This window comes from Prionailurus viverrinus, unplaced genomic scaffold (assembly GCF_022837055.1).
Source record: "Prionailurus viverrinus isolate Anna unplaced genomic scaffold, UM_Priviv_1.0 scaffold_66, whole genome shotgun sequence".
Lineage (NCBI taxonomy): Eukaryota > Metazoa > Chordata > Mammalia > Carnivora > Felidae > Prionailurus > Prionailurus viverrinus.
This window is the reverse complement of record NW_025927628.1, coordinates 347,977-489,520: the sequence shown is the minus strand read 5'-3', so window position 1 is coordinate 489,520 and position 141,544 is coordinate 347,977.

The following is a 141,544-nucleotide window of genomic DNA, read 5'->3' as shown; positions in this document are numbered from 1 at the left end:
AGCATGCAGAAGAGGGGCAGAGACACATGGAGAGAGAGAATCCCACGCATGCTCTGCACTGCCCTGAGATCATGACCTGAGCTGAACCCACCATCACACGCTTTCGTGACTGGGCCACCCATGTGTCCCAAGACTATCTTTTTTTTTCCATTGGATGTTCTTTCCTGCTTTGTTGAGAATTAATTGACCATAGAGGTGTGAGTTTATTTCTGGGTGTCCATGCTATTGATCTATGTGTATGAGTTTGTTGTTGTTCTTATGTTTTGTTGTTGTTTTGTCAGTACTGTTCAGTACGGACATACTGATCATACTGTTCTGATCAGTATAGCTTTGTAATATAACCTAAAGTCTGGAATTGTGATGTCTCCAGCTTTGCTTTTCTTCTACAAGTTTGTGTTGGCTGTTTGGGGACATTTGTCATTCCATACACATGTTGAGACTATTTGTTCTTGTTCTGTGACAAATGTTTTTGTGAGTGTGATATCCCTATCACACTTCATTTCATTATATGTGTAGATTGCTTTGAGGAGTGTAGACATTTTAACAGTATTTTGTGCTTCCCATCCATGAACATGAAACGTATGTCCATTTCTTTGTGTCCTCTTCCATTTATTTCATCAGTGTTTCATAGTCTTTAGAGTACAGGTCTTTCACCTCTTTGGTTAGGTTTATTCCTGGTTTCTTGTGGTATTTGTGAGCCTGTCAATGGGATTGATCCCTTACTTTCTCTCTGTGTTAATTCATGATTTGTGTTAGAAATTCAATACATCTATGTTCCTTGATTTCTGTAGATTGTGACCTGTCGAATTCATATATCGATTCTAGCAATTTTTAAGGGAAACTTTCATGTTTTTTATAGAACCTATCATGTCAGTTCCAAACAGCGAAAGTGCTACTTCTTCCTTGCCGATTTGGATGCCTCTTATTTCTTTTAGTTGTCTGAGTGCTGTGGTTAGGGTTTCCCGTACTATGTGGGATAACAGTGGTGAGAGGGGTCATTCCTAGCTTGTCCCTGACTTTGGAAGAAAAACTTTCAATTTTTACCCATTGAGGATGAGATGAGCTGTGGGATTTTCATAGACGACCTTTGTTATGTGCAGGTAGGTTGAGTCTCAATGTACTTTGCTGACGGTTCTTATCATGAATGGATGTGACATTTTATCAAATAGTTTCCCTGCATCTGTTGAAAGCATCATATTGTTCTTATCCTTTCTTCTATTACTGTGGTGCATCATGTTGATTGATATGTGAATGTGGAACCACGCTTGCAGCCCAGGAATATATCCCACTTGATTATGGGAAATGATTCTATCAATGTATTGTTGACTTTAATTTGAAAGTATTTTAATGAGAATTTCGGCATACATAGTCATCAGGCTATTGCTCTGCAGTTTTATTTAAAATTTTTTAAATATCTTTTTAAATGCTTATTTTTTCCTTAGATAGTGTACATAAAAGTGAGGGAGGGGCAGAGAGACAGGGAGAGAGAGAGTCCTGGCCATGCCCCACACTGTCATGGCAGGGCCCAACGTAGGACTCGAACCCACGTACCACAAGATAATGTCCTCATCCAAAATTAAGAGGTGGACAGTAAACCGACCGACCCACACAGGCGCCACTGCAGTTTTCGGTTTTAGTGGAGGCTTCATCTCGTTTTGGTATCAGGGTAATGATGGCCTCATACGATGAATTTGTAAGTTTTCCTTCTTTTTTTATTTTTTGTAATAATTCGAGGAGAATACCTATTACCTCTTCCTTGAATGGATGGTAGAATTCATCCATGAAGCCATCTGGCCATGAACTCTTGTGTTGGGGGGAGATTTTTTTAATTACTGATGGGGTATCTTTCTGTTTTCAGCTTTTAGGTATCTTCCTGTTTCAGTTTTGGTAGTGTCTGTGTTTCTAGGGATTTGTCCATTTTTCTCAGAGTGTCCAATTTGTTGCCTATAGTTGTTCATAATATTATCTTCTAATTGTATTTTTGTGGTGTTGACTGTCATTTCTCCTTTCTTATTTGTGATTTCATTTATTTGGGTCCTTTCTGTCTTCTTTGTGAAGAGTATGCCTAGGAGGTTTTCAAGTTGATTACTGCATTCAATGAACCAGCCCCTGGTTTCATTGATTTGGTCTAGTGTCTTTTTGGTTTCTATATTCCTTATTTCTGCCCTAAACTCTATTATTTCCTTCCTTCTGCTGCTCTTTTTCTCATTCCTTCAGGTGTAAGTTAGGATTCTTTGAGAGTTTTCTTGCTCTTTAAGGTAGGCTTGTATTGCTATATACTTCCATCATAGACTGCTTTTGCCGCATTCCAAAGGGTTTTACCAGTGTATTTTAATTTTCATTTGTTTCAGTGTATTTTCTCATTGATTTCCTGTTTGACCCATTCATTTAGAAGCATGTTACTTAACCTCCCTTTATTTGTGGCCTTCCCGCCCCCCCCCCCGCCCTCTTTTTGTGGTTGACTTCAAGTTTCCTAGCTTTGTGGTTAGAAAAGATGCTTGGTCTGTTCTCTGTCGTTGGGTACCTCTTGAGGCCTGATTTGTGACCGAGAATGTGATCAATTCTGGAGAACGCTCCAGGTATGCTTGAAAAGAATGTGTACTCTGGCATTTTAGTATGGAGTGTTCTGAATATATCTGTTAAACCCTTCTGGTCCAGTGTGTCACTCAAAGCCATTGTTTCCTTGTTGACTTTCTGTTTATAGGTTCTGTCCATTGATGTGAGTGATGTGTTAAAGTCCTCTACTATCATCATCATATTATAAATGAGTTCCTTTACGGTTGTTGCTAAATGTTTTGTATACTTGGTGATCGCATGTTGGGTGCATCGAAATTTACAATCATTGGATCTTCTTGTGTGGCTGTCCCCTTTAGTATCAGATAGTGTCTGTCTTCATCTCTTGTTATAGCTGTATGTATGTATGTATGTATGTATTTTAATTTAAGTCTTAGTTGACATACAGTGCATTCTCGGGTTTAGGAGTAGAATTCGGTGATTCATCCTTTACATACAACACCCAGTGCTCATCACAACAAGTGCTCTCCTTAATACTCGTCCTCCATCTAGCCCAGCGCTGACCCATCTCCCTCCATCAACTTTCACTTTTTTTTTCTCTAACATTAAGAGACTCATGTGGTTTGTTACCACACTTCTCTTTTCCTGGCTCCTTCCTAAGTTTTCATGTGTTTTGTTTCTTAACTTCCACATGAGTGAAATCATCTATGTGTCTTTCTCTGATTGACGTATTTCACGTAGCATAATACATTCGAGCTCCATCCACATCGTTGCAAATGGCAAGATTTCATTCTTCTTGAAGCTGAGTTATATTTCATTGTATATACGTATGTATGTATATATGAACATACACATATGTCCATATGCATATACATACGTATACATACACACACCGCAACTTCTTTACACCTTCCTCAGTTGATGGATACTTAGGCTTTCTCCATAGTTGGGCTACTGTTGATAATTCTGCTATAAATACTGGGTGCATGCAATGTCACTATTAGGTATTTACCCAAAGGGTACCAAAATAGAGTCTCGGTTTTAAAGTTTATTTTGCATGATATAAGTATGGCTACTGGCTTTCTTTTGACATTATTGGCATGATAAATATTTCTTCATTCCCTCACTTCAAATCTGCAGGAGACTTGGGGCGCCTGGGTGGCTCAGTCGGTTAAGGGGCCGACTTCGGCTCAGGTCATGATCTCGCGGTCCATGAGTTCGAGCCCCGCGTCGGGCTCTGTGTTGACAGCTCAGAGCCTGGAGCCTGTTTCAGATTCTGTGTCTCCCTCTCTCTGACCCTCCCCCGTTCATGCTCGGTCTCTCTCTGTCTCAAAAATAAATAAACATTAAAAAAATTTAAAAAAATAACAAATCTGCAGGAGACTTAAGTCCAAATAAGGCTTTGTAGGCAGCATATAGATAGACATTGTTTTTTGTTGCTTGTTTGTTTGTTTGTTTAGTCCATTCTGACGCCCTATCCAATGTCTTTGGATTGGAGCATTTAGTCCATTTATAGTCAGAGTGATTATTGCTAGGTATACATTTAGTCCCATTCTACTAGTTGTTTTGTCATTGTTTCTTGATGTTTTCTCTGATCCTTTCTTGTCTGTAACACTTTTAGTCTTTCCTTTCCACTCAAGAGCCCGATTTAAATATTCTTTTCTTTTGACTGGTGGTACATTTCTTTACTTATTTTTAATATTTCTTCTTTTTAAAATTGAAGCCCAAGTGAGTTACCTTATAGAGGAATACAGTTTCAGCAGTAGAATTTAGTGATCCATCAAGTACAAAATATACCCAATACTCATCCCAAGGTCCACCCCTAATGCCCGTCACCCATTTAGCCCATACCCCTATTCAGTAACCCTCCAGGAACCCTGAGGTTCTTCCCTCTATTTAACAGTTTCTTATCATTTGACTCCCTCTCTGTATGTATCTTATTTTTGCTTTCCTTGCACTATGTTCAGTTTTATTAAATTCGACAGATGAGAGAAATCATAGGATGTGTGTCGTTCTCTGACATATTTTGCTTAGCTTAAGAAAGTCCGGTTCCATCCACGTTGATGCAAAGAGCGAGATTTCATTCTTTTTGGTCGCCGAGTGATAGTCCATTGTATGCATATACCATATCTTCTTTATCCATTCATCTGTCAGTGGTCATTTGGGCTCTTTGCATAACTTAGCTATTGTTGAGAATGCTGCTATAAATATTGGAGTACACGTGCCACTTCGAGTCAGCGTTAGTGTATCTTTTGGATAAACACGTAGTAGTGCAATTGCTGGGTCCTAGTGTAGTTCTATTTTTTGTTTTTGTGACGAATCTCCATACTATTGTCCAGAATGGCTACACCGCTTTGCATTCGCACCAGCATTGCAAAAGTGTTCCCTTTCCCTGCATCCTTGCCAACATCTGTAATTTCAGGAGATGTTAATTTTAGCCATTCTGATAGGTGTGAGGGGATATCTCATTGTGGGTTTCATTTGTATTTCAGTGATGACCAGTGAGATTGAGCATCTTTTCATGTGTGACCGATCTGGATGCCATCTTTCTTAAAGTGTCTCTTCATGTCTTTTGTCCATTTCTTCACTGGATTATTTGGTTTCTGGGTGTTGAGTGTGATCAGTTTTTTATAGATTTTGGATACTAACCCTTTATCTGATATGTCACTTGCAAATATCGTCTCCCATTTCATTCAGTTGCCTTTTAGTTTGGCTGATTTTGTCCCCTTCTGTGAAGAAGCTTTTTATCTTCAGGACCCAATAGTTCATTGTGGTTTCTATTGCCCTTGCTTCTGGAGACATGACAAGCGAGAAGTTGCTGTGGCCAGGATCAAGGAGGTACATTGCCTGTTATCTCCTCCAGGATTTTGAATGTTCCTGAATTACATTTAGATAATTCATCTATTATGAGGTGTGTGTGTGTGTGTGTGTGTGTGTGTGTGTGTGTGTGTCGTTTAAGGACAGTGTCCAGGTTCAACATTCTCAGTGTCCAGTATTCCGAGTATCATTTTCCGAAGAGACTCTGATTCCATTCGATATTCTTTCTGTGTTAACAAAGATTCCTCACCATATGTTTGAGGGTATATTTCTGGGTTCCATATTCTGTTCCATTGACGTCTGTCTCCGTTTCTGTGCCTGTACGTCCTGTCTTGATGAATGCAGCTTTCTAATACACCATAAATCCAAAATAGTCATGTTTCCACCTTTGTTTTCTTTTTCAACATGACTTTACTTTTTGGTATCTTTTCTGGATCCTTACACATTGTAGGGTTGTTTGTTCTAGCTCTGTGGAGAAAGCTCGTGTTATTTTGATAGGGATTGCATTGAGTGTGTCGACTGCTTTGGTAGTATTGACATCTTAACAATGTTTGTTCTTCTAATACGTGAGCATGGAATGTTTTCCTTTTCTTTGGGTTTTTTCAATTTTTCTCATAGACGATTTATAGTTTGTTGCTTACATCCCCATTGGGAGAGAGTCTGAGCTAGGGTTAGGGTTCGGTCCAGGACGTTGCCAGGGCCAAAGCAACTCCAGTCTCGTGATCTCCCTAGAGGAATGAAGTAAGGGACCAGGAGACAGCGGGGGTCAATTGTTTGATTAGGTTTCAAGATCGGGTTAGGATTCGGTTGAGGTTTCTGGTTAGGGGTAGGGTTTGGGTTAGGACCCAAGAGGCTCCAGGTACTGAACCCACAGCAGGGCAGTGGTCACCCGAATGGGCTAAGTTGAGGGCACAGGGGAGAGGGCTGGTAAGGTTCAGTCTTTGGCTTCCTGGCCACGCAAATCTATGGGCCACTGGTCGGGTAGGCCTCAGGAATTCTCTCAGACAACTGCAGCCGGGCCTGCAGAATGACATTGTGAGGTTCCCGGCACCATGCCGAGGGACACTGCGTCGCTTCTGGAACCCCAGGCGCGTGGTGTTGCCAGACCTTGGGATTGGGTCCACAAGAGGAGAGAGACTTAGCTACGGTTAGTGTTTGGACCAGGGACGTAGCCAGGATCGAAGTAACTCCAGTCTCGAGATCTCCCTCGAGAGATGAAGTGAGGGCTCATGTGAAGGTGAGGTTAAAATGAAGGGATAGGGTTCAAGTCCAGCTTAGGATTTGGATGAGGGTCCGGTTAAGGGTAGGATTGGGGTTACGTCCCAGGAGCCCCCAAGTGCTGAAGCCAGAACACTTCCGTGGTCTCCACGAAGGACTGAGTTCAGGGCACAAGGGAGAGTGCCGGGCAGGGTCAGACTCTGTTCTTCCAAGGCCACACAACTCTATGAGCGCCTGGTGGGGGAAGACTCAGGAATCCTCACTGGCAGCTGCAACAGGCATGGGAAACGATATGGTGAGCTTCCAGATACCATACCAAGTGACCATGCAACCCTTCATGTCCCAAGGCGTATGGTGTTGTCAGACGTAGGGATTGGGTCCCCACGGAGAGAGAGCCTTACCTAGGATTAGGGTTTGGTCCAGGGACGTCACCAGGGCCGAAGGCACACTGAGCCCGAAATCTCTCTCAAGGCCTGAAATGAGGGCCCATGCAATGGGGCGGCTCAAGTAGAAGGTTAGGATTTGAGGATGGCTGAGATGGTTAGGATTTGAGGATGGCTGAGATTTGAGGATGGCTGAGATTTGAGGATGGCTGAGAGGGTTAGGATTTGAGGATAGCTGTAGAAACCTCCAGAGGGTAGGTTTAGGGTGAAGTTTAAATCCCAGGAGCTCCAGACGACGAACCCACAGAAATACAGTGGTCTCCCTGAAGGGCTAGGTTGAGGACACAAGGGAGGGTGCCCGTCAGGATCCGTCTTGGTCTGCCAAGGCAACACATCCCCTGATCGAGGAGGCCTCCAGAATCCACTCGGGCAGCTGGCGCCGGGACTGGGAAACGACATGGTGAGCTTCCAGGTTCCATGCCGAGTCAGCTTACACCGCATCTGGACCCCAGGCGCATGGTGATTTCAGACGGTAAAATTGGGTCCCGATGGGGTAGAGCCTTAGCTAGGGTTAGGGTTCGGTAAGGGACGTCACCAGGTCAGTGGCGACTCTAGTCTCGTGATCTCCCTCGAGGGCTGAAGTCAGGGCCCATGCCAGAAGGTGGTTCAATTGCATGGGTAGTGATCGAGGCAGGCTTAGGTTTCGGTGGAGGGTCCAGGATTGGGGTAGGTTAGGGTTAGGGTTAGCTCCCAGGAGCTCCAGGCGCCGAACCCACAGCAGGGTCGTGGTTTCCTTGAAGGGCTGAGTTGAGATCACAAGGGACGGTGCCGGTCAGGATCCCTCTTTGGCTGCCAATGCCACACACGTCGATCGGCCCTGATGGAGGAGCCTCAGGAATCCTCTTGGGCAGCTACAGCTGGGCCTGAGAAATGACATGGTGAGTTTCCAGGTTCCATGCCGACATAGCCTGACCACTTCGGGACGCCAGGCGCGTGGTGTTGTCAGACGTTGGAATTGGGTCCCCATGGGGAGAAAGCCTTAGCTAGGGTTAGAGTTCGGTCCAGGGACGTTGCCAAGGCCGTAGCGACTCCGGTCTCGTGATCTTCCTTGAGGGCTGAAGTGAGGGCCCATGCCAGAAGGCGGCTCAACTGCAGGGTTAGGGATCGAGACAGGCTTAGGTTTCGGTGGAGGGTCCCGGATCGAGGTAGGGTTAGGGTTAGGGTTAGCTCCCAGGACCTCCAGGCGCCGAACCCACAGCAGGGTGGTGGTCTCCCCGAAGGGCTGAGTTGAGTGCACAAGTGACGGTGCCGGTCAGGATCCGTCTTTGGCTGCCAAGGCCACACACGTCGATCGGCCCCTGATGGAGGAGCCTCCGGAATCCTCTTGGGAGCTGCAGCCGAGCTTGGGAAAAGCCATGGTGATCTTCCAGGTTCCTTGCCGAGTCAGCCTGCAACGCTTCTGGTCCCAGGTGCGAGATGCTGTCAGACCTTTGAATTGGGTCCCCATGAGGAGAGAGGCTTAGCTAGGGTGAGGGTTCCGTAAAGGGACGTCGCCTGGTCCGAAGCGACTCCTGTCTTGTGATCTCCCACGAGGGCTGAAGTGAGGTTCCATGCCAGAAGGCGGCTCAAATGCAGGATTAGGGATCGAGGTAGGCTTAGGTTTCGTTGGAGGGTCCCGGATCGGGGTAGGGTTAGGGTTAGGGTTGTGTACCTAGAGGCTCCAGGCACCAAACCCACATCAGGGCAGTGGTCTCCCCAAAGGGCTGAGTTGAGGGCACGAGGGACGGTGCCAGTCAGGATCCCTCTTGGCTGCCAAGGCCACACACGTCGATAAGCCCCTGGTCGAGGAGGCCTCCGGAATCCTCTCGAGAGCTGCAGCCGGGCCTGGGAAACGACATGGTGAGCTTCCAGGTTCTTGCCGAGTCAGCCTGCACCGCTTCTGAACCCCAGGCGCGTGATGCTGTCAGACCTTGGAATTGGGTCCCCATGAGGAGAGAGCGTTAGCTGGGGTTAGGGTTCGGACCAGGGACGTCGCCAGGGTCGAAGAGAATCCTATCTCGTGATCTCCTTCGAGGGTGGAAGTGAGGGCCCATGCCAGAAGGCGGCTCAAATGCAGGATTAAGGATCCAGGCAGGCTTAGGTTTCGGTGGAGGGTCCCGTTTCGGAGTAGGGTTAGGGTTAGGGTTGGGTACCTGGAGGTTCCAGGCGCCGAACTGACATCAGGGCAGTGGTCTCCCCGAAGGGCTGGGTTGAGGGCACAAGGGACGGTGCCGGTCAGGATCCCTGTTTGGCTGCCAAGGCCACACATGTCGATAAGCCCATGGTCGAGGAGGCCTCCGGAACCCTCTCAGAAGCTGCAGCCGGACCTGGGAAACAACATGGTGATCTTCCAGGTTCCTTCCCGAGTCAGTCTGCACCGCTTCAGGACACCAGGCGCGTGATGCTGTCAGACCTTGGAATTGGGTCCCCATGAGGAGAGAGCGTTAGCTAGGGTTAGGGTTCGGTCCAGGGACGTCGCCAGGGCCGAAGCGACTCCGGTCTCCAGATCTCCCTCGAGGGCTGAAGTGAGGGCCCATGCCAGAAGGCGTCTCAAATGCAGGATTAGGGATCGAGGTAAGCTTAGGTTTTGGTGGAGGGTCCCGGATCAGGTTAGGGTTAGGGTTAGGGTTGGGTACCTGGAGGCTCCAGGCGCCAAACCAACAGCAGGGCAGTGGTCTTCCCGAAGGGCTGAGTTGAGGGCACAAGGGACGGTGCAGTGGAGGATTCCTCTTTGGCTGCCAAGTCCACACACGTCGATAAGCCCCTGGTCGAGAAGGCCTCTGATATCCTCTTGGGAGCTGAAGCAGGGCCTGGGAAACGACATGGTGAGTTTCCAGGTTCCTTGCTGAGTCAGCCTGCACCGCTTCTGAACCCCAGGCGCGTGATGCTGTCAGACCTTGGAATTGGGTCCCCAAGAGGAGAGAGCCTCCGCTACGGTTAGGGTTCGTTACAGGGACGTCGCCATGGCCGACGCGACTCCGGTCTCGTGATCTCCCTCGAGGGCTGAAGTGAGAGCCCATGCCAGAAGGCGGCTCAAATGGAGGATTACGGATCGAGGCAGGTTTAGGTTTCAGTGGAGGGTCCTGGATATGGGCAGTTTTAGGGTTAGGGTTGGGTACCTGTAGGCTCCCGGCGCCTAACCGACATCAGGGCAGTGGTCTCCCCGAAGGGCTGAGTTGAGGGCACAAGGGACCGTGCCGGTCAGGGTCCCCCTTTGGCTGTCAAGGCCACACACGTCGATAAGACCCTGGTCGAGGAGGCCTCCGGAATCCTCTCGGGAGCTGCAGCCGGGCCTGGGAAACGACATGGTGAGATTGCAAGGTCCATGCCGAGTCAGCCTGCACCGCTTCTGGACCCCAGGCGCGTGATGCTGTCCGACCTTGGAATTGGGTCCCCATGAGGAGAGAGCCTTAGCTAGGGTTAGGGTTCGGTCCAGGGACGTCGCCAGGGCCGAAGCGACTCCGGTCTCGTGATCTCCCTCGAGGGCTGAAGTGAGGGCCCATGCCAGGAGGCGGCTCAAATGCAGGATTAGGTGTCGAGGCAGGCTTAGGTTCCGGGGGATGGACTGGTTCGTGGTAGGGTTAGGGTTAGGGTTAGGTCCCAGGAGGTTCCAGGCGCTGAACTCACAGCAGGGCAGTGGTCTCCCCGAAGGGCTGAGTTGAGGGCACAAGGGACGGTGCCGGTCAGGGTCCCTCTTTGGCTGCCAAGACCACACACGTCGAAAAGCCCCTGGTCGAGGAGGCCTCCGGAATCCTCTCGGGAGCTGCAGCCGGGCCTGGGAAACGACATGGTGAGCACCCGGTTCCTTGCCGAGTCAGCCTGCACCGCTTCTGTTCCCTATGCGCATGATGCTGTCCGACCTTGGAATTGGGTCCCCATGAGGAGAGAGCCTTAGCTAGGTTTAGGGTTCGGTCCAAGGACGACGCCAGGGCCGAAGCGACTCCGGTCTCGTGATCTCCCTCGAGGGCTGAAGTGAGGGCCCATATCAGAGGCGGCTCAAATGCAGGATAAGGGAATGAGGCAGGTTTACGTTTCGGTGGATGGTAACGGTTCGGGTAGGGTTAGGGTTAGGGTTAGGTCCCAGGAGATTCCAGGCGCCGAACCCACAGCAGGGCAGTGGTCTCCCCGAAGGGCTGAGTTGAGGGCACAAGGGACAGTGCCCGTCAGGGTCCCTCTTTGGCTGTCAAGGCCACACACGTCGATAAGCCCCTGGTCGAGGAGACCTCCGGAATCCTCTCTGGAGCTGCAGCCGGGCCTGGGAAACGACATGGTGAGATTCCAAGTTCCATGCCGAGTCAGCCTTTACCGCTTCCGGACCCCAGGCGCGTGATGCTGTCCGACCTTGGAATTGGGTCCCCATGAGGAGAGAGCCTTAGCTAGGGTTAGCGTTCGGTCCAGGGACGTCGCCAGGGCCGAAGCGACTCCGGTCTCGTGATCTCCCTCGAGGGCTGAAGTGAGGGCCCATGCCAGGAGGCGGCTCAAATGCAGGATTAGGGATCGAGGCAGGCTTAGGTTTCGGTGGAGGGTAACGGTTCAGGTTAGGTTTAGATTTAGGGGTAGGACCCAGGAGGTTCCGGGGGCCGAACTCACAGCAGGGCAGTGGTCTCCCCGAAGGGCTGAGTTGAGGGCACAAGGGACGGTGCCGGTAGGGTCCCTCTTTGGCTGCCAAGACCACACACGTCGATAAGCCCCTGGTCGAGGAGGCCTCCGGAATCCTCTCGGGAGCTGCAGCCGGGCCTGGGAAACGACATGGTGAGCTTCCATGTTCCTTGCCGAGTCAGCCTGCACCGCTTCTGTTCCCTATGCGCGTGATGCTGTCCGACCTTGGATTTGGGTCCCCAAGAGGAGAGAGCCTTAGCTAGGGTTAGGGTTCGGGCCGGGGACGATGCCAGGGCCGTAGCGACTCCACCTTCGGGATCTCCCTCGAGGTCTGAAGTGAGGGCCCATGCCACAAGGCGGCTCAAATGCAGGATAAGGGAACGAGGCAGGCTTAGGTTTCAGTGGAGGGTAAAGGTTAGGGTTAGGGTTAGGTCCCAAGAGGTTCCAGACGCAGAACTAACAGCAGGGCAGTGTTCTTTCCGAAGGGCTTAGTTGCGGGCACAAAAGACGGTGCCGGTCAGGATCCCTCTTTGGCTGCCAAGGCCACACACGTCGATAAGCCCCTGGTCGAGGAGGCCTCCGGAATCCTCTCGGGAGCTGCAGCCGGGCCTGGGAAACGACATGGTGAGCTTCCAGATTCCTTGCCGAGTCAGCCTGCACCGCTTCTGTTCCCTATGCGCGTGATGCTGTCCGACATTGGAATTGGGTCCCCATGAGGAGAGAGCCTTAGCTAGGGTTAGGGTTCGGTCCAGGGACGACGCAAGGGCCGAAGCGACTCCGGTTTTGTGATCTCCTTCGAGGGCTGAAGTGAGGGCCCATATCAGAAGGCGGCTCAAATGAAGGATAAGGGAATGAGGCAGGCTTCCGTTTCGGTGGAGGGTAACGGTTCGGGGTAGGGTTAGGGTTAGGGTTAGGTCCCAGGAGGTCCCAGGCGCCGAACCCACAGCAGGGCAGTGGTCTCCCCGAAGGGCTGAGTTGAGGGCGCAAGGGACCGTGCCGGTCAGGGTCCCTCTTTGGCTGTCAAGGCCACACACGTCGATAAGCCCCTGGTCGAGGAGACCTCCGGAATCCTCTCGGGAGCTGCAGCCGGGCCTGGGAAACGACATGGTGAGATTCCAAGTTCCATGCCGAGTCAGCCTGCACTGCTTCTGGACCCCAGGCGCGTGATGCTGTCCGACCTTGGAATTGGGTCCCCATGAGGAGAGAGCTTTAGCTAGGGTTAGGGTTCGGACCAGGGACATCACCAGGGCCGAAGCGACTACGGTCTCGTGATCTCCCTCGAGGGCTGAAGTGAGGGCCCATGCCAGGAGGCGGCTCAAATGCAGGATTAGGTGTCGAGTCAGGCTTAGGTTTCGGTGGAGGGTCCTGGTTCGGGGTAGGGTTAGGGTTAGGGTTAGGTCCCAGGAGGTTCCAGGCGCTGAACTCACAGCAGGGCAGTGGTCTCCCCGAAGGGCTGAGTTGAGGGCACAAGGGACGGTGCCGGTCAGGGTCCCTCTTTGGCTGCCAAGACCACACATGGCAATAAGCCCCTGGACGAGGAGGACTCCGGAATCCTCTCGGGAGCTGCAGCCGGGCCTGGGAAACGACATGGTGAGCTTCCAGGTTTCTGGGCAAGTCAGCCTGCACCGCTTCTGGACCCCAGGCTCGTGATGCTGTCCTACGTAGGAATTGGGTCCCATGCGGAGAGAGCCTTAACTAGGGTTAGGGTTCGGTCCTGGGACGTCGCCAGGGCCGAAGCGTCTCGGGTCTCGTGATCTCCCTCGAGGACTGAAGTGACGGCCCATTCCAGAAAGCGGCTCAAATGCAGGAATAGGGATCGAGGCTGGCTTAGGTTTCGGTGGAGGGTCCTGGTTCGGGGTAGGGTTAGGGTTAGGGTTAGGTCCCAGGAGATTCCAGGCGCTTTTCCCAAAGCAGGGCAGTGGTCTCCCCGAAGGGCTGAGTTGAGGGCACAAGGGACCGTGCCGGTCAGGGTCCCTCTTTGGCTGTCAAGGCCACACACGTCGATAAGACCCTGGTCGAGGAGGCCTCCGGGAATCCTCTCGGGAGCTGCAGCCGGGCCTGGGAAACGACATGGTGAGATTGCAAGGTCCATGCCGAGTCAGCCTGCACCGCCTCTGGACCCCAGGTGCATGATGCTGTCCGACCTTTGAATTGTGTCCCCATGAGCAGAGAGCCTTAGCTATGGTTAGGGTTCGGTCCAGGGACGTCGCCAGGGCTAAAGCGACTCCGGTCTCGAGATCTCCCTCGAGGGCTGAAGTGAGGGCCCATGCCAGGAGGCGGCTCAAATGCAGGATTAGGTGTCGAGGCAGGCATAGGTTTCGGTGGAGGGTCCTGTTTCGGGGTAGGGTTAGGGTTAGTGTTAGGTCCCAGGAGGTTCCAGGCGCTGAACTCACAGCAGGGCAGTGGTCTCCCCGAAGGGCTGAATTGAGGGCACAAGGGACGGTGCCGGTCAGGGTCCTTCTTTGGTTGCCAAGACCACACACGTCGATAAGCCCCTGGTCGAGGAGGCCTCCGGAAGCCTCTCGGGAGCTGCAGACGGGCCTGGGAAACGACATGGTGAGCTTCCATGTTCCTTGCCGAGTCAGCCTGCACCGCTTCTGTTCCCTATGCGCGTGATGGTGTCCGACCTTGGAATTGGGTCCCCAAGAGGAGAGAGCCTTAGCTAGGGTTAGGGTTCGGTCCAGGGACGATTGCAGGGCCGTAGCGACTCCGGTCTCGTGATCTCCCTCGAGGGCTGAAGTGAGGGCCCATGCCAGAAGGCGGCTCAAATGCAGGATAAGGGAACGAGGCAGGCTAGGTTTCAGTGGAGGGTAACGGTTCGGGGAAGGGTTAGGGTTAGGGTTAGGTCCCAAGAGGTTCCAGACGCCGAACTCAGAGCAGGGCAGTGTTCTTCCCGAAGGGCTTAGTTGCGGGCACAAAAGACGGTGCCGGTCAGGATCCCTCTTTGGCTGCCAAGGCCACACACGTCGATAAGCCCCTGGTCGAGGAGGCCTCCGGAATCCTCTCAGGAGCTGCAGCCGGGCCTGGGAAACGACATGGTGAGCTTCCAGGTTCCTTGGCAAGTCAGCCTGCCCCGCTTCTGGACCCCAGGCTCCTGATGCTGTCCTACCTTGGAATTGGGTCCCCATGCGGAGAGAGCCTTATCTAGGGTTAGGGTTCAGACCAGGGACGTCACCAGGGCCGAAGTGACTCCGGTCTGGTGATCTCCTTCGAGGCCTGAAATGAGGGCCCATGCCAGACGGCAGCTCAAATGCAGGAATAGGGATCGAGCCTGGCTTAGGTTTCGGTGGAGGGTCCTTTTTCTGAGTAGGGTTAGGGTTAGGGTTAGGTCCCAGGAGGTTCCAGGCGCCGAACCCACAGCCGGGCAGTGGTCTTCCCGAAGGGCTGAGTTGAGGACACAAGGGACCGTGCCGGTCAGGGACCATCTTTGGCTGTCAAGGCCACACACGTCGATAAGCCCCTGGTCGAGGAGGCCTCCGGAATCCTCTCTTGAGCTGCAGCCGGGCCTGGGAAAAGACATGGTGAGATTCCAAGTTCCATGCCGAGTCAGCCTGCACCGCTTCTGGACCCCAGGCGCGTGATGCTGTCCGACCTTGGAATTGGGTCCCCATGAGGAGAGAGCCTTAGCTAGGGTTAGGGTTCAGTCCAGGGACGTCGCCAGGGCCGAAGCGACTCTGGTCTCGTGATCTCCCTCGAGGGCTGAAGTGAGGGCCCATGCCAGGATGCGGCTGAAATGCAGGATTAGGGATCGAGGCAGGCTTAGGTTTCGGTGGAAGTTAACGGTTCAGGTTAGGTTTAGGTTTAGGGGTAGGACCCAGGAGATTCCAGGCGCTGAACTCACAGCAGGGCAGTGGTCTCCCCGAAGGGCTTAGTTGCGGGCACAGGGGACGGTGCCGGTAGGGTCCCTCTTTGGCTGCCAAGACCACACACGTCGATAAGCCCCTGGTCGAGGAGGCCTCCGGAATCCACTCGGGAGCTGCAGCCGGGCCTGGGAAACGACATGGTGAGCTTCCAGGTTCCTTGCCGAGTCAGCCTGCACCGCTTCTGTTCCCTATGCGCGTGATGCTGTCCGACCTTGGAATTGGGTCCCCAAGAGGAGAGAGCCTTAGCTAGGGTTAGGGTTCGGTCCGGGGACGATGCCAGGGCCGTAGCGACTCCACCCTCGGGATCTCCCTCGAGGTCTGAAGTGAGGGCCCATGCCACAAGGCGGCTCAAATGCAGGATAAGGGAACGAGGCAGGCTTAGTTTTCAGTGGAGGGTAACGGTTCGGGGAAAGGTTAGGGTTAGTGTTAGGTCCCAAGAGGTTCCAGACGCAGAACTCACAGCAGGGCAGTGTTCTTTCCGAAGGGCTTAGTTGCGCGCAAAAAAGACGGTGCCGGTCAGGATCCCTCTTTGGCTGCGAAGGCCACACACGTCGATAAGCCCCTGGTCGAGGAGGCCTCCGGAATCCTCTCGGGAGCTGCAGCCGGGCTTGGCAAACGACATGGTGAGCTTCCAGGTTCTTTAGCAAGTCAGCCTTCCCCGCTTCTGGACCCCAGGCTCGTGATGCTGTCCTACCTTGGAATTGGGTCCCCATGCAGAGAGAGCCTTATCTAGAGTTAGGGTTCGGTCCAGGGACGTCGCCAGGGCCGAAGCGACTCCGGTCTGGTGATCTCCCTCGAGGCCTGAAATGAGGGCCCATGCCAGACGGCAGCTCAAATGCAGGAAAAGGGATCGAGGCTGGCTTAGGTTTCGGTGGAGGATCCTTTTTCTGGGTAGGGTTAGGGTTAGGGTTAGGTCCAAGGAGGTTCCAGGCGCCGAACCCACAGCCGGGCAGTGGTCTCCCCGAAGGGCTGAGTTGAGGGCACAAGGGACCGTGCCGTTCAGGGACCCTCTTTGGCTGTCAAGGCCACACACATCGATAAGCCCTTGGTCGAGGAGGCCTCCGGAATCCTCTCTGGAGCTGCAGCCGGGCCTGGGAATCGACATGGTGAGATTCCAAGTTCCATGCCGAGTCAGCCTGCACCGCTTCTGGACCCCAGGCGCGTGATGCTGTCCGACCTTGGAATTGGGTCCCCATGAGGAGAGAGCCTTAGCTAGGGTTAGGGTTAAGTCCAGGGACGTCGCCAGGGCCGTAGCGACTCCGGTCTCGTGATCTGCCTCGAGGTCTGAAGTGAGGGCCCATGCCAGGAGGCGGCTCAAATGCAGGATTAGGTGTCGAGGCAGGCTTAGGTTCCGGTGGATGGTCCTGGTTCGTGGTAGGGTTAGGGTTAGGGTTAGGTCCCAAGAGGTTCCAGGCGCTGAACTCACAGCAGGGCAGTGGTCTCCCCGAAGGGCTGAGTTGAGGGCACAAGGGACGGTGCCGGTCAGGGTCCCTCTTTGGCTGCCAAGACCACACACGTCGATAAGACCCTGGTCGAGGAGGCCTCCGGGAATCCTCTCGGGAGCTGCAGCCGGGCCTGGGAAACGACATGGTGAGCTTCCAGGTTCCTTGCCGAGTCAGCCTGCACCACTTCTGTTCCCTATGCGCGTGATGCTGTCCGACCTTGGAATTGGGTCCCCATGAGGAGAGAGCCTTAGCTAGGGTTAGCGTTCGGTCCAGGGACGACGCAAGGGGCGAAGCGACTCCGGTCTCGTGATCTCCTTCGAGGGCTGAAGTGAGGGCCCATATCAGAAGGCGGCTCAAATGCAGGATAAGGGAATGAGGCAGGCTTAGGTTTCGGTGGAGGGTCCAGGTTCGGGGTAGGGTTAGGGTTAGGGTTAGGTCCCAGGAGGTTCCAGGCGCCGAACCCACAGCAGGGCAGTGGTCTCCCCGAAGGGCTGAGTTGAGGGCACAAGGGACCGTGCCGGTCAGGGTCCCTCTTTGGCTGTCAAGGCCACACACGTCGATAAGCCCCTGGTCGAGGAGACCTCCGGAATCCTCTCGGGAGCTGCAGCCGGGCCTGGGAAACGACATGGTGAGATTCCAAGTTCCATGCCGAGTCAGCCTGCACTGCTTCTGGACCCCAGGCGCGTGATGCTGTCCGACCTTGGAATTGGGTCCCCATGAGGAGAGAGCTTTAGCTAGGGTTAGGGTTCGGTCCAGGGACGTCGCCAGGGCCGAAGCGACTCTGGTCTCGTGATCTCCCTCGAGGGCTGAAGTGAGGGCCCATGCCAGGAGGCGGCTCAAATGCAGGATTAGGTGTCGAGGCAGGCTTAGGTTTCGGTGGAGGGTCCTGGTTCGGGGTAGGGTTAGGTTTAGGGTTAGGTCCCAGGAGGTTCCAGGCGCTGAACTCACAGCAGGGCAGTGGTCTCCCCGAAGGGCTGAGTTGAGGGCACAAGGGACGGTGCCGGTCAGGGTCCCTCTTTGGCTGCCAAGACCACACATGGCAATAAGCCCCTGGTCGAGGAGGCCTCCGGAATCCTCTCAGGAGCTGCAGCCGGGCCTGGGAAACGACATGGTGAGCTTCCAGGTTCCTTGGCAAGTCAGCCTGCCCCGCTTCTGGACCCCAGGCTCGTGATGCTGTCCTACCTTGGAATTGGGTCCCCATGCTGAGAGAGCCTTATCTAGGGTTAGGGTTCAGTCCAGGGACGTCACCAGGGCCGAAGTGACTCCGGTCTGCTGATCTCCTTCGAGGCCTGAAATGAGGGCCCATGCCAGACGGCAGCTCAAATGCAGGAATAGGGATCGAGCCTGGCTTAGGTTTCGGTGGAGGGTCCTTTTTCTGGGTAGGGTTAGGGTTAGGGTTAGGTCCCAGGAGGTTCCAGGCGCCGAACCCACAGCCGGGCAGTGGTCTTCCCGAAGGGCTGAGTTGAGGGCACAAGGGACCGTGCCGGTCAGGGACCCTCTTTGGCTGTCAAGGCCACACACGTCGATAAGCCCCTGGTCGAGGAGGCCTCCGGAATCCTCTCTTGAGCTGCAGCCGGGCCTGGGAAACGACATGGTGAGATTCCAAGTTCCATGCCGAGTCAGCCTGCACCGCTTCTGGACCCCAGGCGCGTGATGCTGTCCGACCTTGGAATTGGGTCCCCATGAGGAGAGAGCCTTAGCTAGGGTTAGGGTTCAGTCCAGGGACGTCGCCAGGGCCGAAGCGACTCTGGTCTCGTGATCTCCCTCGAGGGCTGAAGTGAGGGCCCATGCCAGGAGGCGGCTCAAATGCAGGATTAGGTGTCGAGGCAGGCTTAGGTTCCGGGGGATGGTCCTGGTTCGTGGTAGGGTTAGGGTTAGGGTTAGGTCCCAGGACGTTCCAGGCGCTGAACTCACAGCAGGGCAGTGGTCTCCCCGAAGGGCTGAGTTGAGGGCACAAGGGACGGTGCCGGTCAGGGTCCCTCTTTGGCTGCCAAGACCACACACGTCGAAAAGCCCCTGGTCGAGGAGGCCTCCGGAATCCTCTCGGGAGCTGCAGCCGGGCCTGGGAAACGACATGGTGAGCTTCCAGGTTCCTTGCCGAGTCAGCCTGCACCGCTTCTGTTCCCTATGCGCGTGATGCTGTCCGACATTGGAATTGGGTCCCCATGAGGAGAGAGCCTTAGCTAGGGTTAGGGTTCGGTCCAAGGACGACGCAAGGGCCGAAGCGACTCCGATTTTGTGATCTCCATCGAGGGCTGAAGTGAGGGCCCATATCAGAAGGCGGCTCAAATGCAGGATAAGGGAATGAGGCAGGCTTAGGTTTCGGTGGAGGGTCGATAAGCCCTGGTTGAGGGCACAAGGGACCGTGCCGGTCAGGGTCCCTCTTTAGCTGTCAAGGCCACACACGTCGATAAGACCCTGGTCGAGGAGGCCTCCGGAATCCTCTCGGGAGCTGCAGCCGGGCCTGGGAAACGACATGGTGAGATTGCAAGGTCCATGCCGAGTCAGCCTGCACCGCCTCTGGACCCCAGGCGCATGATGCTGTCCGACCTTGGAATTGTGTCCCCATGAGCAGAGAGCCTTAGCTATGGTTAGGTTTCGGTCCAGGGACGTCGCCAGGGCTAAAGCGACTCCGGTCTCGTGATCTCCCTCGAGGGCTGAAGTGAGGGCCCATGCCAGGAGGCGGCTCAAATGCAGGATTAGGTGTCGAGGCAGGCTTAGGTTTCGGTGGAGGGTCCTGGTTCGGGGTAGGGTTAGGGTTAGGGTTAGGTCCCAGGAGGTTCCAGGCGCTGAACTCACAGCAGGGCAGTGGTCTCCCCGAAGGGCTGAATTGAGGGCACAAGGGACGGTGCCGGTCAGGGTCCCTCTTTGGTTGCCAAGACCACACACGTCGATAAGCCCCTGGTGGAGGAGGCTCCGGAAGCCTCTCGGGAGCTGCAGCCGGGCCTGGGAAACGACATGGTGAGCTTCCATGTTCCTTGCCGAGTCAGCCTGCACCGCTTCTGTTCCCTATGCGCGTGATGCTGTCCGAACTTGGAATTGGGTCCCCAACAGGAGAGAGCCTTAGCTAGGGTTAGGGTTCGGTCCAGGGACGATGCCAGGGCCGTCGCGACTCCGGTCTCGTGATCTCCCTCGAGGGCTGAAGTGAGGGCCCATGCCAGAAGGCGGCTCAAATGCAGGATAAGGGAACGAGGCAGGCTAGGTTTCAGTGGAGGTAACGGTTCGGGGAAGGGTTAGGGTTAGGGTTAGGTTCCAAGTGTTTCCAGACGCCGAACTCACAGCAGGGCAGTGTTCTTCCCGAAGGGCTTAGTTGCGGGCACAAAAGACGGTGCCGGTCAGGATCCCTCTTTGGCTGCCAAGGCCACACACGTCGATAAGCCCCTGGTCGAGGAGGCCTCCGGAATCCTCTCAGGAGCTGCAGCCGGGCCTGGGAATCGACATGGTGAGCTTCCAGGTTCCTTGGCAAGTCAGCCTGCCCCGCTTCTGGAACCCAGGCTCGTGACGCTGTCCTACCTTGGAATTGGGTCCCCATGCGGAGAGAGCCTTATCTAGGGTTAGGGTTCAGTCCAGGGACGTCACCAGGGCTGAGGTGACTCCGGTCTGGTGATCTCCTTCGAGGCCTGAAATGAGGGCCCATGCCAGACGGCAGCTCAAATGCAGGAATAGGGATCGAGCCTGGCTTAGGTTTCGGTGGAGGGTCCTTTTTCTGGGTCGGGTTAGGGTTAGGGTTAGGTCCCAGGAGGTTCCAGGCGCCGAAGCCACAGCCGGGCAGTGGTCTTCCCGAAGGGCTGAGTTGAGGGCACAAGGGACCGTGCCGGTCAGGGACCCTCTTTGGCTGTCAAGGCCACACACGTCGATAAGCCCCTGGTCGAGGAGGCCTCCGGAATCCTCTCTGGAGCTGCAGCCGGGCCTGGGAAACGACATGGTGAGATTCCAAGTTCCATGCCGAGTCAGCCTGCACCGCTTCTGGACCCCAGGCGCGTGATGCTGTCCGACCTTGGAATTGGGTCCCCATGAGGAGAGAGCCTTAGCTAGGGTTAGGGTTCAGTCCAGGGACATCGCCAGGGCCGAAGCGACTCTGGTCTCGTGATCTCCCTCGAGGGCTGAAGTGAGGGCCCATGCCAGGAGGCGGCTCAAATGCAGTATTAGGGGTCGAGGCAGGCTTAGGTTCCGGGGGATGGTCCTGGTTCGTGGTAGGGTTAGGGTTAGGGTTAGGTCCCAGGAGGTTCCAGGCGCTGAACTCACAGCAGGGCAGTGGTCTCCCCGAAATGCTGAGTTGAGGGCACAAGGGACGGTGCCGGTCAGGGTCCCTCTTTGGCTGCCAAGACCACACACGTCGAAAAGCCCCTGGTCGAGGAGGCCTCCGGAATCCTCTCGGAGCTGCAGCCGGGCCTGGGAAACGACATGGTGAGCTTCCAGGTTCCTTGCCGAGTCAGCCTGCACCGCTTCTGTTCCCTATGCGCGTGATGCTGTCCGACATTGGAATTGGGTCCCCATGAGGAGAGAGCCTTAGCTAGGGTTAGGGTTCGGTCCAGGGACGACGCAAGGGCCGAAGTGACTCCGGTTTTGTGATCTCCTTCGAGGGCTGAGGTGAGGGCCCATATCTGAAGGCGGCTCAAATGCAGGATAAGGGAATGAGACAGGCTTCCGTTTCGGTGGAGGGTAACAGTTCGGGGTAGGGTTAGGGTTAGGGTTAGGTCCCAGGAGGTTCCAGGCGCCGAACCCACAGCAGGGCAGTGGTCTCCCCGAAGGGCTGAGTTGAGGGCACAAGGGACCGTGCCGTTCAGGGTCCCTCTTTGGCTGTCAAGGGCACACACGTCGATAAGCCCCTGGTCGAGGAGACCTCCGTAATCCTCTCGGGAGCTGCAGCCGGGCCTGGGAAACGACATGGTGAGATTCCAAGTTCCATGCCGAGTCAGCCTGCACTGCTTCTGGACCCCAGGCGCGTGATGCTGTCCGACCTTGGAATTGGGTCCCCATGAGGAGAGAGCTTTAGCTAGGGTTAGGGTTCGGTCCAGGGACGTCGCCAGGGCAGAAGCGACTCTGGTCTCGTGATCTCCCTCGAGGGCTGAAGTGAGGGCCCATTCCAGAAAGAGGCTCAAATGCAGGAATAGGGATCGAGGGTGGCTTAGGTTTCGGTGGAGGGTCCTGGTTCGGGGTAGGGTTAGGGTTAGGGTTAGGTCCCAGGAGATTCCAGGCGCTTTTCCCAAACCAGGGCAGTGGTCTCCCCGAAGGGCTGAGTTGAGGGCACAAGGGACCTTGCCGGTCAGGGTCCCTCTTTGGCTGCCAAGGCCACACACGTCGATAAGCCCCTGGTCGAGGAGGCCTCCCGAATCCTCTCAGGAGCTGCAGCCGGGCCTGGCAAACGACATGGTGAGCTTCCAGGTTACTTGGCAAGTCAGCCTGCCCCGCTTCTGGACCCCAGGCTCGTGATGCTGTCCGACCTTGGAATTGGGTCCCCATGAGGAGAGAGCCTTAGCTAGGGTTAGGGTTGAGTCCAGGGACGTCGCCAGGGCCGAAGCGACTCTGGTCTCGTGATCTCCCTCGAGGGCTGAAGTGAGGGCCCATGCCAGGAGGCGGCTCAAATGCAGGATTAGGTGTCGAGGCAGGCTTAGGTTCCGGGGGATGGTCCTGGTTCGTGGTAGGGTTAGGGTTAGGGTTAGGTCCCAGGACGTTCCAGGCGCTGAACTCACAGCAGGGCAGTGGTCTCCCCGAAGGGCTGAGTTGAGGGCACAAGGGACGGTGCCGGTCAGGGTCCCTCTTTGGCTGCCAAGACCACACACGTCGAAAAGCCCCTGGTCGAGGAGGCCTACGGAATCCTCTCGGGAGCTGCAGCCGGGCCTGGGAAACGACATGGTGAGCTTCCAGGTTCCTTGCCGAGTGAGCCTGCACCGCTTCTGTTCCCTATGCGCGTGATGCTGTACGACATTGGAATTGGGTCCCCATGAGGATAGAGCCTTAGCTAGGGTTAGGGTTCGGTCCAGGGACGACGCAAGGGCCGAAGCGACTCCGGTTTTGTGATCTCCTTCGAGGGCTGAAGTGAGGGCCCATATCAGAAGGCGGCTCAAATGCAGGATAAGGGAATGAGGCAGGCTTCCGTTTCGGTGGAGGGTAACGGTTCGGGGTAGGGTTAGGGTTAGGGTTAGGTCCCAGGAGGTTCCAGGCGCCGAACCCACAGCAGGGCAGTGGTCTCCCCGAAGGGCTGAGTTGAGGGCACAAGGGACCGTGCCGGTCAGGGACCCTCTTTGGCTGTCAAGGCCACACACGTCGATAAGCCCCTGGTCGAGGAGACCTCCGGAATCCTCTCGGGAGCTGCAGCCGGGCCTGGGAAACGACATGGTGAGATTCCAAGATCCATGCCGAGTCAGCCTGCACCGCTTCTGGACCCCAGGCGCATGATGCTGTCCGACCTTGGAATTGTGTCCCCATGAGCAGAGAGCCTTAGCTATGGTTAGGGTTCGGTCCAGGGACGTCGCCAGGGCTAAAGCGACTCCGGTCTCGTGATCTCCCTCGAGGGCTGAAGTGAGGGCCCATGCCAGGAGGCGGCTCAAATGCAGGATTAGGTGTCGAGGCAGGCTTAGGTTTCGGTGGAGGGTCCTTGTTCGGGGTAGGGTTAGGGTTAGGGTTAGGTCCCAGGAGGTTCCAGGCGCTGAACTCACAGCAGGGCAGTGGTCTCCCCGAAGGGCTGAATTGAGGGCACAAGGGACGGTGCCGGTCAGGGTCCCTCTTTGGTTGCCAAGACCACACACGTCGATAAGCCCCTGGTCGAGGAGGCTCCGGAAGCCTCTCGGGAGCTGCAGCCGGGCCTGGGAAACGACATGGTGAGCTTCCATGTTCCTTGCCGAGTCAGCCTGCACCGCTTCTGTTCCCTATGCGCGTGATGCTGTCCGACCTTGGAATTGGGTCCCCAACAGGAGAGAGCCTTAGCTAGGGTTAGGGTTCGGTCCAGGGACGATGCCAGGGCCCTAGTGACTCCGGTCTCGTGATCTCCCTCGAGGGCTGAAGTGAGGGCCCATGCCAGAAGGCGGCTCAAATGCAGGATAAGGGAACGAGGCAGGCCAGGTTTCAGTGGAGGTAACGGTTCGGGGAAGGGTTAGGGTTAGGGTTAGGTTCCAAGAGGTTCCAGACGCCGAACTCACAGCAGGGCAGTGTTCTTCCCGAAGGGCTTAGTTGCGGGCACAAAAGACGGTGCCGGTCAGGATCCCTCTTTGGCTGCCAAGGCCACACACGTCGATAAGCCCCTGGTCGAGGAGGCCTCCAGAATCCTCTCAGGAGCTGCAGCCGGGCCTGGGAAACGACATGGTGAGCTTCCAGGTTCCTTGGCAAGTCAGCCTGCCCCGCTTCTGGACCCCAGGCTCGTGACGCTGTCCTACCTTGGAATTGGGTCCCCATGCGGAGAGAGCCTTATCTAGGGTTAGGGTTCAGTCCAGGGACGTCACCAGGGCCGAGGTGACTCCGGTCTGGTGATCTCCTTCGAGGCCTGAAATGAGGGCCCATGCCAGACGGCAGCTCAAATGCAGGAATAGGGATCGAGCCTGGCTTAGGTTTCGGTGGAGGGTCCTTTTTCTGGGTCGGGTTAGGGTTAGGGTTAGGTCCCAGGAGGTTCCAGGCGCCGAACCCACAGCCGGGCAGTGGTCTTCCCGAAGGGCTGAGTTGAGGGCACAAGGGACCGTGCCGGTCAGGGACCCTCTTTGGCTGTCAAGGCCACACACGTCGATAAGCCCCTGGTCGAGGAGGATTCCGGAATCCTCTCTTGAGCTGCAGCCGGGCCTGGGAAACGACATGGTGAGATTCCAAGTTCCATGCCGAGTCAGCCTGCACCGCTTCTGGACCCCAGGCGCGTGATGCTGTCCGACCTTGGAATTGGGTCCCCATGAGGAGAGAGCCTTAGCTAGGGTTAGGGTTCAGTCCAGGGACGTCGCCAGGGCCGAAGCGACTCTGGTCTCGTGATCTCCCTCGAGGGCTGAAGTGAGGGCCCATGCCAGGAGGCGGCTCAAATGCAGTATTAGGGGTCGAGGCAGGCTTAGGTTCCGGGGGATGGTCCTGGTTCGTGGTAGGGTTAGGGTTAGGGTTAGGTCCCAGAAGGTTCCAGGCGCTGAACTCACAGCAGGGCAGTGGTCTCCCCGAAGGGCTGAGTTGAGGGCACAAGGGACGGTGCCGGTCAGGGTCCCTCTTTGGCTGCCAAGACCACACACGTGGAAAAGCCCCTGGTCGAGGAGGCCTCCGAAATCCTCTCGGAGCTGCAGCCGGGCCTGGGAAACGACATGGTGAGCTTCCAGGTTCCTTGCCGAGTCAGCCTGCACCGCTTCTGTTCCCTATGCGCGTGATGCTGTCCGACATTGGAATTGGGTCCCCATGAGGGGAGAGCCTTAGCTAGGGTTAGGGTTCGGTCCAGGGACGACGCAAGGGCCGAAGCGACTCCGGTTTTGTGATCTCCTTCGAGGGCTGAGGTGAGGGCCCATATCTGAAGGCGGCTCAAATGCAGGATAAGGGAATGAGGCAGGCTTCCGTTTCGGTGGAGGGTAACGGTTCGGGGTAGGGTTAGGGTTAGGGTTAGGTCCCAGGAGGTTCCAGGCGCCGAACCCACAGCAGGGCAGTGGTCTCCCCGAAGGGCTGAGTTGAGGGCACAAGGGACCACGCGTGCCGGTCAGGGTCCCTCTTTGGCTGTCAAGGCCACACACGTCGATAAGCCCCTGGTCGAGGAGACCTCCGGAATCCTCTCGGGAGCTGCAGCCGGTCCTGGGAAACGACATGGTGAGATTCCAAGTTCCATGCCGAGTCAGCCTGCACTGCTTCTGGACCCCAGGCGCGTGATGCTGTCCGACCTTGGAATTGGGTCCCCATGAGGAGAGAGCTTTAGCTAGGGTTAGGGTTCGGTCCAGGGACGTCGCCAGGGCCGAAGCGACTCTGGTCTCGTGATCTCCCTCGAGGGCTGAAGTGAGGGCCCATGCCAGGAGGCGGCTCAAATGCAGGATTAGGTGTCGAGGCAGGCTTAGGTTTCGGTGGAGGGTCCTGGTTCGGGGTAGGGTTAGGGTTAGGGTTAGGTCCCAGGAGGTTCCAGGCGCTGAACTCACAGCAGGGCAGTGGTCTCCCCGAAGGGCTGAGTTGAGGGCACAAGGGACGGTGCCGGTCAGGGTCCCTCTTTGGCTGCCAAGACCACACATGGCAATAAGCCCCTGGTCGAGGAGGCCTCCGGAATCCTCTCAGGAGCTGCAGCCGGGCCTGGGAAACGACATGGTGAGCTTCCAGGTTCCTTGGCAAGTCAGCCTGCCCCGCTTCTGGACCCCAGGCTCGTGATGCTGTCCTACCTTGGAATTGGGTCCCCATGCTGAGAGAGCCTTATCTAGGGTTAGGGTTCAGTCCAGGGACGTCACCAGGGCCGAAGTGACTCCGGTCTGCTGATCACCTTCGAGGCCTGAAATGAGGGCCCATGCCAGACGGCAGCTCAAATGCAGGAATAGGGATCGAGCCTGGCTTAGGTTTCGGTGGAGGGTCCTTTTTCTGGGTAGGGTTAGGGTTAGGGTTAGGTCCCAGGAGGTTCCAGGCGCCGAACCCACAGCCGGGCAGTGGTCTTCCCGAAGGGCTGAGTTGAGGGCACAAGGGACCGTGCCGGTCAGGGACCCTCTTTGGCTGTCAAGGCCACACACGTCGATAAGCCCCTGGTCGAGGAGGCCTCCGGAATCCTCTCTTGAGCTGCAGCCGGGCCTGGGAAACGACATGGTGAGATTCCAAGTTCCATGCCGAGTCAGCCTGCACCGCTTCTGGACCCCAGGCGCGTGATGCTGTCCGACCTTGGAATTGGGTCCCCATGAGGAGAGAGCCTTAGCTAGGGTTAGGGTTAAGTCCAGGGACGTCGCCAGGGCCGTAGCGACTCCGGTCTCGTGATCTCCCTCGAGGTCTGAAGTGAGGGCCCATGCCAGGAGGCGGCTCAAATGCAGGATTAGGTGTCTAGGCAGGCTTAGGTTCCGGTGGATGGTCCTGGATCGTGGTAGGGTTAGGGTTAGGGTTAGGTCCCAAGAGGTTCCAGGCGCTGAACTCACAGCAGGGCAGTGGTCTCCCCGAAGGGCTGAGTTGAGGGCACAAGGGACGGTGCCTGTCAGGGTCCCTCTTTGGCTGCCAAGACCACACACGTCGAAAAGCCCCTGGTCGAGGAGGCCTCCGGAATCCTCTCGGGAGCTGTAGCCGGGCCTGGGAAACGACATGGTGAGCTTCCAGGTTCCTTGCCGAGTCAGCCTGCACCGCTTCTGTTCCCTATGCGCGTGATGCTGTCCGACATTGGAATTGGGTCCCCATGAGGAGAGAGCCTTAGCTAGGTTTAGGCTTCGGTCCAGGGACGACGCCAGGGCCGAAGCGACTCCGGTCTCGTGATCTCCTTCGAGGGCTGAAGTGAGGGCCCATATCAGAAGGCAGCTCAAATGCAGGATAAGGTAATGAGGCAGGCTTACGTTTCGGTGGAGGGTAACGGTTCTGGGTAGGGTTAGGGTTAGGGTTAGGTCCCAGGAGGTTCCAGGCGCCGAACCCACAGCAGGGCAGTGGTCTCCCCGAAGGGCTGAGTTGAGGGCACAAGGGACGGTGCCGGTAGGGTCCCTCTTTGGCTGCCAAGACCACACACGTCGATAAGCCCCTGGTCGAGGAGGCCTCCGGATTCCTCTCGGGAGCTGCAGCCGGGCCTGGGAAACGACATGGTGAGCTTCCAGGTTCCTTGCCGAGTCAGCCTGCACCGCTTCTGTTCCCTATGCGCGTGATGCTGTCCGAGTTGGAATTGGGTCCCCAAGAGGAGAGAGCCTTAGCTAGGGTTAGGGTTCGGTCCAGGGACGATGCCAGGGCCGAAGCGACTCCGCTCTCGTGATCTCCCTCGAGGGCTGAAGTGAGGGCGCATGTCAGAAGGCGGCTCAAATGCAGGATAAGGGAACGAGGCAGGCTTAGGTGTCAGTGGAGGGTAACGGTTCGGGGAAGGGTTAGGGTTAGGGTTAGGTCCCAAGAGGTTCCAGACGCAGAACTCACAGCCGGGCAGTGTTCTTTCCGAAGGGCTTAGTTGCGGGCACAAAGGACGGTGCCAGTCAGGATCCCTCTTTGGCTGCCAAGGCCACACACGTCGATAAGCCCCTGGTCGAGTAGGCCTCCTGAATCCTCTCGGGAGCTGCAGCCGGGCCTGGCAAACGACATGGTGAGCTTCCAGGTTCCTTGCCAAGTCAGCCTGCCCCGCTTCTGGACCCCAGGCAGTGATGCTGTCCTACCTTGTAATTGGGTCCACATGCATAGAGAGCCTTATCTAGGGTTAGGGTTCGGTCCAGGAACGTCGCCAGGGCCGAAGCGACTCCGGTCTGGTGATCTCCCTCGAGGCCTGAAATGAGGGCCCATGCCAGACGGCGGCTCAAATGCAGGAATTGGGATTGAGGCTGGCTTAGGTTTCGGTGGAGGGTAACGGTTCAGGTTAGGTTTAGGTTTAGGGGTAGGACCCAGGAGGTTCCGGGCGCCGAACTCACAGCAGGGCAGTGGTCTCCCCGAAGGGCTGAGTTGAGGGCACAAGGGACGGTGCCCGTAGGGTCCCTCTTTGGCTGCCAGACCACACACGTCGATAAGCCCCTGGTCGAAGAGGCCTCCGGAATCCTCTCGGGAGCTGCAGCCGGGCCTGGGAAACGACATGGTGAGCTTCCAGGTTCCTTGCCGAGTCAGCCTGCACCGCTTCTGTTCCCTATGCGCGTGATGCTGTCCGACCTTGGAATTGGGTCCCCAAGAGGAGAGAGCCTTAGCTAGGGTTAGGGTTCGGTCCAGGGACGATGCCAGGGCCGAAGCGACTCCGCTCTCGTGATCTCCCTCGAGGGCTGAAGTGAGGGCGCATGTCAGAAGGCGGCTCAAATGCAGGATAAGGGAACGAGGCAGGCTTAGGTGTCAGTGGAGGGTAACGGTTCGGGGAAGGGTTAGGGTTAGGGTTAGGTCCCAAGAGGTTCCAGACGCAGAACTCACAGCAGGGCAGTGTTCTTTCCGAAGGGCTTAGTTGTGGGCACAAAGGACGGTGCCGGTCAGGATCCCTCTTTGGCTGCCAAGGCCACACACGTCGATAAGCCCCTGGTCGAGGAGGCCTCCGGAATCCTCTCGGGAGCTGCAGCCGGGCCTGGGAAACGACATGGTGAGCTTCCAGGTTCCTGGGCAAGTCAGCCTGCACCGCTTCTGGACCCCAGGCTCGTGATGCTGTCCGACCTTAGAATTGGGTCCCCATGAGGAGAGAGCCTTAGCTAGGGTTAAGGTTCGGTCCAGGGACGTCGCCAAGGCCGATGCAACTCCGGTCTCGTGATCTCCCTCGAGGGCTGAAGTGAGGGCCCATGCCAGGAGGCGGCTGAAATGCAGGATTACGGATCGAGGCAGGCTTAGGTTTCGGTGGAAGGTAACGGTTCAGTTTAGGTTTAGGTTTAGGGGTAGGACCCAGGAGATTCCGGGCGCTGACCTCACAGCAGGGCAGTGGTCTCCCCGAAGGGCTGAGTTGAGGGCACAAGGGACGGTGCCGGTAGGGTCCCTCTTTGGCTGCCAAGACCACACACGGCGATAAGCCCCTGGTCGAGGAGGTCTCCGGAATCCTCTCGGGAGCTGCAGCCGGGCCTGGGAAACGACATGGTGAGCTTCCAGGTTCCTTGCCGAGTCAGCCTGCACTGCTTCTGTTCCCTATGCGCGTGATGCTGTCCGACCTTGGAATTGGGTCCCCAAGAGGAGAGAGCCTTAGCTAGGGTTAGGGTTCGGTCCAGGGACGATGCCAGGGCCGAAGCGACTCCGCTCTCGTGATCTCCCTCGAGGGCTGAAGTGAGGGCGCATGTCAGAATGCGGCTCAAATGCAGGATAAGGGAACGAGGCAGGCTTAGGTGTCAGTGGAGGGTAACGGTTCGGGAAAGGGTTAGGGTTAGGGTTAGGTCCCAAGAGGTTCCAGACGCAGAACTCACAGCAGGGCAGTGTTCTTTCCGAAGGGCTTAGTTGCGGGCACAAAGGACGGTGCCGGTCAGGATCCCTCTTTGGCTGCCAAGGCCACACACGTCGATAAGCCCCTGGTCGAGGAGGCCTCCGGAATCCTCTAGGGAGCTGCAGCCGGGCCTGGCAAACGACATGGTGAGCTTCCAGGTTCCTTGGCAAGTCAGCCTGCCCCGCTTCTGGACCCCAGGCTCGTGATGCTGTCCTACCTTGGAATTGGGTCCCCATGCATAGACAGCCTTATCTAGGGTTAGGTTTCGGTCCAGGGACGTCGCCAGGGCCGAAGCGACTCCGGTCTGGTGATCTCCCTCGAGGCCTGAAATGAGGGCCCATGCCAGACGGCGGCTCAAATGCAGGAATAGGGATCGAGGCTGGCTTAGGTTTCGGTGAGGGTCCTGGTTCGGGGTAGGGTTAGGGTTAGGGTTAGGTCCCAGGAGGTTCCATGCGCCGAACCCACAGCCGGGCAGTGGTCTCCCCGAAGGGCTGAGTTGAGGGCACAAGGGACCGTGCCGGTCAGGGACCCTCTTTGGCTTTCAAGGCCACACACGTCGATAAGCCCCTGGTCGAGGAGACCTCCGGAATCCTCTCGGGAGCTGCAGCCGGGCCTGGGAAACGACATGGTGAGATTCCAAGATCCATGCCGAGTCAGCCTGCACCGCTTCTGGACCCCAGGCGCGTGATGCTGTCCGACCTTGGAATTGGGTCCCCATGAGGAGAGAGCCTTAGCTAGGGTTAGGGTTCGGTCCAGGGACGTCGCCAGGGCCGAAGCGACTCCGGTCTCGTGATCTCCCTCGAGGCCTGAAGTGAGGGCCCATTCCAGAAGGCGGCTCAAATGCACGATTAGGGTTCGAGGCAGGCCTAGGTTTTGGTGGAGGGTCCCCGTTCGGGGTAGGTTTAGGGTTAGGGTTAGGTCCCAGGAGGTTCCAGGCGCCGAACCCGCAGCAGGGCAGTGATCTCCCTGATGGGCTGAGTTGAGGGCACAAGGGATGGTGGCGGTCAGGATCCCTCTTTGGCTGCCCAGGCCACACATGTTGTTCCTCCCGTGGTCGAGGAGGCCTCCGGAATCCTTTCGGGCTGCTGTAGCCGGGCCTGGAAATGACATGTTGAGCTTCCTGGTTGCATGCCGAGTCAGCATGCACTGCTTCTGGACCCCAGGAGTGGTGAACTTCTGCATTCAGAGAGGCACAAGACATACTTCGAAGACAACCCCCCTGACCTCCAGCTGCTGTGGCATGAACTGCCTTACACCCTGCTGTGGTGAAGCCCCACCTGGCCCATGTCCCTGACTATCTTGTCCCTCCTGCTCTGCATCGTCTCGTCCACCCTCCCAAGAAGCGGAAGAAGCTGGCCTCTAAGAAAGCCAAAGTCAAGGAGGCACGGACCCAGAACCTACTGCGCAGCTTCAGGCACAGAGAGGAGAGATGTAGGCCCACCGCCGGTTCCTCCCTGAGGCTGTGCGTGCAGCCTCTGGTCTTGGGGATGCGTTCTGGGGCTGAGCAGGGAGCGTAGGCCAGCTTCCCGCTCTGGATGGTCTGGATGGTGGGGCAGGCAGCGCCGTGCTGGTGCTGGTTCCTGGTGCCACCAGGCTGGCACTTTGTTCCTCGACAGAATAAGGAGTCTGGCTGGCCTGGCCTGTGCTTTCTCTCTTTGTGAAGGTTTGCTCATCCCTGGAAACCTTGGGAATTAAACCGCATCCAGGAGGCGGAAAAACCGCATCCAGGAGGTGGTGTTGTCAGACTTGTGAATTGGGTCCCCATGGGGAAAGAGCCTTAGCTAGGGTTAGGGTTCCTTCCAGGGACGTTGCCAGGGCGGAAGCGACTCCAGTCTCGTTATCTCCCTCGAGGGCTGAAGTGAGGGCCCATGCCAGAAGGCGGCTCAATCGCAGGGTTAGGGATCCAGGTAGGCTTAGGTTTCAGTGGAGGTTCCCGGTTCGGGGTAGGATTAGGTTTAGGGTTACGTCCCAGGAACTCCAGGCGCCGAACCCACAGCAGGGTAGTGGTCTCCGCAAAGGGCTGAGTTGAGGGCACAAGAGACGGTGCCGGTCAGGATTCTTCTTTGGCTGCCAAGGCCACACAGGTCTATTGGCACCTGATCGAGGAGGCCTCCGCAATCCTCTCGGACAGCGGTAGCCAGGCTCGGGAAACGACATGTTGAGCTTCCTGTTTCCTTGCCGAGTCAGCCTGCATCGCTTCTGGACCCCAGGCGGGTGGTGTTGTCAGACGTTGGAATTGGGTCCCCATGTGGACTGAACATGAGCTAGAGTTAGAGTTTGGTCCAAGGACATCGCCAGGGTCGAAGCGACTGCAGTCTCGTGATCCCCCTAGAGGGCTGAAGTGAGGGCCCATGTCAGAAGGTGGCTCAATTGCAGGGTTAGGAATTGAGGCAGGGTTAGGTTTCGGTGGAGAGTCCCGGTTCGGGGTAGGGTTAGGGTTAAAGTTAGGTCCCAGGAGTCTCCAGGCGCCGAACACAGAGCAGGGCAGTGGTATCCGCGAAGGGCTGCGTTTAGTGCACAAGGGACTGTGCCGGTCAGGATACGTCTTTGGCTGCCAAGACCACACACGTCGATCGGCCCCTGGTCGAGGAGGCCTCCGGAATCCTCTCGCGCAGCTGCAGCCAGGCCTGGGAAACGACATGGTGAGCTTCCAGGTTCCTTGCGGAGTCAGGTTGCACCACTTCTGGACCCCAGTCCCGTTGTGTTTTCAGACGTTGGAATTGGATCCCCATGGGGACTGAGCCATAGCTCTGTTAGGGTTCGGTCCAGGGACGTAGCCTGTGCCAAAGCAACTCCAGTCTTCTGATCTCCCTCGAGGGCTGAAGTGAGGGCCCATGCCAGAAGGCAGTTCAATTCCAGGGTTAGGTATCGAGGCAGGCTTATTTTTCGGTGGAGGGTCCCGGTTCGGGGTAGGGTTAGGTTTAGGATTAGGTCCCCGCAGGCTCCAGGCGCCGAACCCTCAGCAGGACAGTGGTCTCCCCAAAGGGCTGAACTGAGGGCACAAGGGATGGTTCCGTGCAGGATCTGTTTTGGCTGCCTTGGCCACAGACGACGATTTGCCCCTGGTAGAGGAGGCCTCCAGAATCCTCTTAGTAGCTTCAGCCGGGCCTGGGAAACGACATGGTGAGCTTCCAGGTTCCATGCCGAGTCAGCCTGCACCGCTTATGGACCCCAGGCGCGTGGTGTTGTCAAACGTTGCAATTGGGTCCCCATGGGGGAGAGCCATAGCTTGGGTTAGGGTTCGGTCCAGGGATGTCGCCAGGGAGGTGGCATAGGGGGATGGGTTCAATGGGTGATGGGCTATGGAGGGCACTAGTAGTGAGGATCACTGGGTGTTGTATGTAAGTGATGGATGACTACATTCCTTACCTGAAGCTAACATTACACTGCATGTTAACCAACTGGAATTAAATAAAAACTTGAAAAATGAGTACAAAAAAAAAACACAATAAATACGTTTAAACTGATCTAAATAAATACATGTTAAAAAGGAAAAAGGAAACTCATGTGAGGATGTCAATAGACACAGAACAAGCGTTCTGAGAAACTTTGGTATCCATTTGTGGTAAAAATCTCTTTAAAATTCTGTGTAGAAGGGTCAGATCTCAACATAACGAAGGCCATGTATGTGAAGCCCACAGCTAATGTCATACTCAGTAGTGAAATTGTGAAAGATTTTCCGCTAAGATCAGGCACAAGACAAGGATGCCCTAGATATGTGAAGGGGATTGGATGATGCAGGCTTCTGGTTATGCAATGAATGAATCACAGATAGAAGATATAGCATAGGGCACATAGAGAATGGTACTGGAGTAGGGATGCATGGTGACAGATGACAGCTACACCTGTGTTAGCGTAGCAGAATGTATACATTTGCCAATGACTATGTTTTTCATATGAAACTAATGTAACATAGTGTGTCAGCTATTCCCAAATACTATGTTGTTTTTTTTAACTAGGTAAAGGACTGAAATAGAAAGTTTAATGTAAAAGAACCTGTTAATATCTAATCAAGAAATGCAGTGAAGTTCCAAAGTATAAAGTCACCATATCAAATTCTGTATCATTCCTATACACTAACCCAATTCTCTGAGAAGAAGTAAAGAAAACAATCCCATTTATACAATCAAAAACAATAAAAATTATAGCAATACCGTTAGCCAAGGAAATGAAACTCTCTCTACAGAAAACTATAAAACCTGTGTGCAGGAATGGAAGAAATTCAATTTGGGTGAAAGAAAGGGGAGAACACACAAGTCAGTGAAAAGCCATCCCATGTCCAACTTTCGGAGGAATTACTACAGTACAATGTCCATATTACCCAAAGCCATCTAGAGATTCAGTGCAATCTCTATCAAGACTCCGATGCAATATTTATGCAATTAGAAAATCATAACCTAAAATTTATTTGGAACCACAAAAAGACCCCATGTAGCCAACGCAAGACAGAACAAAACAGGAAGCATCCCCCTTCTGGATTTCAAGCGTCATTCTAACACAAAGAAATCAATGATGTCACTGGCATAAGCACACACACAAGACAATGGAACAGAAATTGAGAGCCCAAACTAAACCCATGCGTTACAGTCACCTAGTATTCGACAAGGGAGTCAATAATACACAGTGGAGAAGAGTAGTCTTTTGAATAACTGGTGCTAGGAAAATTGGATATTCCCATGTATAAGAACAAAGTTGAGCACCGTATAATACACCACTCCCTAGAGAGTGAAAGGAAGAAATAGAGAGAGATGTGGTTAGAGAGAAACAGAGACAAAGAGGAAGTACAAGAAGGAAAGTAGAGACCTGGTCCGGGTATGTGGACACGGTTAGATGGGCCAGGGGAGAGAGGATGTAGGAAGTGGCTCTGAGTGCTGGGGCAAAAAGGGCTTGTATCAGGGGATCAGAGTTCTATGGCCCCAAGACTCCAACATCCCTGGGCCCAAGTTCTGCAGAGGCCATTGGAATTGAAAAGATGGGTAGCCCTCATTTCTTCTAGAATTGTGAGGTTCAGCCTCACGTTCTGTCATGGAGAGGGATGTCTTGAGGGAGAGTGTGCCGCTCTTTGGCAGGTAAACTCCATAGCCTGCCCTGTGGGGAGGTGTCCCAGGGCCATCTCCCTCACTGCCCCAGGCTCTGTTGGATTTCCCCCCTCCCCCGCCAGCCTGCCTTCCTCAAGTTCTGAACCCAGGCATCAGGTATTGCGTTGCCCCCAGGTCATGCAGTCTGGACCTGGCAGAGGTGGACTAGTAATATTGGTAAAAAATATATATATATATCTATATTTGACAATAAGGTACACATCCTCCCTCTGGGACTAGCGGTGTGCATCCAAATCATAGGTTGCTATCCTCCTCTCCACAACCAATCTGAGGAATCCAGAAGGTAGGTGGACCCTTTCAAACACCCTAGTCTTCTCTTACATGAAATTCAAAGACATTTTCTTGACCCAGCTTTCTTTTAGTTCTGAAGAGATGGCAATCAGTAATTGAAGGCATAATAGTCCTATAGGCAATTGACCTATATGACGGATGGACATTATTTCATCCATCCGTATCCCTAAAGCACATTTCAGTGTAAATATTAGCCAAGGATACACACTGTAAATTCACAACTGATGTGTAGCTCCCTGTAAGTTGCATTCTGACGTTGTCACATATGTGTCATCAAAGATATTATTCGTGACTTTTCAGATAAGCTTTCAACACCAAGAAGGTGATGTTAGAGAATCTGGTATGAATGGAAATTCGCAGATTCTCAATGAGGAATGATTTTTCATTTTTAATGTTTCTTTTTTTGAGAGAACCCGAGCTGGGGAGGGGGATAGAGTGGGAGACACCGAATTGAGGCAGGCTCGAGGCTCTGAGCTCTCAGGACAGAGGCTGATGCGGGGCTCAATCTCATGGACTGCCAAATCCTGACTTGACTCAAAGTCGGACGCTTCACCGACTAAGCCACCCAAGCGCCCCAGGAAAGATAGTTTAGTGGCAAAGAAGAAGAAATTAAAGATAGTGTAAAGGATGTCTATTTTTAATTGAAATATTGTTCACACATTCGTTGTGTTAGTTTTAGGCATACATTGTAGTCATTCCATATGCTCTACATTATGTTGTACTCAACCACAAGTGTAGCTATCCTGTGAAAGCATGCAACAATATTGTTACAGGATTGACTCCATTCCATTGGCTGTCCCTTGTATCCCTAGGACTCATTCACTCCATCGCTGGACGCCGGTATCTCTCTCTCTCAAAGGTGTCCATTCTTTATCTAACCTAAGTATTTTGGTGGTAAACAACATTACCTCTTGTTCAGCATGTGTAAATCGGTGGTCTTATTTTTCTGTGAATATTGCTTAAAACATTACCAATGATGTCGTTACGTTAATAAATTCGGTTTCATTCTTCACTCACAAGAAAGAGAAGGAAAAGATTTTGTGTCCAGGCCCTGTCACTAAGACCTTCCCAACGAGGAGAACAGGCTTAGTTGCCCAGAGCACCTTCGGTCTCTCAGCTGAGCAACCAGGGCCTTCCACATTGAAGGAATTCCCATGGTGGCCAGCAGAGAGAGCTCAAGCACCACAGACCCCCGAGGGCCGGGTTCCTCTGCTGGGCAATGATAGCCAGCGGAGGGCGCACCATCTGCTTTTCTGACCCAGGGCACCTCAGAGCAGGAAGGGCTTCGATTGCTCTCAGAGGACACAGGCCTCTGCTGGTGCCTGAGTACAGAGAGCAGAGCTGCATTTCCAGCAGGTTCTGCCACCCGCCCCAGGGGAGACCTTGGGAGCTTAGCAGCAACTTGGCATCTCCTGAGTCGCCAGAGAGAAGCTGCCTTGTTGTAATGAGTGCTGAGGAGGGGGCGCTGGGTGGCTTCCCTGGTCAAGCTGGTCGCTGAGCTGCACAGGCCTTTGCATTTTCTGGGCTGTTCCCGTGTTTCATTCCACCCCTTCCCGGACAGTGTTTGAACAAGACGTATTTTGCTAAAGGACTTGTGGATTGCGGGGTCCCACGACATCACCTCATAGATGCAGTCGATGGTTTGTTCCAGATCCAGGCTTGTTTCCGGGAAGGAACCCTAACAGAAATTCAGAAGCACGGGAGCTGCATTCAATTAGGACGTGGATCCATACAATGCTCGTCTCACGACCTTCTAGAAGAAGGAGCTGGGACCCATGTTCCGAGTTCTGCTGGACCCAGAGACCAAGGTAAGGTCACAAACTGTCCCACACATCATACATGCTTTTTTAAAAATTTCATGGTTATTTTTCCAACCTAGTGAAGTGATTGAACACTACCGAAAACCCGGTAGGTAAGTCTCATTAACCTTATGTTATCGTTTAATTTAAATTCCACTGAGTGAAGACACAGTGTAATAGTAGTTTCAGGTGTCCAATATAGAGCAACACTTCCACACGTCACCCGGTGCTCATCCCAGGTGCACTTCTTAATCCCCATCAGCTGTTTCACCCATTCCCTCACCTCGCTGTGGAACTCCTCAGTTTGTTTCCTAGTTAAAAGTCCGTTTGTCTCCTCCCCCCGCCCCTTTGTTTTGTTTTCTTGCCATGTGTTAGTGAAATCATTGGGTATTTGTCTTTCTCCGACAGGCTTATTTCACCCAGCATAACATTCTCTCTCTCCATCCACCTCGTGGCAAATGGCAAGATTTCACGTTTTTACGGCTAAATCATATTACATTCCATAGACCACATCTCAATTTATTCATCCGTTGATGGGTGCTTGGATAGTTTCTGTCATTTGGCTTTTGTAGAAAACGCTGCTGTAAACATCACGGTGCATGTATCCCTTTGAAGATTTTGTATTCTTTGTGGAAATACCTTGTAGTGAAGTTGCTGGATTGTAAGGTACTTCTATTTCCAGTTTTGTTTTGTATTTGACATCTCCATGTGGTTTTCCAGAGTGGCTGCACCAGTTTGCATTCCTACCCACAGTGCAAGAGGGTTATTCTTTCCCCACATCCTTGGCAACACCTGCTGTGTCATCCTTCATTGATTTTAGCCATTGTGACAGATGTGATGTGTTCTCTCATTGTACTTTCGAATTGTATCTCCCTGAAGATCAGTATTGTTGAGCATTTTTTCATGTGTCTCTTGGCCATGTATATGTCTTCCTTCGGGAAATGTCCACTCGTGTCTTCTGCCCATTTTTAATCAGATTTCTCATTTTTTGGGTGCTGTATAACTGTATATATTTTGGACACTAACCCTGTATCCTATGTCGTTTGCAGATATCATTCTGTTGATGTTTTCGTTTTGTTGATTATTTCCTTGGTGACGGAAGGTTTTAATTTTTTATAAAGTCTCATTATCTTTGCTTGCGTTTCCCTTACCTCTAGAGATATATCTACAAAGACGTTTGTACAGGCAATGTCAAGTAAGATACTACCCGTGTTATCCTCTGGGATTTTTATGGTTTCAGGTTTCACATAGAGGTCTTTGTCCATGTTGGATTTATTTTTGTGTATGTTGTAAGACAGTGGTCCGTTGTTTTTGTTTTGTTTTGCAGATTGCAGTCAAGTTTTTCCAAAACCATATATTGAGGAGCCTTTTTTTTAATTTATGTATTTATTTTTGAGAGAGAGAGAGAGAGAGCGAGCATGCAGAAGAGGGGCAGAGAGACATGGAGAGAGAGAATCCCACGCATGCTCTGCACTGCCCTGAGATCATGACCTGAGCTGAACCCACCATCACACGCTTTCGTGACTGGGCCACCCATGTGTCCCAAGACTATCTTTTTTTTCCATTGGATGTTCTTTCCTGCTTTGTTGAGAATTAATTGACCATAGAGGTGTGAGTTTATTTCTGGGTGTCCATGCTATTGATCTATGTGTATGAGTTTGTTGTTGTTGTTTTGTTTTGTTGTTGTTTTGTCGGTACTGTTCAGTACGGACATACTGATCATACTGTTCTGATCAGTATAGCTTTGTAATATAACCTAAAGTCTGGAATTGTGATGTCTCCAGCTTTGCTTTTCTTCTACAAGTTTGTGTTGGCTGTTTGGGGACATTTGTCATTCCATACACATGTTGAGACTATTTGTTCTTGTTCTGTGACAAATGTTTTTTTGAGTGTGATATCCCTATCACACTTCATTTCATTATATGTGTAGATTGCTTTGAGGAGTGTAGACATTTTAACAGTATTTTGTGCTTCCCATCCATGAACATGAAACGTATGTCCATTTCTTTGTGTCCTCTTCCATTTATTTCATCAGTGTTTCATAGTCTTTAGAGTACAGGTCTTTCACCTCTTTGGTTAGGTTTATTCCTGGTTTCTTGTGGTATTTGTGAGCCTGTCAATGGGATTGATCCCTTACTTTCTCTCTGTGTTAATTCATGATTTGTGTTAGAAATTCAATACATCTATGTTCCTTGATTTCTGTAGATTGTGACCTGTCGAATTCATATATCGATTCTAGCAATTTTTAAGGGAAACTTTCATGTTTTTTATAGAACCTATCATGTCAGTTCCAAACAGCGAAAGTGCTACTTCTTCCTTGCCGATTTGGATGCCTCTTATTTCTTTTAGTTGTCTGAGTGCTGTGGTTAGGGTTTCCCGTACTATGTGGGATAACATTGGTGAGAGGGGTCATTCCTAGCTTGTCCCTGACATTGGAAGAAAAATTTTCAATTTTTACCCATTGAGGATGAGATGAGCTGTGGGATTTTCATAGACGACCTTTGTTATGTGCAGGTAGGTTGAGTCTCAATGTACTTTGCTGACGGTTCTTATCATGAATGGATGTGACATTTTATCAAATAGTTTCCCTGCATCTGTTGAAAGCATCGTATTATTCTTATCCTTTCTTCTATTACTGTGGTGCATCATGTTGATTGATATGTGAATGTGGAACCACGCTTGCAGCCCAGGAATATATCCCACTTGATTATGGGAAATGATTCTATCAATGTATTGTTGACTTTAATTTGAAAGTATTTTAATGAGAATTTCGGCATACATAGTCATCAGGCTATTGCTCTGCAGTTTTATTTAAAATTTTTTAAACATCTTTTTAAATGCTTATTTTTTCCTTAGATAGTGTACATAAAAGTGAGGGAGGGGCAGAGAGACAGGGAGAGAGAGAGTCCTGGCCACGCCCCACACTGTCATGGCAGGGCCCAACGTAGGACTCGAACCCACGTACCACAAGATAATGTCCTCATCCAAAATTAAGAGTTGGACAGTAAACCGACCGACCCACACAGGCGCCACTGCAGTTTTCGGTTTTAGTGGAGGCTTCATCTCGTTTTGGTATCAGGGTAATGATGCCTCATACGATGAATTTGTAAGTTTTCCTTCTTTTTTTATTTTTTGTAATAATTCGAGGAGAATACCTATTACCTCTTCCTTGAATGGATGGTAGAATTCATCCATGAAGCCATCTGGCCATGAACTCTTGTGTTGGGGGGAGATTTTTTTAATTACTGATGGGGTATCTTTCTGTTTTCAGCTTTTAGGTATCTTCCTGTTTCAGTTTTGGTAGTGTGTGTGTTTCTAGGGATTTGTCCATTTTTCTCAGAGTGTCCAATTTGTTGCATATAGTTGTTCATAATATTATCTTCTAATTGTATTTTTGTGGTGTTGACTGTCATTTCTCCTTTCTTATTTGTGATTTCATTTATTTGGGTCCTTTCTGTCTTCTTTGTGAAGAGTATGCCTAGGAGGTTTTCAAGTTGATTACTGCATTCAATGAACCAGCCCCTGGTTTCATTGATTTGGTCTAGTGTCTTTTTGGTTTCTATATTCCTTATTTCTGCCCTAAACTCTATTATTTCCTTCCTTCTGCTGCTCTTTTTCTCATTCCTTCAGGTGTAAGTTAGGATTCTTTGAGAGTTTTCTTGCTCTTTAAGGTAGGCTTGTATTGCTATATACTTCCATCATAGACTGCTTTTGCCGCATTCCAAAGGGTTTTACCAGTGTATTTTCATTTTCATTTGTTTCAGTGTATTTTCTCATTGATTTCCTGTTTGACCCATTCATTTAGAAGCATGTTACTTAACCTCCCTTTATTTGTGGCCTTCCCGCCCCCCCCCCCGCCCTCTTTTTGTGGTTGACTTCAAGTTTCCTAGCTTTGTGGTTAGAAAAGATGCTTGGTCTGTTCTCTGTCGTTGGGTACCTCTTGAGGCCTGATTTGTGACCGAGAATGTGATCAATTCTGGAGAACGCCCCAGGTATGCTTGAAAAGAATGTGTACTCTGGCATTTTAGTATGGAGTGTTCTGAATATATCTGTTAAACCCTTCTGGTCCAGTGTGTCACTCAAAGCCATTGTTTCCTTGTTGACGTTCTGTTTATAGGTTCTGTCCATTGATGTGAGTGATGTGTTAATGTCCTCTACTATCATCATCATATTATAAATGAGTTCCTTTACGGTTGTTGCTAAATGTTTTGTATACTTGGTGATCGCATGTTGGGTGCATCGAAATTTACAATCATTGGATCTTCTTGTGTGGCTGTCCCCTTTAGTATCAGATAGTGTCTGTCTTCATCTCTTGTTATAGCTGTATGTATGTATGTATGTATGTATTTTAATTTAAGTCTTAGTTGACATACAGTGCATTCTCGGGTTTAGGAGTAGAATTCGGTGATTCATCCTTTACATACAACACCCAGTGCTCATCACAACAAGTGCTCTCCTTAATACTCGTCCTCCATCTAGCCCAGCGCTGACCCATCTCCCTCCATCAACTTTCACTTTTTTTTTTCTCTAACATTAAGAGACTCATGTGGTTTGTTACCACACTTCTCTTTTCCTGGCTCCTTCCTAAGTTTTCATGTGTTTTGTTTCTTAACTTCCACATGAGTGAAATCATATATGTGTCTTTCTCTGATTGACCTATTTCACGTGGCATAATACATTCGAGCTCCATCCACATCGTTGCAAATGGCAAGATTTCATTCTTCTTGAAGCTGAGTTGTATTTCATTGTATATACGTATGTATGTATATATGAACATACACATATGTCCATATGCATATACATACGTATACATACACACACCACAACTTCTTTACACCTTCCTCAGTTGATGGATACTTAGGCTTTCTCCATAGTTGGGCTACTGTTGATAATTCTGCTATAAATACTGGGTGCATGCAATGTCACTATTAGGTATTTACCCAAAGGGTACAAAATAGAGTCTCGGCTTTAAAGTTTATTTTGCCTGATATAAGTATGGCTACTGGCTTTCTTTTGACATTATTGGCATGATAAATATTTCTTCATTCCCTCACTTCAAATCTGCAGGAGACTTGGGGCGCCTGGGTGGCTCAGTCGGTTAAGGGGCCGACTTCGGCTCAGGCCATGATCTCGCGGTCCATGAGGTCGAGCCCCGCGTCGGGCTCTGTGTTGACAGCTCAGAGCCTGGAGCCTGTTTCAGATTCTGTGTCTCCCTCTCTCTGACCCTCCCCCATTCATGCTCGGTCTCTCTCTGTCTCAAAAATAAATAAACATTAAAAAAATTTAAAAAAATAACAAATCTGCAGGAGACTTAAGTCCAAATAAGGCTTTGTAGGCAGCATCTAGATAGACATTGTTTTTTGTTGCTTGTTTGTTTGTTTGTTTAGTCCATTCTGACGCCCTATCCAATGTCTTTGGATTGGAGCATTTATTCCATTTATAGTCAGAGTGATTATTGCTAGGTATACATTTAGTCCCATTCTACTAGTTGTTTTGTCATTGTTTCTTGATGTTTTCTCTGATCCTTTCTTGTCTGTAACACTTTTAGTCTTTCCTTTCCACTCAAGAGCCCGATTTAAATATTCTTTTCTTTTGACTGGCGGTACATTTCTTTACTTATTTTTAATATTTCTTCTTTTTAAAATTGAAGCCCAAGTTAGTTACCTTATAGAGGAATACAGTTTCAGCAGTAGAATTTAGTGATCCATCAAGTACAAAATATACCCAATACTCATCCCAAGGTCCACCCCTAATGCCCATCACCCATTTAGCCCATACCCCTATTCAGTAACCCTCCAGGAACCCTGAGGTTCTTCCCTCTATTTAACAGTTTCTTATCATTTGACTCCCTCTCTGTATGTATCTTATTTTTGCTTTCCTTGCACTATGTTCAGTTTTATTAAATTCGACAGATGAGAGAAATCATAGGATGCGTGTCGTTCTCTGACATATTTTGCTAAGCTTAAGAAAGTCCGGTTCCATCCACGTTGATGCAAAGAGCGAGATTTCATTCTTTTTGGTCACCGAGTGATAGTCCATTGTATGCATATACCATATCTTCTTTATCCATTCATCTGTCAGTGGTCATTTGGGCTCTTTGCATAACTTAGCTATTGTTGAGAATGCTGCTATAAATATTGGAGTACACGTGCCACTTCGAGTCAGCGTTAGTGTATCTTTTGAATAAACACGTAGTAGTGCAATTGCTGGGTCCTAGTGTAGTTCTATTTTTTGTTTTTGTGACGAATCTCCATACTATTGTCCAGAATGGCTACACCGCTTTGCATTCGCACCAGCATTGCAAAAGGGTTCCCTTTCCCTGCATCCTTGCCAACATCTGTCATTTCAGGAGATGTTAATTTTAGCCATTCTGATAGGTGTGAGGGGATATCTCATTGTGGGTTTCATTTGTATTTCAGTGATGACCAGTGAGATTGAGCATCTTTTCATGTGTGACCGATCTGGATGCCATCTTTCTTAAAGTGTCTCTTCATGTCTTTTGCCCATTTCTTCACTGGATTATTTGGTTTCTGGGTGTTGAGTGTGATCAGTTTTTTATAGATTTTGGATACTAACCCTTTATCTGATATGTCACTTGCAAATATATTCTCCCATTTCATTCAGTTGCCTTTTAGTTTGGCTGATTTTGTCCCCTTCTGTGAAGAAGATTTTTATCTTCAGGACCCAATAGTTCATTGTGGTTTCTATTGCCCTTGCTTCTGGAGACATGACAAGCGAGAAGTTGCTGTGGCCAGGATCAAGGAGGTACATTGCCTGTTATCTCCTCCAGGATTTTGAATGTTCCTGAATTACATTTAGATAATTCATTCATTATGAGGTGTGTGTGTGTGTGTGTGTCGTTTAAGGACAGTGTCCAGGTTCAACATTCTCAATGTCCAGTATCCCGAGTATCATTTGCTGAAGAGACTCTGATTCCATTCGATATTCTTTCTGTGTTAACAAAGATTCCTCACCATATGTTTGAGGGTATATTTCTGGGTTCCATATTCTGTTCCATTGACGTCTGTCTCCGTTTCTGTGCCTGTACGTACTGTCTTGATGAATGCAGCTTTCTAATACACCATAAATCCAAAATAGTCATGTTTCCACCTTTGTTTTCTTTTTCAACATGACTTTACTTTTTGGTATCTTTTCTGGATCCTTACACATTTTAGGGTTGTTTGTTCTAGCTCTGTGGAGAAAGCTCGTGTTATTTTGATAGGGATTGCATTGAGTGTTTCGACTGCTTTGGTAGTATTGACATCGTAACAATGTTTGTTCTTCTAATACGTGAGCATGGAATGTTTTCCTTTTCTTTGGGTTTTTTTCAATTTTTCTCATAGACGATTTATAGTTTGTTGCTTACATCCCCATTGGGAGAGAGTCTGAGCTAGGGTTAGGGTTCGGTCCAGGACGTTGCCAGGGCCAAAGCAACTCCAGTCTCGTGATCTCCCTAGAGGAATGAAGTAAGGGACCAGGAGACAGTGGGCGTCAATTGTTTGATTAGGTTTCAAGATCGGGTTAGGATTCGGTTGAGGTTTCCGGTTAGGGGTAGGGTTTGGGTTAGGACCCAAGAGGCTCCAGGTACTGAACCCACAGCAGGGCAGTGGTCACCCGAATGGGGTAAGTTGAGGGCACAGGGGAGAGGGCTGGTAAGGTTCAGTCTTTGGCTTCCTGGCCACGCAAATCTATGGGCCACTGGTGGTAGGCCTCAGGAATTCTCTCAGACAACTGCAGCCGGGCCTGCAGAATGACATTGTGAGGTTCCCGGCACCATGCCGAGGGACACTGCGTCACTTCTGGAACCCCAGGCGCGTGGTGTTGCCAGACCTTGGGATTGGGTCCACAAGAGGAGAGAGACTTAGCTACGGTTAGTGTTTGGACCAGGGACGTAGCCAGGATCGAAGTAACTCCAGTCTCGAGATCTCCCTCGAGAGATGAAGTGAGGGCTCAGGTGAAGGTGAGGTTAAAATGAAGGGATAGGGTTCAAGTCCAGCTTAGGATTTGGATGAGGGTCCGGTTAAGGGTAGGATTGGGGTTACGTCCCAGGAGCCCCCAAGTGCTGAAGCCAGAACACACACGTGGTCTCCACGAAGGACTGAGTTCAGGGCACAAGGGAGAGTTCCGGGCAGGGTCAGACTCTGTTCTTCCAAGGCCACACAACTCTATGAGCGCCTGGTCGGGGAAGACTCAGGAATCCTCTCTGGCAGCTGCAACAGGCATGGGAAACGATATGGTGAGCTTCCAGATACCATACCAAGTGACCATGCAACCCTTCATGTCCCAAGGCGTATGGTGTTGTCAGACGTAGGGATTGGGTCCCCACGGAGAGAGAGCCTTACCTAGGATTAGGGTTTGGTCCAGGGACGTCACCAGGGCCGAAGGCACACTGAGCCCGAAATCTCTCTCAAGGCCTGAAATGAGGGCCCATGCAATGGGGCGGCTCAAGTAGAAGGTTAGGATTTGAGGATGGCTGAGATGGTTAGGATTTGAGGATGGCTGAGATTTGAGGATGGCTGAGATTTGAGGATGGCTGAGAGGGTTAGGATTTGAGGATAGCTGTAGAAACCTCCAGAGGGTAGGTTTAGGGTGAAGTTTAAATCCCAGGAGCTCCAGACGACGAACCCACAGAAATACAGTGGTCTCCCTGAAGGGCTAGGTTGAGGACACAAGGGAGGGTGCCCGTCAGGATCCGTCTTGGTCTGCCAAGGCAACACATCCCCTGATCGAGGAGGCCTCCAGAATCCACTCGGGCAGCTGGCGCCGGGATTGGGAAACGACATGGTGAGCTTCCAGGTTCCATGCCGAGTCAGCTTACACCGCATCTGGACCCCAGGCGCATGGTGATTTCAGACGGTAAAATTGGGTCCCGATGGGGTAGAGCCTTAGCTAGGGTTAGGGTTCGGTAAGGGACGTCACCAGGTCAGTGGCGACTCTAGTCTCGTGATCTCCCTCGAGGGCTGAAGTCAGGGCCCATGCCAGAAGGTGGTTCAATTGCATGGGTAGTGTTCGAGGCAGGCTTAGGTTTCGGTGGAGGGTCCAGGATTGGGGTAGGTTAGGGTTAGGGTTAGCTCCCAGGAGCTCCAGGCGCCGAACCCACAGCAGGGTCGTGGTTTCCTTGAAGGGCTGAGTTGAGATCACAAGGGACGGTGCCGGTCAGGATCCCTCTTTGGCTGCCAATGCCACACACGTCGATCGGCCCTGATGGAGGAGCCTCAGGAATCCTCTTGGGCAGCTACAGCTGGGCCTGAGAAATGACATGGTGAGTTTCCAGGTTCCATGCCGACTTAGCCTGACCATTTCGGGACGCCAGGCGCGTGGTGTTGTCAGACGTTGGAATTGGGTCCCCATGGGGAGAAAGCCTTAGCTAGGGTTAGAGTTCGGTCCAGGGACGTTGCCAAGGCCGTAGCGACTCCGGTCTCGTGATCTTCCTCGAGGGCTGAAGTGAGGGCCCATGCCAGAAGGCGGCTCAACTGCAGGGTTAGGGATCGAGACAGGCTTAAGTTTCAGTGGAGGGTCCCGGTTCGTGGTAGGGTTAGGGTTAGGGTTAGCTCCCAGGACCTCCAGGCGCCGAACCCACAGCAGGGTGGTGGTCTAGGCGAAGGGCTGAGTTGAGTGCACAAGTGACGGTGCCGGTCAGGATCCGTCTTTGGCTGCCAAGGCCACACACGTCGATCGGCCCCTGATGGAGGAGCCTCCGGAATCCTCTCGGGAGCTGCAGCCGAGCTTGGGAAAAGCCATGGTGATCTTCCAGGTTCCTTGCCGAGTCAGCCTGCAACGCTTCTGGTCCCAGGTGCGAGATGCTGTCAGACCTTTGAATTGGGTCCCCATGAGGAGAGAGGCTTAGCTAGGGTTAGGGTTCCGTAAAGGGACATCGCCTGGGCCGAAGCGACTCCTGTCCTGTGATCTCCCTCGAGGGCTGAAGTGAGGTTCCATGCCAGAAGGCGGCTCAAATGCAGGATTAGGGATCGAGGTAGGCTTAGGTTTCGTAGGAGGGTCCCGGATCGGGGTAGGGTTAGGGTTAGGGTTGTGTACCTGGAGGCTCCAGGCACCAAACCCACATCAGGGCAGTGGTCTCCCCAAAGGGCTGAGTTGAGGGCACGAGGGACGGTGCCAGTCAGGATCCCTCTTTGGCTGCCAAGGCCACACACGTCGATAAGCCCCTGGTCGAGGAGGCCTCCGGAATCCTCTCGGGAGCTGCAGCCGGGTCTGGGAAACGACATGGTGAGCTTCCAGGTTCTAGCCGAGTCAGCCTGCACCGCTTCCGAACCCCAGGCGCGTGATGCTGTCAGACCTTGGAATTGGGTCCCCATGAGGAGAGAGCGTTAGCTAGGGTTAGGGTTCGGACCAGGGGCGTCGCCAGGGTCGAAGAGAATCCTATCTCGTGATCTCCCTCGAGGGTTGAAGTGAGGGCCCATGCCAGAAGGCGGCTCAAATGCAGGATTAAGGATCCCGGCAGGCTTAGGTTTCGGTGGAGGGTCCTGGTTCGGGGTAGGGTTAGGGTTAGGGTTGGGTACCTGGATGTTCCAGGCGCCGAACCGACATCAGGGCAGTGGTCTCCCCGAAGGGCTGAGTTGAGGGCACAAGGGACGGTGCCGGTCAGGATCCCTCTTTGGCTGCCAAGGCCACACATGTCGATAAGCCCATGGTCGAGGAGGCCTCCGGAACCCTCTCAGAAGCTGCAGCCGGGCCTGGGAAACAACATGGTGATCTTCCAGGTTCCTTCCCGAATCAGTCTACAACGCTTCAGGACACCAGGCGCGTGATGCTGTCAGACCGTGGAATTGGGTCCCAATGAGGAGAGAGCCTTTGCTAGGGTTAGGGTTCGGTCCAGGGACGTCGCCAGGGCCGAAGCGACTCCGGTCTCCTGATCTCCCTCGAGGGCTGAAGTGAGGGCCCATGCCAGAAGGCGGCTAAAATGCAGGATAAGGGAACGTGGCAGATTTGGTTTCAGTGGAGGGTAACGGTTCGGGGAAGGGTTAGGGTTAGGGTTAGGTCCCAAGAGGTTCCAGACGCCGAACTCACAGCAGGGCAGTGTTCTTCCCGAAGGGCTTAGTTGCGGGCACAAAGGACGGTGCCGGTCAGGATCCCTCTTTGGCTGCCAAGGCCACACACGTCGATAAGCCCCTGGTCGGGGAGGCCTCCGGAATCCTCTCGGGAGCTGCAGCCGGGCCTGGGAAACGACATGGTGAGATTCCAAGTTCCATGCCGAGTCAGCCTGCACCGCTTCTGGACTCCAGGCGCGTGATGCTGTCCAACCTTGGAATTGGGTCCTCATGAGGAGAGAGCCATAGCTAGGCTTAGGGTTTGGTCCAGGGATGTCGCCAGGGCCGAAGCGACTCCGGTCTCGTGATCTCCCTCGAGGGCTGAAGTGAGCGCCCATGCCAGGAGGCGGCTCAAATGCAGGATTAGGGATCGAGGCAGGCTTCGGTTTCGGTAGAGGGTCCTGGTTCGGGTAGGGTTAGGGATAGGGTTAGGTCCCATGAGGTTCCAGGCGCTGAACTCACAGCAGGGCAGTGGTCTCCCCGAAGGCCTGAGTTGAGGGCAGAAGGGACGGTGCCGCTCAGGGTCCCTTTTTGGCTGCCAACACCACACACGTCGATAAGCCCCTGGTCGAGGAGGCCTCCGGAATCCTCTCGGGAGCTGCAGCCGGCCTGGGAAACGACATGGTGAGCTTCCATGTTCCTTGCCGAGTCAGCCTGCACCGCTTCTGTTCCCTATGCGCGTGATGCTGTCCGTCCTTGGAATTGGGTCCCCATGAGGAGAGAGCCTTAGCTAGGGTTAGGGTTCGGTCCAGGGACGATGCCAGGGCCGAAGCGACTCCGCTCTCGTGATCTCCCTCGGGGGCTGAAGTGAGGGCCCATGCCAGGAGGCGGCTCAAATGCAGGATAAGGAAACGAGGCAGGCTTACGTTTTGGTGGAGGGTAACGGTTCGGGGTAGGGTTAGGGTTAGGGTTAGGTCCCAGGAGGTTCCAGGCGCTGAACTCGCAGCAGGGCAGTGGTCTCCCCGAAGGGCTGAGTTGAAGGCACAAGGGACGGTGCCGGTCAGTGTCCCTCTTTGGCTGCCAAGACCACACGCGTCGATAAGCCCTTGGTCGAGGAGGCCTCCGGAATCCTCTCGGGAGCCGCAGCCGGGCCTGGGAAACGACATGGTGAGCTTCCAGGTTCCTTGCCGAGTCAGCCTGCACCGCTTCTGTTCCCTATGCGCCTGATGCTGTCCGACCTTGGAATTGAGTCCACATGAGGAGAGAGCCTTAGCTAGGGTTAGGGTTCGGTCCAGGGACGACGCCTGGGCCGAAGGGACTCCGGTCTCGTGATCTCCCTCGAGGGCTGAAGTGAGAGCCCATGCCAGAAGGCGGCTCAAATGCAGGATAAGGGAACGTGGCAGATTTGGTTTCAGTGGAGGGTAACGGTTCGGGGAAGGGTTAGGGTTAGGGTTAGGTCCCAAGAGGTTCCAGACGCCAAACTCACCACAGGGCAGTGTTCTTCCAGAAGGGCTTAGTTGCGGGCACAAGGGACGGTGCCGGTCAGGATCCCTCTTTGGCTGCCAAGGCCACACACGTCGATAAGCCCCTGGTCGGGGAGGCCTCCGGAATCCACTCGGGAGCTGCAGCCGGGCCTGGGAAATGACATGGTGAGCTTCCAGGTTCCTTGGCAAGTCAGCCTGCACCGCTTCTGGACCCCAGGCTCGTGATGCTGTCCTACCTTGGAATTGGGTCCCCATGCGGAGAGAGACTTATCTAGGGTTAGGGTTCGGTCCAGGGACGTCGCCAGGGCCGAAGCGACTCCGGTCTCGTGATCTCCCTTGAGGCTTGAAGTGAGGGCCCATGCCAGAAGGCGGCTCAAATGCACGAATAGGGATCGAGGCTGGCTTAGGTTTCGGTGGAGGGTCCTGGTTCGGGGTAGGTTTAGGGTTAGGGTTAGGTCCCAGGAGGTTCCAGGCGCTGAACTCACAGCAGGGCAGTGGTCTCCCCGAAGGGTTGAGTTGAAGCACAAGGGACCGTGCCGGTTAGGGTCCCTCTTTGGCTGTCAAGGCCACACACGTCGATAAGCCCCTGGTCGACGAAGCCTCCGGAACCCTCTCTGGAGCTGCTGCCGGGCCTGGGAAACGACATGTGAGATTCCAAGTTCAATGCCGCGTCAGCATGCACCGCTACTGGACCCCAGGCGCATGATGCTGTCCGACCTTGGAATTCGGTCCCCATGAGGAGAGAGCCTTAGCTAGGGTTAGGGTTCGGTCCAGGGACGTCGCCAGGGCCAAAGCGACTCCGGTCTCGTGATCTCCCTCAAGGGCTGAAGTCAGGGCCCATGCCAGAAGGCGGCTCAAATGCAGGATTAGGTGTCGAGGCAGGCTTAGGTTTCGGGGGAGGGTCCGGGTTCGGGGTAGGGTTAGGTTTAGGGTTAGGTCCCAGGAGGTTCCAGGCGCTGAACTCACAGCAAAGCAGTGGTCTCCCCGAAGGGCTGAGTTGAGGGCACAAGGGACGGTGCCGGTCAGGGTCACTCTTTGGCTGCCAAGACCACACACGTCGATAAGCCCCTGGTCGAGGAGGCCTCCGGAATCCACTCGGGAGCTGCAGCCGGGCCTGGCAAACGACATGGTGAGCTTCCAGGTTCCTTGGCAAGTCAGCCTGCCCCGCTTCTGGACCCCAGGCTCGTGATGCTGTCCTACCTTGGAATTGGGTCCCCATGCGGAGAGAGCCTTATCTAGAGTTAGGGTTCGGACCAGGGACGTCGCCAGGGCCAAAGCGACTCCGGTCTGGTGATCTCCCTCGAGGCCTGAAATGAGGGCCCATGCCAGACGGCAGCTCAAATGCAGGAATAGGGATCGAGGCTGGCTTCGGTTTCGGTGGAGGGTCCTTTTTCGGGGTAGGGTTAGGTCCCAGGAGGTTCCAGGCGCCGAACCCACAGCCGGGTAGTGGTCTCCCCGAAGGGCTGAGTTGAGGGCACAAGGGACCGTGCCGGTCAGGGACCCTCTTTGGCTGTCAAGGCCACACACGTCGATAAGCCCCTGGTCGAGGAGGCCTCCGGAATCCTCTCGGGAGCTCCAGCCAGGCCTGGGAATCGACATGGTGAGATTCCAAGGTCCATGCCGAGTCAGCCTGCACCGCTTCTGGACCCCAGGCGCGTGATGCTGTCCGACCTTGGAATTGGGTCCTCATGAGGAGGGAGCCATAGCTAGGGTTAGGGTTTGGTCCAGGGATGTCGCCAGGGCCGAAGCAACTCCGGTCTCGTGATCTCCCTCGAGGGCTTAGATGAGGGCCCATGTCAGGAGGCGGATCAAATGCAGGATTAGGTGTCGAGGCAGGCTTAGGTTTCGGTGGAGGGTCCTGGTTCGGAGTAGGGTTAGGGTTAGGGTTAGGTCCCAGGAGGTTCCAGGCGCTGAACTCACAGCAGGGCAGTGGTCTCCCCGAAGGGCTGAGTGGAGGGCACAAGGGACGGTGCCGGTCAGGGTCCCTTTTTGGCTGCCAAGTCCACACACGACGAAAAGCCCCTGGTCGAGGAGGCCTCCGGAATCCTCTCGGGAGCTGCAGCCGGGCCTGGGAAACGACATGGTGAGATTCCAAGTTCCTTGGCAAGTCAGCCTGCACCGCTTCTGTTCCCTATGCGCGTGATGCTCTTCGACTTTGGAATTTGGTCCCCATGAGGAGAGTGCCTTAGCTAGGGTTAGGGTTCGGTCCAGGGACGACGCCAGGGCCGAAGCGACTCCGGTCTCGTGATCTCCCTCGAGGGCTGAAGTGAGGGCCCATGCCAGGAGGCTGCTCAAATGCAGGATAAGGGAATGAGGCAGGCTTAGGTTTCAGTGGAGGGTAACGTTTCGGGGAAGGGTTAGGGTTAGGGTTAAGTCCCAAGAGGTTCCAGACGCCGAACTCACAGCAGGGCAGTGTTCTTTCCGAAGGGCTTAGTTGCGGGCACAAAGGACGGTTCCGGTCAGGATACCTCTTTGGCTGCCAAGGCCACACACGTCGATAAGCCCCTGGTCGAGGAGGCCTCCGGAATCCTCTCGGGAGCTGCATCTGGGCCTGGGAAACGACATGGTGAGCTTCCAGGTACCTTAGCAAGTCAGCCTGCACCGCTTCTGGTCCCCAGGCTCGTGATGCTGTCCTACGTTGGAATTGGGTCCCCATGCGGAGAGAGCCTTAACTAGGGTTAGGGTTCGGTCCAGGGACGTCGCCAGGGCCGAAGCGACTCCGGTCTCGTGATCTCCCTCGAGGACTGAAGTGAGGGCCCATTCCAGAAGGCGTCTCAAATGCAGGAATAGGGATCGAGGCTGGCTTAGGTTTCGGTGGAGGGTCCTGGTTCGGGGTAGGGTTAGGGTTAGGGTTAGGTCCCAGGAAGTTCCAGGCGCCTTTCCCAAAGCAGGGCAGTGGTCTCCCCGAAGGGCTGAGTTGAGGGCACAAGGGATCGTGCCGGTCAGGGTCCCTCGTTGGCTGTCAAGGCCACACACGTCGATAAGACCCTGGTCGAGGAGGCCTCCGGAATCCTCTCGGGAGCTGCAGCCGGGTCTGGGAAACGTCATGGTGAGATTGCAAGGTCCATGCCGATTCAGCCTGCACCGCTTCTGGACCCCAGGTGCGTTATGCTGTCCGACCTTGGAATTGGGTCCCCATGAGGAGAGAGCCTTAGCTAGGGTTAGGGTTCAGTCCAGGGACGTCGCCAGGGCCGTAGCAACTCCGGTCTCGTGATCTCCCTCGAGGGCTGAAGTGAGGGCCCATGCCAGGAGGCGGTTCAAATGCAGGATTAGGTGTCGAGGCAGGCTTAGGTTCCGGTGGATGGTACTGGATCGTGGTAGGGTTAGGGTTAGGGTTAGGTCCCAGGAGGTTCCAGGCGCTGAACTCACAGCAGGGCAGTGGTCTCCCCAAAGGGCTGAGTTGAGGGCACAAGGGACGGTGCCGGTCAGGGTCCCTCTTTGGCTGCCAAGACCACACACGTCGAAAAGCCCCTGGTCGAGGAGGCCTCCGGAATCCTCTCGGGAGCTGCAGCCAGGCCTGGGAAACGACATGGTGAGCTTCCAGGTTCCTTGCCCAGTCAGCCTGCTCCGCGTATGGACCCCAGGCGCGTGGTGTTGTCAAACGTTGCAATTGGGTCCCCATGGGGGAGAGCCATAGCTTGGCTTAGGGTTCGGTCCAGGGATGTCTCCAGGGAGGTGGCATAGGGGGATGGGTTCAATGGGTGATGGGCTATGGAGGGCACTAGTAGTGAGGATCACTGGGTGATGTATGTAAGTGATGGATGACTACATTCCTTACCTGAAGCTAACATTACACTGCATGTTAACCAACTGGAATTTAAATAAACACTTGAAAAATGAGTACAAAAAAAACACATAAATACGTTTAAACTGCTCTAAATAAATACATGTTAAAAAGGAAAAAGGAAACTCATGTGAGGATGTCAATAGACACAGAACAAGCGTTCTGAGAAACTTTGGTATCCATTTGTGGTAAAAATCTCTTTAAAATTCTGTGTAGAAGGGTCAGATCTCAACATAACGAAGGCCATGTATGTGAAGCCCACAGCTAATGTCATACTCAGTAGTGAAATTGTGAACGATTTTCCTCTAAGATCAGGCACAAGACAAGGATTCCCTAGATATGTGAAGGGGATTGGATGATGCAGGCTTCTGGTTATGCAATGAATGAATCACAGATAGAAGATATAGCATAGGGCACATAGAGAATGGTACTGGAGTAGGGATGCATGGTGACAGATGACAGCTACACCTGTGTTAGCGTAGCAGAATGTATACATTTGCCAATGACTATGTTTTTCATATGAAACTAATGTAACATAGTGTGTCAGCTATTCCCAAATAATATGTTGTTTTTTTTTAACTAGGTAAAGGACTGAAATAAAAAGTTTAATATAAAAGAACCTGTTAATATCTAATCAAGAAATGCAGTGAAGTTCCAAAGTATAAAGTCACCATATCAAATTCTGTATCATTCCTATACACTAACCCAATTATCTGAGAAGAAGTAAAGAAAACAATCCCATTTATAGCATCAAAAACAATAAAAATTATAGCAATACCGTTAGCCAAGGAAATGAAAATCTCTCTACAGAAAACTATAAAACCTGTGTGCAGGAATGGAAGAAATTCAATTTGGGTGAAAGAAAGGGGAGAACACACAAGTCAGTGAAAAGCCATCCCATGTCCAACTTTCGGAGGAATTAATACAGATACAATGTCCATATTACCCAAAGCCATCTAGAGATTCAGTGCAATCTCTATCAAGACTCCGATGCAATATTTATGCAATTAGAAAATCATAACCTAAAATTTATTTGGAACCACAAAAAGACCCCATGTAGCCAACGCAAGAAAGGATAAAACAGGAAGCATCCCCCTTCTTGATTTCAAGCGTCATTCTAACACAAAGAAATCAATGATGTCACTGGCATAAGCACACACACAAGACAATGGAACAGAAATTGAGAGCCCAAACTAAACCCATGCATTACAGTCACCTAGTATTCGACAAGGGAGTCAATAATACACAGTGGAGAAGAGTAGTCTTTTGAATAACTGGTGCTAGGAAAATTGGATATTCCCATGTATAAGAACAAAGTTGAGCACCGTATAATACACCACTCCCTAGAGAGTGAAAGGAAGAAATAGAGAGAGATGTGGTTAGAGAGAAACAGAGACAAAGAGGAAGTACAAGAAGGAAAGTAGAGACCTGGTCCGGGTATGTGGACACGGTTAGATGGGCCAGGGGAGAGGAGATGTAGGAAGTGGCTCTGAGTGCTGGGGCACAAAGGGCTTCTATCATGGGAATCAGGGTTCCATGGCCCCAAGACTCCAACATCCCTGGGCCCAAGTTCTGCAGAGGCCATTGGAATTGAAAAGATGGGTAGCCCTCATTTCTTCTAGAATTGTGAGGTTCAGCCTCACGTTCTGTCATGGAGAGGGATGTCTTGAGGGAGAGTGTGCCGCTCTTTGGCAGGTAAACTCCATAGCCTGCCCTGTGGGGAGGTGTCCCAGGGCCATCTCCCTCACTGCCCCAGGCTCTGTTGGATTTCCCCCCTCCCCCGCCAGCCTGCCTTCCTCAAGTTCTGAACCCAGGCATCAGGCATTGCGTTGCCCCCAGGTCCTGCAGTCTGGACCTGGCAGAGGTGGACTAGTAATATTGGTAAAATATATATCTATATTTGACAATAAGGTACACATCCTCCCTCTGGGACTAGCGGTGTGCATCCAAATCATAGGTTGCTATCCTCCTCTCCACAACCAATCTGAGGAATCCAGAAGGTAGGTGGACCCTTTCAAACACCCTAGTCTTCTCTTACATGAAATTCAAAGACATTTTCTTGACCCAGCTTTCTTTTAGTTCTGAAGAGATGGCAATTACTAATTGAAGGCATAATAGTCCTATGGGCAATTGACCTATATGACGGATGGACATTATTTCATCCATCCGTATCCCTAAAGCACATTTCAGTGTAAATATTAGCCAAGGATACACACTGTAAATTCACAACTGATGTGTAGCTCCCTGTAAGTTGCATTCTGACGTTGTCACAAATGTATCATCAAAAATATTATTCGTGGGGCGCCTGGGTGGCGCAGTCGGTTAAGCGTCCGACTTCAGCCAGGTCACGATCTCACGGTCCGTGAGTTCGAGCCCCGCGTCAGGCTCTGGGCTGATGGCTCGGAGCCTGGAGCCTGTTTCCGACTCTGTGTCTCCCTCTCTCTCTGCCCCTCCCCCGTTCATGCTCTGTCTCTCTCTGTCCCAGAAATAAATAAAAATGTTGAAAAAAAATTAAAAAAAAAAAGATATTATTCGTGACTTTTCAGATAAGCTTTCAACACCAAGAAGGTGATGCTAGAGAATCTGGTATGAATGAAAATTCGCAGATTCTCAATGAGGAATGATTTTTCATTTTTAATATTTCTTTTTTTGAGAGAACCCGAGCTGGGGAGGGGGATAGAGTGGGAGACATGGAATATGAGGCAGGCTCGAGGCTCTGAGCTCTCAGGACAGAGCCTGATGCAGGGCTCAAACTCATGGACTGCCAAATCCTGACTTGACTCAAAGTCGGACGCTTCACCGACTAAGCCACCCAAGCGCCCCAGGAAGGATAGTTTAGTGGCAAAGAAGAAGAAATTAAAGATAGTGTAAAGGATGTCTCTTTTTAATTGAAATATTGTTCACACATTCGTTGTGTTAGTTTTAGGCATACATTGTAGTCATTCCATTTGTCTCTGCATTATGTTGTACTCAACCACAAGTGTAGCTATCCTGTGAAAGCATGCAACAATATTGTTACAGGATTGACTCCATTCCATTGGCTGTCCCTTGTATCCCTAGGACTCATACACTCCATCGCTGGACGCCGGTATCTCTCTCTCTCAAAGGTGTCCATTCTTTATCTAACCTAAGTATTTTGGTGGTAAACAACATTACTTCTTGTTCAGCATGTGTAAATCGGAGGTCTATTTTTCTGTGAATATTGCTTAAAACATTACCAATGATGTCGTTACTTTAATAAATTCGGTTTCATTCTTCACTCACAAGAAAGAGAAGGAAAAGATTTTGTGTCCCAGGCCCTGTCACTAAAACCTTCCCAACGAGGAGAACAGGCTTAGTTGCCCAGAGCACCTTCGGTCTCTCAGCTGAGCAACCAGGGCCTTCCACATTGAAGGAATTCCCATGGTGGCCAGCAGAGAGAGCTCAAGCACCACAGACCCCCGAGGGGCGGGTTCCTCTGCTTGGCAGTGATAGCCAGCAGAGGGCGCACCATCTGCTTTTCTGACTCAGGGCACCTCAGAGCAGGAAGCGCTTTCATTGCTCTCAGAGGACTCAGACCTCTGCTGGTGCCTGAGTACAGAGAGCAGAGCTGCATTTCCAGCAGGTTCTGCCACCCTCCCCAGGGGAGACCTTGGAAGCTTAGCAGCAACTTGGCATCTCCTGAGTCGCCAGAGAGAAGCTGCCTTGTTGTACTGACTGCTGAGGAGGGGGCGCCGGGTGGCTTCCCTGGTCAAGCTGGTCGCTGAGCTGCACAGGCCTTTGCATTTTCTGGGCTGTTCCCGTGTTTCATTCCACCCCTTCCCGGACAGTGTTTGCACAAGACGTATTTTACTAAAGGACTTGTGGATTCCGGGGTCCCACGACATCACCTCATAGATGCAGTCGATGGTGTGTTCCAGATCCAGGCTTGTTTCCGACAAGGAACCCTAACAGAAAATCAGAAGCACGGGAGCTGCATTCAATTAGGACGTGGATCCATGAAATGCTCGTCTCACGACCTTCTAGAAGAAGGAGCTGGGACCCATGTTCCGAGTCCTGCTGGACCCAGAGGCCAAGGTAAGGGCACAAACTGTCCCACATATCATACATGCTTTTTTAAAAATTTCATGGTTATTTTTCCAACCTAGTGAAGTGATTGAACACTACCGAAAACCCGGTAGGTAAGTCTCATTAACCTTATGTTATCTTTTAATTTAAATTCCACTGAGTGAAGACACAGTGTAATAGTAGTTTCAGGTGTCCAATATAGAGCAACACTTCCACACGTCACCCGGTGCTCATCCCAGGTGTACTTCTGAATCCCCATCAGCTGTTTCACCCATTCCCTCACCTCGCTGTGGAACTCCCCAGTTTGTTTCCTAGTTAAGAGTCCATTGGTCTCCTCTCCCCGCCCCTTTCTTTTGTTTTCTTGCCATGTGTTAGCGAAATCATTGGGTATTTGTCTTTCTCCGAGAGGCTTATTTCACCCAGCATAACATTCTCTCTCTCCATCCACCTTGTGGCAAATTGCAAGATTTCATGTTTTTACGGCTAAATCATATTACATTCCATAGACCACATCTCAATTTATTCATCCGTTGATGGGTGCTTGGATAGTTTCTGTCATTTGGCTATTGTAGAAAACGCTGCTGTAAACATCACGGTGCATGTATCCCTTTGAAGATTTTGTATTCTTTGTGGAAATACCTTGTAGTGAAGTTGCTGGATTGTAAGGTACTTCTATTTCTAGTTTTGTTTTGTTTTTGGATATCTCCATGTGGTTTTCCAGAGTGGCTGCAGCAGTTTGCATTCCTACCCACAGTGCAAGAGGGTTATTCTTTCCCCACATCCATGGCAACACCTGCTGTGTCATCCTTCATTGATTTTAGCCATTGTGACAGATGTGATGTGTTCTCTCATTGTACTTTCGAATTGTATCTCCCTGAAGATCAGTATTGTTGAGCATTTTTTCATGTGTCTCTTGGCCATGTATATGTCTTCCTTCGGGAAATGTCCACTCGTGTCTTCTGCCCATTTTTAATCAGATTTCTCATTTTTTGGGTGCTGTATAACTGTATATATTTTGGACACTAACCCTGTATCCGATGTCGTTTGCAAATATCATTCTGTTGATGTTTTCGTTTTGTTGATTATTTCCTTGGTGACGGAAGGTTTTAATTTTTATAAAGTCTCATTATTTTTGCTTGCGTTTCCCTTACCTCTAGAGATATATCTACAAAGACGTTTGTACAGGCAATGTCAAGTAAGATACTACCCGTGTTATCCTCTGGGATTTTTATGGTTTCAGGTTTCACATAGAGGTCTTTGTCCATGTTGGATTTATTTTTGTGTATGTTGTAAGACAGTGGTCCGTTGTTTTTGTTTTGTTTTGCAGATTGCTTTCCAGTTTTTCCAAAACCATATATTGAGGAGCCTTTTTTTTAATTTATGTATTTATTTTTGAGAGAGAGAGAGAGAGAGAGAGAGAGAGAGAGAGCGCGCATGCAGAAGAGGGGCAGAGAGATATGGAGAGAGAGAATCCCACGCATGCTCTGCACTGCCCTGAGATCATGACCTGAGCTGAACCCACCATCACACGCTTTCTTGACTGGGCCACCCATGTGTCCCAAGACTATCTTTTTTTTCCTTTGGATGTTCTTTCCTGCTTGTTGAGATTGAATTGACCATAGAGGTGTGAGTTTATTTCTGGGTGTCCATGCTATTGATCTATGCCTATGAGTTTGTTGTTGTTGTTACTTTTTGTTGTGGTTTTGTCAGTACTGTTCAGTACGGACATACGGATCATACTGTTCTGATCAGTATAGCTTTGTAATATAACCTAAAGTCTGGAATTGTGATGTCTCCAGCTTTGCTTTTCTTCTACAAGTTTGTGTTGGCTGTTTGGGGACATTTGTCATTCCATACACATGTTGAGATTATTTGTTCTTGTTCTGTGACAAATGTTTTTGTTAGCGTGATATCCCTATCACACTTCATTTCATTATATGTGTAGATTGCTTTGAGGAGTGTAGACATTTTAACAGTATTTTGTGCTTCCCATCCAGGAACATGAAATGTATGTCCATTTCTTTGTGTCCTCTTCCATTTATTTCATCAGTGTTTCATAGCCTTTAGAGTACAGGTGTTTCACCTCTTTGGTTAGGTTTATTCCTGGTTTCTTGTGGTATTTGTGAGCCTGTCAATGGTTTTGATCCCTTACTTTCTCTCTGTGTTAATTCATGATTTGTGTTAGAAATTCAATACATCTATCTTCCTTGATTTCTGTAGATTGTGACTTGTCGAATTCATATATCGATCCTAGCAATTTTTAAGCGAGCCTTTCATGCTTTTTATAGAACCTATCATGTCAGTTCCAAACAGCGAAAGTGCTACTTCTTCCTTGCCGATTTGGATGCCTCTTATTTCTTTTTGTTGTCTGAGTGCTGTGGTTCGGGTTTCCCGTACTATGTGGGATAACAGTGGTGAGAGGGGTCATTCCTAGCTTGTCCCTGACTTTGGAAGAAAAACTTTCAATTCTTACCCATTGAGGATGAGACGAGCTGTGGGTTTTTCATAGACGACCTTTATTATGTGTAGGTAGGTTGAGTCTCAATGTAGTTTGCTGAGGGTTTTTATCATGAATGGATGTGACATTTTATCAAATAGTTTCCCTGCATCTGTTGAAAGCATCCTATTGTTCTTATGCTTTCTTCTATTACTGTGGTGCATCATGTTGATTGATATGTGAATGTGGAACCACGCTTGCAGCCCAGGAATATATACCACTTGATTATGGGAAATGATTCTATCAATGTATTGTTGACTTTAATTTGAAGGTATTTTAATGAGAATTTCGGCATACATAGACATCAGGCTATTGCTCTGCAGTTTTATTTAAAATTTTTTAAACATCTTTTTAAATGCTTATTTCTTTCCTTAGATAGTGTACATAAAAGTGAGGGAGGGGCAGAGAGACAGGGAGAGAGAGAATCCTGGCCACGCCCCACACTGTCATGGCAGGGCCCACCGTGGGACTGGAACCCACGTACCGCAAGATATTGTCCTCATCCAAAATTAAGAGTTGGACAGTAAACCGACCGACCCACACAGGCGCCGCTGCAGTTTTTGGCTTTAGTGGAGGCTTCATCTCGTTTTGGTATCAGGGTAATGATGCCTCATACGATGAATTTGTAAGTTTTCCTTCTTTTTAAATTTGTAATAATTCGAGGAGAATACCTATTACCTCTTCCTTGAATGGATGGTAGAATTCATCCATGAAGCCATCTGGCCATGAACTCTTGTGTTGGGGGGAGATTTTTTTAATTACTGATGGGGTATCTTTCTGTTTTCAGATTTTAGGTATCTTCCTGTTTCAGTTTTCGTAGTGTGTGAGTTTCTACGAAGTTGTCCATTTTTTTCAGAGTGTCCAATTTGTTGCATATAGATGTTCATAATATTATCTTCTAATTGTATTTTTGTGGTGTTGACTGTCACTTCTCCTTTCTTATTTGTGATTTCATTTATTTGAGTCCTTTCTGTCTTCTTTGTGAAGAGTCTGCCTAGGAGGTTTTCAAGTTGATTACTGCATTCAATGAACCAGCCCCTGGTTTCATTGATTTGGTCTAGTGTCTTTTTGGTTTCTATATTCCTTATTTCTGCCCTAAACTCTATTATTTCCTTCCTTCTGCTGCTCTTTTTCTCATTCCTTCAGGTGTAAGTTAGGATTCTTTGAGAGTTTTCTTGCTCTTTAAGGTAGGCTTGTATTGCTATATACTTCCATCATAGACTGCTTTTGCCGCATTCCAAAGGGTTTTACCAGTGTATTTTCATTTTCATTTATTTCAGTGTATTTTCTCATTGATTTCCTGTTTGACCCATTCATTTAGTAGCAGGTTACTTAACCTCCCTTTATTTGTGGCCTTCCCGCCCCCCCCCCCCCGCCCTCTTTTTGTGGTTGACTTCAAGTTTCCTAGCTTTGTGGTTAGAAAAGATGCTTGGTCTGATCTCTGTCGTTGGGTACCTCTTGAGGCCTGATTTGTGACCTAGAATGTGATCAATTCTGGAGAACGGCCCGGGTATGCTTGAAAAGAATGTGTACTCTGGCATTTTAGTATGGAGTGTTCTGAATATATCTGTTAAACCCTTCTGGTCCAGTGTGTCATTCAAAGCCATTGTTTCCTTGTTGACGTTCTGTTTATAGGTTCTGTCCATTGATGTGAGTGATGTGTTAAAGTTCTCTACTATCATCATCATATTATAAATGAGTTCCTTTACGGTTGTTGCTAAATGTTTTGTATACTTGGTGATCGCATGTTGGGTGCATCAAAATTTACAATCATTGGATCTTCTTGTTTGGCTGTCCCCTTTAGTATCAGATCGTGTCTGTCTTCATCTCTTGTTATAGCTGTATGTATGTATGTATGTATGTATGTATTTTAATTTAAGTCTTAGTTGACATACAGTGCATTCTCGGGTTTAGGAGTAGAATTCGGTGATTCATCCTTTACATACAACACCCAGTGCTCATCACAACAAGTGCTCTCCTTAATACTCGTCCTCCATCTAGCCCAGCGCTGACCCATCTCCCTCCATCAACTTTCACTTTTTTTTTCTCTAACATTAAGAGACTCATGTGGTTTGTTACCAGGCTTCTCTTTTCCTGGCTCCTTCCTTAGTTTTCATGTGTTTTGTTTCTTTACTTCCACATGAGTGAAATCATATATGTGTCTTTCTCTGATTGACGTATTTCACGTAGCATAATACATTCGAGCTCCATCCACATCGTTGCAAATGGCAAGATTTCATTCTTCTTGAAGCTGAGTTATATTTCATTGTATATACGTATGTATGTATATATGAACATACACGTATGTCCATATGCATATACATACGTATACATACACACACCGCAACTTCTTTACACCTTCCTCAGTTGATGGATACTTGGGCTTTCTCCATAGTTGGGCTACTGTTGATAATTCTGCTATAAATATTGGGTGCATGCATTGTCACTCTTAGGTATTTACCCAAAGGGTACCAAAATAGAGTCTCGGCTTTAAAGTTTATTTTGCCTGATATAAGTATGGCTACTGGCTTTCTTTTGACATTATTGGCATGATAAATATTTCTTCATTCCCTCACTTCAAATCTGCAGGAGACTTGGGGCGCCTGGGTGGCTCAGTCGGTTAAGGGGCCGACTTCGGCTCAGGTCATGATCTCGTGGTCCGTGAGGTCGAGCCCCGCGTCGGGCTCTGTGCTGACAGCTCAGAGCCTGGAGCCTGTTTCAGATTCTGTGTCTCCCTCTCTCTGACCCTCCCCCATTCATGCTCGGTCTCTCTCTGTCTCAAAAATAAATAAACATTAAAAAATTAAAAAAAATAAGAAATCTGCAGGAGACTTAAGTCCAAATAAGGCTTTGTAGGCAGCATCTAGATAGACATTGTTTTTTGTTTGCTTGTTTGTTTGTTTGTTTTGTCCATTCTGACGCCCTATCCAATGTCTTTGGATTGGAGCATTTAGTCCATTTATAGTCAGAGTGATTATTGCTAGGTATATATTTAGTCCCATTCTAGTAGTTGATTTGTCATTGTTTCTTGATGTTTTCTCTGATCCTTTCTTGTCTGTAACACTTTTAGTCTTTCCTTTCCACTCAAGAGCCCGACTTAAATATTCTTTTCTTTTGACTGGTGGTACATTTCTTTACTTATTTTTAATATTTCTTCTTTTTAAAATTTAGGGCCAAGTTAGTTACCTTATAGAGGAATACAGTTTCAGCAGTAGAATTTAGTGATCCATCAAGTACAAAATATACCCAATACTTATCCCAAGGTCCACCCCTAATGCCCGTCACCCGTTTAGCCAATACCCCTATTCAGTAACCCTCCAGGAACCCTGAGGTTCTTCCCTCTATTTAACAGTTTCTTATCATTTGACTCCCTCTTTGTATGTATCTTATTTTTGCTTTCCTTGCACTATGTTCATCAGTTTTATTAAATTCGACAGATGAGAGTAATCATAGGGTGTGTGTCGTTCTCTGACATATTTTGCTTAGCTTAAGAAAGTCTGGTTCCATCCACGTTGATGCAAAGAGCGAGATTTCATTCTTTTTGGTCGCCGAGTGATAGTCCATTGTATGCATATACCATATCTTCTTTATCCATTCATCTGTCAGTGGTCATTTGGGCTCTTTGCATAACTTAGCTATTGTTGAGAATGCTGCTATAAATATTGGAGTACACGTGCCACTTCGAGTCAGCGTTAGTGTATCTTTTGGGTAAATACGTAGTAGTGCAATTGCTGGGTCCTAGTGTAGTTCTATTTTTTGTTTTTGTGACGAATCTCCATACTATTGTCCAGAATGGCTACACCACTTTGCATTCGCACCAGCATTGCAAAAGGGTTCCCTTTCCCTGCATCCTTGCAAACATCTGTCATTTCCGGAGATGCTAATTTTAGCCATTCTGATAGGTGTGAGGGGATATCTCATTGTGGGTTTCATTTGTATTTCAGTGATGACCAGTGAGATTGAGCATCTTTTCATGTGTGACCGATCTGGATGTCATCTTTCTTAAGGTGTCTCTTCATGTCTTTTGCCCATTTCTTCACTGGATTATTTGGTTTCTGGGTGTTGAGTGTGATCAGTTTTTATAGATTTTGGATACTAACCCTATATCTGATATGTCACCTGCAAATATCTTCTCCCATTTCATTCAGTTGCCTTTTAGTTTAGCTGATTTTGTCCCCTGCTGTGCAGAAGCTTTTTATCTTCAGGACCCAATAGTTCATTGTGGTTTGTATTGCCCTTGTTTCTGGAGACATGACAAGCGAGAAGTTGCTGCGGCCAGGATCAAGGAGGTACATTGCCTGTTATCTCCTCTAGGATGTTGATGGTTCCTGACTTACAGTTAGATAATTCATCCATTTTGAGGTGTGTGTGTGTGTGTGTGTGTGTGTCGTTTAAGAACAGTGTCCAGTGTCATCCTTCTCACTGTCCAGTATTCTTAGTACCATTTGCTGAAGAGACTCTTATTCCATTGGATATTCTTTCTGTGTTAACAAAGATTACTCACATTATGTTTGAGGGTATATTTCTGGGTTCCATATTCTGTTCCATTGACGTCTGTCTCCGTTTCTGTGCCTGTATATACTGTCTTGATGAATGCAGCTTTCTAATACACCATAAATCCAAAATAGTCATGTTTCCACCTTTGTTTTCTCTTTCAACATGACTTTAGTTTTTGGTATCTTTTCTGGATCCTTACACATTTTAGGGTTGTTTGTTCTAGCTCTGTGGAGAAAGCTCGTGTTTTTTGATAGGGATTGCATTGAGTGTGTCGATTGCTTTGGTAGTATTGACATCTTAACAATGTTTGTTCTTCTTCTTTTTTTTTTCAACGTTTATTTATTTTTGGGGGACAGACAGAGACAGAGCATGAACCGGGGATTGGCAGAGAGAGAGGGAGACACAGAATAGGAAACAGGCTCCAGGCTCTGAGCCATCAGCCCACAGCCTGACATGGGGCTCGATATCACGGATCGCGAGATCGTGACCTGGTAGAAGTCGGACGCTTAACCGACTGTGCCACCCAGACACCCCAAATGTTTGTTCTTCTAATACGTGAGCATGGAATGTTTTCCATTTCTCCGGGTTTCTTCAATTTTTCTCATAGACGATTTATGGTTTCTTGCTTACATCCCCATTGGGAGAGAGTCTGAGCTAGGGTTAGGGTTGGGTCCAGGACGTTGCCAGGGCCAAAGCAACTCCAGTCTCGTGATCTCCCTAGAGGAATGAAGTAAGGGACCAGGAGACAGCGGGGGTCAATTGTTTGATTAGGTTTCAAGATCGGGTTAGGATTCGGTTGAGGTTTCCGTTAGGGTTAGGGATTGGGTTAGGACCCAAGAGGCCCCAGGTACTGAGCCCACAGCAGGGCAGTGGTCACCCGAATGGGCTAAGTAGAGGGCACAGGGGAGAGGGCCGGGAAGGTTCAGTCTTTGGCTTCCTGGCCATGCAACTCTATGGGCCACTGGTCCGGTAGGCCTCAGGAATTCTCTCAGACAACTGCAGCCGGGCCTGCAGAATGACATTGTGAGGTTCCAGGCACCATGCTGAGGGACACTGCCCCGCTTCTGGAACCCCAGGCACGTGGTGTTGCCAGACCATGCGATTGGGTCCACAAGGGGTGAGAGCCTTAGCTACGGTTAGTGTTTGGACCAGGGACGTAGCCAGGATTGAAGTGACTCCTGTCTCGAGATCTCCCTCGAGAGATGAAGTGAGGGCTCATGTGAAGGTGAGGTTAAGATGAAGGGATAGGGTTCAAGTCCGGCTGAGGATTAGGAGGAGGGTCTCGTTAAGGGTAGGGTTGGGGTTACGTCCCAGGAGGCCCCAGGTGCTGAAGCGAGAACACTTCAGCGGTCTCTCCGAAGGACTGAGTTCAGGGCACAAGGGAGAGTTCCGGGCAGGGTCAGACTCTATGAGCACCTGGCCGGGGAAGACTCAGGAATTCTCTCTGGCAGCTGCAACAGGCATGGGAAACGATATGGTGAGCTTCCAGATACCATACCAGGTGACCATGCAACCCATAATGACCCAAGGCGTATGGTGTTGTCAGACGTAGGGATTGGGTCCCCATGGGGAGAGAGCCTAAGCTAGGGGTAGGTTTCGGTAAAGGGACATCGCCAGGCCCATAGCGACTCCAGGCTCGTGACCTCCCTCAGGAATAATTGAGGGCCCATGCCAGAAGGCGGCTCAAGTGCAGGGTTAGGGTTCGAGGCATGCTTAGATTACTGTGGAGGGACCCGGTTAGAAGTGGCGTTAAGGTTAGGGTTACGTCCCAGGAGGCTCCAGGCACGGAACCTACAGCAAAACGATGGTCTCCCCGAAGGGCTGAGTTGAGGGCACAAGGGATGGTGCTAGTCAGGATCCGTCTTTGGCTGCCAAGGCCACATGCGTCGAACGGCCCCTGAACGAGGAGCCTCTGGAATCCTCTAGGGCAGCTGTAGTGAGGCCTGTGAAACGACATGGTGAGCTTCCAGGTTCCATGCCATGTGAGCCTGCACCGCTTCTGGACCCGAAGCACGTGGAGTTTTCAGATGTTGGAATTGGATCCCCATGGGGACTGAGCGTTAGATAGGGTTAGAATTCGGTCCAGGGACATGGCCAGGTTCGAAACGACAGCGGTCTCGTGATCTCGTTTAAGGCTGACGTGAGAGCCCATGCCAGAAGGAGGCTCACTTGCAGGGTCAGTGATCAAGGCAGGCCAAGGTTTTGGTGGAGGGTCCCGGGTTGGGGTAGGGTTAGGGTTAGGGTTAGGACCATGAGATTCCAGGCGCCGAACACACAGCAGGGCAGTGGTCTCCCCGAGGGGCTAAGTTGAGGGCACAAGGGAAGGTGTCGGTCAGGATGACTCTTTGGATGCCAAGGCCACACACATCGATCCGCCCCTGGAGGAGGAGGCTTCGTGAATCCTCTCAAGGGCTGCAGTCGGGCCTGGGAAACGAAATGGTGAGCTGCCAAATTCCATGCCGAGTAAGGCTGCACAGCTTCTGGACCCCAGGCGCCTAGTATTGTCAGACGTTGGAATTGGGTGCCCTTGGGGAGAGAGCCCACGTAGGGTTAGGGTTCGGTCCAGGGACGTCATTAGGGTTAAAGTGACTCCAGTCTCGTGATCTCCCTCGAGGGCTGAAGTCAGGGCCCATGCCAGAAGGCGACTGAATTGCAGGATTAGGGAACGAGGAGGGCTTAGGTTTTGGTAGAGGGTCCCGGATCGGGGTTTGGTTAGGGTTAGTGATGGGAACCTGGAGGCTCCAGGCGCCGAACCCACAGCAGGGCAGTGGTCTCCCTGATGGGCTGATTTGAGGGTACAAAGGACTGTGCGGGTCAGGTTCCCTCTTTGGCTGCCAAGGCCACACACGTCGATAAGCCCCTGGTCCAGGAGGCCTCCGGACTCCTATCGGGAGCTGAAGCCGTCCTGGGAAACGTCACGGTGAGCTTCAAGGTTCCTTGCCGAGTCAGACTGCACCGCATCTGGAACCCAGGCGCTTGATGCAGTCAGACCATGGAATTGGCTCCCCATGAGGAGAGAGCTTTAGCTAGGGTTAGGGTTCGTTCCAGGGACGTTGCCAGGGCTGAAGCGACTCTGGTCTCGTGATCTCTTTCCAGGAGTGAAGTGAGGGTCCATGCTAGATGCGGCTCAGATGCAGGATTAGGGATCGAGACAGGCTTAGCTTTCGGTGGAGGGTCCCGCATCGGGGTAGGGTTAGGGTTATGGTTGGGTACCTGGAGTCTCCAAGCGCCGAACTCAGAGCAGGGCAGTGGTCTCCCCGAAGGGCTGAGTTGAGGGCACAAGGGACGGTGCCGGTCAGGATCCCTGTTTGACAGCCAAGGCCACACACATGGATAAGCCCCTGGTCGAGGAGGCATCCAGAATCCGCTCGGGAGTTGCAGCCGGGCCTGGGAAACGATATGTTGAGATTCCAGGTCCTTGCCGAGTCTGCCTGAACCGCTTTTGGAACCCAGGCGCGTGATGCTGTCCGACCTTGAAATTGGGTCCCATGAGGAAAGAGCCTTAGCTAGGGTTCGGGTTCAGTCCAGGTATGTCACCAGGGCCGAAGCGACTCGGGTCTCGTGACCTCCCTCGAGGACTGAAGTGAGGCCCCATGCCAGAAGGCGGCTCAAATGCAGGATTAGGGATCGAGGCAAGTTTTGGTTTCAGTGGAGGGTCCCGGGTAGGGTTAGGGTTAGGTCCCAGGGGGTTCCAGGCGCCGAACCCACAGCAGGGCAGTGGTCTCCCCGAAGGGCTGAGTTGAGGGCACAAGGGACGGTGCCGGTCAGGGTCCCTCCCTGGCTGTCAAGGCCACACACGTCGAAAAGCCCCTGGTCGAGGAGGCCTACGGAATCCTCTCTGGAGCTGCAGCCGGGCCTGGGAAACGACATGGTGAGCTTCCAGGTTCCTTGCCGAATCTGCCTGCACCGCTTCTAGACCCCAGGCGTGTGATGCTGTCCGACCTTGGAATTGGGTCCCCATGAGGAGAGAACCTTAGCTAGGGTTAGGGTTCGGTCCAGGGACGTCGCCAGGGCCGATGCAACTCCGGTCTCGTGAACTCCCTCGAGGGCTGAAGTGAGGGCCCATGCCAGGAGGCGTCTCAAATGCAGGATTAGGGATCGAGGCAAGCTTAGGGATCGAGGCAGGCTTAGGTTTCGGTGGAGGGTCCTGGTTCGTGGTTAGGTTAGGTTTAGGGTTAGGTACCAGTAGGTTCCAGGCGCCGAACCCACAGCAGGGCAGTGGTCTCCCCGAAGGGCTGAGTTGAGGGCACAGGGGACGGTGCCGGTCAGGGTCCTTCTTTGGCTGTCAGGGCCACACACGTCGATAAGCCCCTGGTCGAGGAGGCCTCCGGAGTCCTCTCGGGAGCCGCAGCCGGTCCTGGGAAACGACATGGTGAGATTCCAGGTTCCATGGCGAGTCAGCCTGCACCGCTTCTGGACCCGAGGCACGTGATGCTGTCCGACCTTGGAATTGGGTCCCCATGAGGAGAGAGCCTTAGCTAGGGTTAGGGTTCGGTCCAGGGACGATGCAAGGGCTGAAGCGACTCCGGTCTCGTGATCTCCCTCGAGGGGTGAAGTGAGGGCCCATGCCAGAAGGCGGTTCAAATGCAGGATTAGGGATCGAGGCTGGCTTAGGTTTCGTTGGAGGTTCCTGGTTCGGGGTAGGGTTAGGGTTAGGGTTAGGTCCCAGGAGGTTCCAGGCGTGGAACCAACAGCAGGGCAGTGGTCTCCCCGAAAGGCTGAGTTGAGGGCACAAAGGATGGTGCCGGTCAGGATCCCTCTTTAGCTGCCAAGGCCAAACACGTCGATAAGCCCCTGGTCGAGGAGGCCTCCGGAATCCTCTCGGGAGCTGCAGCCGCGCCTGGGAAACGACATGGTGAGTTTCCAGGTTCCTTTGCAAGTCAGCCTGCACCGCTTCTGGACCCCAGGCTCGTGATGCTGCCCGACCTTGGAATTGGGTCCCCATGAGGAGAGATGCTGTCCGACATTGGAATTGGGTCCCCCTTCCTTAGCTAGGATTAGGGTTCGGTCCAAGGACGTCGCCAGGGCCGAAGCGACTCCGGTCTCATGATCTCCCTGGAGGGCTGAGGTGAGGGCCCATGCCAGAAAGCGGCTCAAATGCAGGACTGGGATCGAGGCAGGCTTAGGTTTCGGTGGAGGGTAACGGTTCGCGGTGGGTTAGGGTTAGAGTTAGGTCCCAGGAGTTTCCAAGCGCCGGCCCCACAGCAGGGCTGTGGTCTCCCCGAAGGGCTGAGTTGAGGGCACATAGGACGGTGCCGGTCAGGATCCCTCTTTGGCTGACAAGACCACATACGTCGATAAGCCCCTGGTCGCGGAGGCCTCCGCAATCCTCTCAGGAGGTGCAGCCGGACCTGGGAAATGACATGGTGAGCCTCCAGGTTCCTTGGCGAGTCAGACTGCCCCGCTTCTGGTCCCCAGGCGCGTGATGCTGTCCGACCTTGGAATTGGGTCCCCATGAGGAGAGAGCCTTAGCTAGGGTTAGGGTTCGGTCCAGGGACGTCGCCAGGGCCGATGCAACTCCCGTCTCGTGAACTCCCTCGAGGGCTGAAGTGAGGGCCCATGCCAGGAGGCGTCTCAAATGCAGGATTAGGGATCGAGGCAGGCTTAGGTTTCGGTGGAAGGTCCTGGTTCGGGGTAGGGTTAGGTTTAGCGTTAGGTACCAGTAGGTTCCAGGCGCCGAACCCACAGCAGGGCAGTGGTCTCCCCGAAGGGCTGAGTTGAGGGCACAGGGGACGGTGCCGGTCAGGGTCCTTCTTTGGCTGTCAGGGCCACACACGTCGATAAGCCCCTGGTCGAGGAGGCCTCCCCAATCCTCTAGGGAGCTGCAGCCGGGCCTGGGAAACGACATGGTGAGCTTCCAGGTTCCTTGCCGAGTCAGCCTGCACCGCTTCTGGACCGCAGGCGCGTGATGCTGTCCGACCTTGCCATTGGGTCCCCATGAGGAGATAGCCTTAGCTAGGGTTAGGGTTCGGTCCAGGTACGATGCCAGGGCCGAGGCGACTCCCGTCTCGTGATCTCCCTCGAGGGCTGAAGTGAGGGCCCATGCCAGGAGGTGGCTCAAATGCAGGATTAGGGATCGAGGCAGGCTGAGGTTTCGGTGGAGGTTCCTGGTTCGGGATAGGGTTAGGGTTAGGGTTAGGTGCCAGGAAGCTCCAGGCCCCGAGCCCACAGCAGGGCAGTGGTCTCCCCGAAGGACTGAGTTGAGGGCCCAAGGGACCTTGCCGGTCAGGGTCCCTCTTTGGCAGTCAAGGTCACACACGTCGATAAGCCCCTGGTCGAGGAGGCCTCCGGAATCCTCTCGGGAGCTGCAGCCGGGCCAGGGAAACGACATGGTGAGATTCCAGGTTCCATGGCGAGTCACCCTGCACCGCTTCTGGACCCCAGGCGCGTGATGCTGTCCGACCTTGTAATTGGGTCCCCATGAGCAGAGAGCCTTAGCTAGGGTTAGGGTTCGGTCCTGGGATGACGCCAGGGCCGAAGCGACTCCGGTCTCATGATCTCCCTCGAGGGCTGAAGTGAGGGCCCATGCCAGGAGGCGTCTCAAATGCGGGATGAGGTGTCGAGGCAGGCTTAGGTTTCGGTGGAGGGTCCTAGTTCGGGGTAGGGTTAGGGTTAGGGTTAGGTCCCAGGAGGTTCCAGGCGCTGAACTCACAATAGGGCAGGGGTCTCCCCGAAGTGCTGAGTTGAGGGCACAAGGGACGGTGCCGGTCAGGGTCCCTTTTTGGCTGCCAAGACCACACACGACGATAAGCCCCTGGTCGAGGATGTTTCCGGAATCCTCTCGGGAGCTGCAGCCGGGCCTGGGAAACGACATGGTGAGATTCCAAGTTCCATGCCGAGTCAGCCTGCACCGCTTCTGGACCCCAGGCGCGTGATGCTGTCCGACCTTGGAAGAGGGTCCCCATGAGGAGAGAGCCTTAGCTAGTGTTAGGGTTCGGTCCAGGGACGTCGCCAGGGCCGAAGCGACTCCGGTCTCGTGATCTCCCTCGAGGGCTGAAGTGAGGGCCCATGCCAGGAGGCGGCTCAAATGCAGGATAAGGGAACGAGGCAGGCTTAGCTTTCAGTGGAGGGTAACGGTTCGGGGAAGGGTTAGGGTTAGGGTTAGGTCCCAAGGGGTTCCAGACGCCGAACTCACAGCAGGGCAGTGTTCTTCCCCAAGGGCTTAGTTGCGGGCACAAAGGACGGTGCCGGTCAGGATCCCTCGTTGGCTGCCAAGGCCACACACGTCGATAAACCCCTGGTCGAGGAAGCCTCCGGAATCCTCTCGGGAGCTGCAACCGGGCCTGGGAAACGACATGGTGAGCTTCCAGGTTCCTTGACGAGTCAGCCTGCACCGCTTCTGGACACCAGGCGCGTGATGCTGTCCGACCTTGGAATTGGGTCCCCATGAGGAGAGTGCCTTAGCTAGGGTTAAGGTTCGGTCCAGCGACGTCGCCAGGGCCGAAGCGACTCTGGTCTCGTGATCTTCCTCGAGGGCTGAAGTGAGGGCCCATGCCAGGAGGCGGCTCAAATGCAGGATTAGGGATCGAGGCAGGCTTAGGTTTCGGTGGATGGTCCTGGTTCGGGGTAGGGTTAGGGTTAGGGTTAGGTCCCAGGAGGTTCCAGGCGCTGAACTCACAACAGGGCAGTGGTCTCCCCGAAGGGCTGAGTTGAGGGCACAAGGGACGTTGCCGGTCAAGGTCCCTTTTTGGCTGCCAACCACACACGGCGATAAGCCCCTGTCGAGGAGGCCTCTGGAAGCCTCTCGGGAGCTGCAGCCGGGCCTGGGAAACGACATGGTGAGCTTCCAGGTTCCTTGCCGAGTCAGCCTGCACCGCTTCTGTTCCTATGCGCGTGATGCTTTCCTACATTGGAATTGGGTCCCCATGAGGAGAGAGCCTTAGCTAGGGTTAGGGTTCAGTCCAGGGACGACGCCAGGGCCGAAGCGACTCCGCTCTCGTGATCTCCCTCGAGGGCTGAAGTGAGGGCCCATGCCAGAAGGCGGCTCAAATGCAGGATAAGGGAACGAGGCAGGCTTAGGTTTCAGTGGAGGGTAACGGTTCGGGGAAGGGTTAGGGTTAGGGTTAGGTCCCAAGAGGTTCCAGACTCCGAACTCACAGCAGGGCAGTGTTCTTTCCGAAGGGCTTAGTTGCGGGGACAAAGGACGGTGCCGGTCAGGGTCCCTCTTTGGCTGCCAAGATGACACACGGCGATAAGCCCCTGGTCGAGGAGGCCTCCGGAATCCTCTCGAGAGCTGCAGCCGGGCCTGGGAAACGACATGGTGAGCTTCCACGTTCCTTGGCAAGTCAGCCTGCACCGCGTCAGGACCCCAGGCTCATGATTTTGTCCGACCTTCGAATTGGGTCCCCATGCGGAGAGAGCCTTATCTAGGTTTAGGGTTCGGTCCAGGAACGTCGCCAGGGCCGAAGCGACTCCGGTCTCGTGTTCTCCCTCGAGACCTGAATTGAGGGCCCATTCAAGAAGGCGGCTCAAATGCAGGAATAGGGATCGAGGCCGGCTTAGGTTTTGGTGGGGGTTCCTGTTTCGGGGTAGGGTTAGGGTTAGGGTTAGGTCCCAGGAGGTTCCAGGCGCTGAACCCAAAGCAGGGCAGTGGTCTCCCCAAGGGCTGAGTTGAGGGCACAAGGGACGGTGCCGGTCAGGGTCCCTCCCTGGCTGTCAAGGCCACACACGTCGATAAGCCCCTGGTCGAGGAGGCCTCCGGAATCCTCTCTGGAGCTGCAGCCGGGCCTGGGAATCGACATGGTGTGATTCCAAGTTCCATGCCGAGTCAGCCTGCACCGCTTCTGGACCTCAGGCGCGTGATGCTGTCCGAACTTGGAATTGGGTCCCCATGAGGAGAGAGCCTTAGCTCGGGTTAGGGTTCGGTCCGGGGACGTCGCCAAGGCCGAAGCGACTCCGGTCTCGTGATCTCCCTCGAGGGCTGAAATGAGGGCCCATGCCATGAGGCGGCTCAAATGCAGGATTAGGTCTCGAGGCAGGCTTAGGTTTCGGTGGATGGTCCTGGTTCGGGGTAGGGTTAGGGTTAGGGTTAGGTCCCAGGAGGTTCCAGGCGCTAAACTCACAACAGGGCAGTGGTCTCCCCGAAGGGCTGAGTTGAGGGCACAAGGGACGGTGCCGGTCAGGTCCCTTTTTGGCTGCCAAAACCACACACGGCGTTAAGCCCCTGGTAGAGGAGGCCTCCGGAATCCTCTCGGGAGCTGCAGCCGGGCCTGGGAAACGACATGGTGAGCTTCCAGGTTCCTTGCCGAGTCAGCCTGCACCGCTTCTGTTCCCTATGCCCGTGATGCTGTCCTACCTTGGAATTGGGTTCCCATGAGAGGAGAGCCTTAGCTAGGGTTAGGGTTCGGTCCAGGGACGATGCCAGGGCCGAAGCGACTCCGCTCTCGTGATCTCCCTCGAGGCCTGAAGTGAGGGCCCATGCCAGAAGGCGGCTCAAATGCAGGATAAGGGAACGAGGCAGGCTTAGGTTTCAGTGGAGGGTAACGTTTCGGGGTAGGGTTAGGGTTAGGGTTAGGTCCCAAGAGGTTCCAGACGCCGAACGCACAGCAGGGCAATGTTCTTTCCAAAGGGCTTAGTTGCGGGCACAAAGGACGGTGCCGGTCAGGGTCCCTCATTGGCTGTCAAGGCCACACACGTCGATAAGCCCCTGGTCGAGGAGGCCTCCGGAATCCTCTCGGGAGCTGCCGCCGGGGCTGGGAAACGACATGGTGAGCTTCCAGGTTCCTTGCTGACTCAGCCTGCACCGCTTCTGGACCCCAGGCGCGTGTTGCTGTCCGACCTTGGAATGGGGATCCCATGCGGAGAGCCTTAGCTAGGGTTAGGGTTCGGTCCAGGGACGACGCCAGGGCCGAAGCGACTCCGCTCTCGTGATCTCCCTCGATGGCTGAAGTGAGGGCCCATGCCGGAAGGCGGCTCAAATTCAGGGTTAGGGATCGAGGCTGGCTTAGGTTTCGGTGGAGGGTCCTGGTTCGGGGTAGGGTTAGGGTTAGGGTTAGTTCCCAGGAGGTTCCAGGCGCCGAACCCACAGCCGGGGCGTGGCCTCCCCGAAGGGCTGAGTTGAAGGCACAAGGGACGGTGCCGGTCAGGATCCCTCTTTGGCTGCCAAGGCCACACACTTCGATAAGCCCCTGGTCGAGGAGGCCTCCGGAATCCTCGCGGGAGCTGCAGCCGCGCCTGGGAAAAGACATGGTGAGCTTCCAGGTTCCTTGACGAGTCAACCTGCACCGCTTCGGGACCCCAGGCGCGTGATGCTGTCTGACCTTGGAATTGGGTCCCCATGAGGAGAGAGCCAAAGCTAGGGTTAAGGTTCGGTCCAGCGAAGTCGCCAGGGCCGAAGCGACTCTGGTCCCGTGATCTCCCTCTGGGGCTGAAGTGAGGGCCCATGCCAGGAGGCGGCTCAAATGAAGGATTAGGGATTGAGGCAGGCTTAGGTTTCGGTGGAGGGTCCTGGTTCGGGGTAGGGTTAGTGTCAGGGTTAGGTCCCAGGAGGTTCCAGGCGCAGAACCCACAGCAGGGCAGTGGTCTCCCCGAAGGGCTGAGTTCAGGGCACAACGGACCGTGCCGGTCAGGGTCCCTCTTTGGCTTTCAAGGCCACACACGTCGATAAGCCCCTGGTCGAGGAGGCCTCCGGAATCCTCTCTGGAGCTGGAGCCGGGCCTGGGAAACGACATGGTGAGATTCCAAGTTCATGCCGAGTCAGCCTGCACCGCTTCTGGACCCCAGGCTCGTGATGCCTTCTGACCTTGGAATTGGGTCCCCATGAGGAGAGAGCCTTAGCTAGGATTAGGGTTCGGTCCAGGGACGTCGCCAGGGCCGAAGCGACTCCGGTCTCGTGATCTCCCTCGAGGGCTGAAGTGAGGACCCATGCCAGGAGGCGGCTCAAATGCAGGATTAGGTGTCGAGGCAGGCTTAGGTTTCGGTGGAGGGTCCTGGTTCGGGGTAGGGTTAGGGTTAGGGTTAGGTCCCAGGAGGTTCCAGGCGCTGAACTCACAGCAGGGCAGTGGTCTCCCCGAAAGGCTGAGTTGAGGGCACAAGGGACGGTGCCGGTCAGGGTCCCTCTTTCGCTGCCAAGACCACACACGTCGAAAAGCCCCTGGTCGAGGAGGCCTCCGGAATCCTCTCTGGAGCTGCAGCCGGGCCTGAGAAACGACATGTTGAGCTTCCAGGTTCCTTGGCAAGTCAGCCTGCACCGCTTCTGGACCCCAGGCGCGTGATGCTGTCCGACTTTGGAATTGGGTCCCCATGAGGAGAGAGCCTTATCTAGGGTTAGGGTTCGGCCCAGGGACGTCGCCAGGGCCGAAGCGACTCCGGTCTCGTGATCTCCCTCGAGGGCTGAAGTGAGGGCCCATGCCAGAAGGCGGCTCAAATGCAGGATAAGGGAATGAGGCAGGCTTAGGTTTCGGTGGAGGGTAACGATTCGGGGAAGGGTTAGGATTAGGGTTAGGTCCCAAGAGGTTCCAGAGAACGAACTCACAGCAGGGCAGTGTTCTTCCCGTAGGGCTTAGTTTCGGGCACAAAGGACGGTGCCGGTCAGGATCCCTCTTTGGCTGCCAAGGCCACACTCGTCGATAAGCCCCTGGTCGAGGAGGCCTCCGGAATCCTCTCAGGAGCTGCAGCCGGGCCTGGGAAACGACATGGTGAGCTTCCAGGTTCCTTGCCGAGTCAGCCTGCCCCACTTCTGTTCCCTATGCGCGTGATGCTGTCCGACCTTGGAATTGGGTCCCCAAGAGGAGAGAGCCTTAGCTAGGGTTAGGGTTCGGTCCAGGGACGATGCCAGGGCCGAAGCGACTCCGCTCTCGTGATCTCCCTCGAGGGCTGAAATGAGGGCCCATGCCAGAAGGCGGCTCAAATGCAGGATAAGGGAATGAGGCAGGCTTAGGTTTCAGTGGAGGGTAACGGTTCGGGGAAGGGTTAGGGTTAGGGTTCGGTCCCAAGAGGTTCCAGACGCCGAACTCACAGCAGGGCAGTGTTCTTCCCGAAGGGCTTAGTTTCGGGCACAAAGGACGGTGCCGGTCAGGATCCATCTTTGGCTGCCAAGGCCACACGTCGATAAGCCCCTGGTCGAGGAAGCCTCCGGAATCCTGTCGGGAGCTGCATCCGGGCCTGGGAAACGACATGGTGAGCTTCCAGGTTCCTTGACGAGTCAGCCTGCACCGCTTCTGGACACCAAACGCGTGATGCTGTCCGACCTTGGAATTGGGTCCCCATGAGGAGAGAGCCTTTGCTAGGGTTAAGTTTCGGGCCAGCGACGTCGCCAGGGCCGAACCGACTCTGGTCTTGTGATCTCCCTCGAGGCCTGAAGTGAGGGCCCATGCCAGGAGGCGGCTCAAATGCAGGATTAGGAATCGAGGCAGGCTTAGGTTTCGGTGGAGGGTAACGGTTCGGGTTAGGTTTAGGTTTAGGGGTAGGACCCAGGAGGTTCCAGGCGCCGAACTCACAGCAGGGCAGTGGTCTCCCTGAAGGGATGAGTTGAGGGCACAAGGGATGGTGCCGGTCAGGGTCCCTCTTTGGCTCAAAGCCACACACGTCGTTAAGCCCCTGGTCGAGGAGGCCTCCGGAATCCACTCTGGAGCTGCAGCGGGGCCTGGGAAACGACATGGTGAGTTTCCAAGTTCCATGCCGAGTCAGCCTGCACCGCTTCTGGACCCCAGGCGCGTGATGCTGTCCGACCTTGGAATTGGGTCCCCATGAGGAGAGAGCCTTAGCTAGGGTTAGGGTTCGATCCAGGGACGTCGCCAGGGCCGAAGCGACTACGGTCTCGTGATTTCCCTCGAGGGCTGAAGTGAGGGCCCATGCCAGGAGGCGGCTCAAATGCAGGATTAAGGATCGAGGCAGGCTTAGGTTTCGGTGGATGGTCCTGTTTCGGGGTAGGGTTAGGGTTAGGGTTAGGTCCCAAGAGGTTCCAGACGCCGAACTCACAGCAGGGCAGTGTTCTTCCCGAAGGGCTGAGTTGAGGGCACAAGGGACGGTGCCGTTCAGGGTCCCTTTGTGGCTGCCAAGACCACACACGTCGATAAGCCCCTGGTCGAGGAGGCCTCCGGAATCCTCTCGGGAGCTGCAGCCGGGCCTGGGAAACGACATGGTGAGCTTCCAGGTTCCTTGCCGAGTCAGCCTGCACCGCTTCTGTTCCCTATGCGCGTGATGCTGTCTGACCTTGGAATTGGGTCCCCATGAGGAGAGAGCCTTAGCTAGGGTTCGGGTTCAGTCCAGGGACGACGCCAGGGCCGAAACGACTCCGCTCTCGTGATCTCCCTCGAGGGCTGAAGTGAGGACCCGTGCCAGATGGCGGCTCAAATGCAGGATAAGGGAACGAGGCAGGCTTAAGTTTCAGTGGAGGGTAAAGGTTCGGGGAAGGGTTAGGGATAGGTTTAGGTCCCAAGAGGTTCCAGACGCAGAACTCACAGCAGGGCAGTGTTCTTCCCGAAGGGCTTAGTTGCGGGCACAAAGGACGGTACCGGTCAGGATCCTTCTTTGGCTGCCAAGGCCACACACGTCTAAAAGCCCCTGGTAGAGGAGGCCTCCGGAATCCTCTCGGGAGCTGCAGCCGGGCCTGGGAAACGACATGGTGAGCTTCCAGGTTCCTTGACGAGTCAGCCTGCACCGCTGCTGGAACCAGGCGTTTGATGCTGTACGACCTTGGAATTGGGTCCCGATGAGGAGAGAGCCTTTGCTAGGGTTAAGTTTCGGGCCAGCGACGTCGCCAGGGCCGAACCGACTCTGGTCTCGTGATCTCCCTCGAGGGCTGATGTGAAGGCCCATGCCAGGAGGCGGCTCAAATGCAGGATTAGGTGTCGAGGCAGGCTTAGGTTTCGGTGGAGGGTCCTGGTTTGGGGTAGGGTTAGTGTTAGGGTTAGGTCCCAGGAGGTTCAAGGAGCTGAACTCACAGCAGAGCAGTGGTCTCCCCGAAGGGCTGAGTTGAGGGCACAAAGGACGGTGCCGGTCAGGGTCCCTTTTTGGCTGCCGAGACCACACACGTCGATAAGCCCCTGGTCGAGGAGGCCTCCGGAATCCTCTCGGGAGCTGCAGCCGGGCCTGGGAAACGACATGGTGAGCTTCCAGGTTCCTTGCCGAGTCAGCCTGCACCACTTCTGTTCCCTATGCGCGTGATGCTGTCCGACTTTGGAATTGTGTCCCCATGAGGAGAGAGCCTTAGCTAGGGTTAGAGTTCGGTCCAGGGACGATGCCAGGGCCGAAGAGACTCCGCTCTCGTGATCTCCCTCGAGGGCTGAAGTGAGGGCCCATGCCAGAAGGCGTCTCAAATGCAGGATAAGGGAACGAGGCAGGCTTAGGTTTCAGTGGAGGGTAACGGTTCGGGGAAGGGTTAGGGTTAGGGTTAGGTCCCAAGAGGTTCCAGACGCCGAACTCACAGCAGGGCAGTGTTCTTCCCGAAGGGCTTAGTTGCGGGCAAAAGGACGGTGCCGGTCAGGATCCCTCTTTGGCTGCCAAGGCCACCCACGTCGATAAGCCCCTGGTCGAGGAGGCCTCCGGAATCCTCTCGGGAGCTGCAACCAGCCCTGAGAAATGACATGGTGAGCTTCCAGGTTCCTTGGCAAGTCAGCCTGCCCCGCTTCTGGACCCCAGGCTTGTAATGCTGTCCGACCTTGGAATTGGGTCCCCATGAGGAGAGAGCCTTTGGTAGGGTTAGGGTTCGGCTAGGGACGACGCCAGGGCCGAAGCGACTCCGGTCTCGTGATCTCCTTCGAGGGCTGATGTGAGGGCCCATATCAGAAGGCGGCTCAAATGCAGGATAAGGGAACGAGGCAGGCTTAAGTTTCGGTGGAGGGTAACGGTTCGCGGTGGAGTTAGGGTTAGGGTTAGGTCCCAGGACGTTCCAGGCGCCGAACCCACAGCAGGGTAGTGCTCTCCCGGAAGGGCTGAGTGGAGGGCACAAGGGACCGTGCCAGTCAGGGTCCCTCTTTGGCTGTCAAGGCCACACACGTCGATAAGCCCCTGGTCGAGGAGGCCTCCGGAATCCTCTCTGGAGCTGCAGCCGCGCCTGGGAAACGACATGGTGAGATTCCAAGTTCCATGCCGAGTCAGCCTGCACCGCTTCTGGACCCCAGGCGCGTGATGCTGTCCGACCATGGAATTGGGTCCCCATGAGGAGAGAGCCTTAGCTAGGGTTAGGGTTCGGCTAGGGACGTCGCCAGGGCCGAAGCGACTCCGGTCTCGTGATCTCCTTCGAGGGCTGAAGTGAGGGCACATATCAGAAGGCGGCTCAAATGCAGAATTAGATGTCGAGGCAGGCTTAGGTTTCGGTCGAGGGTCCTGGTTCGGGTAGGATTAGGGTTAGGATTAGGTCCCAAGTGGTTCCAGACGCCGAACTCACAGCAGGGCAGTGTTCTTTCCGAAGGGCTCAGTTGCGGGCACAAAGGACGGTGCCGGTCAGGGTCCCTCTTTGGCTGTCAAGGCCACACACGTCGATAAGCCCCTGGTCGAGGAGGCCTCCGGAATCCTCTCTGGAGCTGCAGCCGGGCCTGGGAAACGACATGGTGAGATTCCAAGTTCCATGCCGAGTCAGCCTGCACCGCTTCTGGACCCCAGGCGCATGATGCTGTCTGATCTTGGAATTGGGTCCCCATGAGGAGAGAGCCTTAGCTAGGGTTAGGGTTCGGTCCAGGGACGATGCCAGGGCCGAAGCGACTCTGCTCTCGTGATCTCCCTCAATGGCTGAAGTGAGGACCCGTGCCAGGTGGCGGCTCAAATGCAGGATAAGGGAACGAGGCAGGCTTAGTTTTCAGTGGAGGGTAAAGGTTCGGGGAAGGGTTAGGGTTAGGTTTAGGTCCCAAGAGGTTCCAGACGCAGAACTCACAGCAGGGCAGTGTTCTTCCCGAAGGGCTTAGTTGCGGGCACAAAGGACGGTACCGGTTAGGATCCCTCTTTGGCTGCCAAGGCCACACACGTCTAAAAGCCCCTGGTAGAGGAGGCCTCCGGAATCCTCTCGGGAGCTGCAGCCGGGCCTGGGAAACGACATGGTGAGCTTCCAGGATCCTTGACGAGTCAGCCTGCACCGCTGCTGGACACAGGCGTTTGATGCTGTACGACCTTGGAATTGGGTCTCCATGAGGAGAGAGCCTTAGCTAGGGTTAAGGTTCGGTCCAGCGACGTCGCCAGGGCCGAAGCGACTCTGGTCTCGTGATCTCCCTCTGGGGCTGAAGTGAGGGCCCATGCCAGAAGGCGGCTCAAATGCAGGATTAGGGAACGAGGCAGGCTTACGTTTCGGTGGAGGGTAACGGTTCGGGGTAGGGTTAGGGTTAGGGTTAGGTCCCAGGAGGTTCCAGGCGCCGAACCCACAGCAGGGCAGTGGTCTCCCCGAAGGCCTGACTTGAGGGCACAAGGGACGGTGCCTGTCAGAGTCCCTCTTTGGCTGTCAAGGCCACACACGTGGATAAGCCCCTGGTCGAGGAGGCCTCCGGAATCCTCTCTTGAGCTGCAGCCGGGCCTGGGAAACGACATGGGGAGATTCCAAGTTCCATGCCGAGTCAGCCTGCACCGCTTCTGCACCCCAGGCACGTGACGCTGTCCGACCTTGGAATTGGGTCCCCATGTGGAGACAGCCTTAGCTAGGGTTAGGGTTCGGTCCAGGGACGTCGCCAGGGCCGAAGCGACTCCGGTCTCGTGATCTCCCTCGAGGGCTGAAGTGAGGGCCCATGCCAGGAGGCGGCTCAAATGCAGGATTAGGTGTCGAGGCATGCTTAGGTTTCGGTGGAGGGTCCTGGTTCGGGGTAGGGTTAGGGTTAGGGTTAGGTCCCAGGAGGTTCCAGGCGCTGAACTCACAGCAGGGCAGTGGTCTCCCCGAAAGGCTGAGTTGAGGGCACAAGGGACGGTGCCGGTCAGGGTCCCTCTTTCGCTGCCAAGACCACACACGTCGAAAAGCCCCTGGTCGCGGAGGCCTCCGGAATCCTCTCGGGAGCTGCAGCCGGGCCTGGGAAACGACATGGTGAGCTTCCAGGTTCCTTGGCAAGTCAGCCTGCACCGCTTCTGGACCCCAGGCGTGTGATGCTGTCCGACTTTGGAATTGGGTCCCCATGAGGAGAGAGCCTTATCTAGGGTTAGGGTTCGGCCCAGGGACGTCGCCAGGGCCGAAGCGACTCCGGTCTCGTGATCTCCCTCGAGGGCTGAAGTGAGGGCCCATGCCAGAAGGCGGCTCAAATGCAGGATAAGGGAACGAGGCAGGCTTAGGTTTCGGTGGAGGGTAACGATTCGGGGAAGGGTTAGGATTAGGGTTAGGTCCCAAGAGGTTCCAGAGAACGAACTCACAGCAGGGCAGTGTTCTTCCCGTAGGGCTTAGTTTCGGGCACAAAGGACGGTGCCGGTCAGGATCCCTCTTTGGCTGCCAAGGCAACACTCGTCAATAAGCCCCTGGTCGAGGAGGCCTCCGGAATCCTCTCAGGAGCTGCAGCCGGGCCTGGGAAACGACATGGTGAGCTTCCAGGTTCCTTGCCGAGTCAGCCTGCCCCACTTCTGTTCCCTATGCGCGTGATGCTGTCCGACCTTGGAATTGGGTCCCCAAGAGGAGAGAGCCTTAGCTAGGGTTAGGGTTCGGTCCAGGGACGATGCCAGGGCCGAAGCGACTCCGCTCTCGTGATCTCCCTCGAGGGCTGAAATGAGGGCCCATGCCAGAAGGCGGCTCAAATGCAGGATAAGGGAATGATGCAGGCTTAGGTTTCAGTGGAGGGTAACGGTTCGGGGAAGGGTTAGGGTTAGGGTTCGGTCCCAAGAGGTTCCAGACGCCGAACTCACAGCAGGGCAGTGTTCTTCCCGAAGGGCTTAGTTTCGGGCACAAAGGACGGTGCCGGTCAGGATCCCTCTTTGGCTGCCAAGGCCACACGTCGATAAGCCCCTGGTCGAGGAGGCCTCCGGAATCCTCTCTTGAGCTGCAGCCGGGCCTGGGAAACGACATGGGGAGATTCCAAGTTCCATGCCGAGTCAGCCTGCACCGCTTCTGCACCCCAGGCACGTGATGCTGTCCGACCTTGGAATTGGGTCCCCATGTGGAGACAGCCTTAGCTAGGGTTAGGGTTCGGTCCAGGGACGTCGCCAGGGCCGAAGCAACTCCGGTCTCGTGATCTCCCTCTAGGGCTGAAGTGAGGGCCCATGCCAGGAGGCGGCTCAAATGCAGGATTAGGTGTCGAGGCATGCTTAGGTTTCGGTGGAGGGTCCTGGTTCGGGGTAGGGTTAGGGTTAGGGTTAGGTCCCAGGAGGTTCCAGGCGCTGAACTCACAGCAGGGCAGTGGTCTCCCCGAAAGGCTGAGTTGAGGGCACAAGGGACGGTGCCGGTCAGGGTCCCTCTTTCGCTGCCAAGACCACACACGTCGAAAAGCCCCTGGTCGAGGAGGCCTCCGGAATCCTCTCGGGAGCTGCAGCCGGGCCTGGGAAACGACATGGTGAGCTTCCAGGTTCCTTGGCAAGTCAGCCTGCACCGCTTCTGGACCCCAGGCGCGTGATGCTGTCCGACTTTGGAATTGGGTCCCCATGAGGAGAGAGCCTTATCTAGGGTTAGGGTTCGGCCCAGGGACGTCGCCAGGGCCGATGCGACTCCGGTCTCGTGATCTCCCTCGAGGGCTGAAGTGAGGGCCCATGCCAGAAGGCGGCTCAAATGCAGGATAAGGGAATGAGGCAGGCTTAGGTTTCGGTGGAGGGTAACGATTCGGGGAAGGGTTAGGATTAGGGTTAGGTCCCAAGAGGTTCCAGAGAACGAACTCACAGCAGGGCAGTGTTCTTCCCGTAGGGCTTAGTTTCGGGCACAAAGGACGGTGCCGTTCAGGATCCCTCTTTGGCTGCCAAGGCCACACTCGTCGATAAGCCCCTGGTCGAGGAGGCCTCCGGAATCCTCTCAGGAGCTGCAGCCGGGCCTGGGAAACGACATGGTGAGCTTCCAAGTTCCTTGCCGAGTCAGCCTGCCCCACTTCTGTTCCCTATGCGCGTGATGCTGTCCGACCTTGGAATTGGGTCCCCAAGAGGAGAGAGCCTTAGCTAGGGTTAGGGTTCGGTCCAGGGACGATGCCAGGGCCGAAGCGACTCCGCTCTCGTGATCTCCCTCGAGGGCTGAAATGAGGGCCCATGCCAGAAGGCGGCTCAAATGCAGGATAAGGGAATGAGGCAGGCTTAGGTTTCAGTGGAGGGTAACGGTTCGGGGAAGGGTTAGGGTTAGGGTTCGGTCCCAAGAGGTTCCAGACGCCGAACTCACAGCAGGGCCGTGTTCTTCCCGAAGGGCTTAGTTTCGGGCACAAAGGACGGTGCCGGTCAGGATCCCTCTTTGGCTGCCAAGGCCACACGTCGATAAGCCCCTGGTCGAGGAAGCCTCCGGAATCCTGTCGGGAGCTGCATCCGGGCCTGGGAAACGACATGGTGAGCTTCCAGGTTCCTTGACGAGTCAGCCTGCACCGCTTCTGGACACCAAACGCGTGATGCTGTCCGACCTTGGAATTTGGTCCCCATGAGGAGAGAGCCTTTGCTAGGGTTAAGTTTCGGGCCAGCGACGTCGCCAGGGCCGAACCGACTCTGGTCTTGTGATCTCCCTCGAGGCCTGAAGTGAGGGCCCATGCCAGGAGGCGGCTCAAATGCAGGATTAGGAATCGAGGCAGGCTTAGGTTTCGGTGGAGGGTAACGGTTCGGGTTAGGTTTAGGTTTAGGGGTAGGACCCAGGAGGTTCCAGGCGCCGAACTCACAGCAGGGCAGTGGTCTCCCTGAAGGGATGAGTTGAGGGCACAAGGGATGGTGCCGGTCAGGGTCCCTCTTTGGCTCAAAGCCACACACGTCGTTAAGCCCCTGGTCGAGGAGGCCTCCGGAATCCACTCTGGAGCTGCAGCGGGGCCTGGGAAACGACATGGTGAGATTCCAAGTTCCATGCCGAGTCAGCCTGCACCGCTTCTGGACCCCAGGCGCGTGATGCTGTCCGACCTTGGAATTGGGTCCCCATGAGGAGAGAGCCTTAGCTAGGGTTAGGGTTCGATCCAGGGACGTCGCCAGGGCCGAAGCGACTACGGTCTCGTGATTTCCCTCGAGGGCTGAAGTGAGGGCCCATGCCAGGAGGCGGCTCAAATGCAGGATTAGGGATCGAGGCAGGCTTAGGTTTCGGTGGATGGTCCTGTTTCGGGGTAGGGTTAGGGTTAGGGTTAGGTCCCAAGAGGTTCCAGACGCCGAACTCACAGCAGGGCAGTGTTCTTCCCGAAGGGCTGAGTTGAGGGCACAAGGGACGGTGCCGTTCAGGGTCCCTTTTTGGCTGCCAAGACCACACACGTCGATAAGCCCCTGGTCGAGGAGGCCTCCGGAATCCTCTCGGGAGCTGCAGCCGGGCCTGGGAAACGACATGGTGAGCTTCCAGGTTCCTTGCCGAGTCAGCCTGCACCGCTTCTGTTCCCTATGCGCGTGATGCTGTCTGACCTTGGAATTGGGTCCCCATGAGGAGAGAGCCTTAGGTAGGGTTCGGGTTCAGTCCAGGGACGACGCCAGGGCCGAAACGACTCCGCTCTCGTGATCTCCCTCGAGGGCTGAAGTGAGGACCCGTGCCAGATGGCGGCTCAAATGCAGGATAAGGGAACGAGGCAGGCTTAGGTTTCAGTGGAGGGTAAAGGTTCGGGGAAGGGTTATGGTTAGGTTTAGGTCCCAAGAAGTTCCAGACGCAGAACTCACAGCAGGGCAGTGTTCTTCCCGTAGGGCTTAGTTTCGGGCACAAAGGACGGTGCCGGTCAGGATCCCTCTTTGGCTGCCAAGGCCACACTCGTCGATAAGCCCCTGGTCGAGGAGGCCTCCGGAATCCTCTCAGGAGCTGCAGCCGGGCCTGGGAAACGACATGGTGAGCTTCCATGTTCCTTGCCGAGTCAGCCTGCCCCACTTCTGTTCCCTATGCGCGTGATGCTGTCCGACTTTGGAATTGGGTCCCCAAGAGGAGAGAGCCTTAGCTAGGGTTAGGGTTCGGTCCAGGGACGATGCCAGGGCCGAAGCGACTCCGCTCTCGTGATCTCCCTCGAGGGCTGAAATGAGGGCCCATGCCAGAAGGCGGCTCAAATGCAGGATAAGGGAATGAGGCAGGCTTAGGTTTCAGTGGAGGGTAACGGTTCGGGGAAGGGTTAGGGTTAGGGTTCGGTCCCAAGAGGTTCCAGACGCCGAACTCACAGCAGGGCAGTGTTCTTCCCGAAGGGCTTAGTTTCGGGCACAAAGGACGGTGCCGGTCAGGATCCCTCTTTGGCAGCCAAGGCCACACGTCGATAAGCCCCTGGTCGAGGAAGCCTCCGGAATCCTGTCGGGAGCTGCATCCGGGCCTGGGAAACGACATGGTGAGCTTCCAGGTTCCTTGACGAGTCAGCCTGCACCGCTTCTGGACACCAAACACGTGATGCTGTCCGACCTTGGAATTGGGTCCCCATGAGGAGAGAGCCTTTGCTAGGGTTAAGTTTCGGGCCAGCGACGTCGCCAGGGCCGAACCGACTCGGGTCTTGTGATCTCCCTCGAGGCCTGAAGTGAGGGCCCATGCCAGGAGGCGGCTCAAATGCAGGATTAGGAATCGAGGCAGGCTTAGGTTTCGGTGGAGGGTAACGGTTCGGGTTAGGTTTAGGTTTAGGGGTAGGACCCAGGAGGTTCCAGGCGCCGAACTCACAGCAGGGCAGTGGTCTCCCTGAAGGGATGAGTTGAGGGCACAAGGGATGGTGCCGGTCAGGGTCCCTCTTTGGCTCAACGCCACACACGTCGTTAGGCCCCTGGTCGAGGAGGCCTCCGGAATCCACTCTGGAGCTGCAGCGGGGCCTGGAAAACGACATGGTGAGATTCCAAGTTCCATGCTGAGTCAGCCTGCACCGCTTCTGGACCCCAGGCGCGTGATGCTGTCCGACCTTGGAATTGGGTCCCCATGAGGAGAGAGCCTTAGCTAGGGTTAGGGTTCGATCCAGGGACGTCGCCAGGGCCAAAGCGACTACGGTCTCGTGATTTCCCTCGAGGGCTGAAGTGAGGGCCCATGCCAGGAGGCGGCTCAAATGCAGGATTAGGGATCGAGGCAGGCTTAGGTTTCGGTGGATGGTCCTGTTTCGGGGTAGGGTTAGGGTTAGGGTTAGGTCCCAAGAGGTTCCAGACGCCGAACTCACAGCAGGGCAGTGTTCTTCCCGAAGGGCTGAGTTGAGGGCACAAGGGACGGTGCCGTTCAGGGTCCCTTTTTGGCTGCCAAGACCACACACGTCGATAAGCCCCTGGTCGAGGAGGCCTCCGGAATCCTCTCGGGAGCTGCAGCCGGGCCTGGGAAACGACATGGTGAGCTTCCAGGTTCCTTGCCGAGTCAGCCTGCACCGCTTCTGTTCCCTATGCGCGTGATGCTGTCTGACCTTGGAATTGGGTCCCCATGAGGAGAGAGCCTTAGCTAGGGTTCGGGTTCAGTCCAGGGACGACGCCAGGGCCGAAACGACTCCGCTCTCGTGATCTCCCTCGAGGGCTGAAGTGAGGACCCGTGCCAGATGGCGGCTCAAATGCAGGATAAGGGAACGAGGCAGGCTTAGGTTTCAGTGGAGGGTAAAGGTTCGGGGAAGGGTTAGGGATAGGTTTAGGTCCCAAGAGGTTCCAGACGCAGAACTCACAGCAGGGCAGTGTTCTTCCCGAAGGGCTTAGTTGCGGGCACAAAGGACGGTACCGGTCAGGATCCTTCTTTGGCTGCCAAGGCCACACACGTCTAAAAGCCCCTGGTAGAGGAGGCCTCCGGAATCCTCTCGGGAGCTGCAGCCGGGCCTGGGAAACGACATGGTGAGCTTCCAGGTTCCTTGACGAGTCAGCCTGCACCGCTGCTGGAACCAGGCGTTTGATGCTGTACGACCTTGGAATTGGGTCCCGATGAGGAGAGAGCCTTTGCTAGGGTTAAATTTCGGGCCAGCGACGTCGCCAGGGCCAAACCGACTCTGGTCTCGTGATCTCCCTCGAGGGCTGAAGTGAAGGCCCATGCCAGGAGGCGGCTCAAATGCAGGATTAGGTGTCGAGGCAGGCTTAGGTTTCGGTGGAGGGTCCTGGTTTGGGGTAGGGTTAGTGTTAGGGTTAGGTCCCAGGAGGTTCCAGGCGCTGAACTCACAGCAGAGCAGTGGTCTCCCCGAAGGGCTGAGTTGAGGGCACAAAGGACGGTGCCGGTCAGGGTCCCTTTTTGGCTGCCGAGACCACACACGTCGATAAGCCCCTGGTCGAGGAGGCCTCCGGAATCCTCTCGGGAGCTGCAGCCGGGCCTGGGAAACGACATGGTGAGCTTCCAGGTTCCTTGCCGAGTCAGCCTGCACCACTTCTGTTCCCTATGCGCGTGATGCTGTCCGACTTTGGAATTGGGTCCCCATGAGGAGAGAGCCTTAGCTAGGGTTAGAGTTCGGTCCAGGGACGATGCCAGGGCTGAAGAGACTCCACTCTCGTGATCTCCCTCGAGGGCTGAAGTGAGGGCCCATGCCAGAAGGCGTCTCAAATGCAGGATAAGGGAACGAGGCAGGCTTAGGTTTCAGTGGAGGGTAACGGTTCGGGGAAGGGTTAGGGTTAGGGTTAGGTCCCAAGAGGTTCCAGACGCCGAACTCACAGCAGGGCAGTGTTCTTCCCAAAGGGCTTAGTTGCGGGCAAAAGGACGGTGCCGGTCAGGATCCCTCTTTGGCTGCCAAGGCCACCCACGTCGATAAGCCCCTGGTCGAGGAGGCCTCCGGAATCCTCTCGGGAGCTGCAACCGGCCCTGAGAAATGACATGGTGAGCTTCCAGGTTCCTTGGCAAGTCAGCCTGCCCCGCTTCTGGACCCCAGGCTTGTAATGCTGTCCGACCTTGGAATTGGGTCCCCATGAGGAGAGAGCCTTTGGTAGGGTTAGGGTTCGGCTAGGGACGACGCCAGGGCCGAAGCGACTCCGGTCTCGTGATCTCCTTCGAGGGCTGATGTGAGGGCCCATATCAGAAGGCGGCTCAAATGCAGGATAAGGGAACGAGGCAGGCTTAAGTTTCGGTGGAGGGTAACGGTTCGCGGTGGAGTTAGGGTTAGGGTTAGGTCCCAGGACGTTCCAGGCGCCGAACCCACAGCAGGGTAGTGCTCTCCCGGAAGGGCTGAGTGGAGGGCACAAGGGACCGTGCCAGTCAGGGTCCCTCTTTGGCTGTCAAGGCCACACACGTCGATAAGCCCCTGGTCGAGGAGGCCTCCGGAATCCTCTCTGGAGCTGCAGCCGCGCCTGGGAAACGACATGGTGAGATTCCAAGTTCCATGCCGAGTCAGCCTGCACCGCTTCTGGATCCCAGGCGCGTGATGCTGTCCGACCTTGGAATTGGGTCCCCATGAGGAGAGAGCCTTAGGTAGGGTTAGGGTTCGGCTAGGGACGTCGCCAGGGCCGAAGCGACTCCGGTCTCGTGATCTCCTTCGAGGGTTGAAGTGAGGGCACATATCAGAAGGCGGCTCAAATGCAGGATTAGGTGTCGAGGCAGGCTTAGGTTTCGGTCGAGGGTCCTGGTTCGGGTAGGATTAGGGTTAGGATTAGGTCCCAAGTGGTTCCAGACGCCGAAATCACAGCAGGGCAGTGTTCTTTCCGAAGGGCTCAGTTGCGGGCACAAAGGACGGTGCCGGTCAGGGTCCCTCTTTGGCTGTCAAGGCCACACACGTCGATAAGCCCCTGGTCGAGGAGGCCTCCGGAATCCTCTCTGGAGCTGCAGCCGGGCCTGGGAAACGACATGGTGAGCTTCCAGGTTCCTTGGCAAATCAGCCTGCCCCGCTTCTGGACCCCAGGCTCGTGATGATGTCATACCTTGGAATTGGGTCCCCATGCGGAGAGAGCCTTATCTAGGGTTAGGGTTCGGTCCAGGGACGTCGCCAGGGCAGGATCGACTCTGGTCTCGTGATCTCCCTCGAGGCCTGAAATGAGGGTCCATGCCAGACTGCGGCTCAAATGCAGGAATAGGGATCGAGGCTGGCTTAGGTTTTGGTGGAGGGTCCTGGTTCGGGGTAGGGTTAGGGTTAGGGTTGGGTCCCAGGAGGTTCCAGGCGCCGAACCCACAGCCGGGCAGTGGTCTCCCCGAAGGGCTGAGTTGAGGGCACAAGGGACCGTGCCGGTCAGGGTCCCTCTTTGGCTGTCAAGGCCACACACGTCGATAAGCTCCTGGTCGAGGAGGCCTCCGGAATCCTCTCGGGACTGCAGCCCGGCCTGGGAAACGACATGGTGAGATTCCAAGTTCCATGCTGACTCAGCCTGCACCGCTTCTGGACCCCAGGCGCGTGATGCTGTCCGACCTTGGAATTGGGTCCCCGTGAGGAGAGAGCCTTAGCTATGGTTAGGGTTCGGTCCAGGGAAGTCGCCAGGGCCGAAGCGACTCCGGTCTCGTGATCTCCCTCGAGGCCTGAAGTGAGGGCCCATTCCAGAATGCGGCTCAAATGCAGTAATAGGGATCGAGGCTGGCTTAGGTTTCGGTGGAGGATCCTGGTTCGGGGTAGGGTTACGGTTAGGGTTAGGTCCCAGGAGGTTCCAGGCGCCGATCCCAAAGCAGGGCAGTGGTCTCCCCGAAGGGCTGAGTTGAGGGCACATGGGACGGTGCCAGTCAGGGTCCCTCTTTGGCTGCCAAGACCACAGACGTCGATAAGTCCCTGGTCGAGGAGGCCTCCGGAATCCTCTCGGGAGCTGCAGCCGGGCCTGGGAAACGACATGGTGAGCTTCCAGGTTCCTTGCCGATAGGCCTGCACCGCTTCTGTTCCCTATGCGCATGATGCTGTCCGACCTTGGAATTGGGTCCCTATGAGGAGAGAGCCTTAGCTAGGGTTAGTGTTCGGTCCAGGGACGATGCCAGGGCCGAAGCGACTCCGCTCTCGTGATCTCCCTCAAGGGCTGAAGTGAGGGCCCATGCCAGAAGGCGGCTCAAATGCAGGATAAGGGAACGAGGCAGGCTTAGGTTTCAGTGGAGGGTAACGGTTCGGGGAAAAGTTAGGGTTAGGGTTAGGTCCCAAGAGGTTCCAGACGCCGAACTCACAGCAGGGCAGTGTTCTTCCCTAAGGGCTTAGTTGCGGGCACAAAGGACGGTGCCAGTCAGGATCCCTCTTTGGCTGCCAAGGCCTCACACGTCAATAAGCCCCTGGTCGAGGAGGCCTCCGGAATCCGCTCGGGAGCTGCAGCCGGGCCTGGGAAACGACATGGTGAGCTTCCAGGTTCCTTGACGAGTCAGCCTGCACCGCTTCGGGACCCCAGGCGCGTGATGCTGTCTGACCTTGGAATTGGGTCCCCATGAGGAGAGAGCCAAAGCTAGGGTTCGGATTCGGTACAGGGACGATGCCAGGGCCGAAGCGACTCCGGTCTCATGATCTCCCTCGAGGCCTGAAATGAGGGCCCATGCCAGAAGCCGGCTCAAATGCAGGAATAGGGATCGAGGCTGGCTTAGGTTTCGTTGGAGGGTCCTGGTTCGGGGTAGGGTTAGGGTTATGGTTAGGTCCCAGGAGATTCCAGGCGCCGAACCAACAGCAGGGCAGTGGTCTCCCCGAAGGGCTGAGTTGAGGGCACAAGGGACGGTGCCCGTAGGGTCCCTCTTTGGCTGCCAGACCACACTCGTCGATAAGCCCCTGGTCGAAGAGGCCTCCGGAATCCTCTCGGGAGCTGCAGCCGGGCCTGGGAAACGACATGGTGAGCTTCCAGGTTCCTTGCCGAGTCAGCCTGCACCGCTTCTGTTCCCTATGCGCGTGATGCTGTCCGACCTTGGAATTGGGTCCCCAAGAGGAGAGAGCCTTGGCTAGGGTTAGGGTTCGGTCCAGGGACGATGCCAGGGCCGAAGCGACTCCGCTCTCGTGATCTCCCTCGAGGGCTGAAGTGAGGGCGCATGTCAGAAGGCGGCTCAAATGCAGGATAAGGGAACGAGGCAGGCTTAGGTGTCAGTGGAGGGTAACGGTTCGGGGAAGGGTTAGGGTTAGGGTTAGGTCCCAAGAGGTTCCAGACGCAGAACTCACAGCAGGGCAGTGTTCTTTCCGAAGGGCTTAGTTGTGGGCACAAAGGACGGTGCCGGTCAGGATCCCTCTTTGGCTGCCAAGGCCACACACGTCGATAAGCCCCTGGTCGAGGAGGCCTCCGGAATCCTCTCGGGAGCTGCAGCCGGGCCTGGGAAACGACATGGTGAGCTTCCAGGTTCCTGGGCAAGTCAGCCTGCACCGCTTCTGGACCCCAGGCTCGTGATGCTGTCCGACCTTAGAATTGGGTCCCCATGAGGAGAGAGCCTTAGCTAGGGTTAAGGTTCGGTCCAGGGACGTCGCCAAGGCCGATGCAACTCCGGTCTCGTGATCTCCCTCGAGGGCTGAAGTGAGGGCCCATGCCAGGAGGCGGCTGAAATGCAGGATTACGGATCGAGGCAGGCTTAGGTTTCGGTGGAAGGTAACGGTTCAGGTTAGGTTTAGGTTTAGGGGTAGGACCCAGGAGATTCCGGGCGCTGACCTCACAGCAGGGCAGTGTTCTTTCCGAAGGGCTTAGTTGCGGGCACAAAGGACGGTGCCGGTCAGGATCCCTCTTTGGCTGCCAAGGCCACACACGTCGATAAGCCCCTGGTCGAGGAGGCCTCCGGAATCCTCTAGGGAGCTGCAGCCGGGCCTGGCAAACGACATGGTGAGCTTCCAGGTTCCTTGGCAAGTCAGCCTGCCCCGCTTCTGGACCCCAGGCTCGTGATGCTGTCCTACCTTGGAATTGGGTCCCCATGCATAGACAGCCTTATCTAGGGTTAGGTTTCGGTCCAGGGACGTCGCCAGGGCCGAAGCGACTCCGGTCTGGTGATCTCCCTCGAGGCCTGAAATGAGGGCCCATGCCAGACGGCGGCTCAAATGCAGGAATAGGGATCGAGGCTGGCTTAGGTTTCGGTGAGGGTCCTGGTTCGGGGTAGGGTTAGGGTTAGGGTTAGGTCCCAGGAGGTTCCATGCGCCGAACCCACAGCCGGGCAGTGGTCTCCCCGAAGGGCTGAGTTGAGGGCACAAGGGACCGTGCCGGTCAGGGACCCTCTTTGGCTTTCAAGGCCACACACGTCGATAAGCCCCTGGTCGAGGAGACCTCCGGAATCCTCTCGGGAGCTGCAGCCGGGCCTGGGAAACGACATGGTGAGATTCCAAGATCCATGCCGAGTCAGCCTGCACTGCTTCTGGACCCCAGGCGCGTGATGCTGTCCGACCTTGGAATTGGGTCCCCATGAGGAGAGAGCCTTAGCTAGGGTTAGGGTTCGGTCCAGGGACGTCGCCAGGGCCGAAGCGACTCCGGTCTCGTGATCTCCCTCGAGGCCTGAAGTGAGGGCCCATTCCAGAAGGCGGCTCAAATGCACGATTAGGGTTCGAGGCAGGCCTAGGTTTTGGTGGAGGGTCCCCGTTCGGGGTAGGGTTAGGGTTAGGGTTAGGTCCCAGGAGGTTCCAGGCGCCGAACCCGCAGCAGGGCAGTGATCTCCCCGATGGGCTGAGTTGAGGGCACAAGGGATGGTGGCGGTCAGGATCCCTCTTTGGCTGCCCAGGCCACACATGTTGTTCCTCCCGTGGTCGAGGAGGCCTCCGGAATCCTTTCGGGCTGCTGTAGCCGGGCCTGGAAATGACATGTTGAGCTTCCTGGTTGCATGCCGAGTCAGCATGCACTGCTTCTGGACCCCAGGAGTGGTGAACTTCTGCATTCAGAGAGGCACAAGACATACTTCGAAGACAAGCCCCCTGACCTCCAGCTGCTGTGGCATGAACTGCCTTACACCCTGCTGTGGTGAAGCCCCACCTGGCCCATGTCCCTGACTATCTTGTCCCTCCTGCTCTGCATCGTCTCGTCCACCCTCCCAAGAAGCGGAAGAAGCTGGCCTCTAAGAAAGCCAAAGTCAAGGAGGCACGGACCCAGAACCTACTGCGCAGCTTCAGGCACAGAGAGGAGAGATGTAGGCCCACCGCCGGTTCCTCCCTGAGGCTGTGCGTGCAGCCTCTGGTCTTGGGGATGCGTTCTGGGGCTGAGCAGGGAGCGTAGGCCAGCTTCCCGCTCTGGATGGTCTGGATGGTGGGGCAGGCAGCGCCGTGCTGGTGCTGGTTCCTGGTGCCACCAGGCTGGCACTTTGTTCCTCGACAGAATAAGGAGTCTGGCTGGCCTGGCCTGTGCTTTCTCTCTTTGTGAAGGTTTGCTCATCCCTGGAAACCTTGGGAATTAAACCGCATCCAGGAGGCGGAAAAACCGCATCCAGGAGGTGGTGTTGTCAGACTTGTGAATTGGGTCCCCATGGGGAAAGAGCCTTAGCTAGGGTTAGGGTTCCTTCCAGGGACGTTGCCAGGGCGGAAGCGACTCCAGTCTCGTTATCTCCCTCGAGGGCTGAAGTGAGGGCCCATGCCAGAAGGCGGCTCAATCGCAGGGTTAGGGATCCAGGTAGGCTTAGGTTTCAGTGGAGGTTCCCAGTTCGGGGTAGGATTAGGTTTAGGGTTACGTCCCAGGAACTCCAGGCGCCGAACCCACAGCAGGGTAGTGGTCTCCGCAAAGGGCTGAGTTGAGGGCACAAGAGACGGTGCCGGTCAGGATTCTTCTTTGGCTGCCAAGGCCACACAGGTCTATTGGCACCTGATCGAGGAGGCCTCCGCAATCCTCTCGGACAGCGGTAGCCAGGCTCGGGAAACGACATGTTGAGCTTCCTGTTTCCTTGCCGAGTCAGCCTGCATCGCTTCTGGACCCCAGGCGGGTGGTGTTGTCAGACGTTGGAATTGGGTCCCCATGTGGACTGAACATGAGCTAGAGTTAGAGTTTGGTCCAAGGACATCGCCAGGGTCGAAGCGACTGCAGTCTCGTGATCCCCCTAGAGGGCTGAAGTGAGGGCCCATGTCAGAAGGTGGCTCAATTGCAGGGTTAGGAATTGAGGCAGGGTTAGGTTTCGGTGGAGAGTCCCGGTTCGGGGTAGGGTTAGGGTTAAAGTTAGGTCCCAGGAGTCTCCAGGCGCCGAACACACAGCAGGGCAGTGGTATCCGCGAAGGGCTGCGTTTAGTGCACAAGGGACTGTGCCGGTCAGGATACGTCTTTGGCTGCCAAGACCACACACGTCGATCGGCCCCTGGTCGAGGAGGCCTCCGGAATCCTCTCGCGCAGCTGCAGCCAGGCCTGGGAAACGACATGGTGAGCTTCCAGGTTCCTTGCGGAGTCAGGTTGCACCACTTCTGGACCCCAGTCCCGTTGTGTTTTCAGACGTTGGAATTGGATCCCCATGGGGACTGAGCCATAGCTCTGTTAGGGTTCGGTCCAGGGACGTAGCCTGTGCCAAAGCAACTCCAGTCTTCTGATCTCCCTCGAGGGCTGAAGTGAGGGCCCATGCCAGAAGGCAGTTCAATTCCAGGGTTAGGTATCGAGGCAGGCTTATTTTTCGGTGGAGGGTCCCGGTTCGGGGTAGGGTTAGGTTTAGGATTAGGTCCCCGCAGGCTCCAGGCGCCGAACCCTCAGCAGGACAGTGGTCTCCCCAAAGGGCTGAACTGAGGGCACAAGGGATGGTTCCGTGCAGGATCTGTTTTGGCTGCCTTGGCCACAGACGACGATTTGCCCCTGGTAGAGGAGGCCTCCAGAATCCTCTTAGTAGCTTCAGCCGGGCCTGGGAAACGACATGGTGAGCTTCCAGGTTCCATGCCGAGTCAGCCTGCACCGCTTATGGACCCCAGGCGCGTGGTGTTGTCAAACGTTGCAATTGGGTCCCCATGGGGGAGAGCCATAGCTTGGGTTAGGGTTCGGTCCAGGGATGTCGCCAGGGAGGTGGCATAGGGGGATGGGTTCAATGGGTGATGGGCTATGGAGGGCACTAGTAGTGAGGATCACTGGGTGTTGTATGTAAGTGATGGATGACTACATTCCTTACCTGAAGCTAACATTACACTGCATGTTAACCAACTGGAATTAAATAAAAACTTGAAAAATGAGTACAAAAAAAAACACATAAATACGTTTAAACTGATCTAAATAAATACATGTTAAAAAGGAAAAAGGAAACTCATGTGAGGATGTCAATAGACACAGAACAAGCGTTCTGAGAAACTTTGGTATCCATTTGTGGTAAAAATCTCTTTAAAATTCTGTGTAGAAGGGTCAGATCTCAACATAACGAAGGCCATGTATGTGAAGCCCACAGCTAATGTCATACTCAGTAGTGAAATTGTGAAAGATTTTCCGCTAAGATCAGGCACAAGACAAGGATGCCCTAGATATGTGAAGGGGATTGGATGATGCAGGCTTCTGGTTATGCAATGAATGAATCACAGATAGAAGATATAGCATAGGGCACATAGAGAATGGTACTGGAGTAGGGATGCATGGTGACAGATGACAGCTACACCTGTGTTAGCGTAGCAGAATGTATACATTTGCCAATGACTATGTTTTTCATATGAAACTAATGTAACATAGTGTGTCAGCTATTCCCAAATACTATGTTGTTTTTTTTAACTAGGTAAAGGACTGAAATAGAAAGTTTAATGTAAAAGAACCTGTTAATATCTAATCAAGAAATGCAGTGAAGTTCCAAAGTATAAAGTCACCATATCAAATTCTGTATCATTCCTATACACTAACCCAATTCTCTGAGAAGAAGTAAAGAAAACAATCCCATTTATACAATCAAAAACAATAAAAATTATAGCAATACCGTTAGCCAAGGAAATGAAACTCTCTCTACAGAAAACTATAAAACCTGTGTGCAGGAATGGAAGAAATTCAATTTGGGTGAAAGAAAGGGGAGAACACACAAGTCAGTGAAAAGCCATCCCATGTCCAACTTTCGGAGGAATTACTACAGTACAATGTCCATATTACCCAAAGCCATCTAGAGATTCAGTGCAATCTCTATCAAGACTCCGATGCAATATTTATGCAATTAGAAAATCATAACCTAAAATTTATTTGGAACCACAAAAAGACCCCATGTAGCCAACGCAAGACAGAACAAAACAGGAAGCATCCCCCTTCTGGATTTCAAGCGTCATTCTAACACAAAGAAATCAATGATGTCACTGGCATAAGCACACACACAAGACAATGGAACAGAAATTGAGAGCCCAAACTAAACCCATGCGTTACAGTCACCTAGTATTCGACAAGGGAGTCAATAATACACAGTGGAGAAGAGTAGTCTTTTGAATAACTGGTGCTAGGAAAATTGGATATTCCCATGTATAAGAACAAAGTTGAGCACCGTATAATACACCACTCCCTAGAGAGTGAAAGGAAGAAATAGAGAGAGATGTGGTTAGAGAGAAACAGAGACAAAGAGGAAGTACAAGAAGGAAAGTAGAGACCTGGTCCGGGTATGTGGACACGGTTAGATGGGCCAGGGGAGAGAGGATGTAGGAAGTGGCTCTGAGTGCTGGGGCAAAAAGGGCTTGTATCAGGGGATCAGAGTTCTATGGCCCCAAGACTCCAACATCCCTGGGCCCAAGTTCTGCAGAGGCCATTGGAATTGAAAAGATGGGTAGCCCTCATTTCTTCTAGAATTGTGAGGTTCAGCCTCACGTTCTGTCATGGAGAGGGATGTCTTGAGGGAGAGTGTGCCGCTCTTTGGCAGGTAAACTCCATAGCCTGCCCTGTGGGGAGGTGTCCCAGGGCCATCTCCCTCACTGCCCCAGGCTCTGTTGGATTTCCCCCCTCCCCCGCCAGCCTGCCTTCCTCAAGTTCTGAACCCAGGCATCAGGTATTGCGTTGCCCCCAGGTCATGCAGTCTGGACCTGGCAGAGGTGGACTAGTAATATTGGTAAAATATATATATATATATATCTATATTTGACAATAAGGTACACATCCTCCCTCTGGGACTAGCGGTGTGCATCCAAATCATAGGTTGCTATCCTCCTCTCCACAACCAATCTGAGGAATCCAGAAGGTAGGTGGACCCTTTCAAACACCCTAGTCTTCTCTTACATGAAATTCAAAGACATTTTCTTGACCCAGCTTTCTTTTAGTTCTGAAGAGATGGCAATCAGTAATTGAAGGCATAATAGTCCTATAGGCAATTGACCTATATGACGGATGGACATTATTTCATCCATCCGTATCCCTAAAGCACATTTCAGTGTAAATATTAGCCAAGGATACACACTGTAAATTCACAACTGATGTGTAGCTCCCTGTAAGTTGCATTCTGACGTTGTCACATATGTGTCATCAAAGATATTATTCGTGACTTTTCAGATAAGCTTTCAACACCAAGAAGGTGATGTTAGAGAATCTGGTATGAATGGAAATTCGCAGATTCTCAATGAGGAATGATTTTTCATTTTTAATGTTTCTTTTTTTGAGAGAACCCGAGCTGGGGAGGGGGATAGAGTGGGAGACACCGAATTGAGGCAGGCTCGAGGCTCTGAGCTCTCAGGACAGAGGCTGATGCGGGGCTCAATCTCATGGACTGCCAAATCCTGACTTGACTCAAAGTCGGACGCTTCACCGACTAAGCCACCCAAGCGCCCCAGGAAAGATAGTTTAGTGGCAAAGAAGAAGAAATTAAAGATAGTGTAAAGGATGTCTATTTTTAATTGAAATATTGTTCACACATTCGTTGTGTTAGTTTTAGGCATACATTGTAGTCATTCCATATGCTCTACATTATGTTGTACTCAACCACAAGTGTAGCTATCCTGTGAAAGCATGCAACAATATTGTTACAGGATTGACTCCATTCCATTGGCTGTCCCTTGTATCCCTAGGACTCATTCACTCCATCGCTGGACGCCGGTATCTCTCTCTCTCAAAGGTGTCCATTCTTTATCTAACCTAAGTATTTTGGTGGTAAACAACATTACCTCTTGTTCAGCATGTGTAAATCGGTGGTCTTATTTTTCTGTGAATATTGCTTAAAACATTACCAATGATGTCGTTACGTTAATAAATTCGGTTTCATTCTTCACTCACAAGAAAGAGAAGGAAAAGATTTTGTGTCCAGGCCCTGTCACTAAGACCTTCCCAACGAGGAGAACAGGCTTAGTTGCCCAGAGCACCTTCGGTCTCTCAGCTGAGCAACCAGGGCCTTCCACATTGAAGGAATTCCCATGGTGGCCAGCAGAGAGAGCTCAAGCACCACAGACCCCCGAGGGCCGGGTTCCTCTGCTGGGCAATGATAGCCAGCGGAGGGCGCACCATCTGCTTTTCTGACCCAGGGCACCTCAGAGCAGGAAGGGCTTCGATTGCTCTCAGAGGACACAGGCCTCTGCTGGTGCCTGAGTACAGAGAGCAGAGCTGCATTTCCAGCAGGTTCTGCCACCCGCCCCAGGGGAGACCTTGGGAGCTTAGCAGCAACTTGGCATCTCCTGAGTCGCCAGAGAGAAGCTGCCTTGTTGTAATGAGTGCTGAGGAGGGGGCGCTGGGTGGCTTCCCTGGTCAAGCTGGTCGCTGAGCTGCACAGGCCTTTGCATTTTCTGGGCTGTTCCCGTGTTTCATTCCACCCCTTCCCGGACAGTGTTTGAACAAGACGTATTTTGCTAAAGGACTTGTGGATTGCGGGGTCCCACGACATCACCTCATAGATGCAGTCGATGGTTTGTTCCAGATCCAGGCTTGTTTCCGGGAAGGAACCCTAACAGAAATTCAGAAGCACGGGAGCTGCATTCAATTAGGACGTGGATCCATACAATGCTCGTCTCACGACCTTCTAGAAGAAGGAGCTGGGACCCATGTTCCGAGTTCTGCTGGACCCAGAGACCAAGGTAAGGTCACAAACTGTCCCACACATCATACATGCTTTTTTAAAAATTTCATGGTTATTTTTCCAACCTAGTGAAGTGATTGAACACTACCGAAAACCCGGTAGGTAAGTCTCATTAACCTTATGTTATCGTTTAATTTAAATTCCACTGAGTGAAGACACAGTGTAATAGTAGTTTCAGGTGTCCAATATAGAGCAACACTTCCACACGTCACCCGGTGCTCATCCCAGGTGCACTTCTTAATCCCCATCAGCTGTTTCACCCATTCCCTCACCTCGCTGTGGAACTCCTCAGTTTGTTTCCTAGTTAAAAGTCCGTTTGTCTCCTCCCCCCGCCCCTTTGTTTTGTTTTCTTGCCATGTGTTAGTGAAATCATTGGGTATTTGTCTTTCTCCGACAGGCTTATTTCACCCAGCATAACATTCTCTCTCTCCATCCACCTCGTGGCAAATGGCAAGATTTCACGTTTTTACGGCTAAATCATATTACATTCCATAGACCACATCTCAATTTATTCATCCGTTGATGGGTGCTTGGATAGTTTCTGTCATTTGGCTTTTGTAGAAAACGCTGCTGTAAATATCACGGTGCATGTATCCCTTTGAAGATTTTGTATTCTTTGTGGAAATACCTTGTAGTGAAGTTGCTGGATTGTAAGGTACTTCTATTTCCAGTTTTGTTTTGTATTTGACATCTCCATGTGGTTTTCCAGAGTGGCTGCACCAGTTTGCATTCCTACCCACAGTGCAAGAGGGTTATTCTTTCCCCACATCCTTGGCAACACCTGCTGTGTCATCCTTCATTGATTTTAGCCATTGTGACAGATGTGATGTGTTCTCTCATTGTACTTTCGAATTGTATCTCCCTGAAGATCAGTATTGTTGAGCATTTTTTCATGTGTCTCTTGGCCATGTATATGTCTTCCTTCGGGAAATGTCCACTCGTGTCTTCTGCCCATTTTTAATCAGATTTCTCATTTTTTGGGTGCTGTATAACTGTATATATTTTGGACACTAACCCTGTATCCTATGTCGTTTGCAGATATCATTCTGTTGATGTTTTCGTTTTGTTGATTATTTCCTTGGTGACGGAAGGTTTTAATTTTTTATAAAGTCTCATTATCTTTGCTTGCGTTTCCCTTACCTCTAGAGATATATCTACAAAGACGTTTGTACAGGCAATGTCAAGTAAGATACTACCCGTGTTATCCTCTGGGATTTTTATGGTTTCAGGTTTCACATAGAGGTCTTTGTCCATGTTGGATTTATTTTTGTGTATGTTGTAAGACAGTGGTCCGTTGTTTTTGTTTTGTTTTGCAGATTGCAGTCAAGTTTTTCCAAAACCATATATTGAGGAGCCTTTTTTTTAATTTATGTATTTATTTTTGAGAGAGAGAGAGAGAGAGCGAGCATGCAGAAGAGGGGCAGAGAGACATGGAGAGAGAGAATCCCACGCATGCTCTGCACTGCCCTGAGATCATGACCTGAGCTGAACCCACCATCACACGCTTTCGTGACTGGGCCACCCATGTGTCCCAAGACTATCTTTTTTTTCCATTGGATGTTCTTTCCTGCTTTGTTGAGAATTAATTGACCATAGAGGTGTGAGTTTATTTCTGGGTGTCCATGCTATTGATCTATGTGTATGAGTTTGTTGTTGTTGTTTTGTTTTGTTGTTGTTTTGTCGGTACTGTTCAGTACGGACATACTGATCATACTGTTCTGATCAGTATAGCTTTGTAATATAACCTAAAGTCTGGAATTGTGATGTCTCCAGCTTTGCTTTTCTTCTACAAGTTTGTGTTGGCTGTTTGGGGACATTTGTCATTCCATACACATGTTGAGACTATTTGTTCTTGTTCTGTGACAAATGTTTTTTTGAGTGTGATATCCCTATCACACTTCATTTCATTATATGTGTAGATTGCTTTGAGGAGTGTAGACATTTTAACAGTATTTTGTGCTTCCCATCCATGAACATGAAACGTATGTCCATTTCTTTGTGTCCTCTTCCATTTATTTCATCAGTGTTTCATAGTCTTTAGAGTACAGGTCTTTCACCTCTTTGGTTAGGTTTATTCCTGGTTTCTTGTGGTATTTGTGAGCCTGTCAATGGGATTGATCCCTTACTTTCTCTCTGTGTTAATTCATGATTTGTGTTAGAAATTCAATACATCTATGTTCCTTGATTTCTGTAGATTGTGACCTGTCGAATTCATATATCGATTCTAGCAATTTTTAAGGGAAACTTTCATGTTTTTTATAGAACCTATCATGTCAGTTCCAAACAGCGAAAGTGCTACTTCTTCCTTGCCGATTTGGATGCCTCTTATTTCTTTTAGTTGTCTGAGTGCTGTGGTTAGGGTTTCCCGTACTATGTGGGATAACATTGGTGAGAGGGGTCATTCCTAGCTTGTCCCTGACATTGGAAGAAAAATTTTCAATTTTTACCCATTGAGGATGAGATGAGCTGTGGGATTTTCATAGACGACCTTTGTTATGTGCAGGTAGGTTGAGTCTCAATGTACTTTGCTGACGGTTCTTATCATGAATGGATGTGACATTTTATCAAATAGTTTCCCTGCATCTGTTGAAAGCATCGTATTATTCTTATCCTTTCTTCTATTACTGTGGTGCATCATGTTGATTGATATGTGAATGTGGAACCACGCTTGCAGCCCAGGAATATATCCCACTTGATTATGGGAAATGATTCTATCAATGTATTGTTGACTTTAATTTGAAAGTATTTTAATGAGAATTTCGGCATACATAGTCATCAGGCTATTGCTCTGCAGTTTTATTTAAAATTTTTTAAACATCTTTTTAAATGCTTATTTTTTCCTTAGATAGTGTACATAAAAGTGAGGGAGGGGCAGAGAGACAGGGAGAGAGAGAGTCCTGGCCACGCCCCACACTGTCATGGCAGGGCCCAACGTAGGACTCGAACCCACGTACCACAAGATAATGTCCTCATCCAAAATTAAGAGTTGGACAGTAAACCGACCGACCCACACAGGCGCCACTGCAGTTTTCGGTTTTAGTGGAGGCTTCATCTCGTTTTGGTATCAGGGTAATGATGCCTCATACGATGAATTTGTAAGTTTTCCTTCTTTTTTTATTTTTTGTAATAATTCGAGGAGAATACCTATTACCTCTTCCTTGAATGGATGGTAGAATTCATCCATGAAGCCATCTGGCCATGAACTCTTGTGTTGGGGGGAGATTTTTTTAATTACTGATGGGGTATCTTTCTGTTTTCAGATTTTAGGTATCTTCCTGTTTCAGTTTTGGTAGTGTGTGTGTTTCTAGGGATTTGTCCATTTTTCTCAGAGTGTCCAATTTGTTGCATATAGTTGTTCATAATATTATCTTCTAATTGTATTTTTGTGGTGTTGACTGTCATTTCTCCTTTCTTATTTGTGATTTCATTTATTTGGGTCCTTTCTGTCTTCTTTGTGAAGAGTATGCCTAGGAGGTTTTCAAGTTGATTACTGCATTCAATGAACCAGCCCCTGGTTTCATTGATTTGGTCTAGTGTCTTTTTGGTTTCTATATTCCTTATTTCTGCCCTAAACTCTATTATTTCCTTCCTTCTGCTGCTCTTTTTCTCATTCCTTCAGGTGTAAGTTAGGATTCTTTGAGAGTTTTCTTGCTCTTTAAGGTAGGCTTGTATTGCTATATACTTCCATCATAGACTGCTTTTGCCGCATTCCAAAGGGTTTTACCAGTGTATTTTCATTTTCATTTGTTTCAGTGTATTTTCTCATTGATTTCCTGTTTGACCCATTCATTTAGAAGCATGTTACTTAACCTCCCTTTATTTGTGGCCTTCCCGCCCCCCCCCGCCCTCTTTTTGTGGTTGACTTCAAGTTTCCTAGCTTTCTGGTTAGAAAAGATGCTTGGTCTGTTCTCTGTCGTTGGGTACCTCTTGAGGCCTGATTTGTGACCGAGAATGTGATCAATTCTGGAGAACGCCCCAGGTATGCTTGAAAAGAATGTGTACTCTGGCATTTTAGTATGGAGTGTTCTGAATATATCTGTTAAACCCTTCTGGTCCAGTGTGTCACTCAAAGCCATTGTTTCCTTGTTGACGTTCTGTTTATAGGTTCTGTCCATTGATGTGAGTGATGTGTTAATGTCCTCTACTATCATCATCATATTATAAATGAGTTCCTTTACGGTTGTTGCTAAATGTTTTGTATACTTGGTGATCGCATGTTGGGTGCATCGAAATTTACAATCATTGGATCTTCTTGTGTGGCTGTCCCCTTTAGTATCAGATAGTGTCTGTCTTCATCTCTTGTTATAGCTGTATGTATGTATGTATGTATGTATTTTAATTTAAGTCTTAGTTGACATACAGTGCATTCTCGGGTTTAGGAGTAGAATTCGGTGATTCATCCTTTACATACAACACCCAGTGCTCATCACAACAAGTGCTCTCCTTAATACTCGTCCTCCATCTAGCCCAGCGCTGACCCATCTCCCTCCATCAACTTTCACTTTTTTTTTTCTCTAACATTAAGAGACTCATGTGGTTTGTTACCACACTTCTCTTTTCCTGGCTCCTTCCTAAGTTTTCATGTGTTTTGTTTCTTAACTTCCACATGAGTGAAATCATATATGTGTCTTTCTCTGATTGACCTATTTCACGTGGCATAATACATTCGAGCTCCATCCACATCGTTGCAAATGGCAAGATTTCATTCTTCTTGAAGCTGAGTTGTATTTCATTGTATATACGTATGTATGTATATATGAACATACACATATGTCCATATGCATATACATACGTATACATACACACACCACAACTTCTTTACACCTTCCTCAGTTGATGGATACTTAGGCTTTCTCCATAGTTGGGCTACTGTTGATAATTCTGCTATAAATACTGGGTGCATGCAATGTCACTATTAGGTATTTACCCAAAGGGTACAAAATAGAGTCTCGGCTTTAAAGTTTATTTTGCCTGATATAAGTATGGCTACTGGCTTTCTTTTGACATTATTGGCATGATAAATATTTCTTCATTCCCTCACTTCAAATCTGCAGGAGACTTGGGGCGCCTGGGTGGCTCAGTCGGTTAAGGGGCCGACTTCGGCTCAGGCCATGATCTCGCGGTCCATGAGGTCGAGCCCCGCGTCGGGCTCTGTGTTGACAGCTCAGAGCCTGGAGCCTGTTTCAGATTCTGTGTCTCCCTCTCTCTGACCCTCCCCCATTCATGCTCGGTCTCTCTCTGTCTCAAAAATAAATAAACATTAAAAAAATTTAAAAAAATAACAAATCTGCAGGAGACTTAAGTCCAAATAAGGCTTTGTAGGCAGCATCTAGATAGACATTGTTTTTTGTTGCTTGTTTGTTTGTTTGTTTAGTCCATTCTGACGCCCTATCCAATGTCTTTGGATTGGAGCATTTATTCCATTTATAGTCAGAGTGATTATTGCTAGGTATACATTTAGTCCCATTCTACTAGTTGTTTTGTCATTGTTTCTTGATGTTTTCTCTGATCCTTTCTTGTCTGTAACACTTTTAGTCTTTCCTTTCCACTCAAGAGCCCGATTTAAATATTCTTTTCTTTTGACTGGCGGTACATTTCTTTACTTATTTTTAATATTTCTTCTTTTTAAAATTGAAGCCCAAGTTAGTTACCTTATAGAGGAATACAGTTTCAGCAGTAGAATTTAGTGATCCATCAAGTACAAAATATACCCAATACTCATCCCAAGGTCCACCCCTAATGCCCATCACCCATTTAGCCCATACCCCTATTCAGTAACCCTCCAGGAACCCTGAGGTTCTTCCCTCTATTTAACAGTTTCTTATCATTTGACTCCCTCTCTGTATGTATCTTATTTTTGCTTTCCTTGCACTATGTTCAGTTTTATTAAATTCGACAGATGAGAGAAATCATAGGATGCGTGTCGTTCTCTGACATATTTTGCTAAGCTTAAGAAAGTCCGGTTCCATCCACGTTGATGCAAAGAGCGAGATTTCATTCTTTTTGGTCACCGAGTGATAGTCCATTGTATGCATATACCATATCTTCTTTATCCATTCATCTGTCAGTGGTCATTTGGGCTCTTTGCATAACTTAGCTATTGTTGAGAATGCTGCTAGAAATATTGGAGTACACGTGCCACTTCGAGTCAGCGTTAGTGTATCTTTTGAATAAACACGTAGTAGTGCAATTGCTGGGTCCTAGTGTAGTTCTATTTTTTGTTTTTGTGACGAATCTCCATACTATTGTCCAGAATGGCTACACCGCTTTGCATTCGCACCAGCATTGCAAAAGGGTTCCCTTTCCCTGCATCCTTGCCAACATCTGTCATTTCAGGAGATGTTAATTTTAGCCATTCTGATAGGTGTGAGGGGATATCTCATTGTGGGTTTCATTTGTATTTCAGTGATGACCAGTGAGATTGAGCATCTTTTCATGTGTGACCGATCTGGATGCCATCTTTCTTAAAGTGTCTCTTCATGTCTTTTGCCCATTTCTTCACTGGATTATTTGGTTTCTGGGTGTTGAGTGTGATCAGTTTTTTATAGATTTTGGATACTAACCCTTTATCTGATATGTCACTTGCAAATATATTCTCCCATTTCATTCAGTTGCCTTTTAGTTTGGCTGATTTTGTCCCCTTCTGTGAAGAAGATTTTTATCTTCAGGACCCAATAGTTCATTGTGGTTTCTATTGCCCTTGCTTCTGGAGACATGACAAGCGAGAAGTTGCTGTGGCCAGGATCAAGGAGGTACATTGCCTGTTATCTCCTCCAGGATTTTGAATGTTCCTGAATTACATTTAGATAATTCATTCATTATGAGGTGTGTGTGTGTGTGTGTGTCGTTTAAGGACAGTGTCCAGGTTCAACATTCTCAATGTCCAGTATCCCGAGTATCATTTGCTGAAGAGACTCTGATTCCATTCGATATTCTTTCTGTGTTAACAAAGATTCCTCACCATATGTTTGAGGGTATATTTCTGGGTTCCATATTCTGTTCCATTGACGTCTGTCTCCGTTTCTGTGCCTGTACGTACTGTCTTGATGAATGCAGCTTTCTAATACACCATAAATCCAAAATAGTCATGTTTCCACCTTTGTTTTCTTTTTCAACATGACTTTACTTTTTGGTATCTTTTCTGGATCCTTACACATTTTAGGGTTGTTTGTTCTAGCTCTGTGGAGAAAGCTCGTGTTATTTTGATAGGGATTGCATTGAGTGTTTCGACTGCTTTGGTAGTATTGACATCGTAACAATGTTTGTTCTTCTAATACGTGAGCATGGAATGTTTTCCTTTTCTTTGGGTTTTTTTCAATTTTTCTCATAGACGATTTATAGTTTGTTGCTTACATCCCCATTGGGAGAGAGTCTGAGCTAGGGTTAGGGTTCGGTCCAGGACGTTGCCAGGGCCAAAGCAACTCCAGTCTCGTGATCTCCCTAGAGGAATGAAGTAAGGGACCAGGAGACAGTGGGCGTCAATTGTTTGATTAGGTTTCAAGATCGGGTTAGGATTCGGTTGAGGTTTCCGGTTAGGGGTAGGGTTTGGGTTAGGACCCAAGAGGCTCCAGGTACTGAACCCACAGCAGGGCAGTGGTCACCCGAATGGGGTAAGTTGAGGGCACAGGGGAGAGGGCTGGTAAGGTTCAGTCTTTGGCTTCCTGGCCACGCAAATCTATGGGCCACTGGTGGTAGGCCTCAGGAATTCTCTCAGACAACTGCAGCCGGGCCTGCAGAATGACATTGTGAGGTTCCCGGCACCATGCCGAGGGACACTGCGTCACTTCTGGAACCCCAGGCGCGTGGTGTTGCCAGACCTTGGGATTGGGTCCACAAGAGGAGAGAGACTTAGCTACGGTTAGTGTTTGGACCAGGGACGTAGCCAGGATCGAAGTAACTCCAGTCTCGAGATCTCCCTCGAGAGATGAAGTGAGGGCTCAGGTGAAGGTGAGGTTAAAATGAAGGGATAGGGTTCAAGTCCAGCTTAGGATTTGGATGAGGGTCCGGTTAAGGGTAGGATTGGGGTTACGTCCCAGGAGCCCCCAAGTGCTGAAGCCAGAACACACACGTGGTCTCCACGAAGGACTGAGTTCAGGGCACAAGGGAGAGTTCCGGGCAGGGTCAGACTCTGTTCTTCCAAGGCCACACAACTCTATGAGCGCCTGGTCGGGGAAGACTCAGGAATCCTCTCTGGCAGCTGCAACAGGCATGGGAAACGATATGGTGAGCTTCCAGATACCATACCAAGTGACCATGCAACCCTTCATGTCCCAAGGCGTATGGTGTTGTCAGACGTAGGGATTGGGTCCCCACGGAGAGAGAGCCTTACCTAGGATTAGGGTTTGGTCCAGGGACGTCACCAGGGCCGAAGGCACACTGAGCCCGAAATCTCTCTCAAGGCCTGAAATGAGGGCCCATGCAATGGGGCGGCTCAAGTAGAAGGTTAGGATTTGAGGATGGCTGAGATGGTTAGGATTTGAGGATGGCTGAGATTTGAGGATGGCTGAGATTTGAGGATGGCTGAGAGGGTTAGGATTTGAGGATAGCTGTAGAAACCTCCAGAGGGTAGGTTTAGGGTGAAGTTTAAATCCCAGGAGCTCCAGACGACGAACCCACAGAAATACAGTGGTCTCCCTGAAGGGCTAGGTTGAGGACACAAGGGAGGGTGCCCGTCAGGATCCGTCTTGGTCTGCCAAGGCAACACATCCCCTGATCGAGGAGGCCTCCAGAATCCACTCGGGCAGCTGGCGCCGGGATTGGGAAACGACATGGTGAGCTTCCAGGTTCCATGCCGAGTCAGCTTACACCGCATCTGGACCCCAGGCGCATGGTGATTTCAGACGGTAAAATTGGGTCCCGATGGGGTAGAGCCTTAGCTAGGGTTAGGGTTCGGTAAGGGACGTCACCAGGTCAGTGGCGACTCTAGTCTCGTGATCTCCCTCGAGGGCTGAAGTCAGGGCCCATGCCAGAAGGTGGTTCAATTGCATGGGTAGTGTTCGAGGCAGGCTTAGGTATCGGTGGAGGGTCCAGGATTGGGGTAGGTTAGGGTTAGGGTTAGCTCCCAGGAGCTCCAGGCGCCGAACCCACAGCAGGGTCGTGGTTTCCTTGAAGGGCTGAGTTGAGATCACAAGGGACGGTGCCGGTCAGGATCCCTCTTTGGCTGCCAATGCCACACACGTCGATCGGCCCTGATGGAGGAGCCTCAGGAATCCTCTTGGGCAGCTACAGCTGGGCCTGAGAAATGACATGGTGAGTTTCCAGGTTCCATGCCGACTTAGCCTGACCATTTCGGGACGCCAGGCGCGTGGTGTTGTCAGACGTTGGAATTGGGTCCCCATGGGGAGAAAGCCTTAGCTAGGGTTAGAGTTCGGTCCAGGGACGTTGCCAAGGCCGTAGCGACTCCGGTCTCGTGATCTTCCTCGAGGGCTGAAGTGAGGGCCCATGCCAGAAGGCGGCTCAACTGCAGGGTTAGGGATCGAGACAGGCTTAAGTTTCAGTGGAGGGTCCCGGTTCGTGGTAGGGTTAGGGTTAGGGTTAGCTCCCAGGACCTCCAGGCGCCGAACCCACAGCAGGGTGGTGGTCTAGGCGAAGGGCTGAGTTGAGTGCACAAGTGACGGTGCCGGTCAGGATCCGTCTTTGGCTGCCAAGGCCACACACGTCGATCGGCCCCTGATGGAGGAGCCTCCGGAATCCTCTCGGGAGCTGCAGCCGAGCTTGGGAAAAGCCATGGTGATCTTCCAGGTTCCTTGCCGAGTCAGCCTGCAACGCTTCTGGTCCCAGGTGCGAGATGCTGTCAGACCTTTGAATTGGGTCCCCATGAGGAGAGAGGCTTAGCTAGGGTTAGGGTTCCGTAAAGGGACGTCGCCTGGGCCGAAGCGACTCCTGTCCTGTGATCTCCCTCGAGGGCTGAAGTGAGGTTCCATGCCAGAAGGCGGCTCAAATGCAGGATTAGGGATCGAGGTAGGCTTAGGTTTCGTAGGAGGGTCCCGGATCGGGGTAGGGTTAGGGTTAGGGTTGTGTACCTGGAGGCTCCAGGCACCAAACCCACATCAGGGCAGTGGTCTCCCCAAAGGGCTGAGTTGAGGGCACGAGGGACGGTGCCAGTCAGGATCCCTCTTTGGCTGCCAAGGCCACACACGTCGATAAGCCCCTGGTCGAGGAGGCCTCCGGAATCCTCTCGGGAGCTGCAGCCGGGTCTGGGAAACGACATGGTGAGCTTCCAGGTTCTAGCCGAGTCAGCCTGCACCGCTTCCGAACCCCAGGCGCGTGATGCTGTCAGACCTTGGAATTGGGTCCCCATGAGGAGAGAGCGTTAGCTAGGGTTAGGGTTCGGACCAGGGGCGTCGCCAGGGTCGAAGAGAATCCTATCTCGTGATCTCCCTCGAGGGTTGAAGTGAGGGCCCATGCCAGAAGGCGGCTCAAATGCAGGATTAAGGATCCCGGCAGGCTTAGGTTTCGGTGGAGGGTCCTGGTTCGGGGTAGGGTTAGGGTTAGGGTTGGGTACCTGGATGTTCCAGGCGCCGAACCGACATCAGGGCAGTGGTCTCCCCGAAGGGCTGAGTTGAGGGCACAAGGGACGGTGCCGGTCAGGATCCCTCTTTGGCTGCCAAGGCCACACATGTCGATAAGCCCATGGTCGAGGAGGCCTCCGGAACCCTCTCAGAAGCTGCAGCTGGGCCTGGGAAACAACATGGTGATCTTCCAGGTTCCTTCCCGAATCAGTCTACAACGCTTCAGGACACCAGGCGCGTGATGCTGTCAGACCGTGGAATTGGGTCCCAATGAGGAGAGAGCCTTTGCTAGGGTTAGGGTTCGGTCCAGGGACGTCGCCAGGGCCGAAGCGACTCCGGTCTCCTGATCTCCCTCGAGGGCTGAAGTGAGGGCCCATGCCAGAAGGCGGCAAAATGCAGGATAAGGGAACGTGGCAGATTTGGTTTCAGTGGAGGGTAACGGTTCGGGGAAGGGTTAGGGTTAGGGTTAGGTCCCAAGAGGTTCCAGACGCCGAACTCACAGCAGGGCAGTGTTCTTCCCGAAGGGCTTAGTTGCGGGCACAAAGGACGGTGCCGGTCAGGATCCCTCTTTGGCTGCCAAGGCCACACACGTCGATAAGCCCCTGGTCGGGGAGGCCTCCGGAATCCTCTCGGGAGCTGCAGCCGGGCCTGGGAAACGACATGGTGAGATTCCAAGTTCCATGCCGAGTCAGCCTGCACCGCTTCTGGACTCCAGGCGCGTGATGCTGTCCAACCTTGGAATTGGGTCCTCATGAGGAGAGAGCCATAGCTAGGCTTAGGGTTTGGTCCAGGGATGTCGCCAGGGCCGAAGCGACTCCGGTCTCGTGATCTCCCTCGAGGGCTGAAGTGAGCGCCCATGCCAGGAGGCGGCTCAAATGCAGGATTAGGGATCGAGGCAGGCTTCGGTTTCGGTAGAGGGTCCTGGTTCGGGTAGGGTTAGGGATAGGGTTAGGTCCCATGAGGTTCCAGGCGCTGAACTCACAGCAGGGCAGTGGTCTCCCCGAAGGCCTGAGTTGAGGGCAGAAGGGACGGTGCCGCTCAGGGTCCCTTTTTGGCTGCCAACACCACACACGTCGATAAGCCCCTGGTCGAGGAGGCCTCCGGAATCCTCTCGGGAGCTGCAGCCGGCCTGGGAAACGACATGGTGAGCTTCCATGTTCCTTGCCGAGTCAGCCTGCACCGCTTCTGTTCCCTATGCGCGTGATGCTGTCCGTCCTTGGAATTGGGTCCCCATGAGGAGAGAGCCTTAGCTAGGGTTAGGGTTCGGTCCAGGGACGATGCCAGGGCCGAAGCGACTCCGCTCTCGTGATCTCCCTCGGGGGCTGAAGTGAGGGCCCATGCCAGGAGGCGGCTCAAATGCAGGATAAGGAAACGAGGCAGGCTTACGTTTTGGTGGAGGGTAACGGTTCGGGGTAGGGTTAGGGTTAGGGTTAGGTCCCAGGAGGTTCCAGGCGCTGAACTCGCAGCAGGGCAGTGGTCTCCCCGAAGGGCTGAGTTGAGGGCACAAGGGACGGTGCCGGTCAGTGTCCCTCTTTGGCTGCCAAGACCACACGCGTCGATAAGCCCTTGGTCGAGGAGGCCTCCGGAATCCTCTCGGGAGCTGCAGCCGGGCCTGGGAAACGACATGGTGAGATTCCAAGTTCCTTGGCAAGTCAGCCTGCACCGCTTCTGTTCCCTATGCGCGTGATGCTCTTCGACTTTGGAATTTGGTCCCCATGAGGAGAGTGCCTTAGCTAGGGTTAGGGTTCGGTCCAGGGACGACGCCAGGGCCGAAGCGACTCCGGTCTCGTGATCTCCCTCGAGGGCTGAAGTGAGGGCCCATGCCAGGAGGCTGCTCAAATGCAGGATAAGGGAATGAGGCAGGCTTAGGTTTCAGTGGAGGGTAACGTTTCGGGGAAGGGTTAGGGTTAGGGTTAAGTCCCAAGAGGTTCCAGACGCCGAACTCACAGCAGGGCAGTGTTCTTTCCGAAGGGCTTAGTTGCGGGCACAAAGGACGGTTCCGGTCAGGATACCTCTTTGGCTGCCAAGGCCACACACGTCGATAAGCCCCTGGTCGAGGAGGCCTCCGGAATCCTCTCGGGAGCTGCATCTGGGCCTGGGAAACGACATGGTGAGCTTCCAGGTACCTTGGCAAGTCAGCCTGCACCGCTTCTGGTCCCCAGGCTCGTGATGCTGTCCTACGTTGGAATTGGGTCCCCATGCGGAGAGAGCCTTAACTAGGGTTAGGGTTCGGTCCAGGGACGTCGCCAGGGCCGAAGCGACTCCGGTCTCGTGATCTCCCTCGAGGACTGAAGTGAGGGCCCATTCCAGAAGGCGTCTCAAATGCAGGAATAGGGATCGAGGCTGGCTTAGGTTTCGGTGGAGGGTCCTGGTTCGGGGTAGGGTTAGGGTTAGGGTTAGGTCCCAGGAAGTTCCAGGCGCCTTTCCCAAAGCAGGGCAGTGGTCTCCCCGAAGGGCTGAGTTGAGGGCACAAGGGATCGTGCCGGTCAGGGTCCCTCGTTGGCTGTCAAGGCCACACACGTCGATAAGACCCTGGTCGAGGAGGCCTCCGGAATCCTCTCGGGAGCTGCAGCCGGGTCTGGGAAACGTCATGGTGAGATTGCAAGGTCCATGCCGATTCAGCCTGCACCGCTTCTGGACCCCAGGTGCGTTATGCTGTCCGACCTTGGAATTGGGTCCCCATGAGGAGAGAGCCTTAGCTAGGGTTAGGGTTCAGTCCAGGGACGTCGCCAGGGCCGTAGCAACTCCGGTCTCGTGATCTCCCTCGAGGGCTGAAGTGAGGGCCCATGCCAGGAGGCGGTTCAAATGCAGGATTAGGTGTCGAGGCAGGCTTAGGTTCCGGTGGATGGTACTGGATCGTGGTAGGGTTAGGGTTAGGGTTAGGTCCCAGGAGGTTCCAGGCGCTGAACTCACAGCAGGGCAGTGGTCTCCCCAAAGGGCTGAGTTGAGGGCACAAGGGACGGTGCCGGTCAGGGTCCCTCTTTGGCTGCCAAGACCACACACGTCGAAAAGCCCCTGGTCGAGGAGGCCTCCGGAATCCTCTCGGGAGCTGCAGCCAGGCCTGGGAAACGACATGGTGAGCTTCCAGGTTCCTTGCCCAGTCAGCCTGCTCCGCGTATGGACCCCAGGCGCGTGGTGTTGTCAAACGTTGCAATTGGGTCCCCATGGGGGAGAGCCATAGCTTGGCTTAGGGTTCGGTCCAGGGATGTCTCCAGGGAGGTGGCATAGGGGGATGGGTTCAATGGGTGATGGGCTATGGAGGGCACTAGTAGTGAGGATCACTGGGTGTTGTATGTAAGTGATGGATGACTACATTCCTTACCTGAAGCTAACATTACACTGCATGTTAACCAACTGGAATTTAAATAAACACTTGAAAAATGAGTACAAAAAAAACACATAAATACGTTTAAACTGCTCTAAATAAATACATGTTAAAAAGGAAAAAGGAAACTCATGTGAGGATGTCAATAGACACAGAACAAGCGTTCTGAGAAACTTTGGTATCCATTTGTGGTAAAAATCTCTTTAAAATTCTGTGTAGAAGGGTCAGATCTCAACATAACGAAGGCCATGTATGTGAAGCCCACAGCTAATGTCATACTCAGTAGTGAAATTGTGAACGATTTTCCTCTAAGATCAGGCACAAGACAAGGATTCCCTAGATATGTGAAGGGGATTGGATGATGCAGGCTTCTGGTTATGCAATGAATGAATCACAGATAGAAGATATAGCATAGGGCACATAGAGAATGGTACTGGAGTAGGGATGCATGGTGACAGATGACAGCTACACCTGTGTTAGCGTAGCAGAATGTATACATTTGCCAATGACTATGTTTTTCATATGAAACTAATGTAACATAGTGTGTCAGCTATTCCCAAATAATATGTTGTTTTTTTTTAACTAGGTAAAGGACTGAAATAAAAAGTTTAATATAAAAGAACCTGTTAATATCTAATCAAGAAATGCAGTGAAGTTCCAAAGTATAAAGTCACCATATCAAATTCTGTATCATTCCTATACACTAACCCAATTATCTGAGAAGAAGTAAAGAAAACAATCCCATTTATAGCATCAAAAACAATAAAAATTATAGCAATACCGTTAGCCAAGGAAATGAAAATCTCTCTACAGAAAACTATAAAACCTGTGTGCAGGAATGGAAGAAATTCAATTTGGGTGAAAGAAAGGGGAGAACACACAAGTCAGTGAAAAGCCATCCCATGTCCAACTTTCGGAGGAATTAATACAGATACAATGTCCATATTACCCAAAGCCATCTAGAGATTCAGTGCAATCTCTATCAAGACTCCGATGCAATATTTATGCAATTAGAAAATCATAACCTAAAATTTATTTGGAACCACAAAAAGACCCCATGTAGCCAACGCAAGAAAGGATAAAACAGGAAGCATCCCCCTTCTTGATTTCAAGCGTCATTCTAACACAAAGAAATCAATGATGTCACTGGCATAAGCACACACACAAGACAATGGAACAGAAATTGAGAGCCCAAACTAAACCCATGCATTACAGTCACCTAGTATTCGACAAGGGAGTCAATAATACACAGTGGAGAAGAGTAGTCTTTTGAATAACTGGTGCTAGGAAAATTGGATATTCCCATGTATAAGAACAAAGTTGAGCACCGTATAATACACCACTCCCTAGAGAGTGAAAGGAAGAAATAGAGAGAGATGTGGTTAGAGAGAAACAGAGACAAAGAGGAAGTACAAGAAGGAAAGTAGAGACCTGGTCCGGGTATGTGGACACGGTTAGATGGGCCAGGGGAGAGGAGATGTAGGAAGTGGCTCTGAGTGCTGGGGCACAAAGGGCTTCTATCATGGGAATCAGGGTTCCATGGCCCCAAGACTCCAACATCCCTGGGCCCAAGTTCTGCAGAGGCCATTGGAATTGAAAAGATGGGTAGCCCTCATTTCTTCTAGAATTGTGAGGTTCAGCCTCACGTTCTGTCATGGAGAGGGATGTCTTGAGGGAGAGTGTGCCGCTCTTTGGCAGGTAAACTCCATAGCCTGCCCTGTGGGGAGGTGTCCCAGGGCCATCTCCCTCACTGCCCCAGGCTCTGTTGGATTTCCCCCCTCCCCCGCCAGCCTGCCTTCCTCAAGTTCTGAACCCAGGCATCAGGCATTGCGTTGCCCCCAGGTCCTGCAGTCTGGACCTGGCAGAGGTGGACTAGTAATATTGGTAAAATATATATCTATATTTGACAATAAGGTACACATCCTCCCTCTGGGACTAGCGGTGTGCATCCAAATCATAGGTTGCTATCCTCCTCTCCACAACCAATCTGAGGAATCCAGAAGGTAGGTGGACCCTTTCAAACACCCTAGTCTTCTCTTACATGAAATTCAAAGACATTTTCTTGACCCAGCTTTCTTTTAGTTCTGAAGAGATGGCAATTACTAATTGAAGGCATAATAGTCCTATGGGCAATTGACCTATATGACGGATGGACATTATTTCATCCATCCGTATCCCTAAAGCACATTTCAGTGTAAATATTAGCCAAGGATACACACTGTAAATTCACAACTGATGTGTAGCTCCCTGTAAGTTGCATTCTGACGTTGTCACAAATGTATCATCAAAAATATTATTCGTGGGGCGCCTGGGTGGCGCAGTCGGTTAAGCGTCCGACTTCAGCCAGGTCACGATCTCACGGTCCGTGAGTTCGAGCCCCGCGTCAGGCTCTGGGCTGATGGCTCGGAGCCTGGAGCCTGTTTCCGACTCTGTGTCTCCCTCTCTCTCTGCCCCTCCCCCGTTCATGCTCTGTCTCTCTCTGTCCCAGAAATAAATAAAAATGTTGAAAAAAAATTAAAAAAAAAAAGATATTATTCGTGACTTTTCAGATAAGCTTTCAACACCAAGAAGGTGATGCTAGAGAATCTGGTATGAATGAAAATTCGCAGATTCTCAATGAGGAATGATTTTTCATTTTTAATATTTCTTTTTTTGAGAGAACCCGAGCTGGGGAGGGGGATAGAGTGGGAGACATGGAATATGAGGCAGGCTCGAGGCTCTGAGCTCTCAGGACAGAGCCTGATGCAGGGCTCAAACTCATGGACTGCCAAATCCTGACTTGACTCAAAGTCGGACGCTTCACCGACTAAGCCACCCAAGCGCCCCAGGAAGGATAGTTTAGTGGCAAAGAAGAAGAAATTAAAGATAGTGTAAAGGATGTCTCTTTTTAATTGAAATATTGTTCACACATTCGTTGTGTTAGTTTTAGGCATACATTGTAGTCATTCCATTTGTCTCTGCATTATGTTGTACTCAACCACAAGTGTAGCTATCCTGTGAAAGCATGCAACAATATTGTTACAGGATTGACTCCATTCCATTGGCTGTCCCTTGTATCCCTAGGACTCATACACTCCATCGCTGGACGCCGGTATCTCTCTCTCTCAAAGGTGTCCATTCTTTATCTAACCTAAGTATTTTGGTGGTAAACAACATTACTTCTTGTTCAGCATGTGTAAATCGGAGGTCTATTTTTCTGTGAATATTGCTTAAAACATTACCAATGATGTCGTTACTTTAATAAATTCGGTTTCATTCTTCACTCACAAGAAAGAGAAGGAAAAGATTTTGTGTCCCAGGCCCTGTCACTAAAACCTTCCCAACGAGGAGAACAGGCTTAGTTGCCCAGAGCACCTTCGGTCTCTCAGCTGAGCAACCAGGGCCTTCCACATTGAAGGAATTCCCATGGTGGCCAGCAGAGAGAGCTCAAGCACCACAGACCCCCGAGGGGCGGGTTCCTCTGCTTGGCAGTGATAGCCAGCAGAGGGCGCACCATCTGCTTTTCTGACTCAGGGCACCTCAGAGCAGGAAGCGCTTTCATTGCTCTCAGAGGACTCAGACCTCTGCTGGTGCCTGAGTACAGAGAGCAGAGCTGCATTTCCAGCAGGTTCTGCCACCCTCCCCAGGGGAGACCTTGGAAGCTTAGCAGCAACTTGGCATCTCCTGAGTCGCCAGAGAGAAGCTGCCTTGTTGTACTGACTGCTGAGGAGGGGGCGCCGGGTGGCTTCCCTGGTCAAGCTGGTCGCTGAGCTGCACAGGCCTTTGCATTTTCTGGGCTGTTCCCGTGTTTCATTCCACCCCTTCCCGGACAGTGTTTGCACAAGACGTATTTTACTAAAGGACTTGTGGATTCCGGGGTCCCACGACATCACCTCATAGATGCAGTCGATGGTGTGTTCCAGATCCAGGCTTGTTTCCGACAAGGAACCCTAACAGAAAATCAGAAGCACGGGAGCTGCATTCAATTAGGACGTGGATCCATGAAATGCTCGTCTCACGACCTTCTAGAAGAAGGAGCTGGGACCCATGTTCCGAGTCCTGCTGGACCCAGAGGCCAAGGTAAGGGCACAAACTGTCCCACATATCATACATGCTTTTTTAAAAATTTCATGGTTATTTTTCCAACCTAGTGAAGTGATTGAACACTACCGAAAACCCGGTAGGTAAGTCTCATTAACCTTATGTTATCTTTTAATTTAAATTCCACTGAGTGAAGACACAGTGTAATAGTAGTTTCAGGTGTCCAATATAGAGCAACACTTCCACACGTCACCCGGTGCTCATCCCAGGTGTACTTCTGAATCCCCATCAGCTGTTTCACCCATTCCCTCACCTCGCTGTGGAACTCCCCAGTTTGTTTCCTAGTTAAGAGTCCATTGGTCTCCTCTCCCCGCCCCTTTCTTTTGTTTTCTTGCCATGTGTTAGCGAAATCATTGGGTATTTGTCTTTCTCCGAGAGGCTTATTTCACCCAGCATAACATTCTCTCTCTCCATCCACCTTGTGGCAAATTGCAAGATTTCATGTTTTTACGGCTAAATCATATTACATTCCATAGACCACATCTCAATTTATTCATCCGTTGATGGGTGCTTGGATAGTTTCTGTCATTTGGCTATTGTAGAAAACGCTGCTGTAAACATCACGGTGCATGTATCCCTTTGAAGATTTTGTATTCTTTGTGGAAATACCTTGTAGTGAAGTTGCTGGATTGTAAGGTACTTCTATTTCTAGTTTTGTTTTGTTTTTGGACATCTCCATGTGGTTTTCCAGAGTGGCTGCAGCAGTTTGCATTCCTACCCACAGTGCAAGAGGGTTATTCTTTCCCCACATCCATGGCAACACCTGCTGTGTCATCCTTCATTGATTTTAGCCATTGTGACAGATGTGATGTGTTCTCTCATTGTACTTTCGAATTGTATCTCCCTGAAGATCAGTATTGTTGAGCATTTTTTCATGTGTCTCTTGGCCATGTATATGTCTTCCTTCGGGAAATGTCCACTCGTGTCTTCTGCCCATTTTTAATCAGATTTCTCATTTTTTGGGTGCTGTATAACTGTATATATTTTGGACACTAACCCTGTATCCGATGTCGTTTGCAAATATCATTCTGTTGATGTTTTCGTTTTGTTGATTATTTCCTTGGTGACGGAAGGTTTTAATTTTTATAAAGTCTCATTATTTTTGCTTGCGTTTCCCTTACCTCTAGAGATATATCTACAAAGACGTTTGTACAGGCAATGTCAAGTAAGATACTACCCGTGTTATCCTCTGGGATTTTTATGGTTTCAGGTTTCACATAGAGGTCTTTGTCCATGTTGGATTTATTTTTGTGTATGTTGTAAGACAGTGGTCCGTTGTTTTTGTTTTGTTTTGCAGATTGCTTTCCAGTTTTTCCAAAACCATATATTGAGGAGCCTTTTTTTTAATTTATGTATTTATTTTTGAGAGAGAGAGAGAGAGAGAGAGAGAGAGAGAGCGCGCATGCAGAAGAGGGGCAGAGAGATATGGAGAGAGAGAATCCCACGCATGCTCTGCACTGCCCTGAGATCATGACCTGAGCTGAACCCACCATCACACGCTTTCTTGACTGGGCCACCCATGTGTCCCAAGACTATCTTTTTTTTCCATTGGATGTTCTTTCCTGCTTGTTGAGATTGAATTGACCATAGAGGTGTGAGTTTATTTCTGGGTGTCCATGCTATTGATCTATGCATATGAGTTTGTTGTTGTTGTTACTTTTTGTTGTGGTTTTGTCAGTACTGTTCAGTACGGACATACGGATCATACTGTTCTGATCAGTATAGCTTTGTAATATAACCTAAAGTCTGGAATTGTGATGTCTCCAGCTTTGCTTTTCTTCTACAAGTTTGTGTTGGCTGTTTGGGGACATTTGTCATTCCATACACATGTTGAGATTATTTGTTCTTGTTCTGTGACAAATGTTTTTGTTAGCGTGATATCCCTATCACACTTCATTTCATTATATGTGTAGATTGCTTTGAGGAGTGTAGACATTTTAACAGTATTTTGTGCTTCCCATCCAGGAACATGAAATGTATGTCCATTTCTTTGTGTCCTCTTCCATTTATTTCATCAGTGTTTCATAGCCTTTAGAGTACAGGTGTTTCACCTCTTTGGTTAGGTTTATTCCTGGTTTCTTGTGGTATTTGTGAGCCTGTCAATGGTTTTGATCCCTTACTTTCTCTCTGTGTTAATTCATGATTTGTGTTAGAAATTCAATACATCTATCTTCCTTGATTTCTGTAGATTGTGACTTGTCGAATTCATATATCGATCCTAGCAATTTTTAAGCGAGCCTTTCATGCTTTTTATAGAACCTATCATGTCAGTTCCAAACAGCGAAAGTGCTACTTCTTCCTTGCCGATTTGGATGCCTCTTATTTCTTTTTGTTGTCTGAGTGCTGTGGTTCGGGTTTCCCGTACTATGTGGGATAACAGTGGTGAGAGGGGTCATTCCTAGCTTGTCCCTGACTTTGGAAGAAAAACTTTCAATTCTTACCCATTGAGGATGAGACGAGCTGTGGGTTTTTCATAGACGACCTTTATTATGTGTAGGTAGGTTGAGTCTCAATGTAGTTTGCTGAGGGTTTTTATCATGAATGGATGTGACATTTTATCAAATAGTTTCCCTGCATCTGTTGAAAGCATCCTATTGTTCTTATGCTTTCTTCTATTACTGTGGTGCATCATGTTGATTGATATGTGAATGTGGAACCACGCTTGCAGCCCAGGAATATATACCACTTGATTATGGGAAATGATTCTATCAATGTATTGTTGACTTTAATTTGAAGGTATTTTAATGAGAATTTCGGCATACATAGACATCAGGCTATTGCTCTGCAGTTTTATTTAAAATTTTTTAAACATCTTTTTAAATGCTTATTTCTTTCCTTAGATAGTGTACATAAAAGTGAGGGAGGGGCAGAGAGACAGGGAGAGAGAGAATCCTGGCCACGCCCCACACTGTCATGGCAGGGCCCACCGTGGGACTGGAACCCACGTACCACAAGATATTGTCCTCATCCAAAATTAAGAGTTGGACAGTAAACCGACCGACCCACACAGGCGCCGCTGCAGTTTTTGGCTTTAGTGGAGGCTTCATCTCGTTTTGGTATCAGGGTAATGATGCCTCATACGATGAATTTGTAAGTTTTCCTTCTTTTTAAATTTGTAATAATTCGAGGAGAATACCTATTACCTCTTCCTTGAATGGATGGTAGAATTCATCCATGAAGCCATCTGGCCATGAACTCTTGTGTTGGGGGGAGATTTTTTTAATTACTGATGGGGTATCTTTCTGTTTTCAGATTTTAGGTATCTTCCTGTTTCAGTTTTCGTAGTGTGTGAGTTTCTACGAAGTTGTCCATTTTTTTCAGAGTGTCCAATTTGTTGCATATAGATGTTCATAATATTATCTTCTAATTGTATTTTTGTGGTGTTGACTGTCACTTCTCCTTTCTTATTTGTGATTTCATTTATTTGAGTCCTTTCTGTCTTCTTTGTGAAGAGTCTGCCTAGGAGGTTTTCAAGTTGATTACTGCATTCAATGAACCAGCCCCTGGTTTCATTGATTTGGTCTAGTGTCTTTTTGGTTTCTATATTCCTTATTTCTGCCCTAAACTCTATTATTTCCTTCCTTCTGCTGCTCTTTTTCTCATTCCTTCAGGTGTAAGTTAGGATTCTTTGAGAGTTTTCTTGCTCTTTAAGGTAGGCTTGTATTGCTATATACTTCCATCATAGACTGCTTTTGCCGCATTCCAAAGGGTTTTACCAGTGTATTTTCATTTTCATTTATTTCAGTGTATTTTCTCATTGATTTCCTGTTTGACCCATTCATTTAGTAGCAGGTTACTTAACCTCCCTTTATTTGTGGCCTTCCCGCCCCCCCCCCCCCCGCCCTCTTTTTGTGGTTGACTTCAAGTTTCCTAGCTTTGTGGTTAGAAAAGATGCTTGGTCTGATCTCTGTCGTTGGGTACCTCTTGAGGCCTGATTTGTGACCTAGAATGTGATCAATTCTGGAGAACGGCCCGGGTATGCTTGAAAAGAATGTGTACTCTGGCATTTTAGTATGGAGTGTTCTGAATATATCTGTTAAACCCTTCTGGTCCAGTGTGTCATTCAAAGCCATTGTTTCCTTGTTGACGTTCTGTTTATAGGTTCTGTCCATTGATGTGAGTGATGTGTTAAAGTTCTCTACTATCATCATCATATTATAAATGAGTTCCTTTACGGTTGTTGCTAAATGTTTTGTATACTTGGTGATCGCATGTTGGGTGCATCAAAATTTACAATCATTGGATCTTCTTGTTTGGCTGTCCCCTTTAGTATCAGATCGTGTCTGTCTTCATCTCTTGTTATAGCTGTATGTATGTATGTATGTATGTATTTTAATTTAAGTCTTAGTTGACATACAGTGCATTCTCGGGTTTAGGAGTAGAATTCGGTGATTCATCCTTTACATACAACACCCAGTGCTCATCACAACAAGTGCTCTCCTTAATACTCGTCCTCCATCTAGCCCAGCGCTGACCCATCTCCCTCCATCAACTTTCACTTTTTTTTTCTCTAACATTAAGAGACTCATGTGGTTTGTTACCAGGCTTCTCTTTTCCTGGCTCCTTCCTTAGTTTTCATGTGTTTTGTTTCTTTACTTCCACATGAGTGAAATCATATATGTGTCTTTCTCTGATTGACGTATTTCACGTAGCATAATACATTCGAGCTCCATCCACATCGTTGCAAATGGCAAGATTTCATTCTTCTTGAAGCTGAGTTATATTTCATTGTATATACGTATGTATGTATATATGAACATACACGTATGTCCATATGCATATACATACGTATACATACACACACCGCAACTTCTTTACACCTTCCTCAGTTGATGGATACTTGGGCTTTCTCCATAGTTGGGCTACTGTTGATAATTCTGCTATAAATATTGGGTGCATGCATTGTCACTCTTAGGTATTTACCCAAAGGGTACCAAAATAGAGTCTCGGCTTTAAAGTTTATTTTGCCTGATATAAGTATGGCTACTGGCTTTCTTTTCACATTATTGGCATGATAAATATTTCTTCATTCCCTCACTTCAAATCTGCAGGAGACTTGGGGCGCCTGGGTGGCTCAGTCGGTTAAGGGGCCGACTTCGGCTCAGGTCATGATCTCGTGGTCCGTGAGGTCGAGCCCCGCGTCGGGCTCTGTGCTGACAGCTCAGAGCCTGGAGCCTGTTTCAGATTCTGTGTCTCCCTCTCTCTGACCCTCCCCCGTTTATGCTCGGTCTCTCTCTGTCTCAAAAATAAATAAACATTAAAAAATTAAAAAAAATAAGAAATCTGCAGGAGACTTAAGTCCAAATAAGGCTTTGTAGGCAGCATCTAGATAGACATTGTTTTTTGTTTGCTTGTTTGTTTGTTTGTTTTGTCCATTCTGACGCCCTATCCAATGTCTTTGGATTGGAGCATTTAGTCCATTTATAGTCAGAGTGATTATTGCTAGGTATATATTTAGTCCCATTCTAGTAGTTGATTTGTCATTGTTTCTTGATGTTTTCTCTGATCCTTTCTTGTCTGTAACACTTTTAGTCTTTCCTTTCCACTCAAGAGCCCGACTTAAATATTCTTTTCTTTTGACTGGTGGTACATTTCTTTACTTATTTTTAATATTTCTTCTTTTTAAAATTTAGGGCCAAGTTAGTTACCTTATAGAGGAATACAGTTTCAGCAGTAGAATTTAGTGATCCATCAAGTACAAAATATACCCAATACTTATCCCAAGGTCCACCCCTAATGCCCGTCACCCGTTTAGCCAATACCCCTATTCAGTAACCCTCCAGGAACCCTGAGGTTCTTCCCTCTATTTAACAGTTTCTTATCATTTGACTCCCTCTTTGTATGTATCTTATTTTTGCTTTCCTTGCACTATGTTCATCAGTTTTATTAAATTCGACAGATGAGAGTAATCATAGGGTGTGTGTCGTTCTCTGACATATTTTGCTTAGCTTAAGAAAGTCTGGTTCCATCCACGTTGATGCAAAGAGCGAGATTTCATTCTTTTTGGTCGCCGAGTGATAGTCCATTGTATGCATATACCATATCTTCTTTATCCATTCATCTGTCAGTGGTCATTTGGGCTCTTTGCATAACTTAGCTATTGTTGAGAATGCTGCTATAAATATTGGAGTACACGTGCCACTTCGAGTCAGCGTTAGTGTATCTTTTGGGTAAATACGTAGTAGTGCAATTGCTGGGTCCTAGTGTAGTTCTATTTTTTGTTTTATGTGACGAATCTCCATACTATTGTCCAGAATGGCTACACCACTTTGCATTCGCACCAGCATTGCAAAAGGGTTCCCTTTCCCTGCATCCTTGCAAACATCTGTCATTTCCGGAGATGCTAATTTTAGCCATTCTGATAGGTGTGAGGGGATATCTCATTGTGGGTTTCATTTGTATTTCAGTGATGACCAGTGAGATTGAGCATCTTTTCATGTGTGACCGATCTGGATGTCATCTTTCTTAAGGTGTCTCTTCATGTCTTTTGCCCATTTCTTCACTGGATTATTTGGTTTCTGGGTGTTGAGTGTGATCAGTTTTTATAGATTTTGGATACTAACCCTATATCTGATATGTCACCTGCAAATATCTTCTCCCATTTCATTCAGTTGCCTTTTAGTTTAGCTGATTTTGTCCCCTGCTGTGCAGAAGCTTTTTATCTTCAGGACCCAATAGTTCATTGTGGTTTGTATTGCCCTTGTTTCTGGAGACATGACAAGCGAGAAGTTGCTGCGGCCAGGATCAAGGAGGTACATTGCCTGTTATCTCCTCTAGGATGTTGATGGTTCCTGACTTACAGTTAGATAATTCATCCATTTTGAGGTGTGTGTGTGTGTGTGTGTGTGTGTGTGTCGTTTAAGAACAGTGTCCAGTGTCATCCTTCTCACTGTCCAGTATTCTTAGTACCATTTGCTGAAGAGACTCTTATTCCATTGGATATTCTTTCTGTGTTAACAAAGATTACTCACATTATGTTTGAGGGTATATTTCTGGGTTCCATATTCTGTTCCATTGACGTCTGTCTCCGTTTCTGTGCCTGTATATACTGTCTTGATGAATGCAGCTTTCTAATACACCATAAATCCAAAATAGTCATGTTTCCACCTTTGTTTTCTCTTTCAACATGACTTTAGTTTTTGGTATCTTTTCTGGATCCTTACACATTTTAGGGTTGTTTGTTCTAGCTCTGTGGAGAAAGCTCGTGTTTTTTGATAGGGATTGCATTGAGTGTGTCGATTGCTTTGGTAGTATTGACATCTTAACAATGTTTGTTCTTCTTCTTTTTTTTTTCAACGTTTATTTATTTTTGGGGGACAGACAGAGACAGAGCATGAACCGGGGATTGGCAGAGAGAGAGGGAGACACAGAATAGGAAACAGGCTCCAGGCTCTGAGCCATCAGCCCACAGCCTGACATGGGGCTCGATATCACGGATCGCGAGATCGTGACCTGGTAGAAGTCGGACGCTTAACCGACTGTGCCACCCAGACACCCCAAATGTTTGTTCTTCTAATACGTGAGCATGGAATGTTTTCCATTTCTCCGGGTTTCTTCAATTTTTCTCATAGACGATTTATGGTTTCTTGCTTACATCCCCATTGGGAGAGAGTCTGAGCTAGGGTTAGGGTTGGGTCCAGGACGTTGCCAGGGCCAAAGCAACTCCAGTCTCGTGATCTCCCTAGAGGAATGAAGTAAGGGACCAGGAGACAGCGGGGGTCAATTGTTTGATTAGGTTTCAAGATCGGGTTAGGATTCGGTTGAGGTTTCCGTTAGGGTTAGGGATTGGGTTAGGACCCAAGAGGCCCCAGGTACTGAGCCCACAGCAGGGCAGTGGTCACCCGAATGGGCTAAGTAGAGGGCACAGGGGAGAGGGCCGGGAAGGTTCAGTCTTTGGCTTCCTGGCCATGCAACTCTATGGGCCACTGGTCCGGTAGGCCTCAGGAATTCTCTCAGACAACTGCAGCCGGGCCTGCAGAATGACATTGTGAGGTTCCAGGCACCATGCTGAGGGACACTGCCCCGCTTCTGGAACCCCAGGCACGTGGTGTTGCCAGACCATGCGATTGGGTCCACAAGGGGTGAGAGCCTTAGCTACGGTTAGTGTTTGGACCAGGGACGTAGCCAGGATTGAAGTGACTCCTGTCTCGAGATCTCCCTCGAGAGATGAAGTGAGGGCTCATGTGAAGGTGAGGTTAAGATGAAGGGATAGGGTTCAAGTCCGGCTGAGGATTAGGAGGAGGGTCTCGTTAAGGGTAGGGTTGGGGTTACGTCCCAGGAGGCCCCAGGTGCTGAAGCGAGAACACTTCAGCGGTCTCTCCGAAGGACTGAGTTCAGGGCACAAGGGAGAGTTCCGGGCAGGGTCAGACTCTATGAGCACCTGGCCGGGGAAGACTCAGGAATTCTCTCTGGCAGCTGCAACAGGCATGGGAAACGATATGGTGAGCTTCCAGATACCATACCAGGTGACCATGCAACCCATAATGACCCAAGGCGTATGGTGTTGTCAGACGTAGGGATTGGGTCCCCATGGGGAGAGAGCCTAAGCTAGGGGTAGGTTTCGGTAAAGGGACATCGCCAGGCCCATAGCGACTCCAGGCTCGTGACCTCCCTCAGGAATAATTGAGGGCCCATGCCAGAAGGCGGCTCAAGTGCAGGGTTAGGGTTCGAGGCATGCTTAGATTACTGTGGAGGGACCCGGTTAGAAGTGGCGTTAAGGTTAGGGTTACGTCCCAGGAGGCTCCAGGCACGGAACCTACAGCAAAACGATGGTCTCCCCGAAGGGCTGAGTTGAGGGCACAAGGGATGGTGCTAGTCAGGATCCGTCTTTGGCTGCCAAGGCCACATGCGTCGAACGGCCCCTGAACGAGGAGCCTCTGGAATCCTCTAGGGCAGCTGTAGTGAGGCCTGTGAAACGACATGGTGAGCTTCCAGGTTCCATGCCATGTGAGCCTGCACCGCTTCTGGACCCGAAGCACGTGGAGTTTTCAGATGTTGGAATTGGATCCCCATGGGGACTGAGCGTTAGATAGGGTTAGAATTCGGTCCAGGGACATGGCCAGGTTCGAAACGACAGCGGTCTCGTGATCTCGTTTAAGGCTGACGTGAGAGCCCATGCCAGAAGGAGGCTCACTTGCAGGGTCAGTGATCAAGGCAGGCCAAGGTTTTGGTGGAGGGTCCCGGGTTGGGGTAGGGTTAGGGTTAGGGTTAGGACCATGAGATTCCAGGCGCCGAACACACAGCAGGGCAGTGGTCTCCCCGAGGGGCTAAGTTGAGGGCACAAGGGAAGGTGTCGGTCAGGATGACTCTTTGGATGCCAAGGCCACACACATCGATCCGCCCCTGGAGGAGGAGGCTTCGTGAATCCTCTCAAGGGCTGCAGTCGGGCCTGGGAAACGAAATGGTGAGCTGCCAAATTCCATGCCGAGTAAGGCTGCACAGCTTCTGGACCCCAGGCGCCTAGTATTGTCAGACGTTGGAATTGGGTGCCCTTGGGGAGAGAGCCCACGTAGGGTTAGGGTTCGGTCCAGGGACGTCATTAGGGTTAAAGTGACTCCAGTCTCGTGATCTCCCTCGAGGGCTGAAGTCAGGGCCCATGCCAGAAGGCGACTGAATTGCAGGATTAGGGAACGAGGAGGGCTTAGGTTTTGGTAGAGGGTCCCGGATCGGGGTTTGGTTAGGGTTAGTGATGGGAACCTGGAGGCTCCAGGCGCCGAACCCACAGCAGGGCAGTGGTCTCCCTGATGGGCTGATTTGAGGGTACAAAGGACTGTGCGGGTCAGGTTCCCTCTTTGGCTGCCAAGGCCACACACGTCGATAAGCCCCTGGTCCAGGAGGCCTCCGGACTCCTATCGGGAGCTGAAGCCGTCCTGGGAAACGTCACGGTGAGCTTCAAGGTTCCTTGCCGAGTCAGACTGCACCGCATCTGGAACCCAGGCGCTTGATGCAGTCAGACCATGGAATTGGCTCCCCATGAGGAGAGAGCTTTAGCTAGGGTTAGGGTTCGTTCCAGGGACGTTGCCAGGGCTGAAGCGACTCTGGTCTCGTGATCTCTTTCCAGGAGTGAAGTGAGGGTCCATGCTAGATGCGGCTCAGATGCAGGATTAGGGATCGAGACAGGCTTAGCTTTCGGTGGAGGGTCCCGCATCGGGGTAGGGTTAGGGTTATGGTTGGGTACCTGGAGTCTCCAAGCGCCGAACTCAGAGCAGGGCAGTGGTCTCCCCGAAGGGCTGAGTTGAGGGCACAAGGGACGGTGCCGGTCAGGATCCCTGTTTGACAGCCAAGGCCACACACATGGATAAGCCCCTGGTCGAGGAGGCATCCAGAATCCGCTCGGGAGTTGCAGCCGGGCCTGGGAAACGATATGTTGAGATTCCAGGTCCTTGCCGAGTCTGCCTGAACCGCTTTTGGAACCCAGGCGCGTGATGCTGTCCGACCTTGAAATTGGGTCCCATGAGGAAAGAGCCTTAGCTAGGGTTCGGGTTCAGTCCAGGTATGTCACCAGGGCCGAAGCGACTCGGGTCTCGTGACCTCCCTCGAGGACTGAAGTGAGGCCCCATGCCAGAAGGCGGCTCAAATGCAGGATTAGGGATCGAGGCAAGTTTTGGTTTCAGTGGAGGGTCCCGGGTAGGGTTAGGGTTAGGTCCCAGGGGGTTCCAGGCGCCGAACCCACAGCAGGGCAGTGGTCTCCCCGAAGGGCTGAGTTGAGGGCACAAGGGACGGTGCCGGTCAGGGTCCCTCCCTGGCTGTCAAGGCCACACACGTCGAAAAGCCCCTGGTCGAGGAGGCCTACGGAATCCTCTCTGGAGCTGCAGCCGGGCCTGGGAAACGACATGGTGAGCTTCCAGGTTCCTTGCCGAATCTGCCTGCACCGCTTCTAGACCCCAGGCGTGTGATGCTGTCCGACCTTGGAATTGGGTCCCCATGAGGAGAGAACCTTAGCTAGGGTTAGGGTTCGGTCCAGGGACGTCGCCAGGGCCGATGCAACTCCGGTCTCGTGAACTCCCTCGAGGGCTGAAGTGAGGGCCCATGCCAGGAGGCGTCTCAAATGCAGGATTAGGGATCGAGGCAAGCTTAGGGATCGAGGCAGGCTTAGGTTTCGGTGGAGGGTCCTGGTTCGTGGTTAGGTTAGGTTTAGGGTTAGGTACCAGTAGGTTCCAGGCGCCGAACCCACAGCAGGGCAGTGGTCTCCCCGAAGGGCTGAGTTGAGGGCACAGGGGACGGTGCCGGTCAGGGTCCTTCTTTGGCTGTCAGGGCCACACACGTCGATAAGCCCCTGGTCGAGGAGGCCTCCGGAGTCCTCTCGGGAGCCGCAGCCGGTCCTGGGAAACGACATGGTGAGATTCCAGGTTCCATGGCGAGTCAGCCTGCACCGCTTCTGGACCCGAGGCACGTGATGCTGTCCGACCTTGGAATTGGGTCCCCATGAGGAGAGAGCCTTAGCTAGGGTTAGGGTTCGGTCCAGGGACGATGCAAGGGCTGAAGCGACTCCGGTCTCGTGATCTCCCTCGAGGGGTGAAGTGAGGGCCCATGCCAGAAGGCGGTTCAAATGCAGGATTAGGGATCGAGGCTGGCTTAGGTTTCGTTGGAGGTTCCTGGTTCGGGGTAGGGTTAGGGTTAGGGTTAGGTCCCAGGAGGTTCCAGGCGTGGAACCAACAGCAGGGCAGTGGTCTCCCCGAAAGGCTGAGTTGAGGGCACAAAGGATGGTGCCGGTCAGGATCCCTCTTTAGCTGCCAAGGCCAAACACGTCGATAAGCCCCTGGTCGAGGAGGCCTCCGGAATCCTCTCGGGAGCTGCAGCCGCGCCTGGGAAACGACATGGTGAGTTTCCAGGTTCCTTTGCAAGTCAGCCTGCACCGCTTCTGGACCCCAGGCTCGTGATGCTGCCCGACCTTGGAATTGGGTCCCCATGAGGAGAGATGCTGTCCGACATTGGAATTGGGTCCCCCTTCCTTAGCTAGGATTAGGGTTCGGTCCAAGGACGTCGCCAGGGCCGAAGCGACTCCGGTCTCATGATCTCCCTGGAGGGCTGAGGTGAGGGCCCATGCCAGAAAGCGGCTCAAATGCAGGACTGGGATCGAGGCAGGCTTAGGTTTCGGTGGAGGGTAACGGTTCGCGGTGGGTTAGGGTTAGAGTTAGGTCCCAGGAGTTTCCAAGCGCCGGCCCCACAGCAGGGCTGTGGTCTCCCCGAAGGGCTGAGTTGAGGGCACATAGGACGGTGCCGGTCAGGATCCCTCTTTGGCTGACAAGACCACATACGTCGATAAGCCCCTGGTCGCGGAGGCCTCCGCAATCCTCTCAGGAGGTGCAGCCGGACCTGGGAAATGACATGGTGAGCCTCCAGGTTCCTTGGCGAGTCAGACTGCCCCGCTTCTGGTCCCCAGGCGCGTGATGCTGTCCGACCTTGGAATTGGGTCCCCATGAGGAGAGAGCCTTAGCTAGGGTTAGGGTTCGGTCCAGGGACGTCGCCAGGGCCGATGCAACTCCCGTCTCGTGAACTCCCTCGAGGGCTGAAGTGAGGGCCCATGCCAGGAGGCGTCTCAAATGCAGGATTAGGGATCGAGGCAGGCTTAGGTTTCGGTGGAAGGTCCTGGTTCGGGGTAGGGTTAGGTTTAGCGTTAGGTACCAGTAGGTTCCAGGCGCCGAACCCACAGCAGGGCAGTGGTCTCCCCGAAGGGCTGAGTTGAGGGCACAGGGGACGGTGCCGGTCAGGGTCCTTCTTTGGCTGTCAGGGCCACACACGTCGATAAGCCCCTGGTCGAGGAGGCCTCCCCAATCCTCTAGGGAGCTGCAGCCGGGCCTGGGAAACGACATGGTGAGCTTCCAGGTTCCTTGCCGAGTCAGCCTGCACCGCTTCTGGACCGCAGGCGCGTGATGCTGTCCGACCTTGCCATTGGGTCCCCATGAGGAGATAGCCTTAGCTAGGGTTAGGGTTCGGTCCAGGTACGATGCCAGGGCCGAGGCGACTCCCGTCTCGTGATCTCCCTCGAGGGCTGAAGTGAGGGCCCATGCCAGGAGGTGGCTCAAATGCAGGATTAGGGATCGAGGCAGGCTGAGGTTTCGGTGGAGGTTCCTGGTTCGGGATAGGGTTAGGGTTAGGGTTAGGTGCCAGGAAGCTCCAGGCCCCGAGCCCACAGCAGGGCAGTGGTCTCCCCGAAGGACTGAGTTGAGGGCCCAAGGGACCTTGCCGGTCAGGGTCCCTCTTTGGCAGTCAAGGTCACACACGTCGATAAGCCCCTGGTCGAGGAGGCCTCCGGAATCCTCTCGGGAGCTGCAGCCGGGCCAGGGAAACGACATGGTGAGATTCCAGGTTCCATGGCGAGTCACCCTGCACCGCTTCTGGACCCCAGGCGCGTGATGCTGTCCGACCTTGTAATTGGGTCCCCATGAGGAGAGAGCCTTAGCTAGGGTTAGGGTTCGGTCCTGGGATGACGCCAGGGCCGAAGCGACTCCGGTCTCATGATCTCCCTCGAGGGCTGAAGTGAGGGCCCATGCCAGGAGGCGTCTCAAATGCGGGATGAGGTGTCGAGGCAGGCTTAGGTTTCGGTGGAGGGTCCTAGTTCGGGGTAGGGTTAGGGTTAGGGTTAGGTCCCAGGAGGTTCCAGGCGCTGAACTCACAATAGGGCAGGGGTCTCCCCGAAGTGCTGAGTTGAGGGCACAAGGGACGGTGCCGGTCAGGGTCCCTTTTTGGCTGCCAAGACCACACACGACGATAAGCCCCTGGTCGAGGATGTTTCCGGAATCCTCTCGGGAGCTGCAGCCGGGCCTGGGAAACGACATGGTGAGATTCCAAGTTCCATGCCGAGTCAGCCTGCACCGCTTCTGGACCCCAGGCGCGTGATGCTGTCCGACCTTGGAAGAGGGTCCCCATGAGGAGAGAGCCTTAGCTAGTGTTAGGGTTCGGTCCAGGGACGTCGCCAGGGCCGAAGCGACTCCGGTCTCGTGATCTCCCTCGAGGGCTGAAGTGAGGGCCCATGCCAGGAGGCGGCTCAAATGCAGGATAAGGGAACGAGGCAGGCTTAGCTTTCAGTGGAGGGTAACGGTTCGGGGAAGGGTTAGGGTTAGGGTTAGGTCCCAAGGGGTTCCAGACGCCGAACTCACAGCAGGGCAGTGTTCTTCCCCAAGGGCTTAGTTGCGGGCACAAAGGACGGTGCCATGTCAGGATCCCTCGTTGGCTGCCAAGGCCACACACGTCGATAAACCCCTGGTCGAGGAAGCCTCCGGAATCCTCTCGGGAGCTGCAACCGGGCCTGGGAAACGACATGGTGAGCTTCCAGGTTCCTTGACGAGTCAGCCTGCACCGCTTCTGGACACCAGGCGCGTGATGCTGTCCGACCTTGGAATTGGGTCCCCATGAGGAGAGTGCCTTAGCTAGGGTTAAGGTTCGGTCCAGCGACGTCGCCAGGGCCGAAGCGACTCTGGTCTCGTGATCTCCCTCGAGGGCTGAAGTGAGGGCCCATGCCAGGAGGCCGCTCAAATGCAGGATTAGGGATCGAGGCAGGCTTAGGTTTCGGTGGATGGTCCTGGTTCGGGGTAGGGTTAGGGTTAGGGTTAGGTCCCAGGAGGTTCCAGGCGCTGAACTCACAGCAGGGCAGTGGTCTCCCCGAAGGGCTGAGTTGAGGGCACAAGGGACGTTGCCGGTCAAGGTCCCTTTTTGGCTGCCAACCACACACGGCGATAAGCCCCTGTCGAGGAGGCCTCTGGAAGCCTCTCGGGAGCTGCAGCCGGGCCTGGGAAACGACATGGTGAGCTTCCAGGTTCCTTGCCGAGTCAGCCTGCACCGCTTCTGTTCCTATGCGCGTGATGCTGTCCTACATTGGAATTGGGTCCCCATGAGGAGAGAGCCTTAGCTAGGGTTAGGGTTCAGTCCAGGGACGACGCCAGGGCCGAAGCGACTCCGCTCTCGTGATCTCCCTCGAGGGCTGAAGTGAGGGCCCATGCCAGAAGGCGGCTCAAATGCAGGATAAGGGAACGAGGCAGGCTTAGGTTTCAGTGGAGGGTAACGGTTCGGGGAAGGGTTAGGGTTAGGGTTAGGTCCCAAGAGGTTCCAGACTCCGAACTCACAGCAGGGCAGTGTTCTTTCCGAAGGGCTTAGTTGCGGGGACAAAGGACGGTGCCGGTCAGGGTCCCTCTTTGGCTGCCAAGATGACACACGGCGATAAGCCCCTGGTCGAGGAGGCCTCCGGAATCCTCTCGAGAGCTGCAGCCGGGCCTGGGAAACGACATGGTGAGCTTCCACGTTCCTTGGCAAGTCAGCCTGCACCGCGTCAGGACCCCAGGCTCATGATTTTGTCCGACCTTCGAATTGGGTCCCCATGCGGAGAGAGCCTTATCTAGGTTTAGGGTTCGGTCCAGGAACGTCGCCAGGGCCGACGCGACTCCGGTCTCGTGTTCTCCCTCGAGACCTGAATTGAGGGCCCATTCAAGAAGGCGGCTCAAATGCAGGAATAGGGATCGAGGCCGGCTTAGGTTTTGGTGGGGGTTCCTGTTTCGGGGTAGGGTTAGGGTTAGGGTTAGGTCCCAGGAGGTTCCAGGCGCTGAACCCAAAGCAGGGCAGTGGTCTCCCCAAGGGCTGAGTTGAGGGCACAAGGGACGGTGCCGGTCAGGGTCCCTCCCTGGCTGTCAAGGCCACACACGTCGATAAGCCCCTGGTCGAGGAGGCCTCCGGAATCCTCTCTGGAGCTGCAGCCGGGCCTGGGAATCGACATGGTGTGATTCCAAGTTCCATGCCGAGTCAGCCTGCACCGCTTCTGGACCTCAGGCGCGTGATGCTGTCCGAACTTGGAATTGGGTCCCCATGAGGAGAGAGCCTTAGCTCGGGTTAGGGTTCGGTCCGGGGACGTCGCCAAGGCCGAAGCGACTCCGGTCTCATGATCTCCCTCGAGGGCTGAAATGAGGGCCCATGCCATGAGGCGGCTCAAATGCAGGATTAGGTCTCGAGGCAGGCTTAGGTTTCGGTGGATGGTCCTGGTTCGGGGTAGGGTTAGGGTTAGGGTTAGGTCCCAGGAGGTTCCAGGCGCTAAACTCACAACAGGGCAGTGGTCTCCCCGAAGGGCTGAGTTGAGGGCACAAGGGACGGTGCCGGTCAGGTCCCTTTTTGGCTGCCAAAACCACACACGGCGTTAAGCCCCTGGTAGAGGAGGCCTCCGGAATCATCTCGGGAGCTGCAGCCGGGCCTGGGAAACGACATGGTGAGCTTCCAGGTTCCTTGCCGAGTCAGCCTGCACCGCTTCTGTTCCCTATGCCCGTGATGCTGTCCTACCTTGGAATTGGGTTCCCATGAGAGGAGAGCCTTAGCTAGGGTTAGGGTTCGGTCCAGGGACGATGCCAGGGCCGAAGCGACTCCGCTCTCGTGATCTCCCTCGAGGCCTGAAGTGAGGGCCCATGCCAGAAGGCGGCTCAAATGCAGGATAAGGGAACGAGGCAGGCTTAGGTTTCAGTGGAGGGTAACGTTTCGGGGTAGGGTTAGGGTTAGGGTTAGGTCCCAAGAGGTTCCAGACGCCGAACGCACAGCAGGGCAATGTTCTTTCCAAAGGGCTTAGTTGCGGGCACAAAGGACGGTGCCGGTCAGGGTCCCTCATTGGCTGTCAAGGCCACACACGTCGATAAGCCCCTGGTCGAGGAGGCCTCCGGAATCCTCTCGGGAGCTGCCGCCGGGGCTGGGAAACGACATGGTGAGCTTCCAGGTTCCTTGCTGACTCAGCCTGCACCGCTTCTGGACCCCAGGCGCGTGTTGCTGTCCGACCTTGGAATGGGGATCCCATGCGGAGAGCCTTAGCTAGGGTTAGGGTTCGGTCCAGGGACGACGCCAGGGCCGAAGCGACTCCGCTCTCGTGATCTCCCTCGATGGCTGAAGTGAGGGCCCATGCCGGAAGGCGGCTCAAATTCAGGGTTAGGGATCGAGGCTGGCTTAGGTTTCGGTGGAGGGTCCTGGTTCGGGGTAGGGTTAGGGTTAGGGTTAGTTCCCAGGAGGTTCCAGGCGCCGAACCCACAGCCGGGGCGTGGCCTCCCCGAAGGGCTGAGTTGAAGGCACAAGGGACGGTGCCGGTCAGGATCCCTCTTTGGCTGCCAAGGCCACACACTTCGATAAGCCCCTGGTCGAGGAGGCCTCCGGAATCCTCGCGGGAGCTGCAGCCGCGCCTGGGAAAAGACATGGTGAGCTTCCAGGTTCCTTGACGAGTCAACCTGCACCGCTTCGGGACCCCAGGCGCGTGATGCTGTCTGACCTTGGAATTGGGTCCCCATGAGGAGAGAGCCAAAGCTAGGGTTAAGGTTCGGTCCAGCGAAGTCGCCAGGGCCGAAGCGACTCTGGTCTCGTGATCTCCCTCTGGGGCTGAAGTGAGGGCCCATGCCAGGAGGCGGCTCAAATGAAGGATTAGGGATTGAGGCAGGCTTAGGTTTCGGTGGAGGGTCCTGGTTCGGGGTAGGGTTAGTGTCAGGGTTAGGTCCCAGGAGGTTCCAGGCGCAGAACCCACAGCAGGGCAGTGGTCTCCCCGAAGGGCTGAGTTCAGGGCACAACGGACCGTGCCGGTCAGGGTCCCTCTTTGGCTTTCAAGGCCACACACGTCGATAAGCCCCTGGTCGAGGAGGCCTCCGGAATCCTCTCTGGAGCTGGAGCCGGGCCTGGGAAACGACATGGTGAGATTCCAAGTTCATGCCGAGTCAGCCTGCACCGCTTCTGGACCCCAGGCTCGTGATGCCTTCTGACCTTGGAATTGGGTCCCCATGAGGAGAGAGCCTTAGCTAGGATTAGGGTTCGGTCCAGGGACGTCGCCAGGGCCGAAGCGACTCCGGTCTCGTGATCTCCCTCGAGGGCTGAAGTGAGGACCCATGCCAGGAGGCGGCTCAAATGCAGGATTAGGTGTCGAGGCAGGCTTAGGTTTCGGTGGAGGGTAACGATTCGGGGAAGGGTTAGGATTAGGGTTAGGTCCCAAGAGGTTCCAGAGAACGAACTCACAGCAGGGCAGTGTTCTTCCCGAAGGGCTTAGTTTCGGGCACAAAGGACGGTGCCGGTCAGGATCCATCTTTGGCTGCCAAGGCCACACGTCGATAAGCCCCTGGTCGAGGAAGCCTCCGGAATCCTGTCGGGAGCTGCATCCGGGCCTGGGAAACGACATGGTGAGCTTCCAGGTTCCTTGACGAGTCAGCCTGCACCGCTTCTGGACACCAAACGCGTGATGCTGTCCGACCTTGGAATTGGGTCCCCATGAGGAGAGAGCCTTTGCTAGGGTTAAGTTTCGGGCCAGCGACGTCGCCAGGGCCGAACCGACTCTGGTCTTGTGATCTCCCTCGAGGCCTGAAGTGAGGGCCCATGCCAGGAGGCGGCTCAAATGCAGGATTAGGAATCGAGGCAGGCTTAGGTTTCGGTGGAGGGTAACGGTTCGGGTTAGGTTTAGGTTTAGGGGTAGGACCCAGGAGGTTCCAGGCGCCGAACTCACAGCAGGGCAGTGGTCTCCCTGAAGGGATGAGTTGAGGGCACAAGGGATGGTGCCGGTCAGGGTCCCTCTTTGGCTCAAAGCCACACACGTCGTTAAGCCCCTGGTCGAGGAGGCCTCCGGAATCCACTCTGGAGCTGCAGCGGGGCCTGGGAAACGACATGGTGAGTTTCCAAGTTCCATGCCGAGTCAGCCTGCACCGCTTCTGGACCCCAGGCGCGTGATGCTGTCCGACCTTGGAATTGGGTCCCCATGAGGAGAGAGCCTTAGCTAGGGTTAGGGTTCGATCCAGGGACGTCGCCAGGGCCGAAGCGACTACGGTCTCGTGATTTCCCTCGAGGGCTGAAGTGAGGGCCCATGCCAGGAGGCGGCTCAAATGCAGGATTAAGGATCGAGGCAGGCTTAGGTTTCGGTGGATGGTCCTGTTTCGGGGTAGGGTTAGGGTTAGGGTTAGGTCCCAAGAGGTTCCAGACGCCGAACTCACAGCAGGGCAGTGTTCTTCCCGAAGGGCTGAGTTGAGGGCACAAGGGACGGTGCCGTTCAGGGTCCCTTTGTGGCTGCCAAGACCACACACGTCGATAAGCCCCTGGTCGAGGAGGCCTCCGGAATCCTCTCGGGAGCTGCATCCGGGCCTGGGAAACGACATGGTGAGCTTCCAGGTTCCTTGCCGAGTCAGCCTGCACCGCTTCTGTTCCCTATGCGCGTGATGCTGTCTGACCTTGGAATTGGGTCCCCATGAGGAGAGAGCCTTAGCTAGGGTTCGGGTTCAGTCCAGGGACGACGCCAGGGCCGAAACGACTCCGCTCTCGTGATCTCCCTCGAGGGCTGAAGTGAGGACCCGTGCCAGATGGCGGCTCAAATGCAGGATAAGGGAACGAGGCAGGCTTAAGTTTCAGTGGAGGGTAAAGGTTCGGGGAAGGGTTAGGGATAGGTTTAGGTCCCAAGAGGTTCCAGACGCAGAACTCACAGCAGGGCAGTGTTCTTCCCGAAGGGCTTAGTTGCGGGCACAAAGGACGGTACCGGTCAGGATCCTTCTTTGGCTGCCAAGGCCACACACGTCTAAAAGCCCCTGGTAGAGGAGGCCTCCGGAATCCTCTCGGGAGCTGCAGCCGGGCCTGGGAAACGACATGGTGAGCTTCCAGGTTCTTTGACGAGTCAGCCTGCACCGCTGCTGGAACCAGGCGTTTGATGCTGTACGACCTTGGAATTGGGTCCCGATGAGGAGAGAGCCTTTGCTAGGGTTAAGTTTCGGGCCAGCGACGTCGCCAGGGCCGAACCGACTCTGGTCTCGTGATCTCCCTCGAGGGCTGAAGTGAAGGCCCATGCCAGGAGGCGGCTCAAATGCAGGATTAGGTGTCGAGGCAGGCTTAGGTTTCGGTGGAGGGTCCTGGTTTGGGGTAGGGTTAGTGTTAGGGTTAGGTCCCAGGAGGTTCCAGGCGCTGAACTCACAGCAGAGCAGTGGTCTCCCCGAAGGGCTGAGTTGAGGGCACAAAGGACGGTGCCGGTCAGGGTCCCTTTTTGGCTGCCGAGACCACACACGTCGATAAGCCCCTGGTCGAGGAGGCCTCCGGAATCCTCTCGGGAGCTGCAGCCGGGCCTGGGAAACGACATGGTGAGCTTCCAGGTTCCTTGCCGAGTCAGCCTGCACCACTTCTGTTCCCTATGCGCGTGATGCTGTCCGACTTTGGAATTGTGTCCCCATGAGGAGAGAGCCTTAGCTAGGGTTAGAGTTCGGTCCAGGGACGATGCCAGGGCCGAAGAGACTCCGCTCTCGTGATCTCCCTCGAGGGCTGAAGTGAGGGCCCATGCCAGAAGGCGTCTCAAATGCAGGATAAGGGAACGAGGCAGGCTTAGGTTTCAGTGGAGGGTAACGGTTCGGGGAAGGGTTAGGGTTAGGGTTAGGTCCCAAGAGGTTCCAGACGCCGAACTCACAGCAGGGCAGTGTTCTTCCCGAAGGGCTTAGTTGCGGGCAAAAGGACGGTGCCGGTCAGGATCCCTCTTTGGCTGCCAAGGCCACCCACGTCGATAAGCCCCTGGTCGAGGAGGCCTCCGGAATCCTCTCGGGAGCTGCAACCGGCCCTGAGAAATGACATGGTGAGCTTCCAGGTTCCTTGGCAAGTCAGCCTGCCCCGCTTCTGGACCCCAGGCTTGTAATGCTGTCCGACCTTGGAATTGGGTCCCCATGAGGAGAGAGCCTTTGGTAGGGTTAGGGTTCGGCTAGGGACGACGCCAGGGCCGAAGCGACTCCGGTCTCGTGATCTCCTTCGAGGGCTGATGTGAGGGCCCATATCAGAAGGCGGCTCAAATGCAGGATAAGGGAACGAGGCAGGCTTAAGTTTCGGTGGAGGGTAACGGTTCGCGGTGGAGTTAGGGTTAGGGTTAGGTCCCAGGACGTTCCAGGCGCCGAACCCACAGCAGGGTAGTGCTCTCCCGGAAGGGCTGAGTGGAGGGCACAAGGGACCGTGCCAGTCAGGGTCCCTCTTTGGCTGTCAAGGCCACACACGTCGATAAGCCCCTGGTCGAGGAGGCCTCCGGAATCCTCTCTGGAGCTGCAGCCGCGCCTGGGAAACGACATGGTGAGATTCCAAGTTCCATGCCGAGTCAGCCTGCACCGCTTCTGGACCCCAGGCGCGTGATGCTGTCCGACCATGGAATTGGGTCCCCATGAGGACAGAGCCTTAGGTAGGGTTAGGGTTCGGCTAGGGACGTCGCCAGGGCCGAAGCGACTCCGGTCTCTTGATCTCCTTCGAGGGCTGAAGTGAGGGCACATATCAGAAGGCGGCTCAAATGCAGAATTAGGTGTCGAGGCAGGCTTAGGTTTCGGTCGAGGGTCCTGGTTCGTGTAGGATTAGGGTTAGGATTAGGTCCCAAGTGGTTCCAGACGCCGAACTCACAGCAGGGCAGTGTTCTTTCCGAAGGGCTCAGTTGCGGGCACAAAGGACGGTGCCGGTCAGGGTCCCTCTTTGGCTGTCAAGGCCACACACGTCGATAAGCCCCTGGTCGAGGAGGCCTCCGGAATCCTCTCTGGAGCTGCAGCCGGGCCTGGGAAACGACATGGTGAGATTCCAAGTTCCATGCCGAGTCAGCCTGCACCGCTTCTGGACCCCAGGCGCATGATGCTGTCTGATCTTGGAATTGCGTCCCCATGAGGAGAGAGCCTTAGCTAGGGTTAGGGTTCGGTCCAGGGACGATGCCAGGGCCGAAGCGACTCTGCTCTCGTGATCTCCCTCAATGGCTGAAGTGAGGACCCGTGCCAGGTGGCGGCTCAAATGCAGGATAAGGGAACGAGGCAGGCTTAGGTTTCAGTGGAGGGTAAAGGTTCGGGGAAGGGTTAGGGTTAGGTTTAGGTCCCAAGAGGTTCCAGACGCAGAACTCACAGCAGGGCAGTGTTCTTCCCGAAGGGCTTAGTTGCGGGCACAAAGGACGGTACCGGTTAGGATCCCTCTTTGGCTGCCAAGGCCACACACGTCTAAAAGCCCCTGGTAGAGGAGGCCTCCGGAATCCTCTCGGGAGCTGCAGCCGGGCCTGGGAAACGACATGGTGAGCTTCCAGGATCCTTGACGAGTCAGCCTGCACCGCTGCTGGACACAGGCGTTTGATGCTGTACGACCTTGGAATTGGGTCTCCATGAGGAGAGAGCCTTAGCTAGGGTTAAGGTTCGGTCCAGCGACGTCGCCAGGGCCGAAGCGACTCTGGTCTCGTGATCTCCCTCTGGGGCTGAAGTGAGGGCCCATGCCAGAAGGCGGCTCAAATGCAGGATTAGGGAACGAGGCAGGCTTACGTTTCGGTGGAGGGTAACGGTTCGGGGTAGGGTTAGGGTTAGGGTTAGGTCCCAGGAGGTTCCAGGCGCCGAACCCACAGCAGGGCAGTGGTCTCCCCGAAGGCCTGACTTGAGGGCACAAGGGACGGTGCCTGTCAGAGTCCCTCTTTGGCTGTCAAGGCCACACACGTGGATAAGCCCCTGGTCGAGGAGGCCTCCGGAATCCTCTCTTGAGCTGCAGCCGGGCCTGGGAAACGACATGGGGAGATTCCAAGTTCCATGCCGAGTCAGCCTGCACCGCTTCTGCACCCCAGGCACGTGATGCTGTCCGACCTTGGAATTGGGTCCCCATGTGGAGACAGCCTTAGCTAGGGTTAGGGTTCGGTCCAGGGACGTCGCCAGGGCCGAAGCGACTCCGGTCTCGTGATCTCCCTCGAGGGCTGAAGTGAGGGCCCATGCCAGGAGGCGGCTCAAATGCAGGATTAGGTGTCGAGGCATGCTTAGGTTTCGGTGGAGGGTCCTGGTTCGGGGTAGGGTTAGGGTTAGGGTTAGGTCCCAGGAGGTTCCAGGCGCTGAACTCACAGCAGGGCAGTGGTCTCCCCGAAAGGCTGAGTTGAGGGCACAAGGGACGGTGCCGGTCAGGGTCCCTCTTTCGCTGCCAAGACCACACACGTCGAAAAGCCCCTGGTCGCGGAGGCCTCCGGAATCCTCTCGGGAGCTGCAGCCGGGCCTGGGAAACGACATGGTGAGCTTCCAGGTTCCTTGGCAAGTCAGCCTGCACCGCTTCTGGACCCCAGGCGTGTGATGCTGTCCGACTTTGGAATTGGGTCCCCATGAGGAGAGAGCCTTATCTAGGGTTAGGGTTCGGCCCAGGGACGTCGCCAGGGCCGAAGCGACTCCGGTCTCGTGATCTCCCTCGAGGGCTGAAGTGAGGGCCCATGCCAGAAGGCGGCTCAAATGCAGGATAAGGGAACGAGGCAGGCTTAGGTTTCGGTGGAGGGTAACGATTCGGGGAAGGGTTAGGATTAGGGTTAGGTCCCAAGAGGTTCCAGAGAACGAACTCACAGCAGGGCAGTGTTCTTCCCGTAGGGCTTAGTTTCGGGCACAAAGGACGGTGCCGGTCAGGATCCCTCTTTGGCTGCCAAGGCAACACTCGTCAATAAGCCCCTGGTCGAGGAGGCCTCCGGAATCCTCTCAGGAGCTGCAGCCGGGCCTGGGAAACGACATGGTGAGCTTCCAGGTTCCTTGCCGAGTCAGCCTGCCCCACTTCTGTTCCCTATGCGCGTGATGCTGTCCGACCTTGGAATTGGGTCCCCAAGAGGAGAGAGCCTTAGCTAGGGTTAGGGTTCGGTCCAGGGACGATGCCAGGGCCGAAGCGACTCCGCTCTCGTGATCTCCCTCGAGGGCTGAAATGAGGGCCCATGCCAGAAGGCGGCTCAAATGCAGGATAAGGGAATGATGCAGGCTTAGGTTTCAGTGGAGGGTAACGGTTCGGGGAAGGGTTAGGGTTAGGGTTCGGTCCCAAGAGGTTCCAGACGCCGAACTCACAGCAGGGCAGTGTTCTTCCCGAAGGGCTTAGTTTCGGGCACAAAGGACGGTGCCGGTCAGGATCCCTCTTTGGCTGCCAAGGCCACACGTCGATAAGCCCCTGGTCGAGGAGGCCTCCGGAATCCTCTCTTGAGCTGCAGCCGGGCCTGGGAAACGACATGGGGAGATTCCAAGTTCCATGCCGAGTCAGCCTGCACCGCTTCTGCACCCCAGGCACGTGATGCTGTCCGACCTTGGAATTGGGTCCCCATGTGGAGACAGCCTTAGCTAGGGTTAGGGTTCGGTCCAGGGACGTCGCCAGGGCCGAAGCAACTCCGGTCTCGTGATCTCCCTCTAGGGCTGAAGTGAGGGCCCATGCCAGGAGGCGGCTCAAATGCAGGATTAGGTGTCGAGGCATGCTTAGGTTTCGGTGGAGGGTCCTGGTTCGGGGTAGGGTTAGGGTTAGGGTTAGGTCCCAGGAGGTTCCAGGCGCTGAACTCACAGCAGGGCAGTGGTCTCCCCGAAAGGCTGAGTTGAGGGCACAAGGGACGGTGCCGGTCAGGGTCCCTCTTTCGCTGCCAAGACCACACACGTCGAAAAGCCCCTGGTCGAGGAGGCCTCCGGAATCCTCTCGGGAGCTGCAGCCGGGCCTGGGAAACGACATGGTGAGCTTCCAGGTTCCTTGGCAAGTCAGCCTGCACCGCTTCTGGACCCCAGGCGCGTGATGCTGTCCGACTTTGGAATTGGGTCCCCATGAGGAGAGAGCCTTATCTAGGGTTAGGGTTCGGCCCAGGGACGTCGCCAGGGCCGATGCGACTCCGGTCTCGTGATCTCCCTCGAGGGCTGAAGTGAGGGCCCATGCCAGAAGGCGGCTCAAATGCAGGATAAGGGAATGAGGCAGGCTTAGGTTTCGGTGGAGGGTAACGATTCGGGGAAGGGTTAGGATTAGGGTTAGGTCCCAAGAGGTTCCAGAGAACGAACTCACAGCAGGGCAGTGT